Here is a 144,179-nt window from a genome sequence, read left to right as displayed (position 1 = left end):
TGCATTGGCATCCACCTATCCTTTACTACCGCCGTACTATCCTAAAATTCATTGCATAGTGCTATTCTACTAAAATAGTCCCCTTTAGACTGGTTATCTTTAACTATTAGATTTCAACCACTAGGCTACTTAAAATGTTTAAGTATTGACATGGAATCAGGTCAACAAAAAATCAGATATTACAAGCACCATAGATCATGGATGTTGGCAGTCCAAGAAAGTCCACAAGTCTAAGAAATTGAGAGTGCTCTCAACGAAAGAAAGAACAGAAGAGGGAGAGAGAATCAGTGAGCCACACAAGTTTTGGTGGGTGCAAAACACCCTAATCTTCTTTTTCATTCATTTATATATGTGTTTGAGTATTGTACATGACCAGGGTAAAGGCATAGTGACCTTTAACCACCACAACCTCCCACTTAAAGGACAATGTGCCTTTAATGGAGAACAACTAGTGAGCATACTATCCAATGCCCATCAATACATGACAATACTCAAACCGCTGACTAGGTAGACTCTTCGTCAGCATATCTGTAGGGTTATCATTTGTATGAACCTTGACAAGCTCTATGCGCTTGTCCTCAAGTACCTCCCTAATGAAATGGTACCTGACCTCAATGTGTTTGGTCTTTGCATGCAAGAGCAGATTTCGTGCTAGCTGAATAGCACTCATGGAATCACTATGCAATGTTGATACACCTGTATGAATCCCCAAATCTCCCACTAGCCAATCAAGCCATATAGCCTCCTTGCAACCCTCTATGGTTGCAACATACTCAGCCTCTGTGGTAGACAAAGCAACACACTTTTGTGCACGAGACATCCACGACACTGCACCACCTACAAAGGTGAACACATAACCAGAAGTGGATCTCCTACCATCCACATGCCCTGCATAGTCTGAATCTGTGTACCCAAGTACATGCATGTCTCCTCTACCAAAGCAGATGCACATCTCCTTAGTACCCTTCATGTACCTCATGATGCACTTAATTGCCTCCCAATGCCTCTTTCCTGGATTAGTGATATATCGGCTAACAACTCCCATTGCAAATGCAATGTCTGGTCTAGTAGCTATCATAGCATACATAATACTCGCAACCGCTGATGCATAAGGAACCTAGGCCATCATGACCCTTTCCTCATCTAATTTGGGACAATCTATATGACTCAATTTCACATATGGAGGAAATGGGGTACTCACTACCTTCCCCCCCTCCATATTGAAATGCTGGAATACTTTTGTAACATACTCCTCTTGTGAAAGCCAAAGGAGTTTCCTACTCCGATCACGCGTGATGTGCATACCAAGAATATGACCTGCAATTCCCAAATCCTTCATATCAAAGGCCTCATGAAACTTGGCCTTTAATGCATCTAGCTCATAAGTATTCTTGCTAGCCTATAGCACATCATCCACATATAGTGCCAGGATTATCAGGCTATTATCCTTAGCCCTTTTAGTGTAGAGGCAGTGATCAATTTCACTCCTTCTAAAACCATCGGCGGACCGCCAAATGAAAGCATCAAAATTCTGATACCATTCTCTAGGCACTTGCTTAAGACCATAGAGACTCTTCTTCAGCTTGCAAACTAAATGCTCTTTGCCCTTTTTTTCAAAGCCTTCTGACTGCACCATGTAAATTTCCTCATGCAGATCCCCATGCAAGAAAGCTGTCTTGACATCCATCTGCATAAGCTCCATATCTTCTGCTGCCACTAGTCCAAGCATGCATCTAAGTGTGGTCATCTTCACAACCAGAGAGAATATCTCATCAAAGTCCACACCCTTCTCTTGCTTGAACCCTTTAGCAACCAAATGGGCCTTGTACCTAGGCACATCATTACCTGTGACCTTCATCTTGTAGACCCATTTACATGGCAATGCTTTCTTTCCATGTGGCAAAGAAACCAAGTCCCAAGTCTTATTCTTCATAAGTGAACTCATCTCTAATTGCATAGCATACTCTGACTTGCATTGATCCTCGTGCATCATAGCCTCTCTATAGCAAGAAGGCTCCCCGCAATCAGTAAGCATCACATAGTCTACCCCTGGAACAAACCTATCAGGCGGTCTAGACTCTAGATGATCTTCTCAAGGGCATTTCAGCTTGCTGTCCCACCTACATATTAGCCACATTCGGCTCATCATTTCCACCAATAGATGATCCATCATCTAACCTTAATTGTATACCTGTGGGAGTACTTGGTGGTACCATATCTTGCACATTTGGTGCATGGACAACTTTCTGTCTATCAACATATGCAGGTGGATTCACATTTTGGAAAGCGATTCTCCTCATTTCCACATCCCTCATGGGTGCCTTATGCATCTTCTCTCATTGAAGACTACATCATGGCTGCATATGATCTTCTTTGCTTCTGGATCCCAGAGACGATAGCCCATCTCTCCACTTTCACCATAACCCAGAAAGATGCATTTCCTAGACTTAGGATCTAGCTTCTTTCGAAGCTCTTTTGGCACATGTGCATATGCCTCACACCCAAATATACGCAAATGAGAGTAAGAGGGCTTCTTGCCACTCCATGCCTCTTCAGGAATACCACCAATAGGTGATCTATTGATCACATGCACTATAGTCTTCATTGCCTCAGCCCAAAAACAACCAAAAAGACTTGCATTGGAAAGCATGCATTGCAACCTTTCTTGAATGGTACGATTCATCTTTTTAGGAATTGGATTTTTCTCTAGAGTACGAGGGGATGTGAGCTCCCTCTTAATCCCACATGTATCACAGAAATGCTGAAAGTCATGAGAGAGATACTCTCCACCATTGTCAGTCCATAGGCATTTAAGTGTTCTACCTAACTGATTCTCACCCAAGCCCCAGCCATTTCTGAAATACCTGGAACACATCACTCTTCCGAGCTATGGCATAAGCCCACACTTTCCTAGTTGCATCATCAATGAATGTCACATAGTATTCAGCCCCGCCTAATGACTGTGTAGGCATGGGACCACATACGTCTGATTGCACCAAATCAATCTTTTCAAGCTCTTTCTTTCCCCTTCTTTTATGGGCTGATTTAGTCTGCTTCCCATAGAGATAGTGCTCACAAAATTCAAAATCAGAGTAACTCAAATGCGGTACATAACCCAAATGGCATAAGAGTTTCATCCCATTTTGGCTCATATGGCCCAATCGGCAATGCCATAAAGAAGTGCTTAGCTACTCGGTTATTGCAACAACATGATCAAATACCCCTGGTACATGTAAGGGATACAAAGTCCCACACTTGGCACCCTTGGCCAAAAGCATAGAGCCCTTCTGAATTTTCCAACTCTGAAAGCCAAAAGTGGTGTGAAAACCAGCATCATCTAGTTGACCCACTGAAATAAGAGTCTTGGTCAACTTAGGCACATGTCTCACATGTTTCAAAACAAATGCAGACCCTTTTGCTCTTATCCTTTCAAAACAACTTAGGCACATGTCTCACATTTTTCTTATCCTTTTGCTCTCTTTTCAGCTTGTAGCAATCCTTTTTGATATGGCCCTTCTTGCCACAGTGGTAACACTCAATGTTTCGTGCCCTAGATTTACTACGAGACTTCCCTCTTTCTTGGGACTTCCCCCTGAACTGTGATTTGCCCCTTTGCACATTTAAGGCTGCATCCTTCTTGTTGCCATCCATAGACTTTTGTCTAATCTCCTCGGCTAACAAGCTACCCACAACATCATCAAACTTCAATACTCCACTAGGTGTAGAGTTACTGACAACTGTGTGGAAGGTATCCCATGAGGATGGTAATGAAGATAAGAGAAAAATTGCCTTAGTCTCTGCATCAAAATTCACCTTCTGAGTGAGCCTGAAGCTGGCTGAAAATAATATTGAATTCATTCAAGTGAGAAGCAATGGAGACCCCTTCCTTCATCTGCAGCTCAAACAACCTCTTCATGAGGTAAACTTTATTAGAGGCAGTTTCCTTCTCATAAGTGGCACATAATTTCTTCCACAAATTTTCCGTAGTCTACTCATTTACTACTGTGAAATAAACTGACTCCGCAAGATAAAGTCTAATAGTAGACTTTGCTAATGCATCCAACTCATTCCAATCATCCTCAGACATATCTGCAGGACATATCTGCAGGCTTAGCTTCCAGGCTTAGCTTCAATACCTACCAAGGGTTTAATCTGCTTCTTTTGAATAAGCACATTCGTTATCTGTTCTTTCCACAAAGAAAATTTTGTCCCATCAAACTTTTTTATGATGAAAAACTCCTTTTTAGACATGGAAGAGGATGCCATGATGCAAATAAAGCAAAATCCCAAATGCTAGTGCCTGCAAGAGAGAATCACAACAAATACTAGGTGCACCCAAATGTGTATGCCACAATAGAGTGAAATATCACCAAAACTCAAGGCTCAAAGCATCAAAAGATGCAGCTGACTCATGTGCATGTACTATGCATCCATATGAGCAAATCTGGCCCAAAAGAAAATGCCAACTACAATGGCAATCCAAAATGCCAATAAGTGCCAAATGGCTCAAGCATAAACATTGTCCATGGGCATATGCAGTACCAATATCTCATCCAAGAGAGCATAACACTATCAGTGCATCACCTGCAATGTGTCAAAGCTGTCCCTCAGCATAAAATAACATCCATGTGCAAAGCGTCCATAAAAATAGCATCCCACAAGGCAATCTAGGCCTATCAACGCATCCAATAAGGATCGTAATGCTTCTAAATGGCCTATAAATCATCCATTGCAACCCACTGCACACCACGAATGAGCGCACAACCAAAGTGATCTGCATAAGGTATGCTCAAGAAATCATGGTCCTATGAAAATGACTGCTACTGAAAATAGAGCCTCAGATGCCTCAAAACATGGGTGCCATTGCATAATCAGACTCAACAAAAAAATTTGTAAATATCTCTCTTCTGTCGAAAATCCAAAATCCCAACTGATGAGTGAGAAATGGGAGTCAACACTTATCCACTGCCATGTGGCATAAATCTAAGGTTTCCAAACCTTAGAATGAAAAATGCATAATAGAGAGACGAAATCCAATACACATGGATCTATAACTCTGAAAATACTCCACCAAAATCATGCAAGAACTGAAAGGTAGGGGTTTTTGGGCATTTGAAACACAATGGGACAGACGGTTTTGGAAACCATGGTCTCAATCACCTCTCAATCACTGGGTCCAACACAGATTGAAAAACTTTTTTGGAAATTGAACTATTTGTAAACTCCATTGGAGTGCAAATGATGAGCAACATAGAAGTTTTAGGACCTCCTGAGTCCATGGAACTGACAAATCTATAAATGGTTGCTTCAAACTTGAGTTCCAACTCTCGAGCAGAAAAACGTAGGAACTGACATAGTGAGTCAAAAATCCAATGAAATGATCCCAGATTCAAGAATGAAGGTGTTTCCAAGCTCCTAAAGTAAAGTGGACACCAAAAGCAAGCAATAGTTGCCTCTACAAGTCAATACGGAGTCTTTGTCATCGAACGGAATAGGGAATAGCTTAAAAAACGACTTTTTCTTTGAAAACACTTAACAGGCTCTCAAAACCACTTTGCAAAACCAAAGTGACTTTTCCAAAGGTTCCTTCAAGGTCTCTGCACACTTAGATGCAAGTAAAATCACCCACAAAGCTTCCCACAAAGCTGCTCCTTCCTCCCATAGAGCTGTTGAGCTTCTAGGCATTCACACGCTCAGCTAGATCACCCGGGCTCTGATACCAGTTGAGAGTGCTCTCAATGGAAGCAAGAACAGAAGAGGGAGAGAGAGAATCACAGAGCCACACAAATTTTGGTGGGTGTAGAACATGCTAATCTTCTTTTTCATTCATTTATATATGTGTTTGAGTATTGTACATAACCGGGGTAAAGGCACAGTGACCTTTAACCCCCACAGAAATGCCAACTTTGACAAAATACGATGACGTTTTGCAGCTCAAGGAAATTCCAAACTCCCAACTATCTTATCAACCTCTCTATAGCAAGCATCTCCAAGCTCTTTAGGCCAGTCTAATGAACTATTGCAGACCTCATTACACACTCAGAGCACCAACTGCTTGCTTACCTTTGCCGACTTGTACATCTATAGTAACTCCTCCTTTTGCTTAAGGTCCTCTTCATCCTGGTATTGGCACTCTATACAACTTTGCCCCACCATCATGCCCTGCCAAAAGAAACCTACATCATGAGCTTGATAAGTACCTTAAAAGTGCAGGAAAAATGATAGCCAGGGAAATTAATATTCATTGACTTTGATGACTCCAAATCATACACCCAATTGTGAAGCATTTCCTCCTTAAAGATATTTTCCTCCCTCTTCTCTGGGTCTGATTCTGCAAGGAGGTCATCCAACATTGTTCTCAAATAGAACATGAGCATTCCAAAGTCTTTTGGGTATGCCATTTATTTGTAGTAGGTGGATCAGTGTATAGAGTTTTGGGGCTAGATTTCATAATGGATTGTTAGTTGTGTCTGCATTGCACTTAAATAGGGAGAGAGTTCATTGATCTTGACCTTCTCATTCTTCTTTCATACAACTAACATGTCCACCCCATCATTCAACTATTTAATCAAAATATTTTGTCTCACATTATTTGTCTACTTGAAATCTTTCATCTCACATTAGTTGCTTAATTGAAATATTTCATCTTACATTATGGTCCTTGGCCTATCAAAGGACACTATCTAGTCACATTGCTGAGAAAATATGACTTCAGTCACTTTGAAAATATTATAATATTGCATATATATACATATACATATATTATCATTTGTATATATATATATATATATATATATCTTAACAACTACAATTACATTGATAAATATGAAATCCCATAACTAATCCATAATTCCTAAACAAATGAATTGTATGCCACAATCTCATCTTGTCTTGTAATAATAATAATAGAAGCAAACCACTGTACTGGTGGTAGTTATATTTCTAGTGTGCAACCAACTACCGTGCTGGTGGCAATTAAGTTAATATGCTCATAATAACAGAAGTAAACCACCATGTTGGTGTTATCCTAAAACAAATAGTTGCCCAAGTAAACTCTGGAGAAAATTAATAATTCAATAGATTACACACATATTACATAGATTACATCTCCAAGACTCCTTTCCTCTAGATTACATCTCAAGGAGTCCTTTCCTTTAGCATTGCTTTGAGCAGGTTTCCTTTTGAGCTCCCTGATTGCAGGCTTGGCCCTCCTTGCTCCTTTTCCAAAGGGGGATGTTTCTTCCTTCAGGGGCCTGGCTCCTCCCTTCATGTCACTTCCTCTTTCCTTGATTTGAGATTCCTAGTTGCAGGCTCGGCCCTTCTTTCTCCTTCCTTGAAGAGGGCTGGTTTCTCCCTTCATCCTCCTTTTCCTCACAGTTAAGCTTGGCCTTCTTCAATTGGAGCTCCTTGTCTTTTGCATTTTGTGCCCAAATGGTAAATTGAGCTACAACATCTACTTTCTTATCATATATAGCCGTAGCAAGCAGGCACATTTGATTTGTCCATGACCTAGGCAATGGAAGAATGACATTCTCTACATAGCAATCTTGCATGCACAAACACCCCAAAGCAAAAACCATGCACAGGGTGGTGGCAAACAGGCCATCAAATCATGCAGTCATCTATGATGGGGGTGGACCCTGCTGCATAGCAGGATAGGCATTCGATTTAATTATTGTGGCTATCAATACCACAGTCTTGCTCTATACATGATGAAGAACTACTTCTTGATTGGTTCCTCTGTCATACTAAGGCTGCAGATGTTCTCCTTCATCTCCTCCACTCTTTGCCCACTCCATGCAATAGCTTCATCTGAATCCCTTAGCATCTGTTGAAGCTTCTTAAATTGCTCAAAAACATCAACATGGTCTATTTCGAAGACTTCCACTCGAGTTTGGAAATCTCTCACGATGATGGATTGCTTTTCAAAACTATCCAAATCCACTGCAAGCTCGTGCACAACCCTATCGTAATCTTATTGCATAGTCTTGTAGCTTACTCTTTGAACTTCCAATAGTGTTTTGAAAAAACAACCCCTGCCATAACTTGCTCCACCATGGTTGCTCTCTCATCCTTCCTGCCTTGGAGAGCTTCCTCATTGTATTCTCCACCCTGGTTTCTCTCTGCCCCATCCCTCCTAGCCTTGAAGCTCTCTCATAGATCTTGCATCACTACTCTAGTTTCTGCATTCTCCCTTTTTAGCTCGTCCATCATCTGGTCTTTTTCAATGTTCAATGCATTCTGCATGTTGCACAGCCATTTGTAAAGACCCTTTTTTTAAGCTCTCTGACCTTCAACCCCCTTTCGCATCATTGCTATCTCCTTGTCCGTGATGATGTCCCCATCGCTTCTAGCTTCTTTAAGCCTATCTCAGAGCTCCTTGATGTGCTTCTCTGCTTCTTCTCTTATATGCCTTTCCATGTTGGCCATTTTTGTAGCGGCTTCAACTTGCTCTTGTGCCTGCAAGGCCCTTGATTTTGCCTCCTGTGGCTTCTACACCCTCCCCGAGAATTTTCTCAAGTAGCACTACCTTTGCTACATCAGTGGCTTTCTCTTGTAGGAAAGTCACCTTCTGAGACATCTTCTTATCGTACTGCTCAAAAATCCCTTTGAGGGTAGATGTCATTAGGTGCATTGCAATTCCAGTGGACTAAGATGGCAATTGGGATTGGCCATCCATGCAATTCTTCAGGTTGATTATCACACTCTTGAATATCTCCCTTGAGAAAGATACATCACATCCTTTCAGTTTCTCTACTGCTACCAGAACTTCACGATTCCTCTCATATCAGGAAAGAAGTGCATTGTCTTCTTCAGCACATCTTGGAGGTCTATTGGCAAGCTAGAAAGCTTGACTCCACCATATTTACTAATATGAGCATTGGGGTATACATCTAGAATATCCTATCTCTTCCACTTCTTCTTGAAGAAGTGTGCTTGCAAATTGCCTCCAGGAAAGTCTAGTGCATTTTCAATTATGCTTTCAGTGATGGTAATCTTCTGACCTTGATAGACTATTTGTCCCTCCTTCACATTCACCTCCTATACCAACCTGGTAAAGTTGCTGAGAGCATCCAAATTAGGCTTTTGAAGAGCAAGTGAGGAGCTCCCAAATGTCACAATTTCAAGGTCAGGGGAGGAGAGGCTATTGCACTATGCTATAGAGGGGAAGGAAGGATTATGTGAGGATCTCTCAGACTGTGTAGGGTCTATACAAGAGGAGATAGAAGTTGCAAGAAGAGTGCAAGGGAGATAGAAATGGTCGAGAGGGATAGAAGATGAAACAATGAAGGAAATGGACTAGTGGAGGCCTAAGTTTGCAGTCTGAGTCTGAGTGCAAGGGAGAAAGAAACGGTCGAGAGGGATAGAAGAAACAATTAAGGGAATGGAATAGCAGAGGATTAAGTTTGTAGCCTGACTACAAGGAACTATCAAGGTGAGAACCACCACGATGGTTGGCCTGAATTTTTATTAATTCAAGGCAACAGTACTACCTTGCATGGTAATGAGTGATTAGAGTTGATTAGGCTTCATGATTTACATATGTGGTAATTAGTGGTATATTCCATTGGTGGTGGTCACCAGTGGTGGTGTCTACGATTACCAGCCACGTCTATGGTGGTGGTTAATATTCCAATGGGTTGGTAGTTAATTACCAACCATCACAGTGGCCTACAATTACTCACTTGCTAGTTACCACCAACAAGCTCAAGTGCATGCATGATTACTACGAGTGGAGTAAATTACCAGTCACTAGGCTTGCATGCTTAGTAGAGTACTAGAGTGCATGGTAATAAGTGATTAAAGGTGATTAGGTTTCATTATTTACTTTTGTGGTAATTATTGCCTAGTGGTGGCTCTCATCAGCCATGTTTATGATGGCTAAGATGCCATTGAGCTGGTAGTTTGTTAACAAATTTTTTAACAATACGCCACTACTAGTTAAGTAATGTGATTTGATGGACAATGGCAAGTCCGCAGAGCTTGATTATGCCTTGGAGCTAGATGGGCCCAAGAGGATGGTAAAAGAATGAGAAGAGAGAGTGGTATAAAGAGATTAGGGTGGGCCCTCCCTTCAAAATGTGACTTGTATAAAAGGCCAAATGGTTGACTTTGGTCTTCAGTGTTGTTTGCACAAGTTTGAATACAAGCTCCCTCTTCTCTTCCAATAGAGTGTTTTGGGTGTTCTCTTGTTTCCATTGTAGTGCCTTTGTGGTTGTCACTCTATCCCCCTTCACTCCCTTCTCCTTCTTCCCTCCCTCCTCCCTTCTCCCTCTTCTTCCTCTCCTCTCCGCTCTTCCCTTTCCCTCTTTCTCGCATGAAACGACATTGCAACAATCCGAAGGCCACTTGAGTGACACTTGTGGATGACTCGTGCTATGCATTGCTCCCACAAGGAGTAGCCGGGAGTGGAAGCTCCATCGGCATATCTTCAAAAACCCCATGACACGTGAGTCACCGAGACCCACCACATTTTTGGCACCGTTGGGGAATTAAGGTATGCTTTTGCATTTGCACTTGTCTTCCTTTGATATCTACCCAAGGGGCTACCGTTCCACCACTTATGTTTCAAAGATGGGATACCGACTCCTCAAGGAGCAAGCCTATCACAATTTCCAATCTAATCACCAAGCTTGTAGGAGAAGGAGATCCAGTCTCCCATGTTGAGAAGTTTGAACAAATCTGTGACACCTTTTCCTTGAGACATTGCAAAACTAGCCTCATTCTTATCCACTGAGATCAAGATGCCCATTGTGACACTATTATGGGGTAATCCTACTCTATGGAGAGACCTCTCCGATTGGATGAATGGGCATATAGTGACACCCCAACCCACAAATCCTGATAATGTTGAATCTCCCAATCATGCTCAAGACCTTCCAAGGGTGCCAGTCAACAAATTGGGCCAATATTTTGAGAGTGATGACTCAAATGCAGTGATATCCATCTCCTTCCGTGATAAGAACGCTATGGCAATCTTAGATGGAGGAGTAGGTGTTAGCATCATCACAAAACAATGTTGGGAAAAGTGGGGAAGCCCCGACTGAGAGAGTACTTCCTTAGTAATTAAATTAGCAGATGGAGGCATGGCTCATCCAATAGGAGTACTCAAGGACATTAAAATCAAAACCTATGGTCTCACATATCAGGTGTGCCTTGCTATAATAGATTTCCAAAACAACCCTAGGTATGAGGCTATTCTAGGGAGACCTTTCTTGTGTATGGCAGGATTGATCCATGATTGGCACTCCAATAACATTTATATAAGGAAAGATCAACAAATCATAAGGGTTGATCTTCGAACATGGAAGGCTCACACTATGTCCAGAAATCTATTTGCAACTAAATGGGATACCACTGATAGGTTTGTGCCGATGAAGCTGGTTACAAAATATGAGAAAGAGGAAAGTAAGAAGAGTCTTAATGAACCATGGTGTGCTCCTTTACCTGAACTACAAGACACACGTGATTGAATGCATACATTGGTAGCAATAGATCCACCAACTACTGAGGGCACTCAGACGATGTACCTTGATGATGAACAACTTAGCTCCATTACATCTTTTTATAGCATAAGAGCGGTACTACAAAGTCAAATTGAATTAGTTACTAACAATGCCCTTGATCCTAACGAGATAGATATGACTCTATCTCAACTCTGGGTAGAGCTGACATCAACAAGTGCAACATGCCGAATACAAGCCAAGGTAGATGGGCGAGTAGGCGACAACCTCATCTCCTGGGAGACATTAAATCATCTTGGCCAGGTACGCCTTCAAGTATGTGATTCTAAAATTAAGTCCATAGAGGGTACCTATATTAAGGTTATTAGTTCTTTAATGTTAAATGTTTCCTTCGACAATTACATTATGCCTTGCAAGTTTTTTGTAGCTCCTATAGGTACCTTAACGAAAGCCACCATTCTTGGTAAAAGCTAGATCCAAGACACTTACAAATGGTTAGTTGGTGATGAATCATCCCATCAAGATGTACCAATCATTAGCCAAGGATCAACATCAACAACTACACCCACCCCACCTCCACAAGGACACCACCAAGGAAGAAGTTAAAGACAAAAGGCAACCAAGCAAATATGGGTCCGAAAGGATCTACTGAAGGCCTAAGGATACTTTGAGGGTGAATCATATTTTTGGACTCCAAAGAGACCTCAACAGAGGAAGCCACCCCCTCCTCCAAACATTAAGCCTCACCATCACCAGTCACCTCCTCATGTAAAGAACAAACCTCAACATCAAAGAAGAACACGATGCCATCCAACAAGGAAGGTACATTACCAATGGGTTCCCACAAGACTACTCAAGGCCCAAGGATATTACCTTGGAAACTCTTATATATGGGTACCCAAGCCTTGCCAAAGCTATCAACAACCCATTCATGCCTACCCTAATCCTAAATGTACACCAGTACCATCACAAAAGCAAGAGCAGAGCCCCAAATCTATCAATACAAGAGCATCAATGAGTGCAGATGCACCAAAAGGAGTCACACAAGAACCTACTGTCCAAAGATGCCAAGAACAGCGAGACCCTACTTTCAAGGACAAGAGAAAAGCACCAATGCAGGAGGTTCATATGCAAAGGAATTCATCTACCTCCTCTCAAGTAGTTACACAAGAACCTGTATCAAAAAGGGAGACATTAACACAAGAACCTGCTCGACAGCAAGTCTATCAAAAGGCATGTCAATTTATTGCATCATCTTCAAGACAACTGGCGGTAATACAAGAACCTGCCAAGACAAAAGCTGAGTCCATGTTGGGAGCCACACAAGAACTTCCTTACTGAGAAATTTGGCATCTATCATCAAGGAAGCTACGCAAGAATCGGCGACACAAGTAATGCCCATCACAACGGAAGTCCCACAAGAACCTTCCAATGTGAACAACAAGTTATCTTCATCCCTGACAACTTTCTCAGTTGAAACTTGGGCTCAACAAAAGCAAAAGATCTATGAGACATTGCAATCCTACTCACACTTGATACATCAAACATATCTCACTTTATTATGATGAGTATCATAGAAATGGTACATGTGGGAGATTGCAATGTTCAATGGGGCAACACTGACAACAAGAAACATGCCAATAGTAGATCCACAAGAACCTGCTCCTAAAAATGGAGTAGCTCCACAAGAACCTACTGCTGCAATAGAGGATCTCAAAGAACTCTAAGCAATGTTGTTGCCCATGGGATGACAATTACTTGCCAACAAAGATCTCCAGTAATGTCGTAGTGGCTCTCCTTCAAAGTGATTATCAGACTTACATGAGGTCAAAATTGGTTAATATGTCACTACACTCACCTTCTAATGCACTCATAGGTACTAAGGTCATTTAGGTGAATAGGAACTCAGCTCCAAATGCTAGGTCTAGGTGTGTTCATAAAGAACAATAAAGTTATAACATGTGGAAGTCCTACCACTTTGCTCACATGAGGAAGTCCTAGGTGAAAATAGGAGGTCAGTCCTATTCAGGTCCTCAAGACAGCACACTCAGCAAATCAAGGCCCCTTGGTCAGGAAGATACGCTACAAACACTATGGAAAGTTGATACACCAAGCAGCATCAACAACAAATCCCATCAACAGAGCCAGAACACAACAGGACACTGACTTTTGCCTAAGTCATCAAGGTCTTGAATTTGAGTTCACACATGGACTAGTGGTTCTCCCCAAGTAGATCTTGAGGATGCATTCAACTCCAAGGTGAAGGTGATTACACCAATATGGGTTTGGATGAGTTTCTTGTGACCCTCAAAGAATTTTTTACATTCCTTTACTAACATCACCATTATACATTATCTTCATTGACAACACTCCAACAACCCTGAACATTGCATGATCCACATGATTGGATTGAGATAGGAAGGGGGGCATGTTAGCAGATTGGTTAACAATATGCCACCACTGGTTAAGTGATGTGATTTGATGGGACAATGGCAAGTCCGCAGAGCCTGGATTGTGTCTTGGAGCTAGATGGGCCCAAGAGGATGGTAAAAGAATGAGAAGAGAGAGTGGTATAAACAGATTAGGGTTGGCCCTCCCTTTAAAAGGTGACTTGTATAAAAGGCCAAATGGTTGACTTTGGTCTTCATTGTTGTTTGCACAAGTTTGAATACAAGCTTCCTCTTCTCTTCCAAGAGAGTGTTTTGGGTGTTCTCTTGTTTCCATTGTAGTGCCTTTGTGGTTGTCACTCTATCCCCCTTCACTCCCTTCTCCTTCTTCCCTCCCTCCTCCCTTCTCCCTCTTCTCCCTCTCCTCTCCCATCTTCCCTTTCCCTCTTTCTCATGTAAAACCACATTGCAACAATTCGGAGGCTACTTGAGTGACACTTGCAGATGACTCGTGCTATGCATTGCTCCCACAAGGAGTAGCCAAGAGTGGAAGCCCTGTCGGCATATCTTCAACTACCCCATGACACATGAGTCATCGCTAAGACCTACCACATAGTTAATTACCAACCACTGTAGTGGCCTACAATTACTCACCTGCCAGTTACCACCACTGTGCTTGCATGCATGATTACTATGAGTGCAGTAAATTACCAGTCACTAGGCTTGCATGCTTAGTAGAGTACTAGACTGCATGGTAATGAGTGATTAGAGGTGATTAGGCTTCATGATTTACTTTTGTGGTAATTACTACTCGGTGGTGGTGGCTCTCATCAGCCACATCTGTGGTGGCTAGCCATCGGGCTGATAGTTAATTACCAGCCACCGTGTTGGCTCGTAGTTACTCACCTACCAATTGCCACCACCGGGCTTGCATGCATGATTACTACGAGTGCAGTAAATTACTAGTTGCCGGGCTTGCATGCTCAGTAGAGTACTAGAGTGCATGTTAATGAGTGATTAGAGGTGATTATGCTTTCATGGTAATTAGTGCCTGATGGTGGTGGCTCTCATCAACCATGTTTTTATGGCTAAGATTCCACTAGGTTGACAGTTAATTACTAGCCACCACAGTGGCCTACTCACCCACCACCAGGTGTCTACTTCATGATTACCAACCTATTTGGGGTGGCACCTAAGATTCCACCGCAGTTTCATATAATTAATATGGATGGAACCCCAAGCTCCAACCACCACGGTCACTTGAACTTTATAATATATAAGATCCATGGCATTTGGCATTTGGGATTTTACTATATTCCTTTAACCTTGCTTTGCTACTTTGCTCCACACACCCTCCTCCAGCTCTTTTCCGTCCCTGCTCTACTGTGCCCCATGCTCCCTCCTCCAACTCTCATCACTCATCTACTCCCCTACTCATCTGCTACTTACCCACTCATCTTCACCATGCTTACTACCACCCCTCGATGCACTATGATCCCAATGTTATCTACCTTCTCATATAAGGTTATTGCGTAGTACTCACATGGAGTAGAAATGCTAGCACTAGTGGACACCTTTCGCTCCCATGGTCAATTCCCCCCATATATGCATGTCACCACCTTAGATGACATGCTCACCTCTAGCCTCTTTATGGATGTGCTATATGGGTTCCCCCTAGACGTCGATAAAGGCCTCATGATTTTCACAACAAAGTACTCTCGGCTTGTTGGGGGGGCTATAATTTGAGTATTGGCAATGTGCATGGTATTTGGCCTCTCCATCGTCTCTTCCATTGGCTCCCTAAAAAATTTTAATGCAACAAGTTGGGATGGTAGCAAGATTGAGTTGTACAAATTTCCTCTTGCTCAACAAGGCTCATAACCACTCATCAATGGCTGGATATAATCTCTTGGCCTCTAAGGCTCTCAATGATCTTTTGGCTCACTGGATGTAATGTTTTGGTCTCTAAGGCTCTCAACAATTGTTTCTAAGTTTTTTATTACATTTAGGTAAACTCTTTTGTTCAATTTTAGGCTCTCAGTATGGACTAATATCAACTTTTATATTTGAATGGTTATGGTCGCTAGATTTAATCTTTTGGTCTTTAAGGCTCTCAGCAATTTCTGAGTTTTTATAAATGTAAGATTCTCTATTCAATTTTTGCTCAGTATAAGTTGTTAATTTTTATATAACTTGTTATTGGATGTAGATGTACATTATAATCTCTTTTGCTCAATTTTCACTCGATGAATTATAGTTGATTATCTGGATGGCACCACCGAGCCATGGTGATGCCTCCAATCACCATGGTGGCTCAGAATACTTTTGCCCTTATTTATATTTATTGCAACAAGGAGTAAATACCAATAAAGTAGGACTATAATTTCCTTGGTTTAGGATCAAAATAGTGTTAAAATAGCTCCAATGACCCACCATTGTGGTTGCATAGAGATATTTCTAGAAAAATACAATTAAACTTTTACAAAATGCAATTAATGATATGGCCCTTGAGGGGTCCCCTCTAGGGACAAGGGCCATATTGACATGCATAACTAATGCATGTCAATATGGCCCTTGCCCCTAGAGATATGCATGTCAATATGGCCCTTGCCCCTAGAGGGGACCCCTCAAGGGCCATATCATCAATTGCATTTTCCTTGGTACACAAATATATAACTCCAAGAACCAGCATGGTGGCTATAATAGATATCCTAGCACAGTGGTCATCATAGACCTCCTCCTGTAATACGTAAAAATAGGTAACGAAGCTATAACTCCAAGAACCAACATGGTGGTTGCTCCAAGACAACCTTCAATTCCGGGTGATGATAGTTTGTCAAGCTAGAGACTACTATGCTGAGGCGATGTTCAGAGAAATAGATTACGTCTCATATTATGCCAAAAACTAGTGTGGTGGTCTCTCCAAGCCAGCCTATAATCTACATGGGTGTGATACCTAGTGGCATGTGGCAAAGTTACGGCAAAGGCCTGTGCGATGACAGGTGGTCAGGCACTATGGTGGTGTTCAAAATGATAGATTGTGTCTCATTATTATGCCAAGAACTAGCACGGTGGTCTCTCTAATCCAACCTTGAATTTTAATGATTTGTATGGGCACGTTGCCTAGTGACAGGTGGCAAAGCTATGGCAAGATACTGTGCGATGATAGGTGGTCATGCTGCCTGTGCTGTGCGAGCAGTGCAGAGGTGCATGATGTAGTATAGAGTTGCCATGTGTCGAGATCTACGATGTTCAAAATAAATAGATTTCATCTCATTATTATGCCAATGTGGCATCATGATGTCAGAAATATTTTCAACAAGAGCGCGGGTTTGCGCAAAATTCAAAATTTCACTTTGCCTTATAAAGGCTTACAAAGGCTTATACAAAAAAATGAAATACATGTAGTTAGATGGTCTTATAAAGAACTACAAGATTTTTATGATAACCCACATGAAACTACATGGAATTTATCACGACCTACATGGTCCTTATAAGGATGTTGACTCTGTGCCAACATGAACTTATGTAGAAAGAGAATGTGATACAACTTTGTGTTACAACTTTGTGTTACAACTTTGTGATACAACTTTGTAATACAACTTTGTGTTACAACTTCTACATGTAGAAAGAGAATGTGTTACAACTTTGTGATACAACTTTGTGTTACAACTTCTACATATGACTTCTACATGTAGAAAGAGAATATGTTACAACTTTGTATTACAACTTTGTGATACAACTTTGTGTTACAACTTTGTATTACATGTAGAGAGAGAAGCTCTCCAAGTTGTATAAATACCCCATAATGGAATGAAGCCCACACTCTTTGGGGCATTGTGTTGAGTCTACTTTGGTATTCCAAGCATTTGTCTCAAGTGTCCATGCTTCCTTGCACTCCACATCCAAAAGCATGTCCTAACCTTGCAACTCCTCCTCCCCTCTTCTCAAACCTTGCAACCCATCCTCTCCCTCTCCTCCTCCCTCCTCCTCCTCTTTCCTTCTCCTCCCTCCTCCTCCTCCTCCTCCTCCTCCTCTCTCCTCCTCCTCCCTCCTCCTCCTCCCTCCTCTCTCTTCTTTCCCCCATGCTCTTACACCTTCTTCCTCTCCCACTCCTATGTTCCCCCTAAACCCTTTGTTCCTCAACCCTTAAAACTCCATGATTTACGAGGGAGACGAGTTCTCCACCATGTACTCTACCCTGAACCTTGGAACCTCATTCTAAACCCTGGAACTCCTTCTAAACCCTGGAACCTCCTTCTAAACCTTGGAACCTCATAATGAAGGCAAAAGCCTTCATTATCTCAACAAAGATGATTTACGTTCCTTTTACACATGCATGCACTTTGTTTGCTTACCACACTTAAGCCTACGTCTCTCATCGGAACACGACTCAAGGTCCTAAGCTACATGTATACTACAACCGACAACCCTAATATATCTGTAGGTGACAAAAAGCCTTGGAACCCTACAAACATAGAATACCAGCTCTTCCTACGAAAGCAGTAGGAAAGAGCCAACATTTGGCGGCATTGCCAGGGAGACTAGCATCTCAAGTAGCGAGTAAACATATGTAGGTATGTGTAAAAAACAAACTACTTCGAACTTTCATGAACATAACACTCAAGGGCAAGGAGATTAAAATTTTTTTTCCATTTCTAGCCAAACATATCTACCCCAAGCATCAACCTTGGATTGCTACCTTAAGAAAATTTCTTTATTTCCTAAATAGAAGCCACATGATATACAATCAGGCTAGGTAGTGGACATGAATGCGTAGAGCTTGCAATTTTGATCATTTTACCTTTTTTCAGAAAAGCAAACCAAGCTATCCATAAAGAGTTATGGCTCGGGAAGATTTAGGGTTAAACCCTAAACCTAAACCCCAAACCTAAACTCAAATCCTATAAAAACCAACTCCACCCCCTCATTCTTCATCTTTCACTTTTTGCCTCCATTCTCTTCTTCATTCCGAGCCCTACGCAAGACACTCCTCCCTCTCCATCGACCACCACCTTACTCCCATCCTCACATTGTAAGTGACTTCGAGCCCATCTCGCAGTGATAACCCAGCCATCCACCCACCGCCCATTGTTCCACAACAATCCTGTTACATCGAGAAAGACTTGGAGAGCGTTCAGGTGACCACCTCTCCCTCCCATTCGATTTCCATCCATCAAGTTTTTATTTGCTCTCTCTCTTTTTCCCCCTCCCCTTTCCACCACCCCCTCTTTCCCTCCCCCCTCCATCTCCACCACCCCCTCCCCCCTCCATCTCCACCTCCCCCTCCCCCCTCCATCTCCACCACCCCCTCCCCCTCCATCTCCACCTCCCCCTCCATCTTCACCTCCCCCTCCCCCCTCCATCTCCTCCTCCCCCTCCCCCCTCCCTTTCATCTCCATTTTCACCTCCCCCTCCCCCCTCCATCTCCTTTTTCACCTCCACCTCCCCCTTCCCCCTCCATTTCCACCTCCCCCTCCCCCCTCCATCTCCTCACCCCTCCTCCCCCCTCCATCTCCATTTTACCTCCCCCTCCCCTCCATCTTCCCCCTCCCTCCCTCCATCTCCACCTCCCCCTCCCCCTCCATCTCCATCTCCCCCTCCCCCTCCCTCTTCCCTCCCCCTTTTTCTCTCTCTCTCTCTTTCCCTCCCCCCTCCATCTCCACCACCCCCTTCCCCTCCCCCCTCCATTCCACCACTCCCACCCCCTCCCCCCTCCATCTTCACCACCCCCTCCCCCTCCCCTCCCTCTTTCCCTCCCCCTTTCTCTCTCTCTCTCTCTTTCCCTCCCCCCTCCATCTCCACCACCCTCTCCCCCTCCCCCCTCCATCTCCCCCTCCCCTTCCCCCCTCCCCCTCCATCTCCACCACCCCCTCCCCCCTCCATCTCCCCCTCCCCCTCCCCCTCCCCCCTCCATCTCCACCACCCCCTCCCCCTCCCCCCTCCATCTCCCCCTCCCCCTACATCTCCCTCTCCCCCTCCCCGTCCCCCCTCCATCTCCACCACCCCCTCCCCCTCCCCCCTCCATCTCCCCCTCCCCCTCCATCTCCACCACCCCCTCCCCCTCCCCCCTCCATCTCCCCCTCCCCCCTCCATCTCCACCACCCCCTCCCCCTCCCCCCTCCCTCTCCCCCTCCCCTTCCCCCCTCCCCCTCCCCCTCCCCCCTCCATTTCCACCACCCCACCACCTCCCCCTTTCACTCTCTCTCTTTCTTTCTCTCTCTATCCTCCCCCTTTCTCTCTCTATCTCTCTCTTTCTGTCCCCCTCTCTCTCTCTTTCTCTCTCATTCTCAATCTCATTTTCTCCCCCCTCCCCCCCCCCCTCTCTCTCTCTCTCTCTCTCTCTCTCTCTCTCTCCCCCCCTTACCCCCCCTCTCTCTACAATCCCCCCTCTCTCTTTCTCTCTCCTCTCTCTACCATCCCCCTCTCTCTCTTTTCTCTCTCCACTCCCCCCCTCTCTTTCTCTCTCTCACTCTCATTTTCTCCCCCCCCCTCTCTCTCTCTCTCTCTCTCTCTCTCTCTCTCTCTCTCTCTCTTACCATCCCCCTTTCTCTTCTCTCTTCCCCCCCTCTCTCTACCACCCCCTCTCTGCTCTCCCCCTCCCCCCACCCCCGCCCTCCAGCAGCGATGCCCCGTAGTGCTGCCCCACCCCGCCCCCGCTCACCACCCTCCCCCCACCCCTCGCCCTCCCGGCGGTGCCCCGCCGCCCCGCCGCCCCGCCCCGCCCCCTGCTCACCACCTTGCACCCGCACCCCTCCACCGATGCCCCCGAACTCCCCTCTGCCCGCGCCAACCACCAGTCATGGCGCCCGCCCCGTCGGTCCGCCCGCTGTGGCGCTTGCCCCGCCGGCTTGCCCGCTCACCACCTATCTGCCGCCCTGCCCCGTAGCGCTGCCCGCCCCTCTCACCCTTCCTCTCCCCTAACCTGCGTCACCACCCCCCTCGGCCCTCCTCTCTCCCCTCACCCCTCGCCCCCCTCTCACCCTTCCCTCTCCCCTCCCCTGCGTCACCACCCGCCCCCCCGCCCTCCTCTCCCCTCACCCCCGCCCCCCTCTTCGCCCCCTCCCTCTCACCCTCTCCCCTCTCCCCCCTCCCTCTCCCCTGTTCACAACCCCCCCACCCCTCGCGCCGCCGCGAGGAACCCCACCCCGGAAAAAAAAAAAAAACCCTAACCTACAACTAACCTAAGGTTAGTTACTAACTACGATTAGGTTAGTTGGTTAGCCTAGGTTAGGTTAGGTTAGTTGGTTAGTTACATTAACCCTTTGTTAGTTAGACTAGGTTAGGTTAGTTTTAACGTAGGTTACTATTGACCTCGGTTAGGTTAGTTTTGACCTTAACTCAGTTAGTAATCACCTTAGCTAGGTTAGTAAAACTGTTAGTTACTTACCCTAACTAGGTTAGTTGCACTAAACTATGGTCAGTTTAACATTAACTAGGTTAGGTTAGACTAACTGTTAGGCATCTAACTAGACAAATAGGTTAGTTAACCTAACTAGATTAACTTGGTTCCAACCCCTCAGTTGGACCTAAAGTCCCATTCACACCACCTTCAGGAACCCCCCAAGGCCAATTTTACCCCTACTTCACCCGGCATACTCACTCATAACTCATCCATTTGGGACCCAAGCTGAACCCCGTTTGAACCCAAATCTCACACTTAGAAACACCACGCTACGGGGTATTATTTAGCCCATTGCACACCATTTCGGCATCCCTAGCACATGTTCATTCGCGCCCTCGTGTGGGCCTCGTTTCGCACCAATTCGATCATATTTTCACACCGTGAACACCTATTAACGATCCGTTTGCATCAACACATTTCCCTACACATGTAGGATAATCTTAGGCACATTATTAACATGATGGTCCCTACACAAACTAACACCACTCTAACCCTCCCAACAACACTACATCCACACCCACACTTGTGGCAGAGACACCCTTGGCAAATCATGCACAATCTGCTTGCAGCTACATTCCGGCCAATGCCTTCGACTCCAATGCTCGCCACATCCGCATATAACTCCACTGCAACAACCGCCCCCGTCAATCCTCTACCCCGAATCCCCCCCTGAGATTCAACCACTCCCTCTAACTCCTCCACGCCCCAACATGGCTAGATGCCGTCATGACAATGATGGGGATCTTGACCTCGATGTAGAGGCTGACAACTTCTTCCATCGAAGAAATAACAACAATCAAGGCCGATGCCCCTTGGGAAAACTGGCCCAGATGCAAAGTACCTCATGGCATGGTTCATAGCAGGTCTAAGAAAGAAAATCCGAAAGGATATGAAAAAGATAAGCAGCTATGAAACATTCAGTGCTGCTCACGCAGCAGCCATTGACATCGAGGATGGCATGACAGACTCAGACACTAGCAGTGATGACGGCAAATTAGATACACAAGATAAGCGCTCGAAAAAGGGTAAATCAAAGGACACTACCGCAACATCAAATGAAGATCACCTAGAGGCCATGACCTTGAAGCTGAAAGAAGATATGATGCAGGCCATAAATCAAAAACTCCACTTGTCTCAGCCGCCAACTCAAACATATCCACGGCGAGAAAATGTTTGGTGTCCACACTGCCTGGCAAATTATATAGCAAATGAGTGCCCGGTCCTCAAATCCAGGATCACTGCACAAGCAAATCCACCACCAAGGTTGTGGTTCCATATCTACGTCATCAGTGGCCATGATGAGAATAGTTGCATCTTCAACATGCACAACAATCTGCCTCAACCTCCACAGTACCAAGCAGCACCCATGCCAGTATACAGGCAACTAGCACTTGCACAAGTGCCCCTAGCTGTGAGGCTAAATCCCATTCCCATTCGGACACAAGTCCCACAACTACTTAGGAATCCGAATCCACGACCATATCCAAGAGCACCAAACCCAGCTCCTCAGGCAGTTCTAATACATCAATCACAAGCCGAGGAATTAGACTCGCTATTTGAGTATGAAGTAGAGTACCCAGTGTACTATGTAGAAGGTGCAGAGGGTCTAATACCAGTTTATGCAAATCAAATACAACCCAACACATTTCAAGCACCAATCAAGTGTTACAGTTGTGGAGAAAATCATCGGATCGTAGAGTGCCCTCATCGTGGTAGCCCAGCTACTTTCCAACCACTCTGTAGAGATTGTGGCATAGTACATGCCTGTATGGATTGTCCCATGAAAAATAAGGTCCCAGAACAAATAGAAATTAAGCCTGACATCCCCATCGGCATCATTGGGGTGGACCATCAAAGTCTGGGTCTGGCAAGTGTAAAGTCACAACCTGTTAATGTAATTACACGCCAACAGAAAGAGGCCACCAAGGACCCTAACATTCCAATCCAACCAAAGTGACTTCTGAAAAAGAAAGCACAAGTGCCTCCACCTCTGCCAAGCAATGAGCAGCCGAGCTCATCCACATCAACTCCCAAGCCTCAAATAAAAGAAGCTCCATACCCGAATGCAGAGATGGGGAAGGCTCGTTTTCAGGTACTTCAACAATGGATCCAAAATGAACAAGCTCAATTTGAGGCTGAGAAACAAGCTCAAGACCCAATCCATGACTTGGCCCCACAAAGCATTGATACTGTACTCTCACTGTACTTGAGCCTTTGTTCCAACAACAGACTCCATAATAGAAGTACCGCTATGTCAACTTGAAGGAGCCACACTCTATAGCATCCTGAGTTGCCCTGTGTCAATTCCCATCGGAATCCTCCTACGGAAGTGTCCCAGTCTCTAGGAGAGTTTCAAAGGATGGATTGAACTCGCAAATCTCCCTCCACCTATGAACTACATTGAAGATATCCTTGTGCAAATGGGTGAGAGAGATAACATACGCAACATTACTGTGCCTTTGATCCACAAGGCATATAATGACATCCAACCCGTAGTGGATGGTGGAGCAAGTGTAAATGTCCTATCAAAGGAGCTCTATGAAGAATGGGGTCTCCCACCAATGCAAAAGACTAATTTCAACATACACCCTACCGATGATTCACGAGCTAAACCCTTGGGAATAGTGAATGGCATGTCCACAAAGATCGCAGGAATCTACATTTCCCTTCAATTCACAATCTTGGATCTCTCGAAAAAATCCTATCAAGTCTTACTGGGACGTCCTTGGTTACGGGAAGCATCAGTCCTCCATGACTGGGGAGCTGATAGACTGACAATCCAGAATCGAGACACTACAGTCAGGGTGAATGTGGGGATAGGAGCTATTAAACCAATTGTGCCTAGAGCATTGGATGACACATCTTCCATGACAATCTCGAGTAAATCAGCTCCCTTGCAACAGCATGACATAGCAGGTGACTGACAAAGCAATGTCAATAACTGGATACAAACATTGGCAACCATCGACAATTGCCATTCATTAGACCCCATCTTCTCACAGATAGATGCTAATGTGCTACAGGTAGATCCTCCACTCCAAGATGAAGAACCAATCAATCTAGAGATGCCATTCTTTATGGCTGACCTCGAGTGGGATAATGAACCTGAAGAAGGTACCAATACCAATGATGACTCAGATTTTCCTTGGGACCTTGAAACAAAGGCTGTGAATGCCAAAATTGAAGATCAAATCTTTGATAATGACTTAGCCATTCTGCATGCCCTAATGGCAGTCGAGCTCCCAAAAGTTGAACCTCCGCAGTTGAATAACAGTAGAAGATCCCGCAAAAAAGCTGTAAGAGGAAATCACAGAAAAGCCAAGGCTGAGCACTTTAATGAATTCGAATGACTCCAATTAAGGATCGTCAAATTGTACCTTGCAAAGTTAGCTCCCTCAAAATTAGAACCACCGCCTCTTGAATGGTCCCCTAAGGGACTAGAAGGAGTATGTGCAGCACATGAACCCTTACTTGGAAACACCTTACTAGTGGAAAAGTTACCCCACAGTTCCCAACATAAGAAGTTTCAGAAATATAAGCCACATGTGCAGATGAAGCTCGATCAAGAGACTTCAGAAAAAGAAAGAAAAGAAGATCCTATCAAATTAATAAATGCAACTATGCCACCTAGTACACATGACACATGTCAAGCTAGTTCAACACCATTAGAGGCCGATCTTCGCGAAGTGCTAGAATACTTCAAGAATTATACAAGTGGTAGTGCACCAATAGCAATGCCAAGACCACTCAAAGAATCTGAAGTTCAAGAAACTGATAGCATTGGTGAAACTCCAATCTATGAGGGACCGGCAAAAACTCGCACAATAAACCTCATCCTTGAAGGGGAGGAAGAAAAATTGGTTTTCATTGGGAAACAGCTTTGTCAAGAAGATGAAACCAAACTCAAAGTACTTCTAATGGAATACCGTGACTGCCTAGCATGGTCATACAAAGAGATGAAAGGAATTTCACCAGAAGTGGAAGTACACACGATACCTATAAGGGAAGGTGCTCACCCTAAGGTATGTGGATCTTATCGCACAAATCCTAAATATGGCACCATGGTTTATGATGAGCTAGAAAAACCCCTAGATGCCGGATTCATCTACGAGATAGAGCACACTAATTGGGTTTCATCCATTGTCATTGTACCTAAACGCAACAAGAAGCTCAAAATATGTGTAAACTTAAAAAATGTGAATGCCGCCACAATTAGGGATCACTATCCCTACCCTTAACAGAAACAGTGTTGGAAAAGGTGGTAGGATCCAAAATATATAGCTTCTTGGATGGCGTCAGTGGCTATAACCAAGTGCAAATTTCCCCTCAAGACCAATCAAAAATAGCATTTGCTACAAAATGGGGTATTTTTGCATATAGAGTCATGCATTCGGCCTTTGTAATGCCTCGACCACATTCCAACGAGTCATGTTCACAGCTTTCAAGTCATTTTTGAATAAGTTTTTATAGGTGTTCTTGGATGATTTGTGCATCCATTCAAACAAACAGGACCACTTCAAATGTCTTGAAGAAGTACCAATCAAATGCAGGGAGTATGGCATCTCCCTAAATCCAACAAAATGCCAGTTCATGGTCACCCACGAAGTTGTTTTGGGACACATCGTCTCTCAACATGGGATTGCAACTGACATGGACAAAATCAAAATCATCATGGAATTGCCTCGTGCTACAAATTCCAAAGGCGTATAGGTCTTTATGGGACATGCCGGCTATTATAGAAGATTTATATTGTGGTATGCCATGATAGCTAGGCCACTTTACAAATTATTAGTGGAGTTCTTATGGAACGAAGAGTGCAACCAAGCCTTTGAGCTTTTAAAGTGGCACCTAATCACAGCACCCATCCTTATATCTCGCAATTGGGATATTGATTTTCATGTTCATACTGATGGATCCAAGTATGCAATTGGAAGTGTGCTTTGTCAACCTGGTGAACATAAGAAAGACTACCCCTTCTACTTCGCCAATCGACAACTCAATGATGCAGAGATCAACTATACAACCACAGAAAGAGAAGCCCTAGCAATGGTGTATAGTGTAAAGAAATTTCGGCACTATCTACTGGCAAATGATTTTGTCTTCTACACCGACCATCAAGCATTGCTTTATCTTGTGAACCGTCCGTGTACCATAGGAAGAATAACCAGATGGCTCCTCTTGCTATGAGAATTCAACTTCAAAATCGTGGTCCGCAAAGGTGCCCAACACTTCATTGCCGATCACATGTCTCGAGTCAACAAGTCAGGAGAAGAAGCCACTAGAGTAGAAGACGACTTACCAGATGCCACACTATTTCAAATAGATGCTATTCCAGAATGGTGTGGATATATCATTGGGTACTTGATGGCAGGAAGACCACCCCCTGACATGAAAGCAATAGATGCCAGAAAATTGATTCTAAGGGCTGCACCCTATCAGCTCATTGCAAGACAACTGTACAAGAAGATGGGCAAGGACTAGATATTAAGATGTGTAATGCCTCATGAGATCCTGCCAATCCTGAGTGAAGTCCATGAAGGCATTGAAGGAGGACACTTCCAAGGGGAATCCATAGCAAGAAAAGTTCTCCTCGCAGGCTATTGGTAGCCAACACTGTGGGTAGATGCCTATGAATATGTAAAAGGTTGTGATGTATGCCAACGGACTATTAAACCACAATACAAAGACTTCAATCCCCTAACACCAATTGTTGCACAAAAACCATTTGAAAAATGGGGGATTGACTATGTGGGTCGCATACATCTAGCAGCAAAAGGAACACAGGCATGCTACATCATTGTGGCCACTGATTACTTTACAAAATGGGCTAAAGCTAAAGCAGTCAAAAAGGCAGATGCCAGAAGCATAGCAAGATTCTTAAACGAAAATGTGATCACCCAATTCGGATGCCCCATTGAAATTGTGTCGGATAGAGGCACACATTTTGTCAATGAGGTAATCCAAGAACTCTTGTCTGGATTCATGGTAATCCATAGAAAAAGCACACCCTACTACCCCCAAGGGAATGGACTAGCAGAATCCACAAACAAAATAATATGGATTATCCTCACCAAGGTAGTAGAACCACAGCATTCTGATTAGGCAGAGAAACTGAATGTAGCCTTATGGGCATACAGAACCACATTCAAGGTCAGTACAGGGAACACACCTTTTCAATTGGTTTACAACCTTGAAGCTGTGGTCCCAATTGAATTTGTAATACCAAGTCTACACATCGCAGTACAAGAATGCATGGGAGACCATGAATCCTTGAAAGAAAGGCTTTATCAGTTGGAGAAGCATATAGAGACAAGACTAGTCACCTACCATGCCATGACAATAGAAAAACGTAGAAGAAAGGCATGGTTTGATAGAAATCTGAAAGCTAAAGACATCAAGGAAGAAGACTTAGTCCTATTATATAATGCCAAAGTACACAAGGGGAAACTGAAGTATCTAGGTCAAGGACTATGCCGAGTATGAAAGATGAATCCCATCGGAGCTATGCTACTAGAAACATTGGATGGAGACCAATTCAACACAATAATAAACGGGAGCCGACTGAAGTGCTACTACATCAACATGCAAGTCATCCCCGACAAAAACAAAGATTTGGGAAACCAAGTCTTCCTTAGTTAGGATTAGATTGTATCACGAGCACTCACTAGCATATGCACGTTTTTGCACATATAGTTTGCACTAGATTGTTACACACACACTCACTGACATATGCACATTTTTGCACATTTAGAAAGACCTAATTAATTTTGTATTAGGGATGTTTGAGTCTTAGTTTCCCTATTAAATCCCACAAATAAGCACACAGTTAGACACATCACATGCACTCACATGATTTTGCATAGGCACATAATAGATTGCTTCAATAATAGTATCACACACTTTCATTCCATACTCTCAAAGCATGCAATGAATTCACAAGCAATACAAGAAGCTATGCCAAAACTCAAGATGAATTAGCAAAAAAGTCTGCAGCCTCCACAACAAGACCCCCGTGAAACATCACAGCCATCTCCTATATGCAAAAATATCAGACTTGCATACTAATTATCTACAAGTTCAATGGTATTGAAATGTTCTCAATGAGGCACACCCATCCGATAAGTACTTGGTCAGATAACACACCTAATGGCATGTTTTTTTGCGGATGTCCATAAGGAATGATGGGGTTAGTAAATGAAGGTGGGAAAAATCTTTTAGGATCACAAGAAACTCAATGTCTAGATCCAATTGTAATGTCATTAAACTTACCTTAAAATCAAACTCATCCCTTGGAGTTGTTGGTATATGACCACTTGTTGTTTTGTATGTGGAGGAGTGCCTTGGGAAACCCAGGGTTAATATGTCTTTGATTGGCCCTAGACCTTGATGAATTTATTAGGGTTGCATACCCTTCGTTGGTGAGGAGTTTCTTTCCATGTAGCAACATTTTGTTAAGTTCGCTTGTATCTTCCATTGCAGCACGTTCTTTGGCTCCACTCCATTTTTAGTAGGTTCTTGTGGGTCAACTGCTATGGAGGTGGGCTGAATGGCGTGTTGGAGTAGCTTTGTAGTTACCTGGTGGGAAAACCATAAAGGCCTTGAACAATCATTGCCTTGTTCTTTGTGGACCATACAATAGGTTCTTGTGTCACCATTTCATTTTTAGGAGAAAGTTTTATGTAGCTACTACTGGTGTATTCTTTGTTTTTGTTGTCATAGGATACAACTTTTAGGTTCTCCAACTTGTCATTGTGGCTATAGATGGATGAAGTTGCCCTTGAGGCAAGCAAGAGAAGGTGGGCTAGTGTGTGGATTACACTTAGTGATCCATATTTCCATCTTAATATCCTTGAGCTTGTAGTAGTGTTATGGATAAATTTTACCAAAGTAAAAAGGTATAAATATGAGTGTGTGTTTGTATGTGTGGCAATAGTATAATAAAATATGGTGTGCATAGGGCCCAGGGTTGAGGTGGCAGGGCATGACCATGTGCCACCCTTCCACGTAAGAGGACCCATAAGGTGTGATGTACATAATCCATGGTAGTAATATTATAAAATGTAAGGTGGCATGGCTCCTCCATGTGCCACCCCTCCACCTAAGCTGCATTTAGTGAGATATGGCCCAAAGTCCATGGGAGAAGTAATATAAAATAGGTGGAGATGGATATTATATTGGATTATTCCCTCCATGTAGGATAGGCCCATGTGGGGGAGGTATAGAAGGTCCAAGAATGCAAGTTAAATAATGGGGAAAGTAGGATGAGGTGGCAAGATTCCTTGTGCCAACCCTCCACTTGTCCTCCTAGAGGTTTGAACGTATTATAAAATTAGGGAGAGACCAAGGGAATATCATAGACTTGAGATATGGGGCTTGATTTATGTGGAAAATGAGGCAAAGGGTTGTCACACACAATTGAGAGTGTGTAACTGCCTAGCCCACATGGGAGACTTTTCCACACACACCATGCATGTGGGAGGATGCATTTATTGGGAGAGACCCCCTCTCTTGGCTATAAAAGGAGGGGGCTATTCCTTGATGAGGCACACTCATTCTTGTAAAGCCACCTAGCTAGTACTTTGATTTCCCCCTTCCCTTCCTTTCAAATAAAGCATGCCAATCCTCTTCCCTTGATGTCTCCATCTTTACATTCCTCCTCCCATCATGTACATGCTTCTCTTCCCCCTCTCCCTTTCCCCTTGTGCCATAGTCTCCCAATCCCTTTTCCACTCCCATAATAACATTTTGCCCTCACGTTCTCCTTTCCTCTATGACCCTTGAGCATCACCATGCTTAGTGTCTAGCCTCTTGTCCTGATTTCTTTTCTAGGTAACAAAAATGGTGTGGTTGCTGGGATCGAAATCTCCACGGCTAGTGGTGTAAAATCTGTTAATTCTACGACTGGGTGCAGCTATGTGGCCTCTTTCGTGCGTAGTTCTCTACTTTTGCACCTCCAAACTGTGTGCCCTCCCTGTCTCTATGGCTGCAAAACCTCCCTGCTTTTGCATTTCCAGTCGGCCTGCTTTTTGCTCACGATTCCTACGTGTATTCTAGCTGGCGAATCTTTTGCTCATACCGATCACATCTGCAGAACTATAACATCTATGCTCATGTGCGCGCATTCACACGTCCACTGTCTACACCCATGTGCATCACTGACAAATCGCGATGGTATTCTGGGCTCCTGTGTTTTTTGGTCACGAATAATTTTTCTGGGTTTCAGCAAAACTGTAACAGATCCCACGCCCCCCTCTCTTCTCTTCTTCTTCTTCTCTTTCTCTTCTCCTTCTACTCTCCTCTCCTCTCTTTTTATTAAAGAGTGGGATTTGAACCCAAGACCTTTCCCTTCACAAAAGGGAGACTTATCATTGGGCCAGCAAGATGAAAATGTAATGATTTTTGCTTATATATTGAAATCTCAGGAACTGTAACTCTCTAACTGTGGGGAGTTTCCTCTTGCTATAAAAAGCAAAAGTATTTCATTTCATGTTCTCTATTCACATCTCTTCACTTCACAGATGCACGCCACATGAGGAGGGTGGATATTTATGTCACTTCTCAATGAGTTTAAGGATTTGGTGCCTGGTCCTCTGTGCCTTATGGCTACCAATTGGCAAGATCTCTTTCTTGATATTCATGTCGACCTTCAATGGCTAATTGTCTAGTGCATTGTTCAAGGAGACGACGGGTGGGATGATACTCCATGGATGATTCAAGGTGAAGAACTAGTGATACACTGGGAGAACTTTGATTTTAATTCTACTCATTGTGCGGTGATCGAGCTACTTGATGCTTTGGAGGTAATTAAAAGGGTATCCTTCTTTGAAGGGTGGGATGCTCCCCAAGCTTGGGGGGAGATTTGGTGCATCTGCTTGTTAATTCCTATGGATAAGCTCGTCTTGAATGGTTTATTCTCAATCTCGCTACAAAGGTTTCTAGGGCTCAGCTATGGTTGGTAATGTTTCGACCAAGGAATCCCTTTGTACCTAATCAACCCTTTGTGCCTCATTTTGAGCTTCAAGTTGTAATTCTTTTTGGTTTAAAGATAAACTATCAACAAAGGATTGCAAGTTTATTTGGTGCTGAACGTTTGGCTCAAGTATTGAATTCTCCCCACACCCTCTCCTTCTACCTTTGGACTACTGAGAAACTTAGGATGTCTGGATTTTAGTCTTGGTGTGATGACATCTTGGATCCTTCAATTTGATGGAGCTTACAAACCTTCGACCAAGGCTGCTGGCATGGGTGTGAAGCTCACTTCACCGGGTGGTGAGGAGTATTGTTATAGCAAGTCTGCACTTGCAAGTACTTGCAACCAAGCTGAGTACTCGCCACTCATTTTTGGGCTACAAAAGGCACAAGAACATGACATCAAGCAACTTGAGGTGCAAGGAGATTCTCAACTAGTGTGTGAACAATTTAGTGGAAGGTGGAAGGTGCGGAGCAAAGGCTTGGTTCCACGACATCAACAAGCATTGGAACTTTGCAACCAATTTGAAGAGGTAAAAATTCAGCATATCCCTCGAGCTCAAAATCTACTTGCTGATTTCTTGGCACGTGAAGCTTGTACTGCAATCACGCATGATGCAAGTGGAAGCACCACCCCAACAAAGCCGCAAGCCATGAAGGAGGGTTATCATTTGTAAGGAATGCAAAGGTTGTGGTCATCATGAAACTAAGTGTTGGGCATATTTGATACGAGTTTACCGACTTCGGAAGATCATCAAAAAGGTCCTCAAGGACATTGCTCAAAAGAAGGATGCCAGACCGTACACCCCTTGAAGAAATAGCATGGCAATTACAAGAATTGAAAGAAGCTGAAGGTGATGCACAAGCTCTCCAACTGTTGACATTTGTCATGGCATTCTTGTTTGCCTTAATGAACAACCTCATGCAGTGCCATGTCTCTAACACTCGCTTGTAAAGATGGATGTGATATCATGAGGGTTGATCCTTTTAATATTGTCTATGAGCTATTCTATGCTGAAGATTCTTCCTGTATAGTATTTCACAATACACCAGTCACACCCTACCCAACTTATGTGTGCTTTGTGGATGTATCTTCACCTGATTTTTAGTTCAAGCTACCTCTTTCCATTGTTTGCCCATAGATAAGCCTCATTTCGTCTCTCTCTTTTCCATTTTCCAAGCATGGCTAACATTCCCATGTTTTTTGGATGGGTTGAAGAAAATCCAAATGAGTATCTTGTGGCCTTCAAGTGTCGTTGTGTTTCTCTCAATTTTCTTACTAAAGACAGATGGCTATTGGTTCTTTCCACATTTCTAGAGGGTTTGGCTCAAGTGTGGTATGAGAAGCAGGCTGAAGACATTCACCAAAGTTGGCCAAGGTTGACATTTGCAATGATTGAGTATTTTGGCAAAGAAGAGGAGCCAGAGAATGTGTACCTGCAGGTGGCAAACTTGAAGTAGTCAGAAGGTGAGACAACACATCAATATGTGGATCGAGCGGTTGTGCTCCTGGACCGCCGCCGTTTAATTTCCACGCAGGAGGATAGTGCCGAATTTTGAGCTGGAATGACTCAGCATGTGTTGGGCTAGCTTGTAGCAGGAGCAAGTGATGAATTTCACCTCAAGCTTAAATGGGAGAATACAAAATCAAAGAAGACGATTGTCCCTCTGCAACCCCCTCAATTCTTGCAACAACAACTTGGGGGGTCTAACTTAGGGGCATACCCCCACCCCTCATCAGGGATGTATCCACCGCCTCCACCTCAAATGTATGGTCCTCCCTTAGATGCTTACCCTCAACAAGGAGTATATCCTCAACCTCCACCTAGAAGATTTCCCCAACCTCACCCACGAGCCCCCCTCTTTTCTACTCCCTCAGCCCCTCCAGCTAAAGAGGCCCCTCTTGCAAAAGAACCCAGAGTCAATGACCTAGCCAAGGCCTTGAATGATCTTCGGCTTGAGATGGTGGGCATTAGAAATCAAGCCAACCGCCCTCCAAGAGATCGTGCTAATGTTGTATGCTACGAGTGCCACTAGAAGGGTCATTATCGCACGGAATGTCCCAATATTCCAAGGGTAAATCTTCTAAGTGAATCTCGCACTGAGGATTCTTATGTAGAAGTCCTTGACCTCGAGAAAAGAAGTCGTACCACCTCAGGCCCCTCTCCAAACCATGGACCAGGCCACTCTAGGAAGAAGATGGCTTTCTCAGAGCCCTGAGATGCTGAGATGGCAGACCCACCAACAAAGAAGACTAAAAGATCTCGCAGGAGTAAGTGGTCGCCCTCGGATTTTCCCATCAGCTCAGGGCAAGAAGACTATTCGGTCATTCAGAACCTTGCTCATCATTCTTTGAGCATCACTCTCCCTTAACTAATAGCATTAAGCCCTAAGGTGAGACATGAGCTGTAGCAAGGGCTCTCAACAAGGAGGAGCAAGAAAAAGGGAAAGGTACGAGAGGTATCTTCTATCTCTAAAGAAATTGATTGGCACCCACATACAGTAGATGTCATCATAGATAATTGCCATGTCAAAAATGTGTGTGTTGATGGGGGAGCTGCATGTAATATCATGGTGCCCCGAATCATGAAGAAATTGAATTTGAAATGCACAAGGCGTTCCTCCACTCGAATCAAGGTAGCAGATGGTCAATGACTTGCCACCCTAGGAGTCATTGAGGATTTGCCCATCACTGTCAATGGGTTGACCACCACAGTGGACATCGAAGATATAGGCAGGAGTTACCCAACCATACTCGGGAGACCGTGGTTGAGAAAGAGTGATGCAATCAGCTATTGGAAGATAGGACACATGTCTTTTGGTGCTTCTAAGGAGAACATCCCAGTGCAACCAGGTGCCACGGAACCAAAAGAAGAAGAGGAGCAAGACAGTGATACTCTCTCATCCTCAGTGTCTGAATCAATGTGGAAGGATCAGACAGGGGGGAGGAGTTCTCAGATGAGGAAGTTTACATGATGGGGGTGTCTCCAACCTCACCACCTACAGAAAAGGTAACAGCTACTCCTCAACAGCTTGAATCTATGCTTTCCCCAGACCTCACTCCAAGTGAGAACGACGAGTTTCTAGAAATGCTCAAAGGTTTCCCTGACCTCTTTACAACTAGCTACCACCACCTTCGCCATGTGACTGCCATAGAACACAAGATAGAGCTGAAGCCTAATGTGAAGCCTATGGTTTAGAAGTATTGGAGATTAGGGTCCCTACAGACCGATGCTTTGTGCTCAGAGTTGCAAAAACTTGTAGAAGCTAGGTTTATTGTTCCGGTTCACAATACTCAATGGGTTTCACCAGTGGTAGTCACCCCAAAGAAAAACAACAAGTGGTAGGTCTGCATCGACTATAAGAAACTCAATGCAGCCACCAAGAGGGACCATCATCCTCTTTCCTTTCAAGACCTCATTCTTGAGAAGGTAAGTGGTCATGAGATGTATAATACTTTTTGTGATGGTTACTCCGGGTTTTATCAAATCAGAATTGCCAAAGAAGATGTGCTTAAAACCACATTTGCCACACCCTAGGGGACATTTGCATTCAAAGTAATGCCATTTGGCCTCATCAATGCTCCTGCTACCTTTTAGAGATTTATGCAGATGGTGTTTGCTCCTTATTTGGGGGATTTCTTGGAGGTGCTTTTAGATGATTTTTTTATATACTCGTCACATAGGGAGCACGTCATGAAGGTTAGGTTGGCCTTCCAAAGGGTCAATGATGCGAACGGCAGTCTCAACCCTGAGAAATGCACCATTGGAGCCACTCAAGGGAGGTTACTGGGACATATTATCTCATCTGAGGGCATCAAGCCTAGACCCTGAGAAGGTAGAAGCTATCCTCAAGCTCTCCCTACAAACAACCAAACGTCAGGTATGCTCATTTGTCAATCTAGCAGGATACTATCACCACTTCATTGATCATTATGCTGCTTTGACACGACCCATGACTATGCTATTAAAAGATGGAGTTGATTTCTCTTGGGATGAGAATTGTGATCATGGGTTTGTACAAATCAAGAGTGCTCTGGCTTGAGAACCCATTCTACACAATCCTGATTGGTCAAAGACTTTCTATATCAATCCTGGGTTTGGTGAGCACACTCTGGCAGGTATTCTTCTCCAGCAAGGGGAGGATCGATTCATGTATCCCATTTTATTTGCTTCTCGACAATTGCATGACACCGAACAATGCTACTCAGAGGTTGACAAGCATGCCTTGTCTTTGGTGTTTTGCGTTGAGAAATTTAAGCATTATGTTGCTAGAAAGTCCTTCATTATAATATGTAGCAATGGTCTTGCAAAGCAGGTTCTTCAATCACCAAATCTCATGAGTTGGTTGGCCAAATGGTTGGCAGTTTTACAAGAATATGATTTTTCTTTCAAAATTCTAAAAGGGGGTTGTTCCAACTTGAAGAATGCTTTACTTAATTTAGAGGAGTGCCTCGATGTAACCCTTGTAGTGGCCATAAAAGTTGGGGATCCATGGTATGGTGGAATCTATAGGCTTCCGATTGCTTTCTCCTTTCCTCCAGAAAGTACTAGCTATGAGAGAAAGAAGATCTGCAGAGATAGTAGGCACTACACCCTCTTTGATGGGGTGTTGTACTGTCAAGGCATGGATGGGGTACTAAGACGGGCCGTTGATGCAAATGAAGTACCTAAGGTATTGAAGCATTATCATGATGGATTTTGTGGAGGCCACTATGCCAGTGACTATACAGCTAAGAAGATTCTACATGCTGGATACTATTGGCCAACCTTGTTCAAGGATGTCACTTTGTATTGCAAAACCTGTGAACCATGCCAATTCTTTGGTAGGAAGGATTTGTGTCCTGGGCAACATCACCCAGTGATGTCCATCCATCCATTTCAGAAGTGGGGAATAGGCCCTTGCCCATGACTGCCCGCAAAAAGAAGTATCTTTTGGTAGCCACTCAGTATCTCACTACGTAGGCTGAAGCTATCGCCCTCCCCACTGCAAATGGTAAGGCAGTTTCAAATTTCATATTTGAATGTATCTGCACAAGGTTTGGGACACCCATGGAAATAGTATCTAACCATGGGAGTCCATTCTTAAATGAAGCAGTGGAATTGCTCATGGATCGCATGGGTATTGATCATCGCACTTCTAGCATCTATTATCTAGCATCCATGGGTCAAACCATGGGAAAAATGGCCACAGGGAATAGGAGCCAGTGGGATCAGAAGGTCACTGAAGTTGTGTGGGCTTACAACATCACTCATAAAACATCTACAGGTCACACTCCTTTTGAGTTGGTGTATGGTACTGAGGCAGTTTTACCACTAGAGATAGAGATTCCGGCCTTGAGATTGGCACAAGAATAGAGGATGACAAAAGATGAACATGTAGAGGCTAGATTGGTACAACTTGAGAAGTTAGGTCAAACCCGATGCCTTGCACTACACCAAACAGAGATCCAAAAGAATCGACAAAAGGCTCGCTTGGATGCTAAGATTCACAAGGGATGGGAAAGACACTTTGCTGAGGGGGATGTTGTGCTATGCTTTGATAACAGATTGGACCACCAAATGGATAAGAAGTTTATGCCACTTTGGACCGGTCCATACAAAGTCATCAAGGAACGTAGCAATGGGTCTGTACAAGTTCAAGAGCTACATGAGCCATATGGCAAGAAGGTGATCAACGAGCGTTATCTCAAGCCCTTCTTTGTGCATGATGGTCCCAGGCATGGAAATGCTATGCATTCCCTGCCTGGGGGGGGGGGACTGTTATGGATAAATTTTACCAAAGTAAAAAGGCATAAATATGAGTGTGTGTTTGTATGTGTGGCAATAGTATAATAAAATATGGTGTGCATAGGGCCCAGGGTTGAGGTGGCAGGGCATGACCATGTGCCACCCTTCCATGTAAGAGGACGCATAAGGTGTGATGTACATAATCCATGGTAGTAATATTATAAAATGTAAGGCGGCATGGCTCCTCCATGTGCCACCCCTCCACCTAGGCTGCATTTAGTGAGATATCGCCCAAAGTCCATGGGAGAAGTAATATAAAATAGGTGGATATGAATATTATATTGGATTATTCCCTCCATGTAGGATAGGCCCATGTGGGGGAGGTATAGAAGGTCCAAGAATGCAAGTTAAATAATGGGGAAAGTAGGATGAGGTGGCAAGCTTTCTTGTGCCAACCCTCCACTTGTCCTCTTAGAGGTTTGAACGTATTATAAAATTGGGGAGAGACCAAGGGAGTATCATAGACTTGAGATATGGGGCTTGATTTATGTGGAAAAATGAGGCAAAGGGTTGTCGCACACAATTGAGAGTGCGTAACCGCCTAGCCCACATGGGAGACTTTTCCACACACACCATGCATGTGGGACGATGCATTTATTGGTAGAGACCCCCTCTCTTTGCTATAAAAGGAGGGGGCTATTCCTTGATGAGGCACGCTCATTCTTGTAAAGCCACCTAGCTAGTACTTTGATTTCCCCCTTCCCTTCCTTTCAAATAAAGCATGGTCCTCTTCCCTTGATGTCTCCATCTTTACATTCCTCCTCCCATCATGTACTTGCTTCTCTTCCCCCCCTCCCTTTCCCCTTGTGCATAGTATCCCTCTTCATTCCCTCCCCTTCTAATCCCTTTTCCTCTCCCATGATAACATTTTGCCCTCACGTTCTCCTTTCCTCTATGGCCCTTGAGCGTTGCCATGCTTAGTGTCTAGCCTCTTGTCCTGATTTCTTTTCTAGGTAAGAGTAGTTTTACCTAATCCCAACTTTCTTATGCCTTTATCAAGTATATCCTCTCCCATGTTCCACTTCCATTGTCTCATTGTACTAAATGATATATGTTCCTTGTAGATAATGTGAGTAGGACTGTAATTTCTCAGAGATTTTCTATTTTTGTTTAGCCCAAGTTGCTTCTAAGAAAGTTTCCAATGAAAATAATTTCTAGTTCACATTGGAAGGTTCTCGTGTGACTTCCACTATATGTGGCATGATTGGTATGATAGGTTCTTGTGTAGCTGCCATGATGATTAATGCCAAATTTTTTATTAAGAAATGTTATGGTGTAGCTCCCAAAGTAGATTCTATTCTTTCCTATGCAGGTTCTATCATTCCCTTGAAGATAATGTAGTGATTCAATGGCATTTTGATAGACCTTTGGTTGAGCACATTCTTGTGTTACTATATCTCCTTTTGATATAGGTTCTTGTGTAGCTACTTGGAAGGAGGTAGAGGATGTTCTCCATGTGTGTTCATCCTATATTGGTGCTTTTTCCTTGTCCTTGTGAGTAGGTTCTTGTGGTTCTACCTTTTTCAAGGTAGGTTCTTATGGTTCTGCTCTCTAATCTTTGCCTAGGTTTTTCATAATGTAGGCCTAAGTCTAATGGTTTCCTCTCATTTGTTGATCATGACAATTTTAGAGGCTTTGGCCTCCATTCTTTATTTTGCTCTTTATTGAGCACATTGTTGTTGCTAATTGAAAATGATGGAGTTGATCTTAATATAGATAGTACCTTGGGTACCCAAATAAAATTGTTTCTAGGGTAATATTCCTGGGCCTTTAATAGTGTTGTGGGAACCCAATGGTATTATACCTTTGTTGTTGTATGGGGTGGATGTTAATGTCGAGGTTTTGTCAGAATCCAAATTCACCTTCAAAGTACCCTTGGGCCTATATTAGATACTTTTGGACCCACACTTGCGTGTTTTCTTTTCTTCTTTGTCTTCTTTGGTGCTTGTAGAGGTGGAGAGATGGAAGTGGATGTTGATTTTGATGCTTCCATCTTGGTCCATTTGATAGTGAGTGGTACATCTTCATGGGTTGACTCATCTCCAAACAACACTTTGTAAATGGATTGGATCCAACATTTCCCAAGAGCTACTACTTCTATCAACGTGCCTGTAGGAGTTACAAAAAGCTTACAAGGCAGAACATGATTGTCCATGGAAACCCATGATAACATTTCGCCCTCACGTTCTCCTTTCCTCTATGGCCCTTGAGCATCGCCATGCTTAGTGTCTAGCCTCTTGTCCTGATTTCTTTTCTAGGTAACAGCACTAGTGTGGCTGTTGGGATCGAAATCTCCACAGCTAGTGGCATAAAATTCGTTTCTCCTACGACTGGGTGTGATTCTGCAACACCTTCCATCTGCTGTTCTCAGCTTTTGTGCCTCCAACCTGCTTCTAGTCACAGTTTTTGCGCATCTGCACATCCTTGCTTCCATGCCTCTAGTCTGCTTGCAGTTTCGGTGCATCTTCTAGTTGGCAAATATTTTGGTCATACCGGTCGCATCTGCAAAACTATAACATCCACACTTCCTCCGGGGTCCTGTGCATGCATTTGCATGTCTCGTGGGTGCACGTGCACAACTCTTTGTCGTGACTAGTGCATTCGTGTGTGTCACACATCTTCTGGCCATGGACAGATCGGATCTTCTAGTCGCAACAGATTTTCTGAGCTTTTGCAAAACTGTAACAAATCCTCTCATCGTGCCCCTCTCCTCTATCTCTATCTTCTTCTTCTCTTTCTCTTTTCTCTTCTCCTCTCCTTTTATTAAGGAGTGGGAATTGAACCCAAGGATATGAGAAAGATGAAAGATCAAAGATAGAGTGTTATGTATAAATGATAGAAAGGGATCAAACTCAAATCACCAAGAAGACTTATGGTCGGTCTCCATGCCACAAGGAGCCATTGAAGAACTAAAAGATAAGGATGAAATAGGGATAGAGACCAAGGTAGGGAGCTTGATTGCCATTACATTATTTATTGAAAGCAAGTCCTTGTAGTTAAGTACAATAGATCGGTCAAATTCGTTTGAGGCTGAGACCCTCTAAGATGCATCTCCATAGAGCGATGCAGGAGCAAATGTGTTTTGAGGCAAAGGTCTCTAGATGGCATCAACAAATGATCGAAAATTGGAATGTGGTTGGCCTGATGGTTAGCCTCTGTCCATGTTTGGCAACAAAGTCATCACAAGGAGAGGTAGATATTTGACCCCATAGAACACTCAAGATTGTCCTTTGGATTTTTGGGTATATTGGTTGCTATTAACTGCAAAAAGAGCACTTAACATTTGCCATAAAGCCCATGTATGTTAGGGTCTACTAGTGCCTCCCCAACTTGATGTCTGATCTCTTGAGCCATGCTTTGAGGCATCATCCACTATGCATCTATAGACTAAACCTACATGTCTCCAACCAGCATCCCTATAGCAATGGTCTCTGAACGACATTCCTAGAGCAATGGCAGATGCTCTTGCTCATACTAAGCTACCGCTATTTCATTATAGGTGATAAGCATAGGATTATCCATTGCTCTATCACCTCGCCTCTTGAAGCAATCAATAATGGTCGAGCTGAATGCAACTACAAGAGGAGTTTCAACATGGTCAAATAAGCATGCTCCTATGAATACAAGGTACAAAAATGCGGATTCAATGAAAATGGAAAATTTAAAACATGACGGTGCTCCCAACTGAATGCAATTACAGGAAGAGTTCCAAAATGATCAAATGCGCATGGTGGATTCAATGAAAACATATCTTTAGGACATTGAGCTTGGAATCCATTTTATGCCTAACAAACAAAACAACATGACAATGAACACATAACTAGAAACACAAAAGCACACAAACACTTAACATACTCTCCAAGTTCATCTTCATTGCTACAAAGGTTTCTAGGGCTTGGCACTCATTTTTGGGCTACAAAAGACATAAGAGCATCGCATCAAGCAACTTGAGGTGTAAGGAGATTTTCAACTCGTGTGTGAACAAGTTAGTGGAAGGTGGAAGGTGTGGCGAAGCGAAGGCTTGGTTCCACGACATCAACAAGCATTGGAACTCTGCCAACAATTTGAAGAGGTGAAAATTCAGCATATCCCTCGAGCTCAAAATATAGTTGCGGATTTCTTGGCACGTGAAGCTTGTACTTCAATCACGCATCACGCGAGTGGAAGCACCACCCCAACAAAGCCACAAGCCACGAAGGAGGGTGATCATTTGGAGGATTGTGATCATGGATTTGCACAAATCAAGAATGCTCTGGCTTCAGAACCCATTCTACACCATCCAGATTGGTCAAAGACTTTCTATATCAATCCTGGGTTTGGTGAGCACACTTTGGTAGGTATTCTTCTCTAGCAAGGGGAGGATCGGTTCATGTATCCCGTTCGATTTGCTTCTCGACAATTGCTCGACACCGAATGACGCTACTCAGAGGCTGACAAGCATGCCTTGTCTTTGGTGTTTTGCATTGAGAAATTTAAGCATTATGTGGCTGGAAAGTCCTTCATTATACTAACTAGCACTGGTCTTGCAAAGCAGGTTCTTCAATCACCAAATCCCATGGGCCGGTTGGCCAAATGGTTGGCAGTTTTACAAGAATATGATTTTTCTTTCAAAATGTAAAAGGGGTTGTTCCAACTTGAAGAATGCTTTAATTGATTTATAGGAGTGCCTTGATGTAACCCTTGTAGCAGCCATAGAAGTTGGGGATCCATGGTATGGCAGTATCTATAGGTTTCTGACTGCTTTCTCCTTTCCTCCAGAAAGTACTAGCTATGGGAGAAAGAAGATCCGCAAAGATAGTAGGCACTACACCCTGTTTGATGGGGTGTTGCACTCTCAAGGCATGGATGGGGTACTAAGACGGGCCATTGATGCAAATGAAGTACCTAAGGTATTGAAGCATTATCATGATGAATTTTGTGGAGGCCACTATGCCAGTGACTATACAGCTAAGAAGATTTTACATGCTGGGTACTATTGGCTGACCTTGTTCAAGGATGTCACTATGCATTGCAAAACTTATGAACCATGCCAATTCTTTGGTAGGAAGGATTTGCATCCTGGGCAACATCAACCAGTAATGTGCGTCCATCCAATTTAGAAGTAGAGAATAGATTTTGTCGAGCCCCTGCCCATGACTGCCCGCAAAAAGTATTTTTTGGTAGCCACTCAGTATGTCACTAAGTGGGCTGAAGCTATCGCCCTCCCCGTAGCAAATGGTAAGGCAGTTTTAAATTTCATATTTGAACGTATCTGCACAAGGTTTGGGATACCCATGGAAATAGTATCTGACAATGGGAGTCCATTCTTAAATGAAGCAGTGGAGTTACTCATGGATCGCATGGGTATTGATCATCGCACTTCTAGCGTCTATTATCCAGCATCCAGTTCTCAAACAGAGCAGACCAATGGCCTCCTTTGTAAAACCAAGGGGAAAATGGCTACAGGGAACAGGAGCCAGTGGCATTAGAAGGTCACAGAAACCATATGGGCTTACAACATCATTCATAAAACATCTACAGGTCACACTCCTTTTGAGTTGGTGTACGGTACTGAGATAGTTTTACCACTAGAGATAGAGTTCCGGCCTTGAGATTGGCACGAGAACAGAGGATGACAGAAGATGAACATGTAGAGGCCACATTGGTACAACTTGAGAAGTTAGATGAAACTCGACACCTTGCACTACATCAAACAAAGATCCAAAAGAATCGACAAAAGGCCCACTTGGATGCTAAATTTTGTAAGGGATGGGAAAGACACTTTGCTGAGGGGGATGGTGTGCTATGCTTTGATAACAAATTGGACCACCAAATGAATAAGAAGTTCCTGCCACTATGGACTGGTCAATACAAAGTCATCAAGGAATGTAGCAATGGGTCTGTACAAGTTCAGCAGCTGCATGAGCCATATGGCAAGAAGGTGATCAATAAGCGTTATCTCAAGCCCTTCTTTGTGCATGATGGTCCCAGGCATGGAAATGACAAAACATGCGTGCCTCAGGATCTATGGAGTGCTCTAAGGTGGATGGAACCTATGTGGAAACATGATGAAGAGAGTGCTCATGACATGTATCTCAAGTCAATTAGGTTCCAAGATAGATTAGCTTGGACTCATAAAGAGAATCTTGAGATAGTGCAAAGTGCTTGATTTATTTCCTTCAAATGAACCTCCCTTTTATAGGTGAGGGTACTTACATCCATTTTGCTTGCTCACATGTGGGATATCTCCTCCATGCCATGTGGCAGCTTATCCTTTGCTCATACCTTTGCTCTACAAGTGCTCATGGCACCACAACTCTCAACACCTCCCCTTGGTGCCATAATCCTTTGGCTACTGCAAGGTGGTCAGATGTGAGTTACATTCCATCACCTGCCCTTAGTGCATACATTGCTACTTAAGGTGGTCAAGTGTGGCTTCTACATGTCAATACCTCCCCTGGGTGCTTTCATAGCTACTCTCAGGTGGTCAGGTTTGATTACAAAACATAATAGGCAAGGTTGGCAAGGTTTTTGCTTTTCAATACATTTTGTTCCTCTCATTTTGCTCATGGCTTGATGATGACTTTGTTGTCTTCTTCGCTTGTTGTTTGATGCTTTGTACTTCCATGTGCCTTGATGCTTTCTGTGTGGATGCCATGTTTCGGGCTATGGTCATCTCATACACTTGTGCTTTTGGCATTCTTTTTACATTAATGTTGGCATTCATGCTTTGCTTTTTTCAATGGTTGCAAAGGTCTTACCAATTGAATTCTTTCAATATTGGCAGTGTCTAATTGCATACAATGATTCTGACTTAACAGACGCGTAGAGCTCAAAAAGGCGATCACTTTTCCTTTTTGGAGCGTGTGCAAATTCTTCTTGGATTGCAAGTTATGGCTTGTTGAAGATTCTGTGAAGAAGAGGGGCCTTGATGATGTGGCTTGGCTGTTCACATGTTGCTTGCAGGACTGTGCTTGGCAAGGGGCTGTGTGCTTAGGTGGCACTCTTGACATGTGGCAGTCTTCTGACCCAAATTAGTTAACCCAAGTCTAGATTAACTTAACCATGATCCAAGTAACTGAACTAACCATAAACCTAACCAAGGTTGACCTTAACCACAGTTCAAACCTTATCTGCCACGTGTCACTTTTTTAAGGAACCTTGGAGATTTGAAGGTTCGTTGTGTAGGGAAGGTCGACGACAGATGAGCGGCTTCGACGGAGGGAGCTCGAGGATGACGGGTGGAGGTGTGGCTAGGAGAGATTCATCTCGCGAGCTTGGCTTCTTTGCGCAGCTACGTCCTTGAACAACAAGTTTGCATGAAGGGATTCTTCGGAGATATCGCTACTGCTCACGAGCGCGCCACCATGGTCTCTGGCAAAGCTCTCGGGAACTTTTGAACTGTAGCAACTTTCGACGCCGAGGAGGAAGTGGTTGAGCTCTTCACTCACGAACTTGCCATGGAAGATCAGCCTGTGTGTCGACGTTGCAATGGAGGGAGTCGTTCGCAGTTTGCTTCGGTCGCTGGAGTCGCCACGTTTGGAGACGGAGGAGAGTTGCTGCCTTCTGCGTCAAGTCGCCTTCTTTGTTGGTTGAAGGGCTTTTCGGAGGATAGAGAGTCCGTCCAGTCGATGCTGGGATGATCCAGTCAAAGCCCGTGGGCTACCAGATGCGCTATTGGTAGAGCTCTTTGTAGAGGTCGGTGGAAGAAGCTTGCTAGCTGCGCTGTAAGCTAGAGATGGTGTTGCAAAGGCCGACTGAAGGACATCAGTCGTGCTTGAGGGCTGGAGCGCTTGAAGGCTCTGGTTGTGTGGAAGGCAGTTGAAGATTTGGAAGCTGGAGCTAGCCCATGTGCATGGAGCCGCCAAGAGATACTATAGGAGGTCGGTTCAGTAGAGGCCGTGTTGAGCACGTCGATGGAGAGCCATCTATGGAGGCACTTGATAGCTTGCTCTTGGAGATGGGGAGCTGCAGAGTTTGTTGCTCATTGGAAGGAGCGCTGTCTTGCTTGTCGAAAGGAGCGCTAGCACTCAGACTGAAATCTCTCACCTCTCTTTAACAAAAGAAACACTCTCAAACTCTCTTGGAACACCTCTCTATCTCTCTCTCTCAGCACAAAGAGTGGACTCTCACAAAATAATTGAACGAAAATCTTCAACTCTCATGGACGGAATTCTTACAATCTAAAAACTAAAACTAACCTAAGAGAAAAAACATGAGCTCCTAAGACATGCCTACAACTAATCTAGGAGTGGGAGCAATCCTAGTGAACTACTAATAAGCTAAACTAGGAGAGCTAAACCTATGCTCTGATACCATGACAAAACATGCGTGCCTCAGGATCTATGGAGTGCTCTAAGGTGGATGGAACCTATGTGGAAACATGATGAAGAGAGTGCTCATGACATGTATCTCAAGTCAATTAGGTTCCAAGATAGATTAGCTTGGACTCATAAAGAGAATCTTGAGATAGTGCAAAGTGCTTGATTTATTTCCTTCAAATGAACCTCCCTTTTATAGGTGAGGGTACTTACATCCATTTTGCTTGCTCACATGTGGGATATCTCCTCCATGCCATGTGGCAGCTTATCCTTTGCTCATACCTTTGCTCTACAAGTGCTCATGGCACCACAACTCTCAACAGGAAATGCTATGCATTCCCTGCCTAGGAGGGGAACTGTTATGGATAAATTTGACCAAAGTAAAAGGCATAAATATGTGTGTGTGCTTGTATGTGTGGCAATAGTATAATAAAATATGGTGTGCATAAGGCCTAGGGTTGAGGTGGCAGGGCATGGCCATGTGCCACCCTTCCATCTAAGAGGACCCATAAGGTGTGTTGTACATAATCCATGGTAGTAATAATATAAAATGATAAGGTGGCATGGCTCCTCCATGCACCACCCCTCCACCTAGGCAGTCCCATGCCTGCATTTAGTGAGATATGGCCCAAGGACCATGGGAGAAGTAATATAAAATAGGTGGAGATGGATATTATATTGGATTATTTCCTCCATGTAGGATAGGCCCATGTTGGGGGGGGGTGTAGAAAGTCCAAGAATGCAAGTTAAATAATGGAAAAGTAGGATGAGGTGGCAAGATTCCTTGTGCCAACCCTCCACTTGTCCTCCTAGATGTTTGAATGTATTATAAAATTGGGAAGAGACCAAGGGAGTATCTTAGACTTGGGATATGGGGGTTGATGTATGTGGAAAAATGAGGCAAATGGTTGTCGCACACAATTGAGAGTGAGTAACCACCTAGCCCAGTGCATGGGACACTCTTCCACACCTGGCATAAATGCATTGGTCATGTTAATGTACAGCGACTTAAATTAATGCAGGCCAAAATATTGTTGCTGGATTGCCTAAGTTCAAGGTTACAAAAATGCATAAGGTATGGGAAGCCTATCAATTTGGAAAACAAGCAAGGAAACCATTTCCTAGACATGTTAAAGAGAGTAAGAGGCCCTTGGAATTAATCCACTCTGATGTGTAGACTACTAAAGCTGCATCTATTGGAGGCTGTCATTATTTTGTCACTTTTATTGATGACTACAGCAAAAAAGTTTGGGTTTATTTTATGAAAAATAAAAGTGAAGTGTTTGGGCATTTCAAAGCTTTTAAAGCTATGGTTGAAAAAGAAACAGGCTTGCAAATAAAATTCCTAAGGTCAGATGGAGGGGGAGAGTACCTCTCAAATGAGTTTGCAAGTTTCTTGCAGGAGCATGGCATAAAGCAGCAATATTCATGCAGTCATATCCCAACCTTCCACTCATGTAAGATATCACCTCTCTTGCTCTTGGGAAGCTTATGTGGACCTTTGGTCGATCCTTTCATCACTATCTAGTAATTCAAGTTGTAGGTGCAAGGGATCCATTCGTCCAATGCATTTTTCATGTTGTGCAAGACACAAGAGGGCACAACATTGCATGGTCTTGTAGCCTTGCTGCTCACCATGCTTGCAGAGGTTGCAACAGCAAGAATGGGACTCCTATACCATTGCCCCACACCTTCTAGCACTCTCATTGGTACACCTCAAATCCCTCTCTAATCCCTTGAAATTAGGAAACACTAACTGGAGGCCCTTTTGAGACTCCATTTCTCCTCTAATGAGAGAGAGAGAGAGAGAGAGAGAGAGGCATCGATGCACACACTCAGGCTCAAGTACAGTGAATGCTGCTGAGGGTTCTCAAGCGGACTCCCAAACATCCACCACCCTCCCCTATTTAGTTAATAGGAAGTATGAAATATTTATGGATGAGAGAGGTAAGCGTGTAATTAATTACATACATGGCCTCTGCTCAAGTGAATTCAAGAAGGTGGTCATCGATTTTTGACACCAGCCCCCCCAAAAAAAAGTTTACATTTTGAAGACACTGAGGAAGGAGTTCCCGATGCCGAGTGAGAACCTGGAGTTTGACTCTAGGTGCATGTTGAACAAGATGGTTGTCATTATGAAATCATGGAAAGACCGAATCCGTAGAAAAGCAAAGGCAAAGGAGTCGATCTTTCCTGGGTCTATGATGACGATTGGAAGATTATAAAGAAAGAACTCAAGACTCCAAAGAAGTACGACCAATAGAGGCAAGCGATTGCTACTGCAAGTAAGAGTAAAGTGGGTCAATTACACTTGGGCTCGGGTGGGAAGGATCGATTTTATCACCTTTTTGTAAGTACCTATTCTTTCACTTCTTTCTGCATGTAGTTTGGGAATCATGAAATTAACATAAATGCTTGTAATGTTAGGAAATGAAAATGGGTAGATAGTGCATGGAGTACTCGTATGCATACGACAACAGTACAAAAGCCTTGTTCGGCTATTTTGAAGCAGGGAATTCATCCCCTTTTTTAATGTAAGAAGTTACTACACCATTTCTCTTCAAATTCTCAATTTGAACAACTATTACATATATACTAACCTCTGACATGTGTGTTTCTTGAACATGATGATGGAGATGAGTTCTTGCAACAAAGCTCGCCAAGAGGATGCCAAAGCTAGAGAGGCAAGAGGTGGAGGGGACGATGACAAGGAGAAGAAGAAGGGTGGGATCAATAAGGATGGTGGTCGGAGCGACGATGAGGATAGTAGCAGTGACTAGGCTAGAGTAAATATGATATACATATCAGGGTAGTGTAGTCGGATATAGAAAGTGCAAGAGAATATAATTTTGTACTCACGGAGAACATGAGATTTTGTACTCAAATTGAAAGAGAATATTATAGAAACTTTTACACTCAAACTGAATGTAAACATATGAAATGGCCAATACACTATAATACAGACCTTTTATAGAAGGGCAGATTAGGGTTTTAAAAAGCCTAGCCTTCCCTTTAAAAAAATTTCCCCAAAAAAAAGCGTCGATATTTACGTCGAAACAGCTTCAGGCTTCCTTGACAGCGTCAATATTAGCATCAATAACCTGTTCCTAGAGTCGATATTACCGCCCATTTTAGCATCAAAAAATGATTTGTCGACGTTAATAGCAATAGTAATATGGAGGCTAATATCAACGCTTTCTTATCGACAGTAATATGGATGGTAATATCAATGCTTAGGAGTTTTTCTAACAAAATTCCAATGTAATTTGTATAAGCGACAAAAATGGGGCCAATCCTTGTAGTGAATGGAGGAGCAAGGGTGCAGCTTCTTGGATGTATCATGGGAGATGATGTGGGCATGGAGGTGGAGGGTGAGGGGAAGAGAGAGAGAGAGAGAGAGAGAGAGAGAGAGAGAGAGAAGGGATATAAGCATAAAAAATGGGGCCAATCCTTGTAGTGAACGGAGGAGCAAAAGTGCAGCTTCTTGCATGTATGATGGAAGATGATGCAGGCATGGAGATGGAGACTGGGGGGAAGCTTGAGAGAGAAGGGATATAAGCATAAAAAATGGGTCCAATCCTTGCAGTGAATGGAGGAGCAAAAGTGCAGCTTCTTGAATGTATGATGGGAGATGATGCGGGCGTGGAGATGGAGAGTGGGGGGAAGCTTGAGAGAGAGAGAGATAAGCGAGTGAAATAGTAAACTAATAGTGAAATTGGAAAGTCCAACGTAGACCAATACTCATGGGACATAAATTACAACGCTATTCCTTGAAGGAACATGCTCATTCTTGTAAAGCCACCTAGCTAGTTCTTTGATTCCCCCCTTCCCTTCCTTTCATATAAAGCATGGCCCTCTTCCCTTGATGTCTCCATCTTTACATTCCTCCTCCCATCATGTATATGCTTCTCTTTCCCCTCTCCCTTTTCCTTTGTGCCATAGTCTCCCTCTTCATTCCCTCCCCTTCTAATCCCTTTTCCCCACCCATGATAACGTTTCGCCCTCAAGTTCTCCTTTCCTCTATGGCCCTTAAGCGTCACCATGCTTAGTGTCTAGTCTCTTGTCCTGATTTCTTTTCTAGGTAACAGTGCGCCACCTCACACAATTCATCACCCACTCCTTCGACGACTGGAGATGCATGCATCCAAAGAACACAAGAGGATGATACCACCTCACCTCCAATGCTCCAATCCCAATGACCTATGCAGATGTCGGTCTACAGCCACAATGGCGCCTTCCCTTCTTAAAGTTGGAGAAATTTTGGTGATACTACCGCAATGCCCACATCGATCGCCAAATCCACCCCTTGTATATGCCAATGGAACAACAATGGACTTGCGTAGAATTCAGACAGCTCCAACAAAAGGACCCCAATATGTTGTACAACTTTCCACAGTACAAATTCCCCAAAGAGATGACCCAGGAGGGATTTTGCTTGTGCCTCCAGTCATTCAACTACACGTACGGCTCGGTTCCCGATCTCGCTATCGTAGGTAGCAGCGATCCACTTCAACCGCCGCCTCCTCATACTCCTCTACAATCTCCCCGCCCACAGTTGCCCCATCAACGATCACTTACACAATGTGACACAACAGATTGTCTTCAATCCCGACATCGGTCCTACGCAATTCTAGCACCTCCGCCTCTACCTCCGCATCCACAATCTCCATGAACACCACATCCACATGTATGAGGATATGCATGTCACCCATTTTTTAAATTAACACTCATACCTCACTCGGCTCACTCCATGATAGCTGGACCACTATGCAGTCCTATAGAAAATCCTCACCACACATCTCCTCCAGCACGGCTAAAACCCAAGGGCGGACCAGCCACGAGAAGGGGGGCATGTTAACATCCACAGAGTACAATCACCGAATGCAGGGTAATCAGTGATTAGAGGTGATTAGGCTTCATGATTTACTTCAATGAAAACAACCATGGAAGGAGTACAACACAAGCTCAGGGAGTTTGAGCCCTAAATAGCCTAAGCCTTGGAGGCACGAGGCTAACACAAGCACTATTTGGGAACAGGTTAGGAACACCTTCTAATTCCAGGTTTGTCCCAAGCACTCTAATATGGTTAACACAAGCGCTATTTCCACTAGTAGGGAGAGATGGAAAGAATAGCAATATGCCTTGGCACCCGTCAGGCCCAAGAGCCTTTTACTGTAAAGAGGAGACTGCTAAAAGGAAAAGGGTTGGCCCTCTCTTCAAAAGGTGACATGTATAAAAGGCCAAAGTGTTGACTTTGGTCTTCATTGTTGTTTGCACAAGTTTGAATACAAGCTCCCTCTTCTCTTCTAAGAGGGTTTTTGGTGTTCTCTTGTTTCCATTGTATTGCCCTTGTGTTTGCCACTCCATCCCCCTTCAATCACCTCTTCCCTTCTCCTTCTTCCTCCCTTGTCCCCTCTCTTCTCCCCTCTCCCCCTTCCCTCTTTCTCTCGTGGAAACACATTGCAATAATTCCAAGGCCGCTTGAGTGACACTTGCGGACGGCTCGTGCCTTGCATTGTGCTCTCACAAGGAGTAGCTTGGAGTGGAGGCTACATCAGCATCTCTTCAACATCCCCATGACACATAAGTCACCGTTGAGACCTACACAGAGGTGCAAGAAGAGAACACATTGAAATGAACATGAGGTGAAGGAATAGAACAATCAAAAGGAAGCCATGGAGATTATCAAACAAAATGTGGATTTAGAGCTTCACATTGTTTTCCACAAATGCAAATGTGTTGTACATTTTTTTAATCTCAAGGGGGATGGGAGGGATAGGTAATAGGCTCTAGGGAATTCTAGTATCTAACATACCTTTATATATGTATTGTAAACTAGAGAAAATGGTGTAATACATCGAGATATAGTGGGTGTGAGAATCGTTGTTGTCACGATTTGATTTGCTTCATGGGGTGTACATGTGGGCATTGTAAGGTAGCTAGAGAATGCGATGCAACAAGCATCGTACATTGAATCGGATGCTTGCCCATTGATCTTGTAGCTATACTCCTAGCTCTAATGATAATGAAGAGTGGGCTTGGGGTCCCATATGCTATGATGACAACTCAGTGTGGGATCCCCCCTATAAAGAAGTTTTGTGATCCTCTATTGTCTTAGTCCTTGTGATTTGCTACGAAAGACAAGTATCTTATGTCTCGTGACATCAAACACAAAAATGCAATGTGTCATTGGTCTATGTAATATATGACTTACCTTTCTTGAAGAGAGTGGTATTTGCCATGGATCTGAGAGTATCTAAGGCATCTTAGCAATATCTCCTCCTCTGTATCCACCTCTTTCAGGTCAGGTAAGGTGCAAATTTTCAACTCATGGCGGCATCCTATAACCTCAACCCCTTGCTATATCTCAATAAGATAGGTGGGATGCTGTTCAAAGCTACCCATGTGTATGCTTACAAAGTGTGTATCTATAGGAATACCCTTGTATGTACAAGGCTATCATTAGTCAAGTGAATATAGAATACCGTTTGGGTGGCATATGGATAGCTAGGAATACTCAAGTCTACTAAATGTACATGTACCATGGGTCATATTTAATAGTGAATACTAGTACGGCGGAGGTGATTGAAGGAATGCTATGAGAATGGAACCATTTAGTGGCATGTTCATTCAAGCATCTCTCATGGAGAGAGAGAGAGAGAGAGAGAGAGAGAGAGAGGGGGGGGGGGAGAGAGAGAGAGAGAGAGAGAGAGAGAGAGAGAGAGAGAGAGAGAGAGAGAGAGAGAGAGAGAGAGAGAGAGAGGAGTGAGAGAGAGTGAAAAAGAGTGGGGGGCATGGCCATGTGAACTATGGAAGTTTGCAGCTTTTATGAGAACATATAATATGATATTGAATATGCCCACACTAGAGACCCCTCTAAAACATGTCTATGAAGGATGCATTTTGGGAAAGGTGCACAGGAATGTCTTTCCAAGGAATAGATCACTTAGAGCCGTCAAAAAATTGCAGATTATATATAGTATGTTCCACTAAGGACATAATTCTTGGGAAAGAATCTGTACTTTATCACCTTTATTGTTGACTTTTCTAGATTTACATGGGTCTACCTTTGAAGGAGAAATCTGATGTATTTATGTATCTTTCAAAATTTTGTTACCACCAAATTGGTTGCAAGGCCTTCTCCTAAGAACTTAGATATGTGCTTGGAGACGGTGACTCAACGACTCTGTGAAGCACTAGTATCTCTCCCCATAACCACTTATAGTACGGCCCCCTTTCTAGTGCTTGCACTAGGATCCTCATTGCCTTGTCTGTGAGTAATTTTTGTGGCATAGGTGGAGGCGCTTGAGGGGTTGGAATGGTACCATATTTGGGTGGTCCTTGGGGTGGATTATAAAAGTTTATCTCCTAAATAGGGGTTGTGTTTGCTAATATTGGCCTCATAGGACCTAGAGCTGGCACCCATGGTGGTGGGCTCAGTTTTAAAGGCCTCACCGGCATCGTAAACTTTATTGTCTATGTTTTGATGACTTGCTTTTGCCATTGATGTTTCCATAAATTGACTATATAATTTATCATATGCCATGTTACTACATGCCATATTAATAATACATAAGAGCATGCTATGTCAATAGTCACTATGTCGGATCATCATCCCATGTCCGCACTTTGTAATGCCTCTTGATGAAGATCATCATTTAAAAGATTCTAAAAATTAATAACTTTTGAAATCTAAACTAAACAGCTTTTTCAAAGATTAGAATCCGAATCAACTAGATTTGTTGAAAGTTAGACTCCAAGGAGACCTTTAACCCAAGATTACAAAATTGAAGGTTCATGGACAATCCCTCCTTTTTAGTAAGAGAGAGCTTATATCACATGGTTGCCAGAACATTGAGTACACAAAGAAACTATTTTAGCAAAATTTGGCCACATCAACAATGGATGAAAAGTGGGAAATAAAATTAAATGCAAATGGGATCCAAACAAATTGGATGTACATAGAAATATTCATTGGTGGAAAATGACAAAAGTTTCAATAAAGAAGCTTATGTGGATGAGATAAAAAATATTCTATCGACCATGATTCAAAATTTTGGATGATGTGGCAAGCATTGCTGACATAGAAATCTTACCTAGGAACTTATTGACATGACACATTAGCTTACCATAAGTCATTCATGATGTGACATCTTGTGTGGGGCTCCTTACATGATTAGTCAAGTGGTAATAGGGTTTGACGACATAGACGTGACAGCTTAGGAATTTGGGGAGAATGATGATGTGGTTATTTTATCTACCACATGCTTTTCAGATGGACAATGATGCCAATTCTTTATGACTATTTGATGATGCCATGTGTTTTCCTTGTGTCTCTTCCTCTTCAATGCTATTTTTTAGAGGCATCTTAATTCTTGCATGGGGAGCTGCATACAAGGCTATGTCTAAGTAAAATAATGGCATTTTAAAAAAAAGAAGAAGAAAGAAACTGCCCAAAAAAAATAATGGCATTATCTTGTACCATTGGTAGTGTCCCCATTGAAATGCCAAGACCAATACAAGAATCTGAAGTGCAAGGAACTAATATCATTGGAGAGACTCCCATCTATGAGGGACTAGGAAAAACCAGAACAATAAACCTCACCCATGAAGGGGAGGAAGAGAAATTGGTATTCATTGGGAAACAACTCACACAAGAAGATGAAGCAAAGCTGAAAGCATTCCTAATGGAATACCGAGACTGCCTAGCATGGTCATACAAGGAAACGAAGGGAATTGCACTAGAAGTGGTAGTACATATGATACCTATTAGGAAAGGTGACCACCCTAAGGTATCTAGACCATATAGAACAAATTCAAAATGTGGCACCATGGTTTATGAAAAACTAGAAAAACTCTTGAGTCTTAGATGCAAGATTCATCTAAGAGATAGAGCACTAGTTCGATCCATACCATGTTGTTGGAATTATGCATAGTTACCTTCCCGCCTTGTCTAGGCACTCACGCATCCATTGGTTTTTAGTACTATGTAGGTGGGTTTTTTGGTATGTTCAACTCCCTGGCTAATACAAGGTGTGGGGGTTAAAGGTCACTGTGCCTTTACCCCGGTTATGTACAATACTCAAACACATATATAAATGAATGAAAAAGAAGATTAGGGTGTTCTGCACTCACCAAAACTTGTGTGGCTCTTTGATTCTCTCTCCCTCTTCCGTTCTTGCTTCCGTTGAGAGCACTCTCAACTGGTATCAGAGCCCCGGTGATCTAGTTGAGCGTGCGTGAATGCCTGGAAGCTCAGCAGCTATGTGGGAGAAAGGAGAAGCTATGTGGAAAGCTTTGTGGATGACTTTACTTGCATCCGAGTGTGTAGAGACCTTGGAGGAACCTTTGGAAAAGTCACTTTGGCTTTGCGAAGTGGTTTTGAGAGCCTGTTAAGTGTTTTCAAAGAAAAAGTCATTTTTTGAGCTTTTTCCTGTTTCGTTCGATGACAGAGACTCCGTATTGACTTGTAGAGGCAACTATTGCTTGCTTTTGGTGTCCACTTCACTTCAGGAGCTTGAAAACACCTTTATTCTTGAATCTGGGATCATTTCATTGGATTTCTGACTCACTGTGTCAATTCCTACGTTTTTCTACCCGGGTGTTGGAATTCAAGTTTGGAGCAACCATTTGCAGATCTGTCAGTTCCGGTGGACTCAGGAGATCCTAAAACCTCTATGTTGCTCATCATTCACACTCCGGTGGAAGGATTTGGGACTTGCAGGTCATATTCTTGGTATGCGCATCACGCGTGATCGGAGTAGGAAACACCTTTGGCTTTCACAGAAGGAGTATGTTACAAAAGTATTGCATCGTTTCAATATGGAGGGGGGGAAGGCAGTGAGTACTCCATTGCCTCCATATGTGAAACTAAGTCATACAGATAGTCTCAAATCAGGGGCCATGATGGCCAAGGTTCCTTATGCATCAGCGGTTGGGAGTCTTATGTATGCTATGATAGCTACTAGACCAGACATTGCATTTGCAATGGGAGTTGTTAGCCGGTATATGGCTAATCCAGGAAAGAGGCATTGGGAGGCAGTTAAGTGCATCATGAGGTACATGAAGGGTACCAAGGAGATGTGCATCTGCTTTGGTAAAGGAGACATGCGTGTACTTGGGTACACAGATTCAGACTATGCAGGGCATGTGGATAGTAGGAGATCTACTTCTGGTTATGTGTTCACCTTTGCAGGTGGTGCAGGGTCGTGGATGTCTCGCGCACAGAAGTGTGTTGCTTTGTCTACCACAGAGACTGAGTATGTTGTAGCCACAGAGGGTTGCAAAGAGGCTATATGGCTTGATCAACTCGTGGGAGATGTGGGGATTCATACAGGTGTACCGACATTGCATAGTGATTCCGTGAGTGCTATTCAACTAGCACGGAATCCGGTCTTTCATCCAAAGACCAAACACATTGAGGTCAGGTACCATTTCATCAGGGAGGTACTTGAGGACAAGCGCATAGAGCTTGTCAAGGTTCATACAGATGATAACCCTGCAGATATGCTGACGAAGAGTCTACCTAGTCAGCGGTTTAAGTATTGTCGTGTATTGATGGGCATTGGATAGTATGCTCACTAGTTGTTCTTCAAATGCTTCTCAACACCTCCACCAAAACAAACACCTCTCTTACATTTGAGATGAAATGCTTCCTACAAAGAGTCCAACTTTTTCCAATTTGTCGCTATCTCATCTTGTAGCTGTCTCTTGCATACCTCTTTAAATTCTTTACAAGCTCCTGTCACGACATACATATATGAATGATTCCAATGTCCTAGCTCCACCAAATGTTCTTGAGAAGGTTGGCATCACATCTTAACCGACTATGTCTTCTCCTAGATAGAAGCACTCCCTAGGACTTCCAAGCCAAAAACATTCTAGCAATAATATCTGAACCAGTATTATTGAGGGGAAACTAGGACAATTTGTTGTACCAATCTAGATGTCACCAAGCTTCAATGAGCATCTTGCCACTTGTCCACAAACCATGTCACAATCTCCAACCAATGATGAAAGCATTGCAACAACTTAGGCGTCCATTTACTAAGCAATGTTGTATTCCTAACACCCACATCAATCAAGCCTAAGCTACCTTGATTCTTGGGGATCTTCATTAGCCAAGGCACATAATTTAGTTTTCTCCTCTTATCTTGTTCAACCCTTAAGAACCTTCTCAAAAGTTTTTGGACCTTAAGAACCTTCAAAAGTTTTTGAAGTGTTAGATTGATGCAATGTAAATGGAAGATGGAGAAAGAATGTACCGAATCACACTAACAGATGAGAATTCCATCTAAGAGATATCCCTCATTAGGAAAAAAGGGAGCTCATTTTGGGACCCTGTAAGAAATTCACTATTTTCTCTTTTCTCTCTCTACAAAAGCAAGGAAATATGGATACTTGCGTGAGAAATGTCAGTGTGAAAAGGAATAAATATATTCTTTCACATGCTTTACATTCAATGTTCATATAAGAGCAACACTTTTCTGTGCAGAATTTGGTGATTCTGACACCAAAGGTGCCAGATCGCGTTTTGCTGCAAATCCCACTTTTCGACCTTTTTTGGCCGTTTCCGAGCCTCCGGATGTCCGATTCCAACGTTTTCAGTGCCGTTTTTGGGGTTTTGGGCCGTTCCGGACGCGTTCGCGGTGTCAGAATCACCAAATTCTGTACAGAAAATAAATTTTTAAAAGATTCAAATTAGATCACCTCATTAATGTGACATGCTTCTACGAACATATAGTACTATTTCTTTTTCTTATTTTCATCTTCTTTTGTTGAATTTTCAACATTACGTTGGCCCACTCCTGATTGGTTGAGAGCCTATTTTCTCTCTCTTCTAAAAGGCCCCAAAATGAGCTCCCTTTTTTCCTAATGACCAACCTCAAAGGTTTTCTTTTACCTCCTCATGCAACCACTCAAAGATTTTTTAAGGTGAGAAAGGACAGTCCAAATATCGGAGGATGAGATTATGTCATAAGATAAAACAAATAACAATGAGCTATAATACGAGTTAGAATGGGAAATTAGAGCTATAGAGTTTCCACCCTCTTCTAGCTCTCTTGAGTCATAGCTACAAAATCATTAGCAAAAACTAAGAACAAAACTAATTTCCACATGGAAAAACTAAACTTCAAATAGTCCCTAAATCTATCCCTTTCTTGAGTAGAGCAATCAAAGGGACCATATAGAGTGTGAAAAATAATGAGGCTAGGGGAAATCCCTACCTAAGGCTATCTTAGCGCAAACCTATAGCAACATTCCCAAACAGGGTCTGCACCATGTTTATGCACCATTCCTCAAATCCTAAACTATCTAGCACCAAAGCAATACAAACCCATCAAATACGATCATGGGAGCTATCTAGGTTAAAGCCAAACCTGATACACCTCTAGCCCTACAAGCAAGCATAGTCCAGGGAAGTAGAAACATTCAACACATTCTCAAAAATTTCATGACCTCTAATAAATCCGTTTGGCTTAGATTTAGTTTCTTGAGCTACCTCATCAAGATATTATCGACAATATTGAGACAACCCTATGTCGACAACTTGGGATTGAGGTAGAAAGTGACACTTATGGTTAACAATTCTTAAATCCACAGTTAAATATTTAGGAGCACATACAATTGGGATTTTACACCCATTGAGGGGCCACGATGGTTCGGAAAGGGATTATCGTGGTTCGGAAAGGGATTTTTATCAAACCAAAATCCACCTGCACTCAAAACACAAATAAGACCGTAGCAACAAAGACACATGCAAAACAAAGATTCCCCAAGTTTTGTAGCAAAAGAAATGAAGAACTTGTGGCTCAAAACCCCTTCAGATCAACCTGCCTTCTTGTAGGAATTATCCGACCAAATTCAAGTCAATGATTGCAACAACGCTAGTGACTCCATAACAACCAAGAGGGAGTGAACCATTCTAACTTGGAGCAACAAATCTCTACTTTGATCGGCGTTAAGCCAAAGAGGCTGTTGGAAGCTTCCATGAGGAAGCTTCGAGAAAGACACCTCAATTTGTCAAATAAGCTTATGTTAATTTTTCACGAACAGAGCCGACACAAAAACTAATGCAAATTTCTCAACATCATGGGGAACTATTGATTGAGAGAGAGAAAAACATATCCTATTTCCCATTCATCCTAAAAAGGCAACACCTAGCAATCTCACAACATGTGCACAAGAACACATCATCGATGTGCCCAAACTCAATGAGGTTCTTCCCCTAGAACGTACAAGCCTATAACCTACTTGGTCTTGCCACCTTAGGGATTGACAAGGAGCAAAGACAAGTTGCAGATTTTGGAGAAGAGACCTAAACAGAAAGAAATTCATCTGCATGCTAAAGTGACATGATGCACAATTCATAGCTTTACTACATTTATTTGGTGTGATGCCAAACCATAGCAGTCCTTGCTCCTGCGAGCTTCCCTCCCCCCCATCGCTATCGCTACCTCCACTCCCTAGCCCCCCCCCCCCCCCCCCCCCGCCGCGACCACCCCCGCCCCCTGTCTCTCCGCCCTCGCCTCCCGCTCGCTCTCCCCCTCACCCGCCGCCTCGCTCACCCGCCTCCCATCCCCCCGCCTCGCTCGCCCGCCTCCCATCCCCCGCCCCCTGCCTCTCCGCCCTCGCCCCCCGCCCGCCCTCGCTCACCCGCCCCCCTCGCTCACCCGACCCGCCCCCTCGCTCACCCGCCTCGCTCACCCCACCCGACCCCCTCGCTCTCCCGCCTTCCATCCCACTCCCCCCGTCCCCCGCGCCTTCACCCGCCACTCCGCCCATTCCGCCATTCCGCCCCCCCTCGCCTCCATTCCGCTCCCCCCCGCTTCCTTTCCGCTCCACTCGCCCATTCCGCCCCCCCCCCCGCCTCCACTCCGCTCCCCCGCCCTCCGTTTCACCCCTCCGCCCCCGCCACACCAACCCCGCCCCCCCCGCCCTCCCGCGCCACCCGCCTGCCCCGTACCCTTCACCCCGCCTCGCCCCGACCCCCCCCCCGCTCACTCACTTCGCTTCGCCCGCCCTTCTGCTTCACTTCTCCACCCCGCCTCCACCCTCCGCCTCCGCCACCATCCCTTCCACACCCAGGCGCCACCCTCCCGCTTCGTCTCCCCTTTTGGGGTGGCAGCCTGTTCTTCATCGGAAGCTTGCAGTTAGTCTTGGCGGTATGGCGGCCCCCTGCCCGGATCCGGAGGCCCAGTCGGACCCTCCCTCTCCAGATGCCTACCGCGTTATCCTGACAGAGCAACAATCATCTCGTGTGCAGGAGGTTGCCACTGACTTTGCCCGTACCTCTGTTTACGGTAGAGTCATTGGACACTCTCCCTCCAGAGCAGCCATCAGGGACTGGCTCCAGTCCACTCTCCTGCTAGAGGATGGCCATATTGAGGAGGTGGCCCTTATGGGAAGGGGCATCTTCTGGCTCAAACTCTCCAATGAGAAAGCTGCGAGCAACCTGATTGCCGGTTCCCCCACATCGGTGGATGGAAAGATTATCATGATAGTCCCGTGGTACCGTGGATTCAGCGCAGCAGATTTTGATGTTCGGTTCCGTATACCTCGCCACCCAGTGACACTAGTTTTTCCAGGGCTTGCTGCTGAGCTGCGGCCGATTGTCAGGGACTTGGGCTCCCATTTTGGATGGGTTATGCACGACACTTTCGCCGATGCGGTGACCACGACAGGAGCCCCCCGAGTCCGAGTGGCTGTGGCAGACCCTGCGACCCTCCCTGCAGTGATCGAGATTGTGACAGATGCCGGCAGCATCACCTAGAGCATGATAGTCACCGGACAGCCAGGTCAGTGCCTGAGGTGCCACGGCTTTGGGCACTTGGCGGCTGCGTGCCCACGCTTCGCCAGCTCATCTCGACCCCCCCGCCCCCGCCTCCTCCGCCCCCGCCCCCCCCCCCGGACAGTCACGTCAGGAGGAGCCGAGGCAGGCGGAGCCCGGTCCAGAGTTAGTGGGTGGTTGGACCGAGGTTAGAAGGAAAAGAGGAAAGAACAAGAAGATCTCGGATAAAGGCAAGGAGGCAGAGGTTACCCTTCCGGCAGCAGCACCCCAGAGACCTGACAGGCAGCCGCCCCGGGGACCTGGGAGAGCTTCTTCGTCGACGGCAGCCCGCCCTTCACAGCCTCAGATCCCCCTCTCTCCCGCTCCCCCGCCCCTTTCCACTCAGTCCCAGTCCCTTCCCCAGTTTCCCCTCCCTTCGCCCGACCCGCAGCCTCAGCCCCCGTCTCTTCCTCAGTCTCCTCCTCCTCCCTCTCAGCCCCAGCTCCAGAGGCGTCCCCATCCCCCCCCTCCCTCCGCTCCCCTCGACTCCTCTACAGTGTTAGCTGCACCTTCGGCTTCCCAGCCGAGGGCAGCCCCCGCTCCGCCTCCTCCACTTGCTCCGCCAGTCGCCTCCGTGGAGCTCGAGTCGCCTACCCCTCAGCCTCCTCCCCCTCCCCCTCCCCCCCGCTGGCAGGACACCCGGAGTCTACACCACCACTGGAGCAGGCTTCCATGGCCGCTAGCCCCTCAGTGGCAGACTCTGATGGGTCTCAGCTTCAGGAGAGAGCGCTTCCTCGAGACTTTTACAGATCTGGCCCCTGGGACTACTTGGACGTGGCCGACCTTGGGACCTTCCCGGCTTATCTCGACATCAGCATCTTCCTGCTCCGCAAAGGGGCGGATGGGAAGATTGTCGCCTTGGCCCCTAGGGATGGCCCTAGCTTCGCCTTCACGTTCCTCAGCGATGGCACCGAGACCTGGACAGACGACTCGGTTTGGGAGGCGCTCAGAGAGCAGACACGCCCAAGTCTGTTCCTGGATAGGCCCGTCCGGTGGGCAGCTTCTCGAGACTCAGTGGTCCGAGGGCGATGTGCGCCTGCGGTGGCGTTGCGCCGCCAAACGCTTCCGACTGATTGTGATCCTCAGGCCTACCCTGTCATGGCCTCTCCCCCAGGATGTCAGAGCTTGGTCCCATCAGAAACTCCGAACCTTCTATGGGATGACCACTTCAGAGATCTCGAGCTGGCTCGAGAAAGCATTTGTTCATGGCACCAAAGGCCTCTCGCCTTTGTTGAAGGTGTTGAAGGACGGGCAGGACGATCCCGTCTCCCCCTCCAAACCTTCTCATAAGCGGCAGCGCCTCCATTCCGACATGTCTGATTCTTCATCGACTTCGACCGCGAGCAGACAGTTGTTCGCAGCTCCCCATCCCTCTCCATGAGCCTACACCTCGTATCCTGGAATGTGAACGGGTTTCACTCTTCTGGCACCCGTGGTCCCAGGAAGCTCATTTTGCGACAGGAACTTCAGCCTGCAGTGATTGGTCGTTTGGATGTACTTCTGCTCCAGGAGCACAAGCTCTCTGCGGCTCATTCCCGTAGCTGCGGGAAGGTTCTCCCTGGACGTTCCTACACTTACTGGGAGCCCTCGATCGGCGCACAGGGGAGGAGTGGGGGTGTCTGTACCTCCGTGTGCGAGCAGTTAGCCCAGGGAGTTTTCGATCATGGCACGTTGATCCCAGGCCGAGCCCTTTGGGTAGGCCTGGATTTGGAGGGATCCAAAATTGGAATACTCAACATTTACGCTCCTACAGACCTCCGATGCAGAGCCACTTTCTGGAGGACACTTACAGGGATTCTTCCAGACATGGATTCCTGGATTGTTGGAGGTGACTTCAACAATCTGGAGACATTGGAGGACCAGCAGGGCAGAGGTCCGGAGTTCACAGGTATGGCTCAGGCAGAGCAGTCAGCTTGGGACTCCTTCATCTTCGCGACAGGAGGTAGGGACAGTTGGAGAGACCCGTCCTTCCGGCGTTGGCACGGGAGCCTGGACTTCTCTTGGGGCTTCCGCAGGGAAGGAGGCAGACTCCTGGAGAGGCTTGATAGATTCTATGTCAGTGATTGGGCCATCAGTAGAGGCGGTCAGGCGGGTATAGTTCCAGGGACGACACTTTCCGACCATGCGCCGATACTCCTCTCATTAGATTCGGCAGCCCAGACCCTTCCCCCCCGGTCATGCAGGATTCCCGATTCCATTTTCTCGAGGGAGGACGTGCGTAGCAGTATTTGCAGTCTTTGGGACAGAGATTGGGGGGAGTGCACGGATTTGGTGGACTCAGTTGCGCAGGCTCTGCAGGAGTCCAGCCAGATCTGCCAGCTAGCAGCCCTACAGGTTCGACAGGATTGGTGGAGTAGAGAGAGAGCTCTTCGGAGGGACCTCGCCTCCATTCAGCGACTCCAGCAGGCTTCCCCGGGCTCGGAGGAGCTTCGGATCCAGGCCCTTCGAGCCAGAGCCCTCCTGGAGGAGACACTCCAGCGCCGCTCAGAGTTTTCCTATCACGCCTCTCTCTCCTGGGCCCGGAAGGGTGACCGGATGTGCAGGGAGTTCTTCAGGATGCATGGCCAGAGAGCTGCAGGTGATCAGCTTCGGAGTCTCAGGACAGCGGATGGTCACATCGTTACGGATCCGGGGGAGGTCCTGGGGTTGGCCACTGACTTCTACAGGACCCTCTTCCAGCAGGAGCCGCTTGCCCCTCGTGCTAGTCGTGCCCGTGAGGAGGTGTGGAGGCACATTCCATCCCTGGTCCAGCCTAGCATGCAGGCGATGTTGGCGCCGTTTACCTCGGATGAGATGCTGGAGGCCTTGATGGCTATCGACGGACAAAAATGCCCAGGAGAGGATGGGCTTCCCCGAGCATTCTTCACCTCCTTCTGGGACCAGATCCATCAGCCCCTCCTTGCAGCTCTGCAGGGGTTTTTCAGCAGTGGTTTGATGCCAGAGAGCCTCTCTTCGGGACTGATTCGCCTCATCCCGAAGGGAGGAGATAGACAGGAGATCCGCCAGTGGCGTCCGATCACTCTCCTTACTACCGCCTACAAAATCCTCGCCAAGATGATCAGTGCCAGAGTTCAGCCTCTACTCCCAGACCTCATTCATGACACTCAGACAGGCTTTGTCCAGGATCGCAGTATCCTGGATAATGTCTTCACCTTTTCAGAGGCGGCGGAGTGGGCTCAGCACAGTGGATCACACCTTGCCATTCTACTTCTCGACTTTGAGAAGGCCTACGATCGCGTGGACTGGTCCTTTTTGGAGGGGACTCTGGAGCGGCTAGGTTTCCCGGCAGGTTGGATTCAGGGTATCTCAGCTTTGTACAGGACAGCGTCTAGCAGGGTCATCATTGGAGGCAAGATGGGTGAGCGCTTTAGCTTGGAGAGATCAGTGCGTCAGGGTTGCCCCCTTGCTCCTTACCTGTTTCTTTTCTTCGCCGAGGCCATGACTTACTACCTTCGGGCGAGGTCTACCAGGATCCAGGGGGTTCACCTTCCACTTCGGGAGGACACGGAGCTTCTGGACTCGGAGTACGCAGATGATACAGCCCTTTATGTCCAGGACGATGAGAGGATGCTAGAGAGGGTGCGGATGGCCCTGGAGGTCTTCTGCTCGGCCGCTGGTGCGAAAATCAACTGGAACAAGTCAGTTGGATTTCTCACAGACCCTGGGGCGTGTTCTCAGTGGGGGCGATTTCTGGGTTTCAGATGGATTCCACGGGGACAGACAGCTAGATACCTTGGCTTCCAGGTTGGCCTAGACATCACGCCAGCTCAGCAGTTTCTCCCGGTGCTAGACTCCATCCGACGGAAGCTGGCTTTCTGGAGCACTGCTAAGCTGTCTCTTGCAGGTCGTGCCCTGGTAGTTAACCAGGTCCTTCTAGCCACGACTTGGTATGTGGCTTCCTGCTGGTGCTTCTCGAGATCCAGCGTGGCACAGCTCAGGAGGTTGGTTCGGAACTTCCTTTGGTCTGGGGAGGATGGTCTTAGAGATACCAGAGCCAGGGTTGCTTGGCAGACAGTCATTCTTTCGCAGGCTGAGGGTGGCCTGGGGGTTATCGATCCAAAGCTTCAGAGTCAGGCCTTGTTAGGCAAGCTTGTCATCCGCGGTGACCTCGGGGGGGCAGACGTGGAAGACGTTACTTCAGCAGGGAGTAGGCTCTTGTGTCCCGCGCCGAGGTGGAGTGGCTACCGTCCCTCAGGTGGATCTTCACTTCTGCCCCGCTCACTCAGCCCCGTTCCCCACTCGTTCGTAGCCTCCTCATGGTTTGGAGGCGGCTCCGTCTCAGTCTCATTCAGTCCCAGCCCAGCTGTCAGGAGGAGATCGATCGCCAGCCGCTCGTCTGGAATGGGCAGGTCAGAGACGCCGAGGGCCTTCAGTTGGGGGAGAGATCACATATCAGGTGGGACGGCTGGATGAGGGGGCCAGCCCGGTCCCTTCGAGTTTGGAGGGATACGTACAGACATCTGGAGATGACTGATCTTGCAGACGCAGCTGGAGGTGCACGCGGAGTCCAGGCGAGACGCACGGAGATCGACGGAGCGATCCCAGCCGCTTGGTTGGCTCCACCTGAGCCTCAGGTCCTCATGCCTGGAGACACCCGCTGGCTGGGACAGTTCACCCCCCGTGGCATCCCACTGGTGGTCGCAGGACGTTTGGATGACTCCTCTATCGCCTTCTTCGCGGTTTCAGGGGATGGACGACTCAGGAGAGAGGATGCGCTCATCGACCCCCTACTCCCGTGGCAGAGGGTTAGGGTCGTAGGCCTTCTGGGGAAGGTCTGGCGTACCGACCCTAGTATCGAGCAGGACCAGTTGCAGCTTTGGCGTCTTTGGCTCTGGGAGGGGCGGGCCTTGTCAGAGCTTGAGTGGGACCCAAGAGAGTGGTGGTGGCCAGAGATTGTGACAGGACAGGGGCCGACTTCCTTCTTCGCTTACAGCACGACTCTGGGCAGGCGAGTTCTCGGGAGGATGCAGAGCCGCCCCCCCACCCAGCGACCTAGCTGGTACGCACAGGGTATTTCCAGGTTCTTTTTGCAGGCATTCTGGAAGGCCTTGTGGGAGAGCTGGCGGCCGCGGAAGATCTCATACTTCCTGTGGCTTCTTGCCCACAAAGGTCTTCCAGTGGGGAGCTGGTTGAGGCAGATAGGCCAGGACGGTTGCTGTCAGATTTGCCATGCGGATGAGGAGTCACCAAAACACTGCCTGTGGAGCTGCACGCGCGCCCAGGAAGTGTGGAGGTGGACCTTCGGGCTTCTTACTCGCGCAGCACCAGAGCTAGGAGTGATCACTTGGGGCGCGTTCTGTTGGTGTAGCACCGCACCTGGTCTTCATCACTTGTTCGAGGCATGCCAGCAGGACCCCACTTTCCTTATCACACAGGGGACGTGGGGCCGCTCGAGGGTATCCCACAGCACCTAGCAGAGGCTGATACAGGAGTTCGGGAGAGGCAGCCAGTCTGGGAGATTATCAACAGCATTACAGGATGGCACATCTGGACCTCGCGCTGCGCGCAGATCCTCGGTGGCACCTCCTTATCGACTGCCCAGATCATGGCGGAGATTTGGAGTGAGATTATTCATACCCTCAGAGGCCAGTGGGACCAGATTCAGGGAGACTCCCGGGCTGGTCAGGAGAAGCGGAGACGCTTCCTCCAGGCTTGGGACACACAGAGCCTCTTCTTCGAGCAGACTACGCAGGGCCTTCGGTGGCACTACTCACCACCCCGATGGCTGTTCATTCACACTCAGCATATCCCTCCGTGAGAGTATGATTTATTATGCTACCTTTTAGGGCTGCGTCCGGTTTGTGAACGCAGCCCGTCAGCTATAAGCTGACCTCTTGTATGTTGTTCTCGAAGTAATATAATTAGCACTGTTTTTTCGGCAAAAAAAAAAAATTTTGGTGTGATGCCATAAGAGAAAACAATAACAAGGAGTTTTATCTATCCAAGAATCCAACAATTAAGAGTTTCTTATGGATGTATGATAAAGCAGATTCTCACCACACAGATTTATGACAAATGTTGAAGCGAGATGACACTACTTCAGACATACATTTCAATTTTTTAATTCAAGGCTAACTGTCAGTCATGTTTAATTTAGCTCTATACCAGCTATGCAGCACTCTGTAAATGTTCTGATACTTGATGGGTCAGTATTGCAAGCCTTTGGATTCAGGCATGAGAAAAATACTACTTGCTGTCTGTATCTTGGTCTGCCTCACATGCAGCGGAGAAAAAGAAAAGAGGAGGCCCAAACATAGGGGGAGTAGGGGCTTTATTGGCAGAAACTGTCATTCCGAAGAGCTTCCATCTGCCTATTGCTGCTTTATCTTCAGTTTCACTTTTGTGATCAGATTCATTATTCCAACGTTTCCATGGCTTCAACAAAGCAGCCTCTCCATGAGTAGATGTAAGCAAGCCCAAGCGTGGGTAAGGATGTAAAAAAGAACCTGTTATGAAGACCATAAAAGTTTAATTAATGCAGGTTTTGGAGCATAAGAACACAAATTTACAATGATTAAAGCAAAGAACCACTAGAGTTGAGATAATGAAATTGGCAGACACTCTGAAAAACATACTGGCAGATTCAAATCAGAGACTGAACTGCCACACGGGATGCACAACATGGAAACGGCATTGCTATAGAAGATCAACACAGGTTTCTTTCAAGATGGATTCCCAAAAAGTTTTACAAAGAAAAGAAAATCATAAGACAATCGTCAAACTAGTTTGCAGCTAAAGAAAAGTCCGAGGCAATAAAGCCTAGAGGGAGTGTGCATCCACTCCCTTGTGAAGTTTGTTCCTGTGACCATCCTTGGAGGTCAAAAGGGAGGGTGCACGTTCACTACGCCTTTCTTCCCCCTTGTAAAAGGGCATGGTTTGAGGTTTGCTTGGCCATTCCTGAGGCTATACCTTGAATCCCAATGCAGTGCAAAGTTAAGCGATCTGGTTAACTCGTCACATGCTGCATGGGCAGATGGTCAGTCAGTCAAGCCAGCATACTTCCAAGAAGACCCTCCTCACAGGGTGGATGTAAGTTTGTGTGGCTGTACTACTGATGGTGTCTTTGAATTTCCACTTTGCTCAGGAGGAGAGTTGAAAACCCCACTTCCAAATTATAACAAGAGAGAGACACACATACGTATTACAAAATATAGACTGCAGGTTATGATCCTTGTAAATGAGCTTATTCTAAGACTCAACCCTGCAACTATTAGAGGAAACATCATATGCTATTCTTCTGCACTCGCATTCCAGAACTCACCCTTGCTCGTTAAAGCTTTGGCAGATTCCTTCCACACATCAGCCATTGCTTTTGGAAACCATGCCATTTTATTATTGTTATCTCGTATGCTGACTCAAGTTCCTGATTTTTCCACGAGCTGTTGCCTTGTTGCACGTAGTAGCTATCTCTGATGTTGCTATACACGTGATGTCTCTTCTATGCCTGTTGCAGCTCACTTGTTGCTGCAGACAATGTTCTTTCGCACTGATGCACCTTAACCTGCAAGACAAGGTTCACATAAGACTATGCTGCAACAGAATAAAGCCCCAATATCACAGTTCTATAATAATATTTCTTCCAGCTTAACTCCATCAAACCCACAAGTGAACATAGACAAGAGGAATGCCAAATTTTGGTTTAGTTTTGATCCCTGCTCTTTCCATTCTGGTCCTCCCCATCGCAGCTCCCCTCCACAGCTGGAGACACCTCTCCATTATGCCTGCCACTGCCAGTCCATTGTTATCCAGCCCGATTTCTGGGCCGTTAGCACTTGCTCACAGGCAGCACTCTCCATTCTCCCAGACAACAGCCTTGTTACTGATGTCCCAACAGACTGCCACCTCAGTATAGCGTTGAGGCTTCATCCACTCTCCATTTCTGGGCTGTTAGCACTTGCTCACAGGCAGCACTCTCCAGTCTCCCAGACAACAGCCTTGTTATTGATGTCCCGCCAGACTGCCACCTCAGTATAGCGTTGAGGCTTCATCCACTCCGCTCACCTATCATGAGGTCAACCAAGTCAGCAGAGAAGACCTCCTACAGCTCCACACGTACAAGACCTAACTAGCACCCCATGAGCGTTCGGTAAAACTCAGCACCCCATGAGCGTTTGGTAAAACTCAGCTTCTACAAAGATCACTGCTTATAAATCTTGAAGGAGGGTTTTGCCGATCCACCTGGCTATACTCCTGAATACATCTTCCACATGCAATGAGGATCTCGATTGGGTAGTTCCAAGTATCCTCTACTGACTATGTACTGAGATAGGACGGGCAGAGGGAATTCCACATGAGAGGTGGATCTACATGTTATGCGATATGCAAGAGATTGAGGAAGACTAGCACTTTGTATCCAGATTCCTTTTGTACTAGGAGATTTGTGGACGGCACCACTATCTATTGAGGCCTTGAGACCCTAGTGACAGAGAGACTGCGGAGAGAAGAGCCCAAGAGGGCCCCTCAGAGCCAGCCAGAGGACGATCGGGGACTTCTTTTCTAATGACTCGAGTCAAGGGCAGTAGGGGACGCAACATATAGTAGAGACCCAAAGAGTACAACATAAAAGACTCGCCCTCGTATGGACCCTCGTACGAGGGCTGTAGGCATCTCTTTATATTCGACCTTGGGAGACAAACCAATGCCATGACGGTAGCACTCGTAAGACCTCTCAGAGATTACAGAGGAGGAGAAAGGGGCCAACATATTGATCAGGTTGCACACTAGGAACGCTCTATTATTGATTTCCTTAATCGATAAGGTCAGCCCCAGCACCAAAGCCACTACCGGACGAGATCATCTCTTCTATCCTTTCCCCGTTGCCGGATCTGATCGGATTACCGACCAACAGGAATACCTCTCCTTTTGTCCTTTGCATTTGGATACTCTCCCACAGCAACATCACAATGTATTTCTCTATTTAGTTTCTCATCTGAAAGCGGATGCCCACTTTAGTGGCTCCATCCCTTAGCTATTATTGTATCTGACCCTTCGGTCTTTCAAAACGTTAATAAACTCTCTCTCTCTCTCTCTCTCTCTCTCTCTCTCTCTCTCTCTCTCTCTCTATATATATATATATATATATATCTTGCAAGTTCTCAAAGATACGGGTGAACCTAGATGAGACCAACGTGATGATCATGGAGAATTAGAACAAAGGATGAAATTGGAAAATAAATGCACAAAGATGCATATATGAAATTGGAAAATGAGAAAATTCTTTTATTTTGTATTGCGGTGCCGCCAAGGCCTAGCCAAGGGTTGGACTCATGCACACTCACACAAACGCACCCGCCTTAACACCAAGCTAGGACCCCATAGGAAAACTTAGTACAACTAGTTGTTTTGTATGGCTATCAAGCATGGGGACCCAACATACATGAGAAGCATGGAAACGAATGAATATATCCTAGAGAGTTTTGTAGTTAAGTAAATGGGAGAAAAGTACAATGTTGCTTGCAAAACAAGGAATTCTCCCTCGAAGGAGGAGCATTTGGCCCATTTATTGACTCTACAAACAAAGCGCAAAGATGGGTCTCAAGTAGGCTCCCATGAAGGACTCTCGAAGCAAAGAGGGGCAAGGGTGGTATTCAAAAGGGGTCCAAATGGTCCATGATTCTTCATGGAGAAGGAAACCACCTCCAAAATGCCCATGCATAAAAGACAGATGATATGCAGAGTACGACTCTGATCTAGAAGTAGTGGGGAAATATTAGTCAAGAAGAAAGGATCTATAAGCTATGCATAACTGCATTGGCAGAGGATGAAGCTCATTAGAGGGCAAGGATGGCATAAGAAGAGGCCCAAATGGTTCATGATTGTTTATGCAGAACAAAACTATTGGCAAGATTCTTGGTAGACGGATTAAATGGAGAGGACAGGGTGGGAATACGTAGAGACATTGGGGTGAAATAAGGACGCTCCCTCTCAGTAGACCTGTTTGGGCTATTCATAATGGCATAGTGGAGCAAGAGTCCGGATTGTTGGTTATGCCCTTACCATGCGGAGGACGTGGTCCTCCTTACAAAAGGTGTAGTATTATGGGCTATTTAGAATGGCATAGTGGAGCAAGAGTCCAGACTGTTGGTTATGCCTTTACATGCTAGTATATGCAGAGGATGTGGTCCTCACAACAAAAGGTGTATTCTCACAGAGGCACTTCAATGCACTAATTTCTTTGTCATTTTTCAAGCATGCGAGTGAGGTCATGGTAATGCAGATCCATCTTCCAACCCTGTTAAGGTATCGGATGTGCTGACATCGTGCTTCCCCTTCCAATAGTAGCATGCCTGTTTCAGGCAGAAGTCTATATCAACATGTATGAAACTCTCTCATTTCCCAATTCCTCAAGTGTGCCTTTGTGCAATTATTCTAGAGGCTGAAAAGAGCTTGCATTCCACCCACAACTCCTTTATCGACACAGGCATTCCAATTGGGAACGCCTGCCAAGTCAAAACCTTATATTTGAAAGTAAAGTGGACTTCTCCAACCCTTCACTAATCCATGATAGACAGGAACACCTATCTGAAAATATCTCCCTCTTTAAAAGGCACATGATATCCACCGATCACGTGACCTTGAGGTTGAAGTATATGAACAAAGGAGACCCCAAGAGAAGACAGCATCTGCGAAATGTGTCAAACAGGAGGATCAGCACCACGCCCTGCTCGTATGAAGCACATATGAGGATATCAGAGGAAAACACAGGATACAAGCTCTAGCACCCAGAGATCTAAGTGGCCTTCTCTAACAGCCAGCCAAGCAATTATCTTAAACACAGGCATGCACAAAGGTATGGTTGCCCTTGTAGCTTCTCCTAATACTGCCGCCACGTCCTTTATGGCTCTGATCACCTCGGCCATACCATCGTAGAGGCACACCAGCCTTGTACGAAACAGAGAACGCAGGCAGCATGAATAGAGGCCCCTACATTGCAATCACAGAAGGGTACGACGCGTCGCTCCAAGCAGGAAGGTCGTGGACTAAGACACGGGCAGGGGATCTCAATGCAGGTGGGTGTGGGCAGAGATAAATCAATCAACGCTGGCAGGGGAAAAAATACCTGTAAGCAGTTAGAATTTGTGCGTAGAACGCTGGGAAACTGGTGGTGGTGAGGTGAACACCTCGAAATTCTCCCAAAATGCTCTTGCTTTTGGTGTGTTGAGTGCGATTCTTACATTTGCGCTACTGAATGGCAATTTACACGAGCGCCCAAGATTTTTCTAGAAAATTCCCAAGCCCACTAGAGGATTTCCTAACCTAGCGTAGCCAATCTTAACCTCACCTAGCCTAGCCTAGCCTAAGAGCTCCCTCCATCACCCATGAATGTGCCTTCCACCCGTCTCCATGCAATAGTTCAACTGCAATATGTTTTTTTGGGCCTGCCCCTGGGCTAGGCCTTAAGCGATGGTGATTTTTGTAAGAAGTGAATCCCATTATAGTAACTTCGAAAATTTGGCCGTCATTTTCTCCCCCTCTCTCCCCCCCTCCCCGCCGTTCAGCCCTCCCCCTCTTCGCCGCTCAGCCCCCCCCTCCTTCGCAACCCCCCCCTCCCCACCGCTCAGCCCCCCCTCCCCGCCACGCTCATCCCCCCCTCCCCGTCGCGCAGCTCCCCCCCCCCCCGCCGCTCAGCCCCCCCTCGCCGCCGCTTAGCGATTTTTGTAAGAAGTGAATCCCATTATAGTAACTTCGAAAATTTGGCCGTCATTTTCTCCCCCTTTCTCTCCCCCCCCTCCCCGCCGCTCAACCCTCCCCCTCTCCGCCGCTCAGCCCCCCCCTCTCGCACAACCCCCCCCTCCCCACCACTCAGCCCCCCCTCCCCGCCACGCTCAGCCCCCCCTCCCCGTCACGCAGCTCCCCCCCTCCCCGCCGCTCAGCCCCCCCCCTCGCCGTCGCTCAGCCCCCCCTCTCCACCGCTCAGCCCCCCCTCCCCGCCACGCAGCCCCCCCGGCCGCTTAGCCCCCCCTCCCCCACCGCCCAGCCCCCCCCTCTGCCGCTCAGCCCCCCCCTCCCCATCGCTCAGCCCCTCCCCTCTCCGTCGCTCAGCCCCTCCCCTCTCCGCCGCTCTCGCAGCCGCTCCCCCCCCTCTCGCAGCCCCCCCTCCCGTAGCGCCGCTCTCCCTCTCCCGTAGCCTCTCGCAACCCCCCCTCCCGTATCTCCGCTCTCCCTCCCCCTCTCGCAGCCGCTCCCCCCCTCCCCCTCCCGCAACCGCTCCCCCCCCTCCTGTAGCTCCACTCTGCCCCCCCCCCTCCCGTAGCTCCACCCTCCTCCCCCCCCTCCCACTCTCCCTCCCCCTCTCGCAGCCTCTCCCCGCTCCCCCTCTCTCCACTGTGCCCCCCCCTACTGTAGCCTCTCTGCTCTGCCCCCCCTCCCGTAGCCTCTACGCCACCCCCCTCGCTTGCGCTTGGCCTGCTACCCCGTGGCAGCAGGGCCCTTGTCTGCTGCAATCCTTGGCTTGCCACTGGCCTTGCGCAGGCCTGCGCACCCCTACAGCAATGCTGAACAAGATCTGCCTCTGCAGGAAATCGTGCACCTGAACAAGTCCTACAATGGCCCACAAACCCAAACAGTCTCCGAAGCCAATTGTGGGAGAGATCACAAAGCGCATCTCCAGGAGTGGTTTAGCAATTGACAGCCAACCAGCCCTGAAAACATCGGGTGCAATGGGCACCAATGTAGTTCTTTCTCCCACAGCCATCATCTCTACTCCAACCATCGCCTCCCCCACCACTGTACCACTCAGCCTGCCCCCCACAGGAGAGGGTCACAGTTCGTCACCCCCCACACAGCTCCCTTCTGTCTCCACCACTCTTATGTCCCCCCTTCCCCTCACCCAGCAGCCTTTCTCCACTCCTCTGCCATATACAGCCATCCTATCGCCCACGCCCCCTCAGCCATACGCCATGTCCCAGTTCGCACCCTCCCGGGTCCCACCTGAGACGATAGATTACATCTTTACGGAGCTACATCGACTACGGGATCATACAATAGCACAAGATCAGCTTATTCAGAGCATGCGCCAGGACATCACTCACCTCCGTCAGGAGGTTGTCTCTCTCACTGCTACAGTCACAGCGGCCCCGCGCACTACACCAGAGGTGGAGGAGCGAATCGCTACCATCCAGACTGCTATTGCGGAGACTACCAGATGGGTGGACGTTGCGAGACGGGCACCCAAAGGAGCAGTCTCAGCCACCATCGCCGAGCAGGAACAGAGGGCCAGTAAGGCTCTCAACATCCGAGTACGAGGTATCCCCCACGCAGATTCACTCACCCCCTTAGCAGACGCGACTGCTTTCGTGACCTCTACCCTCAGCCTTGTCGAGCATGGGATTGAGCATGCATGGCGCACAGGACGGGACCCCACGCGCCCACAGCCACTCATCATCCGATTCAAGGATACTCAGGCTCGACTTGCAACACTCAGGCAGCGTGCTACACTACGGGACCACCCTACTATCTTCATGGATGAGGATCTCACACCTATGCAGGTGGAAGAGCGGTGCACCCTGCTTCAGCAGCGAGATGTATCCCGTCAGGAGGGGAAGTGGGCTGTCGTCCAAGATGGCTGCCTATTAGTTGGTCCCCGCCGCCGAGCCCCACCAGGTACTCCAGACACGGTAGCAGACTCCCCCCCCAAATAGGGAGACATGGTCTATGAGATTCAGACTCAGCACACAGTACCCTTGGCATGCACCATATGGAACTGTAATGGTACCCTATGGTCTGGACCCTGGGAACTTCTCAAAGTCATACACTGGACGCGACATCGTTTTCTATACAGAGACACATGAGAGCCCCGAGCGCCCTCTCCCCTCGGTCAGTGGCTATACCTGGGAGTCAGTATACCGTGAGGAGACCAAATATACTGGGGGGGTCCGAGGGTCAGGTGGAGTTGCAGTACTCCTTTGTTCAGCGCTCACGAGCTTGACATCCGTGGTTGGACGGGATGTCCATGCCCGTTAACTATGGCTCTGATTTCGACGCCCCTCCACATGCGACCTCTTTATTGCAGTCTGCTACTTTCCTCCTGAGACATCACATTTCGCACTGATGCTTCGTGAGGATACGGGGGTATCCCCCTATCTAGATCTCTACTCAGACATTGTGGAGTTCTCCAGATGCAGAGAGGTCCTCCTAGTTGGGGATTTCAATGCAAGGACAAGTGCACATCAGACATCACTCCTGAACTTCCACTCAGATCCGGTCCTATTACCTGAGATGGACACAGAGGACTCGAGCTTCCCCCGCTCCTCGGCTGACAGTCGCACTCCCGTTACTGGGTATGGGCAGGCTCTTTTGGACCTTGGACGTATACATGATCTGGTCATCTACAACGGACTAGACCGGTGGCCTGCCTCCTCTGGGGTTTCACATGTTTCCCACATGGCGGAGGAGCCAGTGTCGTCGACTATATCCTGGGATCTCCTGCTTTAGCCTCACAGATCACTGATTTCCGCACTGCACCCTTACCCCCAGGAGCCGATCACACTTACCTGTTCTTTCATATCCTTGCATCCCGAGCCCCTCCCAGCCACACCCCGCACTACACTACCTATCATGATATACACTTCGATCATAACCTCTCACCTGATTACTCAGCCCATCTAGCCTCCCTCCTCAGACACATAGACACCATACCCTCTCTAGATCACCGAGCCACCCTTATCACCCACTCCCTTCACAATGCAGCCCGCCACATCTTTCCTTCCACTACTCGGTCCACCCGCCCTCCACCCGCTGGCTCCACCCCTTGCAACAGCTGGTATGATGACGAGTTCAAAGCATTACACCACACACTCCGACTCACGACCTAGCGAAATGCTAGGGCCAACCCATGTCTCACCAGGGATTATCGTCGACTAGTCCGTCGCAAGAAGCTAGCCTTCCTGTGCCAGAATGAGGATACGCTACTAAACATTCTATTTAGTAGCAACTCCAAGGATTTCTGGAGGAAATTCCTAGAATGCCGATCCCCCTCCCCCCTCACAGACACTTCCCTCCGGCACACCTACGCATGCACACTCTATGATATCCCTAATCAGCCTCCTCCCGACCTCTCAGCCACCCCCCCCCCCACTTCTTGTATCCTCTTCACAATCCAGGGAGTCACCCACGCAGCGCATAAGCTTCATAACGGTCGAGCTAAAGATCATGAGGGCCTATGCACAGAGTTTGTTGCCTATGGCATCAGAACTCTAGCCCCCATCCTAGTAACGCTGTTCAATGAAGCTATCTGCCGCGGGTTCCCCAGAGCCTGGACCCTGAACACTATCACACCCATCCACAAAGCAGGAGATCCCATGGATCCACGGAATTACAGGACCATCATGGTTGGACATGTTATGTCCAAGATCTATGCATCAGTGTTAGATGGCGAGGTCAGTGCTCGCGCAGAGGTACAGGGGCTCAGGGCATCCGGACAGGCCGGCTTCAGGGCGGATCACTCGACTTATGATCACATTTTTACACTTAGAGGGATCATTGAGGAGGCCAGACACAGGAGACACAGAGTATATTGTTGCTTTGTGGATTTTCGCAAGGCATTCGACACCGTTCCCCGTGCTCGACTTATCAGACGTCTGCAGGAGTTAGGCTACGACTCGGTGATTATCTGGGCAGTAGTAGCTCTCTATGAGCGCGTGACGGGGCAGGTCAGGATTGCTGGACCCCAGAGATCACGAGCACTATCGAAGTCAAACAAGATGTCCCTTGTCACCTCTATTTGGCCTCTACATCGACGAGCTCGAGACCACCATCAGGACACTCGGAGGTGCAGGCTGCTCTGTTGCGGAGGGTGTCATCCAGATTCTCCTATACGCAGACGATGTAGTACTACTATCCTCTTTTGCTACTAGTCTTCAGCAACACCTGGATGGACTTCAGGTCTTCTGTGATACACATGACTTGAAGGTCAACCTGTGGAAAACCAAGGTGATGATCTTCAACACTTCCAGACCCGCACCGAGAGCAGTTCCTCTTCGCCGATGACCCTGTTGAGATAGTTGACTCCTACACATACTTGGGCGTTGTCTTCTCAGGCCTGATCTTCACGATGCGCCCGGCCATGCAGGCCAAGATCAGCCGGGGATACGCCGCTCTTGCCAGGCTGGAGCGACAGTGCTACCACTCCCACTTCCAGGACCCGCGGACCAAGTCTCTCCTTTTTGATTCTTTGGTCCGCCCAGCAGGCATGTATGGTAGCCCTTGGTGGGGAGTCGACCTTTCAGACACAGAGTGGGCTCGAGTCGAGTGCCTACAGATACTAATGTTTGCTCGGATGATTCGCAACAAACCATCGGTGCCACACCAAATCATTCTAGCAAAGTTCGGCGCCTCACCCCTACAACTTGATGCGGCTTTTCAGGCTATCACCTATCTCCACAGAGTCAGGGATTTCAGCTCCTCCACCGACAGTCGCCTCCGCCTACCTTGGCTAGCCCTATCCTCGTCTATGGCCTTATCCGTTGATGGGGACCAACGATGCTGGTATAGTCATCTTTCCAGTTGGTTCACCTGACTGGGCCTCGACTTAGACCGGTTGCCTCCTTTTCAGTACAGCCTCAACGCTCCACCATCTCCCCTCTCCCCCACTAACCAGGAGGTCAACCGACTCATTCGAGCGGATCTGCTCCAGCTCCACACCTGGCGGACATGGTTTCTTCACTCCGAGCTCCCTGTGAAGCTCGACTTCTACCGCCGACACTGCCTCCAGATCTCATAGGAGGGCTTCATCACACCTCCGGGTTACACACAGCTTCATCTACCACATGCGCTCCGGATCTCCCTCGGTCAATTTAGGGTCTTGTCACACCGATTACGGGCCTCTCTGAAGGCATGTGATAGAAAATCTCCTATGAAAGACAAGATAATGTAGGCACTTCATTCAAGGGGCTCCTCTCATCAAGTTCCTTTTTCTTCTTTCTTCTACTCAGAGTATTTCCCATCTTTGAGGAGTGAGGAGAGGATAGGGTATGAAATTGAGAAGGGGAGAGGGATGAACTAAAAAGGCAAAGGGAGAGGAAGGGGAATTAGAAAGACTCGGGAAAGAATTTGGGAAGAGAAGTGGGATAGAGGGAAAAGGGCATATGGGTAGTTAGAAAGGGGATGCAAAGAGAATTTGGAATGGAAAGGAGAGGAACGGTCCAAGGAGGGGAGAGGAAAGGGAAAAGGCTAGAAGGGGAGAGGAAAAGGGAGAGGGAGAGGGAGAACATAATGAAATTTTGGTTGTTGCCTTGCCAATCCAACGCTAACAATCAAGGATGGCCGATGAAGTGTCTTGCAATAGCAAAGGCAACCATCTAAATCCATAACCTGCAAGGCTAATGGAAAAAAATACATCGGGACGCCAACAAATTGACAATATGCATACAAATCAACAAACGTAGACCGTCGGCTAGGATGAAATCAAACATAGAACAAAATGCAACCTTTGAGGAAAATTTTAGTGGACATAATGAAACATACAATGTAGATAGAGCAATCACATTCGAGCAAAAATACATAGCAAAGTTTGCTATGGTGAGCAAAAAAGGATACAACAACCTGAAGGGGCATACTTCATACGAACTAAAGTAATACAACTTAAAACATTATTCATATCTATTCTACTTTGTCACGATCATTATATAAAAGAGTATTTCAATTCTCTTTATTTATCTTTTAATTAGAGAATATGCTGAGAGTTTCTCTATGATGGCAATTTTCATTTACTATTTTTTCTACGATGCCAGCTTTATAAATTTCAATGACAGCTCTTCCTTTCTTGCTATATCAACATATAATTATTAATAATGAGTAGAAAAGAAATCCCAAAATAGAGCTACCATTTGATTCTTGAAAAACACGTTATGGATTCCAAACAAGTGAACACATTCAAGAGGCCTGCCTTGGCAAACTAAAAGCTGAGAGAGAGAGAGAGAGAGAGAGAGAGAGAGAGAGAGAGAGAAGAAGCTGCTTAGAGAGAGAGAAGAAGAAGAAGAAAGAAGAAGAAGGGAGAGAGAAAGAAAGAAAGTTTATTAAAGTCTTCAGGAGACCGTGAAGGTCTATGAGACTAAAGATAATTGATACAATGAACATAACGGTGGCAGTCTCAAAACGGGCAAGCCAACCGTTTCAACAAAAAAGAGGTTATGAAGGACTGTGTGTCTAGTCCTGATACAAAAAATATGTGTCTACCTCCAGATGATACAAAAAAGAAGGGAGGGGCACCAAAAATGGGGCAGAGGGGGGAGATACAGTATACATGTGTAGGTGGTGATCGTCAGAGACCAATCATAGAGGGGCCATCAAATGGGAGGTAAGAAAAAACCCTATGATAGATGATTGGCCTCTGACATCGCGCGGCCTAGTCGAGCTCGGTCGTCGGGGGCGGCGGGTGGCCCTGTGGATGAGGGCAACGATAACCCCAGTGGGGCGGGCAGAGAGCAGAGACGAGATGTCATGGACCTGGATGTGTGAGTCTGTGTGCTGGCGTAGCTGTCATGGCTCTGGCTCTCGCTCACGTCCGTGTCGTTGGCTAGACTGAGAAGAGGTATCCTATGACTGGAAGAAGTCAGTGATAGGCTGCTGGGTGTCCTCATGCTGTGTGCGTTGCTCGTGTCGCCGTGCTCGGAGAGAGGTATCTCAATGGCGAGTCATCTCATGTAGGAAAGCGGCTAGGCATCGCTGATCCGAGAACTGCAGCATGTGTGGGAGGGAGCCGAATCCGTCGCGGAAGAGGCAATGGTACTGGCCTCGAATGGCATAATAGATAGGACATCTGAAAGCAAAGTGGGCAAAGGCGGTCCTCTCGTGGAATACCCTCTGCACATCATAGTCATGAACTTCTTTTCTAGATTATAGTCAATTACATAAATTTCTATCTTTCATTGACCATTGTATTTCATTCATCGATTGACATTGTAATCTATTACAAGCATTGAATTGCATCCATGCATTGGCATTGCAATAATACATTGGCTTACATTAGTGATTTTGCCTTGCATTCATGTATTGAAATTGAGATCATGTGTTGGCATTGTATTAGCCATGCCTTGCACATGGCTTGCATTCATGCATTATCATTTCATTAATCCGATGCATTGCATAAATAGCATTGAGCAAGGCACATGGCTTGCATTCATGCATTGGCATTGTGTTGCCGGAATCGGCGGGCTTGCACATGTGCATTGACATTTCGATCACGTATTGGCATTGCCTTGGTCATGCATTACATGGTATTGGGCATGTATCTTTGCATTTTTGTAAAGTTTAAAGGACATCTCAGAACATCTATTCTATATAGTCATTAATGTGATCAACAATTATCTTTGAGCTTCCATCACTCAACATAACTAGTCATAGAAAACATGGTGAATCATTCATATTGAGATTGTGTAGAAAAAATGTGTATATATATTGTCCCACACACAAAAAAAAAACCAAAATGTATCAATTTGTTATAGTATTGTATATTGTTATGTTTCACAAACTTTATATTATTCAATATCCACATGCAATTGAGATAATAATAACAACAATATTTAGTTAAAGAATCTCACTTTAGTTAAATATGTTCCTTTTGTTGTGAATAGCAAAAACTCTCTCTCTCTCTCTCTCTCTCTCTCTCTCTCTCTCTCTCTCTCTCTCTTTCTCTCTGTGGGTGTATGCAAGGTAAGTTGGTAAACTTTTTCCACTTTAAAGTGGCCAAGTTCTAGTGTCGACAAAGCACATAGGTGGGAGCAACAATAGGTTGCAATACTACAATAGGTCTGCCTTCAAGCCCACTCCTCATTCAAAGGCACTTTTAAATGTACTTCATCCCCCCCAAATTTCAAACAACTTTCTCAAGCCATTTTTCAAATGCACTTCATCCCACCCACCATCATCTTTGTAGAGCTTGATGTGAGGTTACCAAATGGCTAGTGTCTCAAAGCACAGCTCGAAAGGTATGCCTTATCCTTTGTGTGTGTGTGTGTGTGTGTGTGTGTGTGTGTGTGTGTTTGTGTTGAGTAATGAAGCAGCGGTAAAAGAACATACCCATTGAGTATTTGATGGAGGGACAGACATGGTGCACCAACACCATCTGCTTTGTAGTTGCACAAATAGTTAGCATGCAGCTGTGATCTAGACATTCATCCTTTCTCCAACACTGGCTTGTAAAACATATTAGAGTAGGGGTGTGCACATGGGAGCATGCACACACCCACCACCTCCATGTCATTCAAGGATAGGCCACATGTAACTCAAGCCCTATCAAACTTGGTAGTGTCCTATTGGATGTGCAAGCATTGGGAACTGAGGGAACTATGACCAGTGAGGTACTATGCATATGCTACTATAATAGAGCATCCACAAATGCACACTCTCTAGTAGATTCTTCCACTTCTTCAAGTAAATTGTCATATCCTTCCTATAAAACTAGGAGGAAACAATTGTCATAGCCTTCCTACAAAATTGGTAAAGAATTTTACACTTGGAAACTTTTAGGTCCAACAAATCTATGAATTAACCTGAAAGAATGCCATGCCAGATGCCAATGCCAATGAGGACTGGAAACTATCATAATCTAGAACAGAAAGTGTTTTATTCAAGGACTCTATTTTTTTGCCTCTAGCTTGCAACATATAGGCTCTTCCATTGAGTATCTACAGTTCAAAAGATCATTTAATGTTGTTTCTAGACTTTCCAATTGCTTTTGTAGAGAATGAACAACTTGTGACACCCCTTCATGTTGATGTTTCCTTTTGTTGGCATCCTCCAATGCAGCAACTATGTTCTGTAGAGCTCCGTTCTTTTCATTCAATACAATTCTTGCACTAAGCATTGTTGCTACCTTATTTAACTACATTCCACCCTCTAAACTCTGTAAATCATATCATTGTCTCATACTAGATGTATTTTATAAGAAATAATGTTTAATGCACCATTGTCCTACCTTCAACTATCCATCTTCTTGTGGATCTTACACTATCTCTCCACAGTTTTCATGACACTCCCTACCAACTCTACCCCTGCCATGGTGAAGTTATCCTTCTTGGAAGGACTATGTGCCACTCTACATTGCTGTAACATGAACCAATGTGCAAAGGCAATGGAGACTTTGTTGGAACACTGAAAGGAAAGAGTAGAGTGGACACAAAATCAGAATACTTGCTTATATAATGAAGAAGAAAGAGGTCCTTAAGTAGGCACCTCATACAAGGTCACTGACATCACTGATGACCTCAAAGCTCCACAATCATCTCCTCAATCTGCTCCTAGATTCACTCAATCATCCTATGTGGCTTTTCCACCACCTAACTGTGCTTGTGGGCACCTAACTGTGCCTCTAGCACTCACACATAGAAACATAAGGTGTGCCTGAGGCATACACCTTGAGATATCCCAACAAACCCCCCCTCAAGGAAATGCCTTAGGCTATGTCAAGGATACATCTAGTCTCATAGTTTCTCATGCCATCTCATGGTGGTCAAGGATTAATCTATGGCTAGGTTCTCATGCTAGCAAGGGTTCCCTTGGGTGTAAGGTAAACAAAAAGGGATACAAACAGACCTTCCAATGGTTATCTCCCCTGCATGTACATGCACACAATGTCTGCAGGAGGTACCATGGAACAAAACATACACATGGCCTACATCATAAGGTGACCAAAGGTGTTTACAAAACACACAAAACACAATAGTTTATTTTTATTCATTTTGGAGGACTATCCAGGCTGAGTACCTTGACATAAAAAGAGAGATCTGGAGCATACATAGAGATGATTTAAAATGCATAATTTTCAAAGGATGCCTCATCTTGTGGAGGCTCATTCACTGTAAGTAGATTTGCATTTTCTGTCTTTGCTTTGGCTCTGCAAAACTTCTCACTATGGTTGTTTTTGCCACAGTGCTTGCATGGATTAACTTTGAAGCAGTCCTTTGAAAGGTGATTTGTCTTTCCACAGTGATTGCAAGGAGTATACTTGCCCTTCTGGAATTTCATAACATAAGCAGTGTCATTGCCTTTCCTTAGCTCCATATGCCTTTCTTCTTCTTGGAGAGCTGAGATAATGCCTTCAAGGTTAGGATTGGGAAGATTCTTCAAAGTGCTAACAATGTGATCAAAACTTTCAGGCATACTCTTAAGTAACACTGCCATAGCATCATCAGGGGTGATAGGAGAGTTGATAGAAGCTAATTGAGTCATCAGACTCCGCATATAGTTGACATGAGCAGCTAAAGTAGTATCACTTGCCATCTTTAATTCAAAGAAAGAGATTTTAAGTGATAGTTTAGAGATGTGAGAGCTTGCACCAAAAATTATGTCTAGCTTCTGCCAAGCTTCCGAAGGAGACTCCAAGTCAGAGATATGATGTATGTAATCATCACCCAAAGCTAAAGCAATTATACCATATGCTTTTTCTTCTCTTGCTGGATCCCTTGCCGGTTGTGTCAGTGTTGAAGATTGTCCAGCATTGGAGGCCGTAGAAGAAGCGGTAGGAGTAGGTTTGACAAGTCCCCATAAGTTCTCCCGCATCAATGCAAATTTCACCTTCATTTGCCATGTATGGAAGCCCTTTCCATTGAACTTCTCAAGATTATATAAGGTAGCCATGAGAGGGTCTAACCCAGATATTGGGCAGTGTCTATCTCTCTTACAAGGCAAAAATAACTGAAATACTTCCAAAGTATGAGCACTTGATGTAGCAAATAGTAGTGACTAGATTCAAACAATGATGCTTCTTTTTACATGCTTCATAGAAGTGGATGAAATAAACACTTTCCAATCAAAACCAGGTCTAGCAAGTCAAAACAAAACTGAAGCAACACTTGTAGTGAAGTTATTGAAAACTTCAAAAGACCAGAAATGCTAGAGTAGCATTTTATGTAGCATCATTTTCAAAAGCATGTCAAAACTGTCAAAACTAGAGAGTTGAACTTGGAGGGCTCATAGCACACTCTTCAAAGCAAAAGAAAGGGGGCTTTCTGAGGCAAAAGAAAGCTGGTATACCACAGTAGATCCTCTGGGAAGAAGAGGCGAAAATATGCGTCAGGTCGCCTTCTCCTTCTTCAACAAAGTCGACTGGTTTTTCTCTATTTTCTCCTTCAATATGCAGCCATTGCTGCTCAGATTTCAGCACAAGGTAGCTCTAGGTATGGAGAAGCTTGCCCTGAAAGTAATTAGACAAAGACGGAGCAGGCGCAGAGAAAACGCAGGAAGAAGAATCGACGACTTTCATACAATGGCGACCAGCAGAGCGTGTAGTTCTTCAATTGCTTGCAGCCCGAAATTCGCCGCAACAAGAGGGATCTCCAGCTGGAAGGGCGTGGGAAATGGGTGAGAATTGGAGGAGAACAAGCTCAAGCAAATTTTTGGAAGAAGAGGGAGAGATGGTGAAGAAGAAGAAGAGGAAGAAGATGATGATGTGGCAGAAATGGGCTCAAGGGGGATCAAATGGCTCTGATACCATGTTGGAACACTGAAAGGAAAGAGTAGAGTGGACACAAAATCAGAATACTTGCTTATAGAATGAAGAAGAAAGAGGTCCTTAAGTAGGCACCTCATACAAGGTCACTGACATCACTGATGACCTCAAAGCTCCACAATCATCTCCTCAATCTACTCCTAGATTCACCTCATACACGGTCACTGACATCACTGATGACCTCAAAGCTCCACAATCATCTCCTAGATTCACTCAATCATCCTATGTGGCTTTTCCACCACCTAACTGTGCTTGTGGGCACCTAACTGTGCCTCTAGCACTCACACATAGAAACATAAGGTGTGCCTGAGGCATACACCTTGAGATATCCCAACAGACTTCACCATTTGAGGGCAAGCACTGATACAGCTATTGGTGCAGCAATAACACCTTCTTATACAATCTGGCTTTATAGTCCTTAAGTGAACCTTATCCTAGCCGGCGAAACAGGATTTTGTGAATACAAAGAGTCACATCATTTTAGGAAAATCTCTATATATCAAGGGTTTTGTCCCACCAAACTCAGCCCATACTCTTATGGAAGTCAGGCTTCTTGGTTCTAACAAACATGCCCCCCTTTCTATAGTTAATCCATCCTTGGATAATTTGGTGTAGAGCAAGCCGATTGTAGGCATTTTTGGCAGGATTGTGTCTATTGTGGTAACTCTATGTTAGGTGTGTGCCAACATGATGTGCCTAAAGTGCAAGCCATTGAAACATCAATGAATTGAACACAGATGAGACTTTGTTACTTTGTAGCACCAATGTAGTAATATTTTTTAAAAACTTAATTTCATACCTTCTACACACACACACAAACCCATGTATCATCAGTTTGTTGAACATGTTCATATTTCCAATTTGTCTTTTGCCTTTCACTATCTTGAACCTATTTTAAAGTACTATTATAGTACATTTTAGGACCTTTAAAGCACATTTTCTACACTCTTTAGCACTTTTAGAAGCTTTTTAGCCACTTGAGGCACTTTGAGACAATACAAGTTTCATCACTCTTAAACTTCCGTTAGCATGCTGAGCACTTCTAAGCACTCTTGTTGCACTTTTTAGGACTATTTCACACTTTTTGAACACTTTTTGGCAATTTTCAGGCACTTTTTTACACTTTTTAGCCGTTCGAACTTCTTAAGAATATAAACACTTTTTTTAGGCTTCTTGATAGTTGTGTAGAAATTTCTTAGCACTCTTTTGGCACTTCCTAGGACTCTTTTGCCCTTTTCATACACTTGTGAGCATAGTTGGAGCACTTTTTAGTACTGTTGGAGCATTTTTTAAGCGGTTGCTCAAGCCTTTTTAAAGCATGTTTTACTACTTTTTAGTATTGTTATTAGCACTTTTTAGTTTTTTAGTACTTTTTAGCACTCGTCGAGTAATTTTGGCATGTTTTAACACGTGTTAGCACTTTCTAACACCTCTTAGCATGTTTTCTAGCGTTAGAGAACTTTTTAATGCATTTGAGTACTTGTTTGCTGCCTTTGAGCATGTGAGAACTTCTAAGAAATTTTACCAATTTTTGGCACGTTTGAGTACTTTTGGCACATTTTAGCATTTTTTAGGCACTTGTTTGCACTTTCTAACACTTTTTAGCATGTTTGAGCACTTTTTATCACATTAGCCACTTTGTAGCACTTTCTTAGCGTTCTTTTACACTATTTTTGCATTTTTTAGCTCTTATAAAAATAAATAAATTGGGCATTTTTGGGACATTTGTTCTCAGTTTAACTCATTTGACCAGTTTTTAGCTTGTTTGAGTACTTTTTGGCTTTTTAGCACCTGTACAAACTCCTTAACAATACTAACTAGCTTTTCATCACTCTTCAACTCCCTTGCACTCTATGAGCACCTTATGGCACTTTACCGGTACACATTTTGAGCACCTTTGAACACTTTTTGGGCACTTCTTAGGGCTTAAACACACACACACACATGTGCGCGTGCACACACCCTAGGGCACCAACTCCCTTTAGTAAGAAAACTTATCAAAATCTTGAGTATGAGATCAATTTAACAATATGCCATGAGTACAAATTATTCAAATTAACATGGTTGTGTTCTACACCAAAAGAGCTTCAAATACATCTAAACACCTTGAAATTGGGTAACACATGAAAAAGTTTCATTGATTTGAAAGGAGATGAGTTTTCATATTCTAGTGTATTTTTTGTTTTACCCCCCCTCATCCAAAAGACCCCCCCCTTGGGCCTCACATATTATGAAAAGTATGTACTAATCTTAAAATTTTGCATATTTTCAAGGTATATACCTTATGATTTGTGGGAGGGGGGACATGAAATTTTCATATTTTTCCCTTGCATATTGAAAATTTTAAAGAAATCCATGCATACTATATATGGACCTTGTCCCCCCATACCCTGGATTTTGGACGAGGGTAGTAACATATTATACATTGAGTTGGCGCCCCAGGGTACACACACACACATATTTACATATATATACATGTGTGTGTGTGTGTGTGTGTGTGTGTGTGTGTGTGTGTGTGTAGAGAGAGAGAGAGAGAGAGATCTTGCAAGCAACCGACCTAGTGGTTAAAATATCAACCACCTTGCTATTTGCTCCACTGGGATGGTTGCAACAACAAGGCTAATTGCAAAACATCGCTGGGCTGGTTACAACAACCACCGAGATGGTTTAGTCCAAACATAGTGAGTGTTTTTGAATGCATAAGTATCTAATGTATGTTTTACCATGACTAGCCTGGTGGTTGAAATAACAAACATCATCATACTCTCTATAGGAAAAGTGCTAATAGAGAGTATGACTCCATTATACTCAAATAAATACATGTGTTACTTTATCACCTTTTATAATGGTAGAATGGATTCAATTTTAGGAGTCTTACTACATAGAGTCATACTCAATTACGGACTTATCTTGATATATAATAACATCATTGAGTCAATGCTTTTTGTGATAATAGTAGAGTATGACTCCATTATACTCAAATACATAGATACTATACTTTATCTCTTCTTATGATGTTTTTATCTTCAATATATATAATAAATTCATGGAGTGAATAGTTTTTGTGCATCTTAGGGATAATTAAATAATGTGTGGTTTTTCTTATACAAGGTGACATCCCAAGTGAGATTGGGTGGCAATAAGATGTCACCACTAAAATATGGAATGAACTGGATGTTGGTAACGTTATCACTCTATAGGCAGGCCTTTTTATCTTTAGTTGTGTGCTCCTATTTCTTATGAGATTAAATTTCTCATTGTTATGAAGATTGTAACACAGTGTCAGGAATGGGCTCCTCCGATAAGCTTGTTGACATAGATCCATAGAACTATGACTTAGATCTACTACATCTTACACTAGACAACAAAGACAAAAATCTAGGAGATTCTTTGCTTTTGGGTTTGGTGGAGAATGTTGAAAATGGGTTATAAGACTTGCTGAGGTCTCCTTGACCTTAAAACAGCTAAGCAAGAAAGTTCAAAAGAAGTGGAAGGATGCCAACATTGCACATATGGAAGAAGGTGCATGAATGCAAGTGTTAAGGTGAAAAGAAGCCATAAGATTGTATTTTTTGGCTCTAATAGGGATCTATGAGAGAAATCAAGAATGAGAAATATGGTACACTACAACACAAGGTATGAGCCATCCGTCTCATTCTCCTCAAAGTTAGTAAGAAGTGCAAAGTTATCCCCCTCTTCTAGTGCATTGGTGAGGTCATCGAATTCTTCCCCAAATTGTGGTCCATTGTTTGTCACCGACTCTAATCATCATGTAGAGGGTAAACCCTGCATAGCTTCCATTGTTTCACAATTTCAATGTCCTCACACTTCTCCAAATATCCCATGGTACACACACTACAAAAGTAGGAAAGCTATCGTGATTTGAGACAAAGGTGGTTGTTTAAAAATCCCCATATACTTTGCAAACACTCTGTGTTTTAAGTTATTGTTGAGGATGTGTTTGTTGTATGTCATCTATGCCCCTTTAGAGAGGTGACAAAAGCCATGTTGCTGCATCATGGGCATTATGTAACTTATCTTGAGTTCATGTTAATTGATGTCGATAATAGCTCAATGGTGTCATAGTTATATATGTTTCTCCTTTCTACTTCATCCAGCTTCACTTCGTGGAACACTCTGTGCATTAAGCAATTGTTGAGGCTATGTTTATTGTATGTCAATTCGCCCCTATAGAGAGGTGACAAAAGCCATGTTGGTGCATCATGGGCATTCTGTAACTTATTTTGAGGGCATGCTAACTTATGTCAATAATAGCTTGCTTATTATTCGTTGCATCATGGGTATTTTGTGCATTATCTTGAGGGCATGTCAATTGATGTGGTGCCATTATTAAGTGATGTTTGATAAAAAATCTCTCCATCATCTTCCCCCATACCATGGCTAGATCCAAATAAATTCCACTACATGTTTATACAAGTGCATTCTTCAACTTAGGGTGAAAGGATACAAAAACATATGTGGTTTGAGTGTGTAAATGCTTGAAAAAAACAACAATTTTAGGAGTACTTGTAATGTGGCATATATAATGTTTACTAGATATTGACTTGGACATAGTTGAATCTTCTTGACCTACAAAAATATTTGATCCTCTTTTTGTAAATGAAATTCACTAGGATGAAGGGTACACATCATGCACACAAGCCATTATACTCAAAGGTCAAACCATCAATCGGAGTAGTCATTACCATTAAGATAACTCATCAAGACTGTTATCAATAATAGAATTTGGCAGTTGGCCATAGGTAATATGCACCAAAATTGTTATCTAGTCGTTGTAACAATGTGAACTTTGTATTTCATCTTGTTCTTGAAAAGAATAATTTTAAGCAAAATCAATCACATTGATAACTATGTCCTTGGGAAAATCGACAAGGCAATTCTTGGGTTGCTTATCTTGGCAATGTGATGTGAAATTGTGAAGCAAATATTTTGGGATGGATTTTACTATGTGATAAATAAGCTCCTATGGTGGAGTGGTCTTGTAAGACAATAGGCATCTCTTCAATCATTTCAAATCTCATCCATTTTACAATGATAGGGTTGTCTTTCTTGAATTCATTTATCATACAAAATTCTTCTCCTTCACATCATCCTTCACAGCACACCATGGGCATTTGCCACAAATGCAATCAATTTGGTGCCATTCACAATCTCCCTTTGGACAAATATCTAGCTCCCACAAATAACATAGTGCATTAAATTTTGCTTTCCCTTGCAACATACAACAAGGATCCAAGTGGCCAATAGATAGGACATTCACCTATGAGACATGGGCATCTATATCCATGAATCAATGCTCTAATATCACGACATCTCATGTCATTCAAATCTTGTCAGGGTAGGTCAAAGTCTATGTGTGTTTTGCAACAACACACATTCCCATATTTGAGTATATTGACATACCATGGTTTGTAATGCTCAAAGCTCCTCTGCCCAATTCTTATGTCAAGGTTCTCAACCCTAAATCTCAGGTACATTTCCATCTCCTCATCCAACAAATCAAAAAGAGTACATGGAAAACCTATGTAGTAGCATGGTGTCTACAACCTATAATCATTGGCACAGTGGTCATGATTTTAACCACCATGATACTTCTTGGAAAACCTATGTCTACAACTTGCAATCATTGGCACAGTGGTCATGACAATCAAGATTGATAACTAGCATATGACAGTAGTAATCAATATTCTTTACATCTTCATTGCTTGAAAATAAACACTTTAAGTTGGGCTCAATCAAAAATCGCTTTCATTGCATTGGCCTTTGATGTTCTTATTAATATCACCAATTATGGTTTAGAGATAGCGTGGTATTGATCTTGTTCCATTGGATGTGGCATCAGTGTGTTGGAAATACCTATAATTTCATCAAATAACAACATGCAAACAAAAAATACAACATTGTAGCTAGGTTGCAGTTTCCTTTCATGTGCTAAGATTAGGGTTTTAGACAAGCATGATCGTGAATGTAGTGCACTACACACATAGCACATTCAATGTCTAACAATGACTGTGTATATTACACACCATGTTCCAGTACCACTAGACTTGCTATAAAGCATACTATTTTACCAAGCATACTTGTGGCTAGACCCAATTGTGCAATGACTCGATTGTCTTACTTAGATTAGGTTACATAGATACCCAACTAGAACTAGCACAATGATTGTTATTTGAACCACCGAGCTTGCAAAAGAATACTCTCTCTCTCTCTCTCTCTCTCTCTCTCTCTCTCTCTCTCTCTCTCTCTCTCTCTCTCTCTCTTTCTCTCTCTCTCTCTCTCCCAATAAAAAATGAAAAATAAAAATTTATAAGATGCAAATGAAAATGAACCAACATATTGCGAAGAATCATGTGAAGACCTTTTTGCAATCAAGGAGTACAGCTATCCACCATATCTTGCAAATTTTGCTCACCATGCTCAGTAGCAAGGGTGTGTTTGTGAATAAGCTATTGCTTTGTGAAGCTCTGCTTGACAGTGGAATACACGACTGACGAATTGCCTCCCCACATAAATACCTTCCCTCATGAATTAGAGGAAGCTTCGTCGCTTAATAAGGTCATGCAGGTCATAGGCCTCGTTGACACCAGTGCCAACAGACAATAGATCCAGCAAATCATTCACGCATCCATTCATGAGCAGAAGCCAAAACCGTTTATGAGCAAAGCCAGTCCCATTGGCAGTTTTTGAGGAGCAACTAGTCCCACACCATCTAGTCATTACATGGCTTAGCCCATGCCCATGCTGATGCAACGTCGCACTGCCTTCAGATCCTCGCCTCCATCCCGCTTCTACTCTCCCAACCGGCCTCCGTTGCCTGTACAAACCATAGACTACAAATTGCAATTCCTAGGTTAGATTTTTAACCAAGGGTTAGTTTAGTTAGCAGGGTTAGGTTTAGGCTTAGTTAGTTTGGCTCTAGGTTAGGTTAGTGCTAATTAAGGGTAAAGGCTGGGTTAGGTTGGTCTAAGAGAGGATTACCAAAAAGCGAGTGAAGAAAAGTGAGCGAGGCCAAATAAGCGAGCGTGGACAAACAACAATGCAAGGTGTTATCTGTTTAATAACAACCACATCATATTCATCCAGGACAGCCAATTACCACAATTTATGCTTCAAGAAAGCTTACTCACTCGCCTGCATCTTGGCTAGCATGTTTCCAGAAGTACATGTTCAAATCATGTTTCCTTTGCTATGAAAAAGTAATGATAAAATAAAACATTGAATGCTTTCAATAATGAGAATAGTAACATATTACATTAACTGCTCTTCATGTTGTCAGAAGACACCTTTTTTCTAAAAGTTATTAACTCCATAGCACAAAAAGCATGTCATACCAAAAAAAATTGATATAAAAATTTGATGCTTCAAAATATCTTCCAACCCTTGGAATGATTGTACAAAATGTTTTTTCATGCATTGCCAAAACATGGAAGCACACCTATGTATGTCATCCACTTCCAAAGGAAATATAAAAAAGGGACATCTAGGCTGCCTACTAAATGCTTGATGGGTTTCTTCCACCTTCAAAAAATACAACTTAGTGCAGCTTCATGCAAGGAAGCACACCTACATATATTATCCGATTCTGATTTGTTCCTACAGTGAACCATTTAGAGACAAAACATTCTAGCATGAGAGCAGCACATGGATATGCAAAACACATAACATTGTATGATGCTTGTGCAATAGATCTTGCAATGAATGTCCTTTAGAGTGCCCACTACAATGCCTTTATGAATGGAAGACACTTGGGTATAGGACCAAATTTGGATGCTCTCCGGCGAAGAATACTTGATGATAGTGGGTCTGGTAAAGGGGACAGAAATAGGCTTATGGATTTATCACACATAGTGATTGAAGCGGCTGGGATACAATCTCCTGAGATGAATAGGCCAATAACAAAACCGGTGAGCATAAGAAGAAAGAGGGGTTCAAAATGTTTAACATCGGTCCATGCAAATGATAGTCATCGACCAGAATACATGACAGTGACAACAAGGAGAGTGATAGGAAAAAGAAGACAAATTGATTTTAAAAGTCCACCACAGGACGTGGTTTGTAGAGAGATAGATATTCATGAAGCCAATTGGGCGATCAGGAGAACCGAACCACATAGCATTGTCACATGCTTTGGCTACTTGGCAGAGAGTCGGAGATGATGTGGGGCACTAATCAATTCACTTGGTAGAAGTGCAAGTTATGGTGTGCCAACCCCTTGTTTTAAGGGAAGAAGGCAACATTCTCATGGAGTGACAGAGCAGTTTGTATGGTTTTGTAGTACTTCTGTCACCCATACATGGAATGCGGATAAATCCATTCAAGGTGTTCCTGGGGTCTCTCCAGGTGTATGGAAGGTCGCAAGTGGGACATCAATGACTGTAGATGAGAGCGGTGCCCTTGTAAGTGCATGGTTTGTATTTAATAGTGATGACTCTATTGGTGTGATGGGACCTCCTTATGCACAGCAAATCCATACACCTAGCCATGTGCGCCCTTCTCATTATGATGGAAAGCTTGTTTCATGGAGAAGTAAGTTGAATAAAGATTTCAAGGAAAGGATACACAAGGCAGTTACAGAAAATGGGGAGGTGGTGGGAGAGAACATTATTCCACATGAGGTGCATGTATTCCATGTTCGTACAACAGGATCAATGTCCAAGGGACTAACATATAGTGTCTTGATTTCAGAGTTTCCACATTGCACATGCCTTGATTTCATAGAAAGGGAAGCAAGAAAAAGTCCCTACATGCCTTGCAAGCACATATACTTCGTGTTTATTGTTATCTTGGGCTTAACTGAAATGGTGCATCAGTTTATGCATCAGGCTGCACTGACAAAAGTTGAATTGTTTCTTGCTGCAAGAACATTCCTCCCCACTGGTTGACTCTAACATCCCACCAAGCAAGCCACGTATGCAATGTTGGTAGCTCACCCTCCTTCACATGAATCGGGGACCAATACAAATTCAATGTTTGTTTGCATTGGTCTGCAAAAGTTGAAGTTGTTGCTTCTCTCCACTTCTAACATAGAACTTTATTCTCCTCCTAAAATTGTGGCTTAATGCATCGTCTGGTGTGCTCAACCATGCTCATCTCCCAATGGAAAACACAAGTTCTTTCTCTACCATCCATCACATTTTCAGGTCCACCATTGTAAACAGTGCAAACAGCCAGCCAATTTGCTCCTGCTCCCCATCTGCCATGAATCCATGAAATTCAGGTTTTTTAAAACCATTCTTCTCCATTGTATTGTTCAGTAGCTCCCAGAATCGAACTTGAGCATGGTTATCCTCCACCTTGAATTCACATATTGCTATAGTTAATATTTCCCTTATGAATGGGTCATACACATGAGCACCCATTGTTGACCATCCCCTCACTCGATGCACATGGTCAAAATGAACACATTGTGATCCCAAGCTTCCACTAGGCCACGTGCGATTCACTAGATCAACTCCTGATCCTGGACCAATGGTCAACATTTTGAAGATATGTGGTTGTTGTTCATCTTGCAATTGTTCAGGAAATAGGATACTTTGTAGGTATGGATATTTGCATCTCCTCTTTAAATCAAGTATTGAATCCATTCCACCATCCCCTCCTCTAGCCTCACCTCTTGCGCTCTACACCACTCTCTGAAGCCTCCTTCTCTGGGTCATTGGTGTAATGGTTTCAAGCACTTCTTTGAACTTTTGATCATCTAGCGGCTCCAAAACAATCCCATCCTTTGCTAGCATCATCTCCATCATAAGGTCTTGTGCCACAGACACCTCGATATTTTTGCAAGAAGAATTTCCATTCAACCTAGCACGCATTGAAATGAGATCCTCTACTTGCATTTCCTTTGCTCGACTTCTACATTTTTCAACTGGATGGTCATGGAAACCCACATGCACTACGCATCTCATTGTCTTCACTCGTTCATGGGGAAAGCAATAATATATAATAGCATTGCATAGGTAAACACACTCTAGTATTGCATCACAATGCTTGCACACAAGTGATCCCAAGGCTGGATCAATGGGACTAGGTAGAGGAGGTCTCCTAAGCTTTCCTTTCCATTGTGTATCATTCAAAACTCCCATTCATTCAAGGAAAGGACAATCCAAATTACAACATCTCAAATAACCTGAACATCTACTCATTCTCACAACACCATTGAAGCAGTCTTGCGAACATGTGGAATATTTTGTCCAAACATGACCATCAGCATTCTGTTCCATTCCAGACATTGGTGAACCCTTAGGCATAGGTGGAAGTTCGAAGACAATATATCCATCATAAGTTAGAGGAAGCTCAGTAACCTTCTCCAACCGAACTGCAGATTTGAGCACAACATGAAGAGAACTATTCAAAGGCATCCTCTCTATAAGTGAAACCACACTATTTAGTTCATGATTCATAAAGTCACCATGAGTACCTCTTTTATAGGGCATGTGAACTCTTAACATTGATTGTTGGCTACCACTAATCTTGAACCCTTTCTGACCATCCTCTAAGTTCACCACTGGAAGTACAATGGCAAGCTCATCTATTCCGATTTCTTGATGCAGCTCAATGTCCTCGTTCTCAATGTGAAAGTGTTCCTTAAGCTCCACCAATGAAACCTCCAGAAAAGGAGTGTCAAAATGAATGGTCAATGATTCGTGTTCTCCAAAGCGAATGAAAACTGAGAAAGGCATGATTCAAATGCTAGAGCCAAGATGTAGCACCAGACCACACCAACCAAAGAACAAGAGAAAAGGGTCCGGAAGCAGGGAGGAAAAAGAAGAAATGGCATAGATGTGTTGGAGACCGAAGAGAATGGAGCAAAGAGAAGTGTTGAAAGAGCCATTGAGAGGGATTATGGGAGAGAAGAGAAGAAGCAAGTTCGTCTGTGTAAATGTCAAATGCAAATGGATGTCACTATTAGCATCCAAGGTGGTCATTTAACTGCAAGTCTTCATTGAACAATATGTGTTTATTTGTTTAGAATAATGGTAATCTTTGAACAAGATGCCTTCATGCATATAGTAACTTGAATGATGCCTCCATGCATTTCCTTCAGTAAGGGTGTACGTTTAATATAAATGAATCAAAAGAGAAGTAACTTTCAAATTTATATATTGGTATTGAAAGACTAAAATATGAAGAAAAAAATTAAAGATTTATAATTACTATATTTTACTAGCAATAGTTAGAATGAGTAGTATCTTCAAATCCATATCTAAAATGAAAACTATCAAAATGTGTTAGTTTACTTCACATTTGCATGAACGAGCAATATTACTATTTCCATCATGAGTCATTACAATGTGTTCTCCTCACTATTACAAGGGTTATGCGGTTTCTGGCATTACCCATACCCACGTCTTCTCCTACCATCTAATAATGACCAGGCCTGCAAAATCCCTCAAAAATCGTTTCTCTAAAGGCTAGGCCTGCCATCGCCTGCAAAATTGTTACTACAAAATCGCCTGCAAAATTTGAAGATATTATGAGGAAGGGCATGGTGGGCTGGGTTAGATTCTCTCTCTCTTTCTATCCAGCATTGAAGTGATTTTATCTCTCTTTCTATCCTGATAGGTCCCTCCCTAATGCTTCCATCTCCTCCCCCAAATGCTCCTGACACTCCTCCAACACTCCCCACCCCCTTCCATTCCTGCCCTCTCATCTTCCCACAATTCAAAAGTTTAGTGATGTTGACTCCTTCCTTTTCGAGGTGCTTGCCTTGACATTGACCTGCTTGCAGCTTTCAACAAACTTCAATGACATCGACCTCCTTGCGGCCTTCAACAAACTTCAACGAGCAAAGAGCTTTTGAGGTAAGTACTCTTTTCTCTTCAGAAATTCAATGACCATAGCCTAGGGAGGCAAATCGTAAGAACACAAGCCTAACGGTAAGAGTGCAAGCAAGAAAGAGATATGAAGCAAGGTGGCTCACTGTGGTGGCAGTCCATGGAGAAGCACGAAGCTGCAGCTTTGTTTTTTTATGTAGAATTATTAGTGGGTGATGGAGACTCGGAGAGGAAGGAAGTTGGATACCTCCGGAGCTCGAGGCTCGAGGCTCGAGGGAGCTCAGGAAGCTGGGTCGTCATCTTCTACGATTGAGTGAAATGGAATGGAGGTTGTGGGCGATGCTCAAAGACGATGGAGGAGCATGAACCATGCAGTGCAAGGCATACTATAGTGTGGTGATCAGAAGCTCCCTTCTATTCGTTATGCCTTGAAGATCTCGATAAAAACTTTAGTGACCTACTATTCAAGTTATCAAGATCTTCCGTTTCAAGTTAGTAGCTCCATGGTGAAATGGAACTTGAAATGGATCTCGATAAAAACTTGAAGATCTCGATAAAAACTTGAAGAGGGGGAAGATGAATGGATATCGATGTTGATTGAGAAGGAAAGTAACCTAGCAAGCGAGCTATTGGATGTACGCCTTTCTTCTCTTTGCAGACTACGAAGCTGTTCCCACAATGGCATTTTGCAGCAAAAATGCTTCAAAATGTGAGCGCTAAGGTTGTGCCCCCGCAATGCTCCTTAATTTGTGGTGCTAGATAGCAATAAATTTTTGCCCTATTGGAGATGAGTATTTTCCCACTCCAAGCGACAATCCAAGGCTATGTTTGCATATCTCTGAGCCGATGCTACTGAGCATTAAAGAGGTGAATATATCATTGACGTGAAACATGGTCTAGAACAGGTGTGTGGTCTGGCTCCTTCTCATCTCCCAATGTTGCTGACTACTAGGATGAAGACTGAACAAAAAAGTTTGCCCTCACAACTCGAACGTCAGAAGACACCCACAGCTCTCATCTTTTATAGACCGCTCTAGATGAAGCACTTCTGTGATGCTTTGGCTATCGCAAAAAACCACCAGCAATTCCCCCTGTTCAAACATATTGGTACAGGTCTGCTGGGTCACAGGTTCGATTAAGCCTAATCTTGTTTCAGGATCACTTAAACAGTCTAGTTTTGGTTAGCGCTTTCTCTGGTACTCTATTGTGGTGGTTGAAGAGGGCCAGCAAACAAGCCAAACCCTGTTGAGAGTTGGGGCCAAAGCAGGTAGCGCAACAAGTGATGTTGCAGTGTGATGTTGCAACAACCTACCTTCATCATTGGTCTCCTCTAGTTTCTCTAGTCAACCAGCTTTTCATAGGTTTACAACTCGGGGATCTAAGGTAACTTCACGAATCTGAGATAGTGTCATTTTACTGCATTCACAAAATCTAAGAACATTCATACAATTCTTGCTTCGCCTCCATTTTTTGCCCTCAATGTCCACTCAAATCACAATAAGAGCTAGCTATCAACGTTTCATGTACAGGATTGGACTATCATGAGGTCATGTGAAAACCCCTCACTGGTTGTCGCTTCTGCATCTCCTTCAATACAAAGTTTGCAACTCATTTTCTATGAACCATATTTGCACCTCCCTCTTGTTGTTCCAATCCATGAATCCATATCTGCAAGCAAGCTTTTCTACAAACGATATATACGAGGCATGTACGCCTGTGGTTGCTAGAGTTACCCAGAGCCATGCAAGAGAGGGGAACTTGGACTATCAAGGGTAGTAAAAGAGGTAGCTCGTTAACGCACTGCCTCTTTTGTTGCCCCAGGCAGTCCAAGACCCTCCCCCATGTGAGGCATTCAAGTGATATTCAACTCTTGAACGGATGAAAGAAGTTCACAAAACAAATGAGCGAGTGCAAGTCCAATGTTCAAGCGTAGAGATAAGAGAAAAAATTTTACAAAACCTTGTAGACCATAGGCATCTAGGTAGCGACCATGGTAAAGAAGGTTGAATTTGAAGATAGTCCTATTTATGCTCTAGAATTGCATGAGAGACCAAAAGAGACAGCGCGTTAACGCGTTGCCTATTTTGGTCCCTCGGGCAGTCCAATAGTCCCCTCCTTGCATAGCATTCAAAAGACCATGTGACCTATCCCTCCAAGAGTCCAATAGCATTCCAAAGACCATAAGACCTGTACACTACAGCATACTTGTAGACAAAAGATGAAATGGTCGAAGCCTTTTGTGAGTATGAAAGAAAGTATTGATACATGGAGGATTGAGTAGAAAAGCCTTCATGAAAAGACAGCTTAAGATGCCAAAAAGGATAGCACGTTAACGCACTGTCCTTTTTCGCCTCTCAAGGTGTCTTTTCATGAGGGTAAGGGGTAGGCATAGAAGTGCATATTTACCATTGCAATTCCATATATCCAAGTGTATAGATACCATTGCAAGTTGATATACTATGTGCATTGGAGATGAACCTTTTTCTTTTAGGACACAAGTGGGTCAATGTTCCCTAAACTCTCCCTAAACTGGAAATCAATTGAATTGGTAGATACAAGTATTTGTGTCTAGATATGTAAAATGATATTTATTCATAAGTGTGAGTTAACACACCTTTGCATTCATATATGTCAGCAATTTGAGATATTTGTTTGAAGCTTTTCCCTCATGAGGTGTACACACTTCATGATTTGTTTGGGGCTTTGCCCTTGTGATATGTATTGCATATGTTTTCATAAACAAAACCTTCATCATATATATGTGTGAAAAAGCTCTCATGTTTTTTTGAGCGTATGGATAGATTTGAGAAGACCTTTGAACCTGTCGTACGTTATACTCTATTTGCTGTTACATGTTGTTTCTTGTTTTTTGTTTTGGTTTTTATTGAAAAGGTTTTGAGAAATATGATTGGAAAAATGCCTTGTTTTTTTTCTTTTCAGGATGACAGGAAAAAAAGGCAGAAAAGTTCAAGTGGCACATTCTACAAAGGTGACAAGAGGAACAAAAGTAGATCACAATGTTGAATCATCAGTAGGTGGAATGGAAGAGCAAGAAAGTCTGGTGGGTCTAGAGGTTAAATTATCATCAATTCAAAGAGATAAAGTCCAAGAGTGGAGGAGGATGAGTTGGATGATAGTGAAGTTCAAGTGGAAGGAGGAGGTGATGTGATTGGCAAATGTAGGATGCTTGATTCAGATCAGTGTCCTCGCATTCCCTTGTGTAGGTTGATACCTTATGCAAGAGTGAGAGGACTCCATGATGATGTATCTTCACTCACAAGTACATTTCAAGTGGAGGGATATCTCCCAAAGAAAGGGTCTTTCATTGTATCTATCGACAAGAGTGATGGAGAGGAGATAGTTGTGATAGATGATATGAGGAAGAGTTGGTCTCCCACCTGGAGAGAGGTGGATGAGGAGTTTGAGAAAGATGTGATGTCTAACACTGACTTTCATTTTATGTCGCAAAAGATGTTATTTGCTTGGGAGGGCAATCATAGGACCACTGCATGGATGAGTGTTATCAAGGAAATCTTTCCTACAAACAAGAAAAGACATGTACGAGTGGTATGCACAATAATTGACCCAAGGAAAATTAGTGAGATTGCTCTCTTGGCAGGGCTACAACGAATGAATTCCTAAGTACATGGACTCTTTGAATCTTCTCCACATTTGTGTTTTATGCTACTTTGCATTCATTGATTGGGTTGTGTACTCTGCTGTTTGTTTTCTAGCGTGAATGAACATGCCATTATCAAACCCAGTTTTAAGGGACATACTCATAAATGCCCACAACATTTGTGAGTGTGACTCTACGATGTTTATGAGAACATTATTTTCTAGTGAGATCAAATCAATAGAGAATTGGAGGGCTCAAGAGAGTAAAGGGAAGAAGCCATGGTTTCCATTGACAAGAGGTTATCTGGCAAGGCTTGTCTTCCAGGTAGAATGTTGCATTTGTATTGACACTTACATCTTTATCACTCCTTTGCTTTCTCTAATTGGAACTTATGTATGTAGGTTGAGTACAATACAGAGCTTAAAAGAGCAATGGAAAAAATATCTACAAAGCTACCTTTAGATCAAAGGGGAGAGGCAGAAGGAAAGCAGCGTACCATAATTCAAAAGAGAATTGCTGATAGGATGGGAAAGGTGTGAATTGAATTTTCTATACTTTGTTGCATTTATTTTGAAGTTAAGTGACTAACATGTCATCTTTGGATAGGTGTTGAATTGTATAGATCCTGGTCCTGGAGAGGCTTGGTTGGAAAATTTTTTTGCCTTGTGCTTTGATGGTACGAACTCTTGCGTGACATTGGAGAAGCTCCAACTCATTGCAAAGTCTAATTTGAGATTAGAAAAAAAAAAAATTTCCTTTCTTTGTTAGAAGCCACTAAACCTATGCGAGACATGTACTTCATGCCTGTGGGTGACCTTGAGTATAGAGGGTGTGTTTCTTCTACCAATACAAATCATCTTTCATGGTGTTTGTTTGTTTCTTGCCAATGGCATGACTCTTATTTTTTTATTATAAAATTGCATCAACTCTTACTGTTTAGGTGGATTAGTAGAGAGATATTTTTGGAGACGGTGGAGAGACAGTCATTGAAAGTGCTTGATGATTTGAGGGTGATCACAACAATGGGCATGCCTTTGGATACCCCTAAGGATTACACATTGCAACAATACATGCAGGATATAAAACTAGAGGGGAGAAAATGTATGTTTGTGGTGCTAAGATCAAAGGAAACAAAGATGGAGAGCAAGGGTGGAAAAAAAGGAGATGGACTATCTGAGTTGGACATGGCTACCCATAGGGTGGTTTATAGGTATGTTGTCAATTCATTCGAAGGTTCATTTTTCATTTGTCTATGTTTATGCTGTTGATTCATGTAATTACACAATCATTGATGGTTGTTCCACTTGATTTCTTGACCTTTTGATGGTTTGGGACATCCATTTTTTTTTTTTTCTTGGTTGATAGATATCTCTCCCACTTGGCAATAGAGAAAAGGATCTCTGACATTCCAAATTTGTGCAAGAGTTGGGTGGAGATTGGTCATGCTGCATGCATGTATCCACCTGGCATGCACCGTCTCTCTCAATGGGAATTAGCACATTGTCTCTGGTGGATAGATTTCCCTAAAGGACAAGTACTGGTGTAGCAAAGAGACTTGTACAATACTTATGCTTCACAAAAAGCCAATGAAGCAAGTAAGGACAAAGTGGAGGGAAGCTCAAGGAGAGATAAGAAAGAGAAAGAGAAACAAGAACATCCTACAAAAAAAGGTAAGGAAGATACAATATGATTGTTTGTTGATGTTGTCTTCAATTCGTTTTGACATTGCATTAATAAGTTTATGATTTTTCTCTTTCTAGATGAGGGACCATCTAGTCCTATGTGGCATGAAATGGATCACATAGAGAGTGCAGGTAAGGGTGTTGTTGTGTTCTCCATATGTAGTTGTTCCTTTAACACTAGTTTTACTTGTAATTGATTTGCTTTTGCATATAGGTGGAGAATCAATCTTGGGACTTGTGAAGCAATACGTGTTCCATCGATCATAGTCACCTGACATTTCCTTGGCCCGTGGCATCACACCTTTGTTTGCTTGTACAGTTGGAGATTACATTGCAATGGGCAAAGACTTTGCTGACTCTAAAAGAAATGATAAGTATGCTATTTTGCATGAGTTTTTTATTACAGTGGCTAGTTGAGATCAAGACTACAAGAGGATGGGTAAGAAGGTGAAGTGGGCTTCATATTTTATATTGCTTGATTTTCCATCTGGCTATCCACTTGATGAGAGAGGATCCAATCCTACTTGGAATGTCTTGCTCGAGGACCATGTGTGGCATGGGCTTGCAGTTGCATCAGCTTCTTTGTCTGATAGTGGTTGGTTAGCATGCATATGTCCTGGCACAATACCACAATTGACATTTCACATTTTGTGTTTCCATTCTACTAGTTTTTAATAAAATTAATTGCTTGCAGGACAATGTATTGGTTGGATGGAACAGTTTGCATATGTCCAGGGCTTGGAAGTTGTCAGACGTGTGATCATTCATGACAAGCTTCCATATGGATTTTGTAGAGAACATGATAAAAGTGTTAAGGTAAGCTACCATTCCATGCGTTCTATGTTTGCATTCCATGATAAAAGTGTCTTTGACAAATGTCTCCTCGTTAGTCCTATGCATGCTATGTTTGCCATCTTTCATGCTATAATGCTTGCTAGTTGAAGTCAACTATACATGTTTAAATTCTCCATGTGGCTTCCAGATGCAATCTTCAGTATTAGCTCTAATACATAGAGCAAAGAAGAGTCCGATAGTTTTTTGGGAGGAGAGCTTTCCACTTTTCCAACAGCTTTTGATTGATCCACATGAAGATGTCTGGACTCATTACATACCTCCCTCTGCAAGGACAATCGTGCCGATGTCTTCTCAGCTAGCACGAGGTGGACTAGAGAGGAGTAGTTTTTTTGTAGGTTGCATTATGTCTCTTCTCTGTGTTCCTGGAGGGCTAGTTCTAAAGATGGGTTGTGGTATAGCCCCTCTTATGCATGCTTGTCAGGCCTTGTTTTTCACTTGATTTAGACAACGATATTGTGGCTAGCATTGTTGAGCCACTTGTGGCAGATCATTCTGGAAAACGGATCAGGTCAGAGCATGATGGAGAGGGGGAAGAAGAGAGAGTGGAACTTGTCACAAACCCCTTTGATGAGTAGTGTGCTACTAGCCCTGAGTTTTTTTGTTATATATTTTGAATGCTAGAATTGAGGACTTTGAAAGTGTTGTTTAGCATCTTTATAATATGGTAGATAGTGAGCATTTAGGGGTGCCTTTGAATCAAGAAAGTACAAATTTTGATGCTTTGGATAGTGTTTGTAAGGCCTTCATCTAGCAATTGATTTTTTCTGCTTTTTGTTGGTAGCGAATTGTCTTTTGTATAACACATAAGGATGGCAAGTTCTTCTTATTGGAAATTATTTTCATTGTTCCACTTTGACTTACTTTCCTTTGAAATGTATGTTTTGTTGTAGTTTGTTGCCATGCTATGCAGAAAAAATGGCAAGGTTCATGATAGCCGACAAGAGATATGATGAGTGCCAATTAGATAAACCACATGCACGCAACTGCTTTCTTGATGATGAATGTTAGGGGGATTAGAACATGCCAGTTTAAGACACCATTTTGTTCATAGACTGATAATTGTTGTGGTGAACCATGGACACATTTGGAAAGTTTTGGTCTAGTGCATTTTGCGGGTGAAGTGGTATTTCAACAGTCATTTATGTTATGAGTTTGGTAATTAGTTTATGTTCTTCAAGTGAAAGATAGGGTGGATTGTAAGTCTGATTATTGGTATGCTTATTATGACAACATCTTGCTATAGTAAGTTCGGTTTCAAATTTGTTCTCATCGGAGGAATTGTGAAAAAACTCACTCGCTTCATTGGGCCCGCTCGCTTTTTCTCGCTCGCTCTATTGACTACCTCGGTCTAAGACACTGTCCTAACAGTCCTAAAGGTCTTAGGTTAGAGCTGTACTAACTGTCCTAGGTGACTGTACCTATAAATACTAAAGGATGTTGTGGGGAGAAGTGTTCTAATGAAAATAGCAGCTTAAATGGCTATGAATAGCAAGAATCAAAAGCTGTCATTTCAGGAGCACCCAAGGGTATACCTCCTAGCTTTTCAATGCACACACTTGATGGTTCTAATGAAAATAGTAGCTTAAATGGCTATGAATAGCAAGAATCAAAAGTTGATATTTCAGGAGCACCCAAGGGTATACCTCCTAGCTTTGCAATGCACATGTTTAATGGCATAAGGGCTAACTTCATGGATACTTCATTGGTGATACTTCAGCACACGACAGAGAAGCAGATGGGCCAACAAATTGGTGAATAAATTTATGAGAAGGTTGGAGAGGTTGTACACATTACAATGCAATCGATGGGAAAGTAGCCCACGCTTCCTTCTATGCACCAAAATGATGGGGATGGGAAGGATATCGATCCACCCAAAGAGTCTCTTGGAGCTATGATGCCTAGAGCAGCTATGCAACCTAGCCATGTTGCTATGCAGCCTAGCCATGCTATGCCTCTCCCTAGTACATAGCGAAATCATGCTTCAAAGCCGCGGAAGATGCCTCGATATGTAGGATAAAAATTTGGTTGTTTCCAGGCTATTAGAGGTGCAATTACAAAAGGGTTATGTTGGGATAGCTGCTCAAATAAAAGCAGCAGCCCACACGATGGAAACAAATATGGACAACAAGGGGGTTGTTATTAGTTTGCAAGACTGATACATTGCTCCAAATGATACCCTGGCAATTTAGCACACTAATGGAAGAAACGCCTACATTCAAAGTCGCCTAAATAACCGTGACAATGAAGCAAACCTGATGGGTGAAAAGATAGAGGAGGCACCAAGCAATGATGAGCAAATCTATGATATTGATGAAGATGCACATCAAAATAAGGATGTGGATGCACTTACACTCAATCCTTCTAGGCATGCAAACTTTGAGGACGAATTTTTTGAGAAGGTGAGTATCTAGCATTGTATGGTCTCCATAAAGGGGGGAAATATCGAAGACCACACAGATGATATCAAAAGATGTCAAAGTAAACACATTTATAAGCATGATAGTGGGGGATGTGGCCACAACTTTACCATACCTAATGCCCATAACTGCTACTCACTAGGTGAGCATACGTGGGAGCTTTGTCCTTGTGCTGCATATAGTACGTGACTTTAGAATGATTCTCTTATTGTGGGTGATATAACTGATGTGAGGGGAGGTAGATGTTTTGTTCATGGTGGTGAAGGTGGACTTTGGAATGTTATTGATGTTGTGGAAGATGAAGCTCTTGTGAAGATCAACAACATTTCTTGGATGCAGGAACTACATCGTGTGGTGTGAGAGAATCTTGTTGGTCATTCTTTTCTTTTAGGTGGAGCTTCAATGACTGTGATTTTAACTTCAATGTTGATGTTGGCTCATTGGTGAAGAAGGATTGAGGATGTTTAGTTTTGTACCAATGATACTAGAGTTGTAATCGGTTATCTAGTAAAACTTTTATAATGCAAATAAATATTGTTTGTGTTGATGTTGGTTCATTGTTGAAGAAGGATTGAGGATGTTTAGTTTTGTTCCAATGTTGATGTTGGCTTATTGGTGAAGGATGAGGATGTTTAGTTTTGTTCCAATGATACTAGAGTTGTAATCGGTTATTCAGTAAAACTTTTATAATGCAAATAGATACTTTTTATTGTTATGACACACCCAATCATTTGGCTTTGAGGATGACTAACCATTACATCCTATGATGGTGATATGAAAACTCTTGCATTTGGGGGGCATAGTTTTATTGGGATCTTACCATCTTCCTCAAGCATTCCCCCCTCCCATCACCAAATTCTTTCCCCTTTGTCATTTTTCAATGTCTTCATATATCACTTAAATTTATCTTCAAATGAGGAAACTATATTTTGGTAATGCACATCTTGATGCTGCCATGTTTAGTTTTGTTCCAATGTTGATGTTGGTTTATTGGTGAAGAAGGATGAGGATGTTTAGTTTTGTTCCAATGATACTAGAGTTGTAATAGGTTATTCAGTAAAACTTTTATAATGCAAATAGATACGTTTTATTGTTATGACACACCTAATCATTTGGCTTTGAGGATGACTAACCATTACAACCTATGATGGTGATATGAAAACTCTTGCATTGGGGGGCATAGTTTTATTGGGATCTTCCCATCTTCCTCAAGCATTTCCCCCCTCCCATCACCAAATTCTTTCCTAATGTCTTCATATATCACTTAAGTTTATCTTTAAATGAGGAAACTATAATGGTAATGCACATCTTGATGCCCCCATGTTTTATCACTTTAGCCCATGAGGATTCTTTGGTTACTTTTTCAGCCCAACTAGTAATTTTAGCTTCAAATTTTTATTTTTCTCCTCCCATTCAAGCTCTTTTTTAGCCAAATCAGCATGAATGCTTTCCCATTGAGCCTTATATTTGTTTAGGAAATCCTCTTTGGATGTGACCTAATATCATAACTCTTTAAACACTCCCTCTAGGTGTTGCCTTTGATTGTATACTCTTGCATGTATTCGACTTGTTCTTGCATATGTAGCAATAGTAGTTGCATGGTATGAATTTTAATATGGTGTCATCAGTGGACTTAAATTGTCCATTACACTGTTGGTAGTATGTTGTAGCCACTCGGTGTACCACCATAAACTCTTTGGTATGTTCCTCAAGCCCTTCTTTCTATGGCATAATCTATACCTACATCAAAATATTTGTTTTGATTAGCTATATTCTTGAAAGAACCTATAAAATCTAGGCCCCATATTCCTACGGTTCACTCGCTTGTAGAGTTATTATGATCAGGGGGAGCATTTGACCTGTTCACTAAGAAGCATCACATTGAACACAAGGAGCATGTGCATCTTTAAAAAGAGTATTCCACCACAATCAAGCGGGAATCAAGCATACAATACTTTTTGAGTAGCAAGGTCTCTAGAAAAATTTCTTTCAGTATGCCCCTTATGGGCTTCATCTAGTACCATAGTTTGCTCGTGTGGCAAACCCATCTTCCTAGGATACCATCGGTACCTTGAAGACAGAATCGCCCACCTATTATTTTTCCTAGAGATAAGCAGTGTAGCATTTCATCAACTGTAGAAAAATTAGCATTTGGTAGCTCAGCGGCTAGACCTTTATCACCTTTTGAAGTTGGCAACTTGGATAGGTAGTCAGCTGTTGCATGGATTTCCCAACATTATGTATGATTTTCCAATTCAAGTCTTAAAGAAATAGCATTCCTATGAACAATATGTCTTGGATGATTGTTTTAATTAATAAGGTACAATAAGGCTTAATGATCAACATAGAAGATGGACTTATTCTTGAGTAAGCAGTGCCTAAATTTTTGCACACTATAAGCCATACCAAGTTCTTTTTGCTAAATTGTGCTATAGTTGCACTTAGGTTGAATCATCAACCTACTTTCATAATAAACTGGGTAACCCAACTTTTCATATGGCTGAGCTAATATAATTCCAATAGAATAACCAGAAGTATCTACACAAACATGGAAGATGACATCCCAACTTGGCTACCTAAGAATGGGCATTTCAAAAGCATGCTTTTTCAATGTATGGAAGGCATTAGACGACTCAAGGGTCCATTGAAACTTTGTATCCTTCTTGGTAAGTTCATATAATGGAGCTGCTATCTTGGAAAAATCTCAAATAAACCTTCTAAAAACACTGATAAATCCAAAAAAAGTCCTTAAGTGAGTTAAAGCTTAAGGCTTGGTCATCCTTTTTATAGTATGTATCTTACCTAGTTTAGTCTTGATGCCATTCTTAGAGATCACATGACCAAACAAAACACCAACTCAGACACAGAGTAAACTTTTGGCAGAAGTTATTGAAATACCTACCTATCTACATCTGTTAAATACCTTCCCAAGATAGACCAATGCATAGAAACATCCGAGTAGACATAGAAATCATCGAAATAAATGGCAATAAACTCAGCAAGTAGTCTTTGTAGGTTTCTACCATAAGCCTTTGAAAGGTAGATGGAGCATTTCTAAGTCCAAATGGCATGACTTTTGTGGCATAAAATCCGCACTTGATAGCAAAAGAAGTCTTAGTCTAATCCTTTTATGCCACAAAAATCTAATTATAACCACTATAGCCATCCATAAATTAATACATCTTATTCCTCCAACTTGGTCAAGTATGCCATATGTGAATGGCATAGAAATGGATCTGGTATAGTTTGGGCATTCAACTTCCTATAATCCACACACACTTTGAGTTTTTGATTTTTCTTAAGCACTACTACAATGGGAGATAGCTAATCACTTTTGTTAATTGCACAATTGAATCCAACTTGAATGAGCTTATCTAGATTGTCCTTGACATATTTGGTATCATTGGGATTCATTTAGTACCTTTGTTGCCAGATCGGCTTTGCATCTGGAATAAGTGGGATTCTGTGTTGACAGATCTCTGGAGGAACTACTTTCATATATATAACTCCAAGAAAAAACATCTCTAAATTGTATGAATAAATCTTTTACTACTTGAAGCTGGTCACTAATTACTTGAGCACTGATAACAACTATCCTTGGTCACAAATGACTTGAGCATTGATAATAACCGTATTTGTTTCCTCCTCTGTCCCTAGATTTAGTTCTTGTGTAGGTTCTGAGATCAACTATTTAGAACCAAGATAGTGACTATCAGCTTTGGCTCTGCTAATTCTCTTTGATGTACTATATTCAATAAAATTACTCGGATAAAGATATTGATGTGAAACTATCTTCTCATCCTTGATCTTTTGCTAAGTTTAGCAAACACCTGGAATAGGTGAAGCCCTCCCACTAGAAGTATCTAAAGCTTTATTAACCAAGTTTCAACATCCTATAGAAATTGATCCCATACTTCCAAATCCTTTTGTTTGCAACTCTTTGGAACTTTGCTTGGATTAGTAGGAATCTATAATTAACACCATACTATTAATTTTGGGAAAATCTCAATATTTTGGAAAAATAAAATGGGGAGAGAGAACCTTATAATCTCCCATTTTAGTATCCCTTCCTGATATTCTTCTCATCTATTTGGCCCATCTTCATCTTGGATCAAGAACATCAATTTTGTTAATTTGGGGAATCTCTTCTTTCATACATAGTGGATATTTAGTCTAGTGCTCTAGAGAATGTGTCCATTAATTTGTTTATTAATTTTGGAAATCTCTTGTTTCATTAATTAACTACCAAATGGCTTGAATATACTCTTTGGGATTGCTACATTGTGGACCACATAAGTGGTCTTCTAGCACCTTTATATCCATGAAACCTTCTTTGTTGGTGTTGGGGTTTTGTTCTATTACAAGTGTTTTTCTGGCCAAAAGCCTATACATGTTCTGACATGCCTTGATCATGGTTTCCCAATATTGTACCACTAGAGTTATGTATATAGAATAAGGATCTAGTGAGCCTTTCTCAGTTTGATCTTGTCCCAATATTTTATATAGTCCTTTAATATACCATTGACCACTTGAGAGCTATCTTTTAAGTACTCACGCATTAGAAGCACCATTGGTTCCCCAATTGGCAACAAAGGTTTTCGAAAAGCATCTATTTTTCACAACTCAATACCAACCCTCTTTGGCATCCAATGATCTTGCATATAATTCATTTTGTACTATATTACTAGAACACCATTTTGCATGAAAAAATGAAAATGCAATGGCTTTAAATGTCCAATAAGTCTCCCTTGGCATTCACTCAAGTAACCATCAATAAACCCTTTGAAGTTTGGAACCTTTATCTCATCATAAAATTGCCAGGCCTTGAGATTATGCACTTGTTGAAGTTTTTTATAAGATGAGATAGAGTGAGTGTGTGGCTTATCCTTAAACAATGTCTTCATGGGTTTGTCCAACCATTAAGAGACTCCCCAAAGGAGTAAGTATGGATACAATTTTTTAGGGAAAATTGAGAAATCATGCCTTGCCACTAGTAAGGATAACTATGCAAAAACATATCCATTTTTGTTCTCTGCAATTGTCAATTTGCAACATGAGGCATGGTGGAAGCTCTTTTAAACTTGAAATAGATGTATTAGATGTACTTGAAAGCATCAATTGAGAATAAGGATTAGCCTTTTCATTCATTTTCACATGAATATTTAGGGATGTTCTTAAAATCATCAGTTGAGTATAAGGATTATCCTTTTCATTCATTTACATATGAATATTTAGGGATGTCATCGAGGTTACACATTTGAGAAGCTTGCATGGAGTATTTAAACCACTATATACAAGGTCACCATACACATGCTTATGTCCTTTTTTCAAGTTTCAAAGACAAACTGCTAATGATCTCGCAGTGAAGTTTGGGTCTATAGGAAAAACACCAAGCGAAAACTATCTGTATATTCTTATCCATGCCCATGTGTTAACATTCTCATCAATGATATTAGTTGACATGACTTAGCAATATTAACAGCAGTAGCTGATATGACTTATTGACATCCATGTATGATGCACAAGACTTATTGAGGGTCTTGCTTTGATATGTAATGCCATGAATAGTATACATATTGACAACTCATTTGTTGCTTCATATGCTCTCTCCTCTGATCAAGCATCTTTTCACATTCTACTAGTATCTTAGTTGCACCCAATTTGAACTTGATTGCACTACAAAGGCTACACTTTGAAAATGTGCTTTTTTGAGAAACTAAGACATCCTTGAAATCCATGTTCCAAATTCCATTTAAGCTTGAGTTTGGCACCTCCTTATACCCCGGAGTTTTCATTGTTAGCTTGATCTCATGCATTATGTCCACTTGTTTGTAAATCCTTGAAATCCATGTTCCAAATTCCATTGATTTTTGCACCTCCTTATACCCTGGGTTTTCATAGTTATCTTGATCTCATGCATTATGTCTAATTTTTTGTACATATCTTGATCTCATGCATTATTCCACTTGTTTCTCTCTTACCATCCATTGTTGTTTGAGATTTATGAGGCATCCTTTTAGCATTGTTATTCACAAAGTCACATGCTATAGCTCTTGCAATCTTCACATGATCCCATCCTTTACTATAGACACAAAGGTCATTGTGATGATGCTGTTTCCTATATCAGTAGTATGAAGTTTGAAAATTCCATGCAATTCATACTATGCCCTAAACATACTTCCTTCCCATCAAAGTTAAGCAAGTATGACACCATATCCTTTGAATCGATCCATATAGTAGTAGTGAAATTATTGAAGACAGGTCATTAGTGAATTGATCCGTACAACATTATTAAAGTTATTGAAGACATAGGTCATTCGATTCTCAAATTTCATGCTCTAAAAATCCAATCTTGTTTGCAAAACCAAACTATGATTTGCAATCTGGCAACACCTCAACTTGCAATAATCTATAAGTGCCACTTTTTCAACATCTTTGTATGTTCACTTCTTCTTCCAAGTGCATTCAATGTCCTCCCTAGGCTTGCAATTTGCCATATGATATTTCTTTTTGTGTGAAGTGGTTTGACACTCAGCCATGCACCAATACTCCATTCGTGTGCTTTGGAATTTTCTAGCAACTCATCCACACTTCAAAAACCAAGGGTTGTAACACTCATCCATCCTCAAATGTGATGTCATTTATAGGCATGCTTGTAGGGTTGGATTTTAAAACCATATTGTATCTGAGTGAGGAATAATATCTTTGACTATCACTCCAATATCATTTTCACCCAACTCTTGGAAGGATACAATCTCATAAGGTTGCACTAGAAACAACACCCCATTTTTAGGTGTTTGTGTCTTATCCTTTGGCCATAGCAGAACTTCTCTCTCTACATCTTTCCTGTAGATCATATCCATCTGATCTACTCCACTATACACTAATGTTTTCTAGATCCACTTTGTCTTCCTCCATGGTGCTACCTATATAATAAAGCTTCATGTATTTTACTTCCCACTTAATGGTGCTTCCCATTGTATCACCACATTTGCATGTATCCATTGACAAAAATGGAAGTTCAGCATCCACATTAAAGTGGGAATCAATCAACATAATACAATTGAAGACCTAATTTGCACTGTCACCCTGACATAAACCACCTACATCACTATTGAATATTATACCATGCGCAACGATAGTGCCACTTATACTAAGTTCCACCATATCACCATTTTTCAGCATATTGCATGCAAGATGTTCAAGTTTCTAAAACCATTCTCTTATATAAATCAACAAAGTCTCTCTCTCCCTCTCTCTCTCTCTCTCTCTCTCTCTCTCTCTCTCTCTCTCTCTCTCTCTCTCTCTCTCTCTCTCTCTCTCTCTCTCTCTCTCTCTCTCTCTCTCATCTGATTTGCATCTAGATTGGTCTGAGTGGTCCAATCTCAGCTAAGATCTGAGTCATCCAATCTATGCTCTCATGCTTGATGGAGGAGTATGAAAGGCCAAGATAAATTTTAAAACTAATATGAGCCTCTCATGCTTGATGGAGGAGTATGAAAGGCCAAGATCAATTTTAAAACTAATGTGAGCCTCTCATGCTTGGTGGAGTGCAAAAGACAAAGTTTGGTTTTAAAACCGATCTTAGCCTCTTAAACTTTCATGCTCTTTGGAGGACAAGGCTAAGATTGGTTTTAAAGTTGATATTAGCATTGCATGCTCTTAGGAGGATGAGATGCCAAGATTGGTTTTAAAATAGACCTTAGTCTCTCATCCTCCACTAGGGATGAGAGGGTACCATCCATTTTAAATTTGATCTTAAGCTCGTTGAGGGATGAGAGGCTAAAATTGGTTTTCAAACTAACCTTATCCTTATTTTAAGCTTTTCCAATCACAAGATTGTGTGTTGTAGGTAGATGGGGGCTCATAGAGTTGAGCCAAACCATTGACTGCTAAAAGTGGATCTTGTAGCTAATTGTGCAATAGACATTATATAGATACCCTTGCATACATAACTCAATGCATTTATAGTCCCATGAAGTGTTTCCAGATTCTTAGGTGTCAGACCAGAAGGGAGAGGAAGTGTGCAGATGATCAATTAGTCTTTGTAGAACCTCACTTCAGTAGATCCATTGAAGCTATGGATTTAAGTAGCCAAAAGGACTACAGCCAAAAATGCACCTAGAGAAAAGGCAAGCAAATAAGGCAAAGATAATGTGACTGAGGTACATCCATTAGACCATATTAATTCATTATTATGAGCTGGTCAAAATGATTATCAATGTGACTAGAGGGGGGGGAAGAGAGAGAGATATAGATAGAGAGAGAGAGAGAGAGAGAGAGAGAGAGAGAGAGAGAGAGAGAGAGAGAGAGAGCATTGTTGATGGGATTGTATCCCTCAAAGGACACTTCCTAAGTGAGGCTTTGTGCAGTTGATTGAATTTTCTCATTCATATGATTGGTTTTTTTGGGCACTTTGCTAGGATTTGCTGCAATTTATTTAGCCATGGGTTTGTTAGTCTAGGCACCATAGCTCTATATGACTTGTCGCAAAAGAATAGAGCACTAGGACATCAACTAATTAAATATTGAAAAAGCTATGTATGTGTGTGTGCATGCATGCGTGTGTGCGTGCGTGCGTGCATGCGTGCGCGCACGTGTGTGTGTGTGTGTGTGTGTGTGTGTGTGTGTGTGTGTGTGTGTGTGTGTGTGTTATACCTATCATATCATATCAAGGGATCTACTTCATCAGTCCACGAATTGAAAAGCCCTGGCAACCAATGCTTTTATAAGACAATGTTTATACTACAGTTAACGTTTACGGGTGCAGCGAAGAGAGATACCAAGCAATCAGAACCTCAAATGATTACTCCAGCTACATGAAAAGTTGAGAATCCCAAAGAGCAGTTTTTTATCAGTTACTCTAATGGTAAAAACCATATGATTGTACAGATCCATTTTCATAAGTGTGCATAACAGGGCGGAGAACATTATATCTCATCATGGGTTCCCCAAGTGTGTTCCTCAAGGTTGCCAACATCCTTTCTCGCAATATCATGCTCAAGACTTTATTTACAAATCTGATGGAGAAGTGTGCCAACTCACCTAGCACCATTACAACAAAAATGAAGGTTAGAAACAATACATTTTTGATGTGGAAGCCAGGCTTCAAGGCCGGCACATAGTTGTTATCTATGTCACTCTATCTAGATTAGCAATGAACAAATCTTGGCATTTTAATACTTCAAAAGTAGTCAGAGGTTGGCAGGCAAAGAGTAAATGAAATATATTCAAAAATTCTAGAAGATTCCAAGGGAGTAAATAGAGACCCCAACACTATTGGGGACCTTAAGGTAAAGGCATTAAGGATGAAATGGAACCCTGTGGTTTCCATTCCAATGTAAGTCATGCCCATAAACCTACAAGATAAAGTGCTAATAAGGCCTCCAATTCCTGCATCACCATGGTTATTCCATTCACAAGTAGCAATGGATGCTCATCAATCTATTAAACCCTTAGTGGTCGAAACCTTTTCCTAGGGTGATCCCCTCAGTTGTGGGATAGGAAATCCAATTTTATTTTTGAAACTATTAATAAAAATTAAAAGGAGGGGGCTTCCTATGGCTCCCTTTGTGTAGGGCCCTGTAAGAAAATTCCAGTGGTAATGTTGTTCAACCCATTCGTCTTGTAGTTAAGGGGTAGAACCAATATCAAGTAAGGGTTTCCCAAACCAATTGCATCAGTTTTAGAAGTCGGTTCTATAGTAGAGTAGAAGAACCATTGTAACAAGGAGAAGCGGGTAGAGTGAGTGACATTGTGGATTTCATGCTCTCTGTCACTTGGCTTGCTAGGATAGGAGTTTGCTACTGAGTGAATAGTTCAAGCTGAAGCGGCTTGGTTGTAACAAACTTTTTCTTAATACAAGTGTGGCTTTTACTTCCATTGTCTATTATGCTCTCTTTTATCTATTAACTGTTAAAAATTTATCATCACACAATTTCCCCTTTTAATAAAAATCCCGGCCTCTGAGTTATTCTATTGGCATCTCTATTTGACACAACCAAGCACTCAAGTACATAGTTTCCTAAGGATTGCAAGAGCAAGAATCTTCATTCCAACACTGCATAGTTGGGTTCACAATTCACAAATAACATGCATCGAGCACTTGCGAGTTAATGGTTGGGGAGTGAGCAAACCAAAGCATCAACATTTGGTGACTGGTCAATTGAATTTGTGAGTTCACGTTTTGTTAGTTTGGGGAATTGGGTGGATTGAGTATAACAAGCATGGGATTGAGTGCACAATCATTTTGGGAGGCATGTTGTGACCAGTGACGAGTTGAAGTAGTTGCTTGGTGTTGTGAGCTACTACAAAAGGTTTCTCTAAGTAACCATAGATAAGTGGTGTAGTCTACTATTGTGTTTCATTGTATAGATGGTCCATCGAGCATAATGGAGCATTTGTGTTAGTTGCAGGATATTACAGGTGTAGATTCGCTATTCTTGTAGGGGAAGTTCTTAAGTAAGTGAGTCCTCCGGCACTTATAAGAGGCTATGGTTTGATTAGTAGCACCTGCCTTATAGGGACACTCAATTGCTTAGTGTGGACCTTGCCAAGTGTAGCACTATGGCCAACCCTTTTCCTTTTAGCACTCTTCTTCTCTTTACAACAATAAAAGGCTCTTGGGCTCATAGGGTGCCAAGGCATATTGCTATTCTTTCCATCTCTCCCTACTAGCAGAAATAGTGCTTGTGTTAGCCATATTAGAGCACTTGGGACAAACCTGGAATTAGGAGGTGTTCCTAATCGATTCCCAAATAGCGGTTATGTTAGCCTCCCACCTCCAAGGCTTAGGCTATTTGGGGCTCAAACTCCCTGATCTTGTGCTGTACTCCTTCCATGGCCGTTTCCATTGAAGTAAATCATGAAGCCTAATCACCTCTAATCACTGATTACCCTGCATTCGGCAACTATACTCTGTGGATGTTAGCAACCTCTCCTCCCAAAAATTTTACTTTTGTGTGTCTACCTCTAACTAACTTGTGTTACCTCTTGTGCCAGGATAGAGGGAAAATAGAGATCAATTGTAAAGTCTTTCCTTCCTTCTCTCTAAAGAGATCTATCAGACAAGGTTGCCCTCTAGCTCCGCTCCTCTTTACTATAGCAGTAGATGCTTTGGGTTAGTTGGTAAATGATCGGCTGGTCACAGGTAACATCAAAGGGATTCAAGTAGAAAAGGGTAGACAAATCATTTGCCAATAATTTGCAGACGACACCAATCTAACACCTACCAATGATGAGCACTCTATTAGAAACACTTTGGAATGCCTCAATGTTTTCTGTCTAGCCTCAAGGTCTAGAATCAACCATGAAAAAATTGGCATTTTTGTCGATACAAGGAGCCCACCACCTCACTTCTTGGTCAGTAAAGGCTACAAAGAAATTAAAAAAGGAGAAGTCTTTAGACTCTTAGGCATCCCCATGGGCTCAATGAAGGACAGAAGGGATTGGGTGATTGATTGCCTCAACGACAAGATAAATAGATGGCAAGGTCTCTAACCGATGCTAGCCAGAAGGAAATGTAACCACTACATCTATCCTTCTCTTATCTACTTTATCTCATGTTGGGCTCCTACAAGAAAGAGTTTGGTTCAAATCAATTGACTTTTTAGATCTTTCCTATGGGGAGGTGATGCAAACTATCATAAGGTTTCCAAGGTAAATTGGATTTTCTGCATGATGCCAAAAGCATTAGGAGGTCTGGGGATTGTAGATGTGGGAAAATCTTCTGCTAGATTTATGGGGCAGTGGATCTTAAAAGTGCTGAAAGAGCCAGGGCCATGTTGATACTTAGAAATATCAGCAGAGTCAAGCTTCACAAGTGCAAACACTGGCAACACATCCTGGTGGGTACTGCTCTTTTTGGCAAAGAAGAATGTGTCGCTAAAGGATCGGATCTTTGGAAGGGTATGTGGGCAGCTTGGGAATCGATGAGACATTACATTAGATGGAAGGGGTTCACAAGGAATACTTGCACCTTTTGCACAAAGAACTCAATTTGGTTTTCTCTGATCTAGCCAAACGCAATATTACGAGATGAAATTATCAAAGCTGCACTGAGACTCAACAAAAAAGGAATCCGTGTTTGGGAGGACATGGAACAGAGAGCAAGGGGATTGGTTGGATAACAAAACACTAACGATCAGGTTTAGACTTAACAGGTTTGATTTGTTGCTGCTACAGGAGAGACAGAGGATGTGGACCAGGGACTCTCATCCATGGATGGGGCAAAAGACTACAACCCTCCACCAGAGAATTTAGATAGGTAGGTCAAAATCAACTACACCCGATCCCTATCTGGGTTGAAGGCCAAGAGAAACTTATCAAAAAGCTTAATTTGAAGTGGCGCATGAGAGATTCAAAAGTTGTGTGGACCAAAAGATTTTTAAAATTCTAGGGTAAGGATATCCTAGAGAAACAAGCTTGCTTGCTTTGGCTTATTCTTCATCAAGAAGTCTAGATAGACAAGCGAACTTTAAGAATCGAACAAGGAGATGGATTCTGCCAATGGTACTGCTACACAGAGCTTGAAGATATTCCTCACCTCTTCCTCAACTATAGTTTCTCTAGATCTCTGTGGGATACTGTGTATAAACATCTTGCCTTTTTTCCATTCAATTACACGTATCTTTTGCTGGGAGACACCCCAGCTAGAGCCCTGTCAAACTGGAATGTCATTCATAGCTCTACAATTGGGACCATTTGGGTTCAAAGGTGCAATAAAGTTTTTAACAATGTTCATGTGGACGCTAATGAAATTTTAAAGAATTTATGGATGAACATAGGAACGAGGAGATAACCTTCAGAAGATCAAACAACTCCATCTACATGTACAAGAGTGCTTCAACAAGGAGGAAAAGTTGGCTAAAGACAAGCTATACTACTGGCATAGATGCAATCCTTGGTGGACAAGGAGACACTAGAGGATGAGTTGCCTAATCATGCTCTCCAACAACTTCAAGCAGCCACCTTCTAGATGACCACAACTAATTTTCCCTGCAGCTCCCCATCTCCTCTCAGATTCTCCCCGTGATTTTTGCCCCCTCTCCTACTTTGAATCCAGCTCTGCCCAAATTTTTGGTGTACAGTCACCCTCTATAAGCCCACCCCCATGACAACCCGCAATCCTGTATCCCCACCTATTGCTCAATAAACTTTCAAAAGACCTGTGTCCAGGTCCGTGACCCATCAAGCACCACCTACAAGATTCTACATGAAGAGATGACTTGCCCTGAACCTATTTCTAAATGTAGAACAAAGAACACTTTCCCCTATCCTTTCATCCTAGGTATGATTGTTCTCAAGGTTACTTCATGCTTCGTGCGAAAAGAGGAGCTTCTGGAAGAGGCAACGTGAATTTTTCTGATTGCTCAAATTTCCCTCATACTTCTATCTTGCTATAGTTTTACCTCTTTGGGTTTTTCTGATACACTGTTCCCATAACAGATATCACGCTTCTACAATAGTTTCCCTGATGTAGCTTTTTGGCTACAATGGTTTTGTTAGCTATATTATTTCATCTGACATGCTATATCTTTTTAGTACTCAGACATCTTGTTAAGTATACCCTCTATTGTATTTCCTAGGGGTATGTTCAGAGAAGTTGTATAACTTGACAAATTGATATTATTAATAAAGCCTCTTTTCTTTTTGGGGGGGGGAGATATAATGGGAATTTATCAGGAATATTTTTCATTTTATTGGTAATATTTATCCAATATCTTGTCTTTTTTTGTTGGCAAGGTTTTGTTGTCATTGTGAGTGTGATTTTGTGAAACCATTATTCACGAATGCACATCATATAAAAAGTTACATGATTACAAAAATAGGCAATCCCTTATTGAAGAGCATGAGCATTGGTGGAGATTTCTGAGAACGAGAGGAGAAAAGCAACAAAATTGGGTTTTGGGATTCAATAGTATGGTGGTTGAGATAACTTTATAGTGGCGCCATTACCAAACATGGACATGATTTTAGGTAAACTAAGGGTAAACCTTGGAGGTATGATTTTGAACTAGCCATACGTTTACAAGAGGACATGTGTAAACCTTGGAGGTATGACTTTGAACGAGCCATAGATGTACACGAGCACATATGTACCTTTGATAACCAAAGGGGATGAAAGGGAAAAGGCTAGATCAACAGAAGAGATGCGGAAGGGAGTAAATTTGTAATTTGATTTATGTGAAGGATATGAAGACAGAGCATAGCACACAAGTGTATTAATTTCTTGAGTTTTTAGAGAAATTTAATGATAGATTTGCTTTTGATGATCACCTTGTAGGGAACCCTACAGGATGAAAAAGATGGAGCTAGAAGAGATAGAGAAGCAAGTTACTGAATTGCTTGAGAAAGGATCAATTTGATTTGGCCAAGTAGCTCATCTTTTGGATCCCCAATCCTTTTAATGAAGAATAAAGATGGGACTTTTAGGATTTGTGTTGATTATAGGGCCATCAACAAGTTGACTATGAAGATTAGATATCTACTAGCTAGAGTAGATGACTTGCTTGGATCATTATATGGAGCAAAGGTTTTAGTAGATAGACTTGGAATCAAAAAAAAGAGTAAGAAATTCATTTGCTCGCATTCATGGCATAGATTGGTCATGTCCTTTGGACTTCCTAATGCATCTATGACTTTTTACTAATTGATGAGATGAGAAAGATTGTTGTCCGCTACTTTGTTGATTTTAGTCAAAATCCCTAGTTAGTTTGCTAGTTAAAGTAATCATTGATGTCTTTAATCTCTCTGAAAGGTTTTGTGTATCTCATATACTTGTTCAAGGAATTGTCTATATGGTCAATGTGCCTTTGCCTTGTCTTGTAATCCTTGCATGATACTATTCATTGTTGTATCTCAATCCTTACCTAGACCAAACTCATAATATTGTCAATGCATTCTTCTGTCATGGTGTATCTCATATACTTGACCTCTAGGATTTGTCTATATGCTCAAAGTGCCTTCGCCTTGTCTTGCATGATGCTATTCAAATTTCACTCACTATTCATTGCTTGTATCTGAATCCCTACCTATACCAATCTCATAACATTGTAAATGCATTCCTGTTTGCGAGCCATACTACCAAAGGGATGCCTCACAACTTTATCCTCCCTTGTGCTCACATTTTCTTTATCGGTCCATGTACTTGAAGCGCTTATATTGTCACTGAAATTCACCCTTTATGAAGTGTATTTGGTGATACACATGTGACACAAAGTATAATGACAATCAATTGTTTTTTGGTCAGTGAGTCTCCACCTTTGTAAAGAATTAGGTCAAGAACATGCTTGTAATGCTAATTTATACTAGGCTAAAAAGGCTCATGGGGAAAATCAAAGCTTTATCTATGGGAGCATAGAACAACATGTAATAGATGAACCCAAATACAAAAACCTCCTTCAATTGAACCCCTATGAATGGTGGCCCCCCTAGGTATCATTATTTATGTACATTTTCAATTGTATTAGACCGTTGTTAGTGAAATGTGCATGAAATGTGCATGATCTGAGTACAATATCCTTTGCAATTCTTCCTAATTCAATTCTCATAGAGGTATACATTAACATTCTTGTTATCTCCTCCATGTTTTGGCATCAAGAGCAATGATTATAAAAATTTGAGCAAGATTAAATTTTTGCTATACATGCATTTGAAAAGCAAGACTGAAACAAAAAGTTAGTTTAGAACTTTGAATTTTGGAGATGAAGGAAAATCACATGATTGAATGAAGAAAAGCATAACACAACTTCTATATAATATAGTAAACATGATTTTTGTGCATCATGAACATATATAGGTCTTTCAATGTGAACATACCTTATTCATGATCTATTCAAAGACCATTGGGTTGGAGAAATGTTTAACCTAGAATGAGCTACTGTTTCTAGGGCCTCTTAAAATGTGAAGGCAAAGGTCAATCCATATCCCATGGACTCTTTCCTTCATTAAATATTACCTTTATTTGTTAGCAAGGTGGCTATTATTGAAGTTGTTTATACATATTCTATAAGTCTCTTTATTGAGCCAATATGCAGAAAATATATTAGGCTATTGAGTAAGGTGGATGGCTAGGACTAAGACATTTTGGGGCAACATGCTCATCCATTCTTATTATTTTGGAGATTCTTGGGGACCATCATATACCATGGTGGGTTAGTGCTTCTTGCTCTTGAGAAATGAGTTCATACCTTTAGTTGATAGGCCAAACATAGATTTCTCCATGCTTGCTAACAATCTATAATGCTATATTTGTGGATTTGCAGATCGCTATATAGCATTCAATTAAAAGGGAGAGAATCCATAGTACTTGCAAGTCCATGGACCATCTACCACATTTGAATATTGACCAAAACAATCTCTCCTTATGATGTAACATTTTATGTAATCCTTGGCCATGCTTTTGAAATTATCAAATTTTAGTAACATATTAAGTGTATCCTCATTCCAATATATAAAGATGAGAATAGGTATGGTTTCATTTGAATGCTCTCACAACCCCTAGATGATCAAGTGAAAGGATTGTTCCTAATAATATAGTTCATCATGAATCTTAAACTTATTGAGCATAGACCTTGATAGCACAAAATGGTTCATTGAAGGTGGCCTCCTTTGCTTTGACTTTACACATGTATGCATGGGTATCTTCTCTTGGTTGAATGCTCAATTGAACATGAGATTATCTCTGTGTAAGGTCTTTGACAAGGGTGCCACCCCATGCAGGTAAAAGTGCGGTATGGGACATTAAATGACATATCAATTTCCTCATTGTGAACACATCTATGCTCTTTCCAACTATGGGTGGTAGTTCTACTGTCACACATGATACACATTCTTTTTTAATTGTCACCAATGCTTTGACATAGTTCACATAATATCCTGATTTGGCTAAGCACTTGAGTCCAATGCCATGCGATTGCCCACCACATTAAATTAACCTATTCTTTGAGATTCATTCCATAGTTGTCATTCTAGATGTTCTTTTCAAATTATATCATTGTGTATTCCATTCAGTGCATTGCATGCATGCCATATCAAGTCTTCAATCAAAGCATCATAGGCATGGTGACATCAAATGCTAAACTTAAATTGGCTATAAGATTGGATAAAATATAAAAACATTATTACATTGCTAATATAACACCTTTATTTTGATGGCTTTGGATTGACCATGCCTTTGAAGATGACTACCTAACCAAGTTCAATGAGAAAATCATTGAAGACTTGTAGCAGGACATGGGAGTTTGAAAGTACTAAACTGACTATGCATGATTATCCATGATAGTATGAATTAGGTATGAATTCTAAATCATGATAGAAGATATTGAAATGAATGAAAACACATTAATTTACTTGGAACATAATGCTTCCATCTTAACACTATTATGTGAAATACACCTCCAGGTTTCGATGATTTATCTATTTTTTAATGACTTTATCTTTTAATTATAGAGAATTGCATTACAAGAATAAATAATAGGAGATGCAATCACAAGGTCATCCATGCAACTCATTTTTAGGGTAAGGGGCTAAAGAGGATTTTCAACTATACATGACATGATATAATGCATTATTGATAAAAGAAATTTCATTAAAATTTTATAGAACTACCAATCATAATATGAGTCCTAAAAGCCTTTCCAATGGATATCTAGATATACATTTAATAATTACATAGTAGCCTATTTCTTAGTGTTGCATGGACAAATGTTGCAAATACTAACACTACAATGTAAAGTGCTTATTTCCCTGCAATATATTTTGTAAAAAGAAAGCTACTAAATTTTCCATTGGCATATTGATTTGTTAAATTCATGAAATATGGTTTTTAAAAATTTTTAAAATTCACTCATAGAAATGCAACCCAGCCTAGAATGACAATTGTTTAACTAGATCTTTAACTAGTTCAATGAGAAAAGTTTAACTAGTATTTGATCATAGATGTTTCTCTTTTGCATTCTTTTACATTTCTTATTTCCCTATGATATATTCTATAAAAAGAAAGCCACCAATTATGATGTTGGCTTATTAATTTGTTAAATTCATGAAATGTTGAAGTTCTTCAAAGTTTTACAAATTCATTCATAGAAATGCAACATAGCCTAGAATGACACCCATTTACTAGTAATTCTTTTACCAAGTTTTTTATGGTCTCCTCAATTCTATGTCATCTAATCTTTTAGATGATTTCTCCTTTGAATTCTTTTCAAGGACTAATTATGTGTGTGTGTGTGTATGTGTGTGTGTGTGTGTGTGTGTGTGTGTGTGTGTGTGTGTGTGTGTGTGTGTGTGTGTGTGTGTGTGTGTGTGTGTGTGTGTGTGTGTGTGTGTGTGTGTGTGTGTGTGCATGCGTGCATGTGTGTGCACGTGTGTGTGTGTGTGTGTGTGTGTGTGTGTGTGTGTGTGTGTGTGTGTGTGTCTGTGTCTGTGTCTGTGTCTGTGTCTGTGTCTTTGTCTATGTCTAACATACACTAATTCATGTGAACACATTACACATTTCAAAAATTGAATGAAAGGAATAAGTAATATATAAATCTTCTTTTCTTACAAGCAAACCAATTTAAGTGGTGAAGACTCTTTTTTTGGGCGGGTTAAAAAGGATAACTCATATTTATATAAGAGAAAATTACAACAAAAGAGAAAAAATTTCAGCCCTATTACATCAGATGTTCGCCTATAGCACTATGGGTCTTATTTGTCTTTCCAAAAGACTGTGATGGTTTGAGGATATGGATCAAACTATTTATTACTTATTTCTTTAAGGATTTGCTAAATTAGACAAACAGGAAAAAAATTTTAGGCTTGAAATAAATAGACCATTCTCAAATTATAAGTTGGATCATGAAATAAAAAACATACCAAATGCGGATTGAATTTAACATATCAAACATTCTTTCTTTTTGATATGGCAAAGAATCAGGCCATAATGATATCTTGTGAGCATTGTAGTTGAAAAAGACAATACGTACATTTTGGGAACAAGTAGCATAGAGATAGTATATGCTTTCATTCATTCATACACCTCTATTTTCTTACAGCAAAACTCAATCTATCTTTGTCATTGAAATCTCCCATCTCACAGCCTACTGAAAAACATGTGGGTTAGAACTTAAAAGGCACATAACATGATAGGTGGCTTTTCACATCTCAAAGGATAGACTATGACATACTTACATATTTATGTCTTATATATGGACTAGATTTAACACTGATTATCACTAGCATACCCTGTGGATAGGAATTTGGGAAAAATCATGACTTGAACTCACCAAAATTTATACATTCTTAACATCCAGAATAGGATAGACCCTTCTCTTGATGTGGCATCTTATTAGTCAAGAACTATATGGTGAATTAATAAAAGAGCTTAGTCCAATACCAAAGCTTTGAGAATCCCTATAGACAACTATCACAACTAGCACTAATCTTTGTATCATCATGATTTAGAGTTGTGCCAATTCTAGTCCTATTTCAACCATTTATGCCCAAGATCCCTGTGAAAAAGCAACATCATGGACCCACACATGTTTGAGTGCATTCTAGTACAATTTTTCCAAAAAAAGGTGCATGTACAGGCCTATGTATGGAAACAGATTGCCCATAGTGACCTAGAGTCATAATAGGTCTTGCCTCATGTCAAATCATGGTGGAGCGATGGATTTGGCCTTACCCTACTGAAAATTTATTACCTTAAGGTGTAGGAAAAAAGGGATATGCATTCTAAAACATAGCATCACACTACTCCCATATCTTTGGGCTATTAAAGAAGCACATAGGCCACAATAATGTACTATGACTGTCACACGAGCTAGCCCAACAAGTACTCTGTTTGTAATATTCTATCTTCCTGAATGTAAGGGATCACTATTAGCTGATAGTGACTGCTAGTCCCATAGTTCCTGAAGGGTCTCATAAGAAGTTTAATACAATCATCTCTCATGCTATTTTTAGTGTTAAACTCCCCTTGGCCACTCCCCTCTATTTTCTTCTTGTGCTAGCTTTTTGTGAGGTGTTTCTTGACTTCGTTGTTCAAATAATTATGCAACAAAGCATGAGTCATGCAGTTGTCATGATAAATTTCCAAGCTGCTAATGAACTGGTCAAGAACCAAGGAGACTAAGGAAGTAAAAGGGTGTCGATGAAGAGGCTTTCACAAAAGAAGCATAAAAAATGTGTTAAAGTAGACAAATACTAGAAAAGCATTTGAATGTGCTATGAATGATAACAAAGTACAGTAGTGTGGTGAGGGGTAGAAACCTTAACACAATGACATTAAATGCTAAGGACTTAGGTGTAAGAAAATGTCTTACTAAGGTGCCTCATCTAATACCCAACCATCATAATTGTAGTATACAAATATCTCAAGTGTTACCTCCACACACAGATATCTCAACTGTTACCCAACTATCATAATTGTAGTATACACATATCTCATGTATTACCTCCACACATAGAGGTAACTAATATTTCGAAGCTATTTTGGCATTCTAATGTCCATGCATTCCAATGTCCATACATACTAACATGCATTCCTCATAATGGTTATAGCATGTTAAAAAAGTCTCTAATAAATTATCCTCAACATAAATAAGTTCAACTCATTAAAACTTTGGGGGGCTTGAATAAACCATTTTCATGCTTGACAAAATATCCATGCCCAAGTAGCCTTCATTCATGCTTCATGGAAAAGCGTGCCCAAGAAAATTGGGTGCTAGCTGATATAAAACTTCATGGAAAAACAAGGTGCCAGCTGATACATAACCAACAAAAAAATGAGATTGATCAAAATAGAGATCTAAAACCATATGAAAAGTTATGACTTTTGAGATACATAGACTACTAGTCTAAAATCCTTGTATTTGTAGCAACAATTGCTTCAGTAGACTCAGCTACTAATTGAGCTTCCACCTCCAAAGTCACTTGTTCCTTAATAGTGTCTTCAATGTTTTTATCAAATTCTTCATAGTTAACCAGCTTTTCACAGTTGGCACATTAGGCTCCAAGAAGACTGCAACAATAGCATTACTTGACTGATCATTGTTACTTATTGATGTGGGACTAGATACAAATGAGGGCTTTAAAGGAGAAGAAAATTTCCTAGAAGTTTTCAATTCCTACTTAGCTCCTCTTTAAGTCATATGGTCTGGTCAGTGTATCATCTTGCTAGTTTGGCTTGTTCTGTATAAGATTGTTGCACTTGCTACAAGCCACACCTATATATGTTAACATCCACAGAGTACAGTAGTCGAATGCAAGGTAATCAGTGATTAGAAGTGATCAAGCCACATGATCTACTTCAACGAACAAGCTTAGGGAGTTTGACCCACAAATACAATGATTGCAAGCAATGTGCACATGGAAGGAGTACAGCTCAAACTCAGGTAGTTTGATCCCCAAATATCCAAAAGCCAAGCCAAAGATTGCAGGCAACGTGCACAAATTGTAGCTTCTAGCTAACACCCCAAGACCAAAGAGTCCAACTAATGTGCACATTTCAGGTCTACATCCACGCAAATAGCCACGTCAATGAAAATAGCCATGAAAGGAGCACAACTCAAACTCAGGGAGTTTGATCCCCAAATATCCCGAGGCAAAAGCGTTCAGGCAACATGCAAAGGTTATACATTCCAGCTGCAAGCTGTTGTTAAGTGTCTCACAAGAGTTAAGCCTCGCCACTCCAGGTTTGGAGCCGCATTCACGGGGTTCGAGCCCCCAATGGCTTAAGGCGTGAGGGCGCTCAGGGAGTTTGAGCCCCAAATCACCTAAGCCTAGGAGGCGTGAGTCTGATACAAGCGCTATTTGGGAACCGGTTAGGACCACCTCCTAATACCATGTTTGTCCCAAGTGCTTTAATATGGTTAACACAAGTGCTTTTTTTGCCAGTAGGGAAAGATGGAAAGAATAGCAATATGCCTTGGCACCCTACAGGCCTTTGGTTGTAAAGAGAAGGGGAGTGCTAAAAAGGAAAAGGGTTGGCCCTCCCTTCAAAAGGTGACTTGTATAAAAGGCCAAAGTGTTGACTTTGGTCTTCATTGTTGTTTGCACAAGTTTGAATACAAGCTCCCTCTTCTCTTCCAAGAGAGTGTTTTGGGTATTCTCTTGTTTCCATCGTAGTGCCCTTGTGGTTGCCACTCCATCCCCCTTCACTTTCCTCTTCCCTTCTCCTTCTCCCTCTCTCTCCCTTCTCCCCTCTCTTCTCCCCTCTCCCCCTTCCCTCTTTCTCATGTGGAACCACATTGCAATAGTTCAGAGGCTGCTTGAGTGACACTTGTGGATGACTAGTGCCTTGCATTGCTCTCACAAGGAGTAGCTCGGAGTGGAGGCTCCATCGGCATATCTTCAACATCCCAATGACACGTGAGTCACCGCTGAGACCCACCACAATACATTGCTTGCACATTGCTTGTAACGTATGTGTTATGTTTATAAAAATAGTTGTAGATTCTTTTGTAATTGTTTGTAGTTCACTTGTATGTTTAACTTCACCTATAATCCTACCTATATGGTCAGCTTTCCTTTCTTCTAAATTCACTTTTTTTAGGTTATGGGTTCACGATTTCTAAATTCACTTGATCTATGTACTTTAAATTTGTTGATACATTCATGCACGTCTTTGATACTCTGCTCCTCTTGTATCTAAAACTTAATTTTCCCTTGGAATAGGCTCTTGATATCAATAACATGTTGAAGGGTCATTGTACCTATGATATTTGTGTTTTGGATGGTTGTAGGTATCAGACTCTCTTCTTGAAACTATATTGGGATTTGGAATCTTGAAAAGAATTCCTTTGTAATATAACAATGAAATACACTTGTCTTATGAAAAGTAATCTTGGTCTCTCTTTATCTCCTAAGTGCTATCATGAGTACTACCTTTTTTGCAAATTCATGAGTACTTTCTATTCTCATGGTATCAAATGGATCTATCAATGGGAAGGGTGTTTGGGCATCTAACATTGTTAGGAGGTGTTTTTATTCTATGAAAAGCGACACATATGTAGATATACATATATGTATGCACATGCATGGATGCACACGTGCGAACACTTTTAGTTGGAAAAGTTTTCGAGATCAGAGGCTAGAGACTAAGTATGGCTACGCTCAGGCCATAGAGAAAAGGAGATCACGAGGGCGAAGGGACGTCATAGGGGTGAACAAGGAATTAGAAGTGGAGGGAAGGAAAAGAGAGACTATGACACAAGGGGAAAGGGAGAGGGGGAAGAGAAGCATGTTCATGATAGGAAGAGGAATGTTGAGATGTAGACATCAAGGGAAGTGAACCATACTTTATTGGAAAGAAGGGATGAGAGGGAAATATCAAAATACTAGCTAGGTGGCTTTACAAGAATGAGTGTGTCTCATCAAGGAATAGCCCCTTCCTTTTATAGCCAAAAGAGGGGGTCTCTCCACATTAATGTATCCTCCCACATGCATGGTGTGTGTGGAAAAGTCTCCCATGTGGGCTAGGTGGGTACGCACTCTCAATTGTGTGCGACAACCCTTTGCCTCAATTTTCCACATAAATCAAGCCCCATATCTCAAGTCTATGATACTCCCTTGGTCTCTTTCCAATTTTATAATATGTTCAAACCTCTAGGAGGACAAGTGGAGGGTTGGCACAAGGAATCTTGCCACCTCATCCTACTTTCCCCATTATTTAACTAGCTCTCTTTGTCCTTCTATACCTCCCCCACATGGGCCTATCCCATATGGAGGGAATAACTCAATATAATAGCCATCTCCACCCATTTTATATTGCTTCTCCCATGGACTTTGAGCCATATCTCACTTAATGCATCCTAGGTGGAGGGGTGGCACATGGAGGAGCCATGCCACCTTGCATTTTATAATATTACTATCATGGATTATGTACAACACACCTTATGGGTCCTCTTACATGGAAGGGTGGCACATGGTCATGCCTTGCCACCTCAACCTTGGGCCCTATGCACACCATATTTTATTATACTATTGCCACATATACAAACACACATACATATTAATGCCTTTTTCCTTAGACAATTTTATCCATAACAGTTCCCCCCCCCAGGCAGGGAATGCACAGCATTTCCATGCCTGGGACCATCACGCACAAAGAAAGGCTTGAGGTAACGCTTGTTGATCACCTTCTTGCCATATGGTTCATGCAGCTCCTGAACTTGTACAGACCCATTGCTACGTTCTTTGATGACTTTGTATGGACCAGCCCACAGTGGCAGAAACTTCTTATCCATTTGGTGGTCCAATCTATTATCAAAGCATAGCACAACATCCCCCTCAGCAAAGTGTCTTTCCCATCCCTTGCGAATCTTAGCATCCAATCGGGCCTTTTGTCGATTCTTTTGGATCTCTGTTTGGTGTAGTGCAAGGCGTCGGGTCTCATCTAACTTCTCAAGTTGTACCAATCTGGCCTCTACATGTTTATCTTCTGACATCCTCTGTTCCTGTGCCAATCTCAAGGCTGGAATCTCTATCTCTAGTGGTAAAACTGCCTCAGTACCATACACCAACTCAAAAGGGGTGTGACCTGTAGATGTTTTATGAGTGATGTTGTAAGCCCACACTGCTTCAGTGACCTTCTGATCCCATTGGCTCCTATTCCCTGCGGCCATTTTTCCTATGGTTTTACAGAGGAGGCCATTGGTCTGCTCTGTTTGACCCATGGATGCTGGATAATAGATGCTAGAAGTGTGATGATCAATGCCCATGCGATCCATGAGTAACTCCACTGCTTCATTTAAGAATGGACTCCCATGGTCAGAGACTATCTCCATGGGTGTCCCAAACCTTGTGCAAATACGTTCAAAGATGAAATTTGAAACTGCCTTGCCATTTGCAGCAGAGAGGGCGATAGCTTCAGCCCACTTAGTGACATACTGAGTGGCTACCAAAAGATACTTCTTTTTGCGGGCAGTCATGGGCAAGGGTCCGACAAAATCTATGCCCCACTTCTGAAACGGATGGATGGACATCAGTGGGTGATGTTGCCCGGGACGCAAATCCTTCCTACCGAAGAATTGACATGGTTCACAGGTTTTGCAATGCAAAGTGACATCCTTGAACAATGTCGGCCAATAGTATCCAGCATGTAAAATCTTCTTAGCTGTATAGTCACTGGCATAGTGGCCTCCACAAAATCCATCATGATAATGCTTCAATACCTTAAGCACTTCATCTGCATCAATGGCCCGTCTGAGTACCCCATCCATGCCTTGACGGTACAACACCCCATCAAGGAGGGTGTAGCGCCTACTATCTCTGCGGATCTTCTTTCTCTCATAGCTTGTACTTTCTGAAGGAAAGGAGAAAGCGGTCAAAAACTTATAGATACCACCATACCAAGGATCCCCAACTTCTATGGCTGCTACCAGGGTTACATCAAGGCACTCCTCTAAATCAATCAAAGCATTCTTCAAGTTGGAACAACCCCCTTTTACAATTTTGAAAGAAAAATCATATTCTTGTAGAACTGCCAACCATTTGGCCAACCGGCCCATGGGATTTGGTGATTGAAGAACCTGCTTTGCAAGACCAGTGCTAGTGAGTATAAAGAAGGACTTTCCAGCCACATAATGCTTAAATTTCTCAATGCAAAACACCAAAGACAAGGCATGCTTGTCGGCCTCTGAATAGCGTCGCTCAGTGTCGAGCAATTGTCGAGAAGCAAATCGAACGGGATACATGAACCGATCCTCCCCTTGTTGGAGAAGAATACCTGCCAGAGTGTGCTCACCAAACCCAGGATTGATATAGAAGGTCTTTGACCAGTCTGGATTGCGTAGAATGGGTTCTGAAGCCAGAGCATTCTTGATTTGTGCAAACCCATGATCACAATCTTCATTCCAAGAGAAATCAACCCCATCTTTTAATAGCATAGTCATGGGCCGTGTCAAAGCAGCATATTGATCAATGAAGCAGCGATAGTATCCTGCTAGATTGACAAATGAGCGTACCTGACGTTTGATTGTAGGTGGGGAGAGCTTGAGGATGGCTTCTACCTTCTCGGGGTTAGGCTTGATGCCCTCGGATGAGACAACATGTCCCAATAACCTCCCTTGTGTGGCTCCAATGGTGCATTTCTCAGGGTTGAGACTACCATTTGCATCATTGACCCTTTGGAAGGCCAATCTAACCTTCATGATGTGCTCCTTTCGTGACGAGAATATACAGAAATCATCTAAAAACACCTCCAAGAAATCCCCCAAATAAGGAGCAAACACCATCTGCATAAATCTTTGAAAGGTGGCAGGAGCATCGGTGAGGCCAAATGGCATTACTTTGAATGCAAATGTCCCCCACCAGGGTGTGGCAAATGTGGTTTTAAGCACATCTTCCTCGGCAATTCTGATTTGATAAAACCCAGAGTAACCATCACAGAAAGTATACATCTCATGACCACTTACCTTCTCAAGAATGAGGTCTTGAAAGGGTAGAGGATGATGATCCCTCTTGGTGGCAGCATTGAGCTTCTTATAGTCGATGCAGACCCGCCACTTGTTGTTTTTCTTTGGGATGACTACCACTAGTGAAACCCATTCAGTATTGTGAACCGGAACAATAAACCATGCCTCTACAAGCTTCTGCAACTCTGAGCGCAAAGCATCGGTCTGCAGGGGCCCTAATCTCTGATACTTCTGAGCCACAGGCTTTGCCTCAGGCTTCAGCTCTATCTTGTGCTCTATGGCACTCACATGGCAAAGGTGGTGGTAGCTAGTTGCAAAGAGGTCAGGGAAATCTTTGAACATTTCAAGAAACTCATCTTTCTCACCTGGAGTGAGGTCTGGAGAAAGCATTGATTCGAGCTGTTGAGGACTAGCTGTTATCTTTTTTGCAGGTGGCAGGGTCAGAGACACCCCCATCATGTAAACTTCTTCCTCTGAGAATTCCTCCCCCCCGTCTGATTCTTCCATGGACTCAGACACTGAGGATGAGAGAGTATCACTGTCATGCTCCTCTTCTTCTTCCGGTTCGACGGCACCAGGTTGCACCGGGATCTTCTCCTTGGAAGCACCAAAAGACATGTGTCCTGTCTTCCAATAGCTGACTGCATCACTTTTTCTCAACCATGGTCTCCCGAGTATGGCTGGGTAACTTCTGCCTGTATCTTCAATGTCCACTACATAGAAATTGACAGTGGTGGTCAGCCCGTTGACAGTGATGGGCAAATCCTCAATGACTCCCATGGTGGCGAGTCGTCGACCATCTACTACCTTGATTCGAGTGGAGGAACGCCTTGTACATTTCAAATTCAATTTCTTCATGATGCAGGGCACCATGATATTACATGCAGCTCCCCCATCAACACACACATTTTTGACACGGCAATTATCTATGATGACATCTACTGTGTGTGGGTGCCGATCAATTTCTTCAGAGATAGAAGATACCTCTCGTACCTTTCCCTTTTTCTTGCTCTTCCTTGTTGAGAGACCTTGCTGCAGCTCACGTCTCACCTTAGGGCTTAATGCTATTAGTTGAGGGAGTGTGATGCTCAAAGAACGATGAGCAAGGTCTTGAACGACCGAATAGTCCTCTTGCCCTGAGCCGATGGGAAAATCCGAGGGTGACCACTTACTCCTGCGAGATCTTTTAGTCTTCTCTGTTGGTGGGTCTGCCATCTCAGCATCTGAGGGCTCTGAGAAGGACACCTTCTTCTTGGGGCGGCCCGGTCCACGGTTTGGAGAGGGGTCCAAGGTAGCACGAGTTCTTTTCCCGAGATCAAGGATCTCCACATCAGAATCCTCAGTGCCCGACTCACTTAGAAGATTCACCCTTGGAATATTGGGGCATTCTGTGCGATAATGACCCTTCTGGTGGCATTCGTAGCATACAACATTAGCAAGATCCCTTGGAGGGCGGTTGGCTTGATTTCTGATGCCCACCATCTCAAGCCGAAGATCATTCAGGGCCTTGGCTAGGTCATTGACTCCAGGTTCTGTTGCAGGGGGGGCCTCTTTCATTGGAGGGGCCACAGGAGTAGAAAGGAGGGGAGCTCGTGGGCGAGGCTGGGGAAATCTTCGAGGCAGAGGATGAGGATATCCACCTTGTTGAGGGTAAGCATCTAAGGGAGGACCATACATTTGAGGTGGAGGCGGTGGATACATCCCTGATGAGGGGTGGGGGTATGCCCCTGAGTTAGACCCCCCAGGTTGTTGTTGCAGGAATGGAGGGGGATGCGGAGGGACAATCGTCTTCTTTGAAGCGGGGTTAGACTGAACTTTATCAAACTTCTGAGCAATCTCATGTGCTAGCACCATAGTTTCTGGATTCTCCCATTTAAGCTTGAGGCGGAATTCATCACTCGCTCCTGCTACAAGGTAGCCCAGCACATGCTGAGTCATTCCAGCTCGAAACCCGGCATTGTCCTCCTGTGTGGCAATCAAACGGTCCAGGAGCACGGCCGCTCGATCCACATATCGACGCGCCGTCTCACCTTCTGACTGCTTCAAATTTGCCACCTGCAGGTACACATTCTCCGGCTCCTCTTCTTTGCCGAAATACTCAATCATTGCTGCTGTCAACCTTGGCCAGCTTTGGCGAACATCTTCGGTTTGCTTCTCATACCACATTTGAGCCAAACCTTCTAGAAATGTGGGGAGAACCAATAGCCATCTGTCTTCAGTAAAAAAGTTGAGAAACACAACGGCGCTTGAAAGCCACAAGATACTCATTTGGATTTTCTTCTACCCGTCCACAAAACACGGGAATGTCAGCCATGCTTGGAAGATGGAAAAGAGGGGCTTATCTATGGACGAACAATAGTAAGAGGAAGCTTGAACTGAAAATCGGGTGAAGATACATCCAAAAAGCACACATAGGCAGGGTAGGGTGTGACTGGTGTAGGTGAAATATTACACGAGAAGAATCTTCAGCATAGAATAGCACATAAACAATCTTAAAAGGACCAACCCTCATGATATCACTTTGATCATTACACGCGAGGGTTAGAGGTGCGGTGTTGCATGAGGTTGTTCATCAAGGCAAACAAGAATGCCATGACAAAGGTCAACAGTTGGAGAGCTTGCACATCACCTTCAGCTTCTTCCAGTTCTTGTAGTCACCATGCTATTTCTTCAAGGGGTGTGTGGTCTGGCATCCTTCTTTTGAGCAATGTCCTTGAGAACCCTCCTGATGATCTTCCGAAGTCGGTGAACTCGTATCAAGTATGCCCAACACTTAGTTTCATGATGACCACAACCTTTGCATTCCTTACAAACGATCACCCTCCTTCGTGGCTTGCGGCTTTGTTGGGGTGGCGCTTCCACTCACGTCATGCGTGATTGAAATACAAGCTTCACGTGCCAAGAAATCAGCAACAAGATTTTGAGCTCGAGGGATATGCTGAATTTTTACCTCTTCAAACTGGTTGCAAAGTTCCAAGGCTTGTTGATGTCGTGGAACCAAGCCTTTGCTCCGCACCTTCCACCTTCCACTAACTTGTTCACACACTAGTTGAGAATCTCCTTGCACCTCCAATTGCTTGGCATGATGTTCTTGTGCCTTTTGTAGCCCAAAAATGGGCGCCGAGTACTCAGCTTGATTGCAAGTACTTGGCGGGCGAAGACTTGCTGTAACAAAACTCCTCAGCACCCGGTGAAGTGAGCTTCACACCCATGCCAGCCGCCTTGGTCGAAGGTTTGTAAGCTCCATCAAATTGAAGAATCCAAGATGTCATCACACCAAGACGAGAATTCGGACATCCCAAGTTTCTTGGTAGTCCAAGATAGGTAGGAGGAGAGGGTGGGGAGAATTCAACACTTGAGCCAAACGTTCAACACCAAATAAACTTGCAATTCTTTGTTGATAGTTTATCTTAAGCCCAAAAAGAATTACAATTTGAAGCTCAAAATGAGGCACAAAAGGCTGATTAGGTACAAATGGATTCCTTGGTCGAAGCATTACCAACCATAGCCAAGGCCTAGAAACCTTTGTAATGAGATTGTGAATAAACCATTCAGGACGAGCTTTTCCACAGGAATCAACAAGCAGATGCGCCAAATCTCCCCCCAAGCTTGGGGAGCATCCCACCCTTCGAAGAAGGAAACCGTTTTGATTACCTCTGAAGCAGCTAGTAGTTCGATCACCGCACAATGAGTAGAAGTAAAGTCAAAATCCTCCCAGCGTATCAGTAGTTCGTCACCATGAATCATCCACGGTGTGTCATTCCACCCGTCATCACCATCAATAATGCACTGGACAATCAGCCATTGAAGGTCGACATGAAGATCAAGGAAGACATCTCGTGCATTGGTAGCCGTAAGGTGCGGAGGAACAGGCACCAATTCCTTAAATGCGTCGAGAAGTGACATAAATGTCCACCCTTCTCGTGAGGCGTGCGTCCGTGAAGTGAGCTTGGAGAAGTTCTGAATTGGCGATCTAGCAAGAGAAGTGGATAGAGAACATAAAATGAAATATTTTTGGCTTTTACAACAAGAGCAAACTCCTTACGGTTAGAGAGTTACAGCTCCCGCGATTTCAATATATGAACAAAAATCATTACATTTTTACCACTTCCAACTTGTTGGCCCAATGGTAAGACTTTCTTTTGTGAAGGGGGGAGGTCTTGGGTTCCAATCCTACTCTTTAATAAAAAGAGAGGAGAGGAGAGGAGAAGGAGAAGAGAAGGAGAAGAAGAAGAAGAGAAGAGGGGGGCGCGGGATCTGCTGTTAATCTTTTGCAGGGGCTCAGAAAACAGAACAGCGACCAGAGCAGTCCAGTGGTCGCGCAGTCCAGAGAACTGTCGCGCAGAAAACTGTCCGCAACCAGAAGTCGCAGCAGTCCAGAGAACTGTCACACAGGTGAGCACAAAAAACTGTCCGCAACCAGAAATCGCAGCAGTCCAGAGAACTGAAGTGCAGAAAACTGTCCGCAACCAGAAGTCGCAGCAGTCCAGAGAACTGTCGCGCAGGAGACGCACGAATCGAATGCACGTGCAGTAGCTTAGAAAGAGCACAGATGGTATAGTTTTGTTGATGTAACCCATACGAATAGAAGATTCGCCACCAGCCGTGGAGATTCGTATCCCAGCAGCCACACCAAAACTTTTAGCCGGAAAAGTTTTCGAGATCAGAGGCTAGAGACTAAGTATGGCTACGCTCAAAGGCCATAGAGAAAAGGAGATCACGAGGGCGAAGGGACGTCATAGGGGTGAACAAGGAATTAGAAGTGGAGGGAAGGAAAATAGAGACTATGACACAAGGGGAAAGGGAGAGGGGGAAGAGAAGCATGTTCATGATAGGAAGAGGAATGTTGAGATGTAGACATCAAGGGAAGTGAACCATACTTTATTGGAAAGAAGGGATGAGAGGGAAATATCAAAATACTAGCTAGGTGGCTTTACAAGAATGAGTGTGTCTCATCAAGGAATAGCCCCTTCCTTTTATAGCCAAAAGAGGGGGTCTCTCCACATTAATGCATCCTCCCACATGCATGGTGTGTGTGGAAAAGTCTCCCATGTGGGCTAGGTGGGTACGCACTCTCAATTGTGTGCGACAACCCTTTGCCTCAATTTTCCACATAAATCAAGCCCCATATCTCAAGTCTATGATACTCCCTTGGTCTCTTTCCAATTTTATAATATGTTCAAACCTTCTAGGAGGACAATTGGCACAAGGAATCTTGCCACCTCATCCTACTTTCCCCATTATTTAACTAGCTCTCTTTATCCTTCTATACCTCCCCCACATGGGCCTATCCCATATGGAGGGAATAACTCAATATAATAGCCATCTCCACCCATTTTATATGGACTTTGAGCCATATCTCACTTAATGCATCCTAGGTGGAGGGGTGGCACATGGAGGAGCCATGCCACCTTGCATTTTATAATATTACTATCATGGATTATGTACAACACACCTTATGGGTCCTCTTACATGGAAGGGTGGCACATGGTCATGCCCTGCCACCTCAACCTTGGGCCCTATGCACACCATATTTTATTATACTATTGCCACATATACAAACACACATACATATTAATGCCTTTTTCCTTAGACAATTTTATCCATAACAACACACACACACTTTTTGTGGGGGTTAAAGGTCACTGTGCCTTAACCCCGGTTATGTACAATACTCAAACACATATATAAATGAATGAAAAAGAATATTAGGGTGGTTCTGCACCCACCAAACTTGTGTGGCTCTCTGTCTCTCTCTCCCCTTCTTTCGTTCTTGCTTCCGTTGAGAGCACTCTCAACTGGTATCAGAGCCCGGGTGATCTAGCTGAGCGTGCGTGAATGCTTTGAAGCTCAGTAGCTCTGTGGGAGGAAGGAGAAGCTTTGTGGGAAGCTTTGTGGGTGACTTTACTTGCATCCGAGTGTGCAGAGACCTTGGAGGAACCTTTGGAAAAGTCACTTTGGCTTTGCGAAGTGGTTTTCAGAGCCTGTTAAGAGCTTTCAAAGAAAAAGTCGTTTTTTGAGCTTTTCCCTGTTTCGTTCGATGACAGAGACTCCGTATTGACTTGTAGAGGCAACTATTGCTTGCCTTTAGTGTCCACTTCACTTCAGGAGCTTAGAAACACCTTCATTCTTGAATCTGGGATCATTTTAGTGGATTTCTGAGTCACTGTGTCAGTTCTTGCGTTTTTTGCCTGGGTTGGAACTCAAGTTTGGAGCAACCATTTGCAGATCTGTCAGTTTCGGTGGACTCAGGAGGTCCTAAAACTTCTATGTTGCTCATCATTCGCACTCCGGTGGAGTTTACAAACAGCTCTGTTTCCAAAAACGTTTTTCAGTCCGTGTGTTGGACCCAGTGATTGAGACCACGGTTTCCAAAACGTCTGTCCCATTGCGTTCCGGACGCCCAAAAACCCCTACCTATCAGTTCTTGTGCAATTTGGTGGAGGATTTTTAGAGTTATAGATCTCTGTGTATTCGATTTTGTCTCTCTGTTATGCATTTTTCATTCTAAGGTTTTGAAACCTTAGATTTATGCCACATGGCATTGGACAAGTGTTGACTCCCATTTCTCACTCATCGGTTGGGATTTTGGAGTTCTGGCAGAAGAGAGATATTTGCAAATTTTCTTGCTGATTCCGATTATGCAATGACACCCATGTTTTGAGGCATCTCAGGTTCTATTTTCAGTAGCGCTCATTACCATGGGACTATGATTTCTTGAGCATACCTTATGCAGATCACTCTGGTTGCAGTTTGAGCAGTGTGCGCTCATTCGTGGTGTGCATTGGGTTGCAGTGGATGATTTATAGGCCATTTGGATGCATTGCAGTCCTTATTGGATGCGCTGATAGGCCCAAATTGCCTTGTGGGATGCTATTTTTATGGACGCTTTGCACATGGATGCTATTTTAAGCTGAGGGACAGCTTTGACACATTGCAGGTGATGCACTGATAGTGCTATGCTCTCTTGGATGAGATATTATTGATGCATATGCCAGTGGACGGTGTTTATGCTTGAGTCATTTGGCACTTATTGGCATTTTCTTTTGGGCCAGATTTGCTCATATGGATGCATAATATATGCACATGAGTCAGATGCATCTTTTGATGCTTTGAGCTTTGAGTTTTTTTGTGATATTTCAGTCTATTGTGGCATACACATTTGGGTGCACCTGGTATTTGGTGTGATTCTCTCTTGCAGGGACTAGCATTTGGGATTTTGCTTTATTTGCATCATGGCATCCTCTTCCATGTCTGAAAAGGAGTTTTTCAACATTAAAAAGTTTGATGGGACAAACTTTTCTTTGTGGAAAGAACAAATAAGGGATGTGCTTATTCAAAAGAAGCAGATTAAACCCTTGGCAGGGATTGACAGAGGCTGAGTATGTTGTTGTAGCCACAGAGGGTTGCTAGTGGGAGATTTGGGGATTCATACAGGTGTACCGACATTGCATAGTGATTCCATGAGTGCTATTCAGCTAGCACGGAATCCGGTCTTTCATGCAAAGACCAAACACATTGAGGTCAGGTACCATTTCATCAGGGAGGTACTTGAGGACAAGCGCATAGAGCTTGTCAAGGTTCATACAGATGATAACCCTGCAGATATGCTGACGAAGAGTCTACCTAGTCAGCGGTTTGAGTATTGTCGTGTATTGATGGGCATTGGATAGTATGCTCACTGGTTGTTCTCCCTTAAAGGCACATTGTCCTTTAAGTGGGAGGTTGTGGGGGTTAAAGGTCACTGTGCCTTAACCCTGGTTATGTACAATACTCAAACACATATATAAATGAATGAAAAAGAAGATTAGGGTGGTTCTACACCCACCAAACTTGTGTGGCTCTCTGTCTCTCTCTCTCCTTCTTCCGTTCTTGCTTCCGTTGAGAGCACTCTCACTTTTTTTCAAAGTGAAGTGTGTATTGCATTATATTACAAAGACTATGATTAGTAGGCTTGGCATATCAGAATGGATCTAGAAAATTGCAACAAAAGAGGATAGGTGGCATGATCAATATCATGGGCTAGGAGGCGGGCTAGGAGGCAATCATAGAGAGACTACGTGAGTGACCCCAAGAAAAAGAAAAGTAGTGCACCAGATCATCAGCAAAGGTGCTGTATTTTAAGCCTTTTCATAGTGTTGAAAACACCCATTCAAACCTCACAGAAACACCCATATTAATATTTTTGGCAAAGAATTGAGCCATAAAACTTGCATAGAGTTTGGTAGAGAGCATATTTGAAAAGACCGAGTTTCAAGGCAAAGCTAGAGAAGGTGCTTGGAACTTTTCCATACAAGATCTACAATGCTTGCAATCAGACCCAAGGATATGCCTTTTTCCTTGCATCTAGCCAGTGGGAAAGGCACCAAGCATGCATCACCATATGGAAGCCCATTGCTTGAGAGGCAACTTGTTCTAACATAGTTTCTGTGGGCATTTCTTCCACCACCGATATCTTTTTTTGCATGTTCCACAAGATTGGTGACATAATTGGAGAGACAAGATGCAAGCAACAATACCTTTTAAATGTTGGAGCCTGATAGCTTATTCAATGTTGTCCTTTCCTTCGAGGCCAATTACTTCAAATCGCCCAATCCTGCAATCTCTGTTGTGCTTCTAACATGGCACTATTTCAAAGGGGCTGACTATGCTTGTATTTGATGCCATTAAGGCCTGTAATTTATCCCCTAATTATTTAGCTTTCACTACTATTGGGAAAAAAAAATATTACCATCATTGTCAATGATAGCCACAAGTATATCAATGCCTTTTCCTCATAGAAATAACCTTGTTGCAGTTACGTTATTGTCATAGGTGGATCAAAGCTTTTGACCAATGGATGCTTTCCAATCTCAAAGAGCTCCCATCAAGTGTAGCCCACCCTACCACTGTACTTGTGAACCAGTGGTGACCAAAAGCTATCGTGTGCATTCCAATAATGACAAATCTAATTATCCTTGGCTAAGGTTGATATCCCCTTAGAAACTCTTCCAATAATCCTTCCTTTTCAAGCCAAAGCGCGGTAATGAATATTTAAGACATTAAGTCCTTTGTGCATCCTTGGCTTGGCCGATGTTATAATTAGTATTTGTCTTGGCTAGATTAGCATGCCAATCCTTTCACAGAACAAGAGCAGTCTAGATCTGGTAGTTTTTTCAAAAAAAGTGTAAGAAAATAATACGTTGTCTGTGCTCAACAGATAACAAGATCTCGTACACAAGAGAGAAAAACAGATAGTATGGAGAATCAAAAATTTGATTACTGTAGAACTGATACAATAGATGGCGCTACCTCCCAACCATGCGCTCCTGTGAAAGAAGCTTCGATGGCAAGCTGGAAACAGTAGAAGACGGAGGCTGGATGCTAAGGAATCAGGGTTGCTGTAGCCAGTAATAAAATGGGCTTCACGGACTTGCTCTTATATAGCCACCAGTCATAGTCGATTAGGCTCAATTAGGTGACCGACCCAGTCTACCCAAACTGGCCGACTAAGGGTCGGTCCCGAAATAGGCCGCCGACCACACGATAGAACCAATGCACAAAATAGAGCAATTAACCTACGGTATCCGTTCGGCCCAGAGCCATCCTGGATCATCTGGGACTCCAAACGGGCCCTGCAACCCGAGAGTGGGCTGCCCCAAGAAATGCTCCGTCTACCCTCAATGCAGTTAGTCATGGGATGCCTTCCCACACTTGCATGTAGGCTAGTTAGCAGTGTGCCAACTCCGTCGAGCCATCAGGCCACACATGGCCCCCATCTAGTGTTCAAACCAGGACCTACCGGATAACCGAGCTACTCAAATGCCTTCTCCTCATATGGGGGGCTTACAAGTAGAGTTAGCTGATTCCCACGTAGTTACATAAGAGTGGAGCATTGATATCTAACACCCCCCCTCAATGTCCACCCGCAAGTGAACTTACTTTTTTGGTCCAATGCCAAGTCGATGAAGATGCCTCTCTAGCAAGTCTCTTCCAAGAGCCTTCATGAAGATGTCCGCAGCATTCTCTATAGTTGGACAATATACCAAGTCGACCTCTCCATCCATGATGAGCTCGCATACAAAGTGATATTGAATCTCAATGTGTTTTGTGTGAGTGTGGAACACAGGGTTCTTTGCAATCGCCATGCAACTCTGATTGTCACATGATAACTACGTGGGCTTGTTCTACACTGCACCCATGTCCCCCAAAATCCTTCTCAACCACACTACCTCGCAAGAAGCAAAGCATGCTGATTTGTACTCGGCCTCGGTAGAAGGAAGAGCAACTATAGGTTTCTTCTTACTTACCCATGATACAACTCCAGATACAAGTGAGAAACAGTAACTTGTCACTGATCTCCTACTATCCATGTCTCCTGCCCAATCCGAGTCACAGAATCGGGTCAAGATGTTGCCCTTGGTATAGGTGATGCCATAATCAAGTGTGCCTTTGATGTATTTCAGCACTCGCATCCCTGCCCTCCAATGGTTCTCCCGGGGCTTATTGGAAAACCTGCTTAGTATACCAATTGCAAAGTTGATGTCCGGCCGCATGTTGCATAGGTAAATCAAGCTGCCCAGAGGCTGCCCATAAGTCTTCTGTACTTCGCTTCATCCACTAGTGGTGATGAATCCTCGTTTGAGAGCTTCACGTCAACCTCCATAGGGGTACCAACTGTCTTACACTCAGCCATGCCAAATGCCTTCAGTATCTCTCCAGCATACTTCAATTGTGAAATGAAGATTTGTTCTGGCTCTTGCCAAACTTCAATCCCCAAACAAAAATGCATCAGTCCGAGGTCTATCATTTCAAACTCTCTTCCTAACAAATGCTTCATCTGCGAGATCTTCTCTTCATGGTTTCCTGTTATGACAAGGTCGTCCACATAAAGGACCACGATCATACATCTGTCTCCTTCTCTGAAGATATACAAATTTGCATTTGATGGGCTCCTCCTGAACCCATTTTGTAGAAATTAGGCATCAATTCGCTGGTACCACGCTCGTGGGGCCTATTTCAGCCCGTAAAGTGCCTTCTTTAGTTTACAGACTTTACCTTCTAAACCGAGGATCACAAAACCTAGTGGTTGTTCCACGTATACCTCCTCCTTGAGATCCCCATTCGGAAAGGCAGATTTTACATCCATCTGAAACACAGGCCAACTTCCCTGGGCAGCTAAAGCCAAAACACTGTGAATTATGGTTAGTTGAGCTATGGGAGCAAAAGTATCCTGATAATTAAAACCATGTACTTGTGCGAATCCTTTTGCCACAAGCCGAGCCTTGTGCTTATCCAACGTGACGTCGGACTTGTACTTGGTCTTGTACACCCACTTGGTGCCGATTACCTTGCGTTTTGGTGGTCGATCCACAAGTTCCCAAGTGTTGTTCTTCATTATGGAGCCATACTCCGACTGGCCTCTTCAAGACCCTTGGGTTCATCAGCATGGATCACCTTTGTCATCAAAGCATAGTTGACCAAGTGTTCCTGCGCCCTTCTTTGCTCCTCTATTCTCTTGGACCGACGGTGTTCGGATGGTTTCTCCTCAATGGCTGGAGGTTCTCTGCCGTCCAAAATCTGCTTTACCCACTTCGGGAATGGCCATTGCCGTTGTGGTTCTAGAGGCTCTTCTTTATCTTCTTTATCTTGAATCCTCCCAAGCACCGTGGGGGGAGTTTGATCTGCTGTTGGTGGTGGTACTGGATGGATATCCTGCCCTGGTTGTCTGGGAAGGAAGCATCCTCCTCCAATTGATGCAGCTGTTCTAAGAAGACCACATCACGACTTACTATTACCTTCTTGGTAACAGGGTTATAGAGACAGTAACCCTTCGCCTCTTCACTGTAGCCCAAGAAAGTACACTTCCGGCTCTTCAGTTCCCATTTGGTCCTGGTAGCATCAGGGACATGAACAAAACAGTCACATCCAAAAACTCTGAAATGTGCAGTTGAAGGTTTCTTACCAGAAAAGGCTTGCAGAGTGGAGTCATCCCATTCACAGCCTTGTAGCTACGATTGAGAATGTAAACTGTAGTGTTACATGCTTCAGCCCAGAAATTCTTTGGCAAATCTTTCCCTTTCATCATACTCCAGCCCATTTTGCAGATGACGCACATCTTGCGCTCTGCTACTCCATTTTGCTGTAATGTATGTGGCGGGGGTTTCTGCCTCTTGATCCCGTGACTTTTGCAGTAACTCTCGAATTCAATCAATGTGAACTCCACCTTTGTCTAATCTCAATTTCTTCACCTTCCTCCCCGATTCTTTCTCGACCATTGCATGCCATTTCTTGAACCTACTAAAAGCCTCATCTTTAGTCTTTAGGAAGTATATCCATATCCTTCTACTGTAGTTGTCGATTAGCGTCATGTAGTAGGAACCACCCAAAGCTTCCGTCTCTATCTTTCTGCAGAGGTCCGTGTGAACAAGCTCTAGAGGACCTTTGCCCTGCTGGCCTCTTTAGGAAAGTGATGCCGATGCTACTTGCCCATCATGCAAGCTTCACATACATTGGGCAGATTTGAAATTTCTGGTAGGTCTGCAATAATTCCACTTTTATGCATCTCCTTCAAAGAACTAAGGTTTAGATGACCAAACCTCTCATGCCACACCTTAGTGTTCTTCACATCTGCTCGAGCACTGAAAGCTGAGAGTTCGTAGATGTTATTGCACTGTGTATCTTTACCAACGACCTTCCCTTGAAGATCCACAATTTGTGTGCTATTCTTATCAAAGTGAACTTTGAGGTCCCGATCCATAATCACAGAAACAGACAACAAGTTCCTCTTAATATCTGGCACATAAAGAACATCAGACAACTATTTTACAACTCCATCTGACTTGAGAGAAATCGTACCTTTTCCTTTTGCTAGACATTTTGCATCATTGCCGACTGCTACCAGGATGTCATTCCCTACCGGTTGTAGCGCGGTATACCAATCCTTCCAACTGGTCATGTGGCGCGATGCACCACTTTCAATGATCCAGGGTTCATCTGCAAGTACATGAACTGCATCCATGCAAATCTCCTCAATTGCTATGAACAGCTCTACTGGTACTTCCTGCGCACTGTTGCTGGACTCTTTCTTTACTCCATTCTTCTCATCTGCAATCTTCTTTCAGCACTCATTCTGCTTGTGCCCTGCCTTGTGCAATAGAAGTACTTGATCTACTTCTTTCTCTTTTTATCATCAGAAGAAGATGGGTTACCAGAGTCCTTACCCTTACCTTTCTTTAATCTGGTCCAGAAAGCCGAATCTTCTCTAGTCCTCATCTTTTGACGCATCTCCTCCTTCAAAAGCATCGCGTTGAAATCCTCAAAGTTGAGGGGCTGATTTTTGTTCTGCGTATTCAGCACCGTAACAAGACCATCATACTTTGGTGGGAGAATCCATATGCACCTTCGTGTTAGGTTCTCGCTGGTGATGGTGATGCTAATTGCAGTCATCTGATCGTGCAGATTCTTCACCCTGGTGAACTTCTCTGCCGCTTTAGACTCGGATAATTTCTCATTTGCAAGTTGAGTCTCCAGATTCTGAATCCGTGTCTGATTCGTGGTCTCGTACTGATTTTTCAAGACCGTCCATGCCTCCTCCGCTATGGTGACATGTTGAATTAATGCCATGACAGAATCACTTACACTACAAACAATAGAACACAGCGCATCTGCATTTCTTCTTATCCACATGAGAATCTCATCCGCAGTTGGTACTATCTGTTGTCCTGCATTGGCTAGATCCGATTTCGCAACCGGCCTCACGTCCACCCTAGTAGCAGTGTCCCAAAGCTCATATGCGCTTAGGATGGTCTTCATCTTAAACTTCCAGAGTGGATA

At 43.4% G+C, this 144,179-nt stretch overlaps 1 protein-coding gene and 1 pseudogene across 2 annotated transcripts; one reads left to right on the top strand and one right to left on the bottom strand.

Moving 5' to 3' along the window:
- Nucleotides 1-66,054: 66,054 nt before the first annotated feature.
- On the bottom strand, nucleotides 66,055-71,351 carry LOC147890974 (uncharacterized). Of its 2 annotated transcripts, none has more exons than XM_087389920.1 (3): nucleotides 71,205-71,351; nucleotides 67,407-67,646; nucleotides 66,055-66,591 (listed from the first exon to the last, which is right to left on the bottom strand). In XM_087389920.1, exons 2-3 carry the CDS (start codon nucleotides 67,471-67,473, stop codon nucleotides 66,332-66,334), a joined length of 327 nt encoding a protein of 108 aa, XP_087246046.1. In that variant the 5' UTR covers nucleotides 67,474-67,646; nucleotides 71,205-71,351; the 3' UTR covers nucleotides 66,055-66,331. The 2 variants fall into 2 exon arrangements, with proteins under 2 accessions (XP_087246046.1, XP_087246048.1); XM_087389922.1 differs by having other exon boundaries at nucleotides 71,266-71,349.
- Nucleotides 71,352-73,791: 2,440 nt separating this feature from the next.
- On the top strand, nucleotides 73,792-104,322 carry LOC147890973 (uncharacterized; annotated as a pseudogene).
- Nucleotides 104,323-144,179: the final 39,857 nt, after the last annotated feature.

The sequence above is a fragment of the Dipteris shenzhenensis genome, chromosome 18 (genome assembly GCF_047967505.1).
Source record: "Dipteris shenzhenensis isolate YYH24624 ecotype China chromosome 18, Dip_SZ_1.0, whole genome shotgun sequence".
Taxonomy (NCBI): Eukaryota; Viridiplantae; Streptophyta; class Polypodiopsida; order Gleicheniales; family Dipteridaceae; genus Dipteris; species Dipteris shenzhenensis.
This window is presented reverse-complemented; position numbering and strand designations above follow the sequence as displayed.

Coding starts and splice junctions, on each gene's coding strand:
- LOC147890974 (XM_087389920.1), bottom strand. CDS start 67,473: ATGGCATGGTTTCCAAAAGCAATGGCTGATGTGTGGAAGGAATCTGCC. Junction 66,592..67,406: donor CAAAGCTTTAACGAGCAAGG/GTGAGTTCTGGA, acceptor TCTTCATAACAG/GTTCTTTTTTACATCCTTAC.